The 112,044-nt window shown below is 40.0% G+C and overlaps 1 protein-coding gene across 1 annotated transcript; it reads left to right on the top strand.

Annotated features, from left to right (window-relative positions):
• The first annotated feature begins 13,100 nt into the window (after positions 1-13,100).
• Positions 13,101-86,252, top strand: ADAM7 (ADAM metallopeptidase domain 7). The gene is made up of 23 exons (XM_059695438.1): positions 13,101-13,118; positions 15,564-15,630; positions 18,811-18,914; positions 22,897-22,973; positions 24,155-24,233; positions 25,592-25,668; positions 28,465-28,657; positions 30,317-30,370; positions 33,329-33,400; positions 43,922-44,091; positions 47,650-47,734; positions 49,170-49,300; positions 51,149-51,323; positions 53,348-53,437; positions 54,453-54,648; positions 54,970-55,072; positions 56,018-56,204; positions 64,169-64,249; positions 65,471-65,549; positions 66,334-66,439; positions 66,803-66,902; positions 67,940-67,996; positions 85,995-86,252. The coding sequence occupies exons 1-23, from the start codon at positions 13,101-13,103 to the stop codon at positions 86,250-86,252; spliced, it is 2,559 nt and encodes an 852-aa protein (XP_059551421.1).
• Positions 86,253-112,044: the final 25,792 nt, after the last annotated feature.

Genomic DNA, 112,044 nt, shown 5'->3' with positions numbered 1-112,044 from the left:
GGGGTTGAATCATAGGTGAGCATTTATTCCAATATTGCCAGCAGTATGGCAGAGGAGCAGGTTAGCCACAAAAGTCTGCTCTCCATCCCTTCACTAGCCAGCTGCTTATCCTATATAATAAAAGCCTAATATGCTAAGTGTCCAGTCGTCCAGTCATCTATTCAACCAATCAAAGAGTAATATGTTAATGATATGCTAAGGCCATTCAACTGCTCACTATGACGTACACTGACAACCAGAGAGCAGACAGTGGACCGTTCAACCAGTCACTATGACATGCACTGACCACCAGAGGGCAGACGATCCAATTGGTAGGTTAGCTTGCTGAGCAAGACAGGCCAGACATGCCCAGGAGCCCTCCCGTAGTCCCTCCCCAGATGGCCAACCTCCTGTATCCCTCCCCAGCCCCAATCATGCACCATGGAATCCCTTGACCTGGCCTGCTCCCTCTCGCAATCCAGGACCCCTTGGAGAGCCAATTTTGGCCTAATCCCTCTTAACACAGGAGCTGCCCCCTGGTGGTCAGTGCGTTCCCACAGGGGGAATACTGCTCTGCCAGAAGCTGGGCTCATGACTGGCGAGCGCAGCGGCAGTGGTGGGAGCCTCTCCCTTCTCCCCAGCAGCACTAAGGATGTCCAACTGATGGCTTGGGCCTAAGCTGTCAGTCGGACATCCCCTGAGGGGTCCCGGACTACCAGAGGGACCCTCCTCCCCCTGCGAGTGCATGAATTTCATGCACCGGGCCTCTAGTATAGTAGAACTATTAAGGAAAAGTAGGCAAAAGGGCAGTTTTCAGATATGCAAAAGAACTAGGGGTCTTCAAAGGGCTTAGTGATATGCAAGGGCTGGGGTTACATGGGGAAATAGCCAAAGGGAGTGACAAATGGACAATTAACAGGTAAGCAAGCTGGAGGTTTGCAAAGCCCTGCAGGTATGCAAAAAGGGCTGGGGATCTGCAAAGGGCTGGCGATTCTGGTTTCTGCAACATAGTTGTTAATCTTTCCATGATAATAGGCAGCTCCAAATGGGGAGGAAGGGATGTATCTCCAGGTCAGCTCCAGCCAGGGTAGAATGTGACTTCTTTAATCAGAATAAAACAATTATGGTTAACAGGGCATGATTAATATTTCTTACAATACTAGCTCTTCCCCAACATTCTTTTTCTGCCCCTTACATGAAGACTACAAAGTCCCACAACCTGACATTTGCAAACGGGCGACCCAAAGGGCTGATGGTATAATTCAGTTCAAAGGCAGGAAACAAGATGAGATATCCTAGCTCAAGCAGGCAGGCAGGAAGAAAAAGGGTGACTTCCGCTCTCATCTGTCTTTTTTCTCCTTAGTCCTCAGCCTTCACCATGGCCTGGAGTGAGAGCGCCTTCAGGCAGAATGGGGTTATGTGAATGATGGGGGGTATTTAGGACCTATTAAATGAGGAAGGAGATTTAGGCTAATAGCTATTAGAAATTTGTTAACATAAAAACATTCAAACCTGTAAAGAATTTTTGTGAGTTTATATGAGCCAAACTGTCGACAATTTCCAGGAAGTAGAACCTCAACAGATTGAGATAGTGTTCCAGAGAATGGCGGATTACATCTATATTTATACCTTGCAATCAAAGGAAGGGACATAGATGGGTTACATGAGATCCATTGGTGATAGGGTAGAGAGGTGGGAGAAAGCAAAGAGGGGTGGGGGGGAGGGGAGGGCCCCTGGGATTGGATAAAATGTGAAATGATAGACACATACTTAGGTGGGTGCAGGAACAATTAACATGATAACAATGAAGGAATTTGTTGTATCTGTCCTGGTGCCCAGGCACATCAGGTTGTGCCCCAAGGGGTCCAGAAAAAGGGAAGTAAAATGTTACCCAGACATGTAAAGAGTATGTTACTACAGATGCAAAAAGACAGATAGGCTCAGTTAAGGTAAAGGTTGACCTTGTCAGTGAAGATACCAGCCTAGGATGTAACTACCCACCATAACTGCTTTTAGGTAAAATTTAACTTCAGACCATCCTTTGTGGTTACTTTAGGTCTCTGAGTTTGCAAGACTGCCATGCAGGTCTTCCCTGAGCTTGTCAGGTCAGCATGTGGCCTTTTTCATCCACACACTGTCCTTAGTTCTTGCCATATATCATCTTATTTAATTTTCATATACTCCCTTTAGTTTAGTGATGTTTCCATTTTGCAGATGATAACATTGACATTCAGAACGCGTTAACCAGTGTCACACAACAAGTAAATGGATGCTTGGAGTTTACCTCAGATATGACATTCTCTTTCCAGGACAGTACACCAAAGTCTTGGCACCTGAATTATTCACTGTATATTTTAGAAACTAATAAGAAAAACTAACAGCTAAAAATTATAATAAGAAAGTTGTCCACATATTTAAATAGTTATAGCACCAAATCATCTTTTCAGTGTTTTGTATAAATTAAAAAGAGATAAAGTAACAGCATGTAAAATATTTTGGTGCAGAGGATGGGGACTAATTATACTCTCTTCCTGAGAGTGCTGTTCCCCAACATTCTAACAAGAACATAGATAAGAAGCAAACAAGAACATAGATATGAAAAGGACCAGATAAGCCAAGCAGCTTGAAAGGCTTTAAAATGTTCTTTTGTTTTCTTTTTCTAGAAACCAGTTAAGAAAAGTAGGTTACAGTTAATGTTTCTTCCAACCATCTGATTCCCTGAAGTAGGAAAATGGAGAGAAGTGAGCAGAAGCCATGTGACTAAGCCAGACCCCACAATCTCCTCAGTGCTGAAAGGCATCCTGGTACTTGTTGTGGTTGCATATAGATTGATTCCTAGGATTCTCTGGAAACTTCATATCATAACAACTGACCAGGAGAAAATAGATCTGACCTGCTCTTAGTGTTGTATCATAATTTTTAAAAAGGTGGCAGCTTTCTTGGTCTAGAAAAAAACGGAAGAAAGAATCTATATGCTTAGTAACTAGAAGAAAAGGCTGACCTAGTCAAGCCATAGACAACACTGAAGTTAAGGGGCCTATCTTGTGAGGAGATGGTGCACGCATGTGCCTATACATTTCCTCAGAGAATTCCATTCAAACATGGATGCACCTACAAAAAAGAAAACTTGGGGAACAAGTTGTCCTAGAAGGTTGGAGTGAGCAAGGATGCTGAATATAATGGAAGCAGAGTCCAATCAGCCATGAGAAGAATGTAAGAGCCACATGGGGTCAGGGGAAGGGAGGTGGCATTATTGATTTTATGCATCAAAATAATTGTCTGTGGATGGTGGGGAATGAAGAGGCTCCAAAGTACAATGGAGGGAGAGCTGAAGAGAATGTGCTAATGCCAAGAGGCACTGTGTGGTCGAAGAGAACACAGCAACCAGAGAAGAGCCCACCAGGAGGGGAGTCATAGAGGATAGTTTTTGGAAAAGAAAATGAGGAACAGGATTGTGACCATTTTAAGGGAGAGACAAATATTTTGAATGAAAGGAGCCTATGTTTGGAAAGAAGAGTGTGTGTATGGAAAACGTGGTTTAGAAAATAATTTTCCAGGTTTAAGATTAAGGAAGTCGAAACCAAATGAGAAATACCTATGAATGTGCATGCTAGAGAGGACTTTACCAGCTGTTGAGACACCAGAATAAATCATGAGAAAGCCCCGACCAGGGTGGCTCAGTGGTTAAGCATTGACCTATAAACCAGGAGGTCAGGGGTTTGATTCCCGGTCAGGGTACATGCCTGTGTTGCAGGCTGGATCTCTCTGAAATCAATAAAAATATTTAATTTTTTTAATCATGAAAAGTATGAGGCAACGCCATGTTTTAAGGGAGGTGTTCTGAAGCAGGTATGGAATCTTATGCCATAAGGTACCCCTGAATATATTTTCTCCTGGGAGTTTTCTTTAGAATGACGGTTTGAGGAAAGAGTACAAGGGTGGCCACAGGTCCAACATCTTAACACCTAGTACATACCTTATCACCTAACACATAGCTTATACCTAACACATAGCTTGGCACTAACCAGGCGAAAAGGAGAAAGAAAGAGAGAAAGAAAGAAAGAAAGAAAGAGAGAAAGAAAGAAAGAAGAGAGAAGAAAGAAAGAAAGAAAGAAAGAAAGAAAGAAAGAAAGAAAGAAAGAAAGAAAGAAAGAAAGAAAGAAAGAAAGAAAGAAAGAAAGGAAGGAAGAAAGAAAGGGTAAGGAAGTACTTGGTTGCTCCTCTCCTTAGCACAGTTAACTAAAGTGCTTTTCCCCAAAACTAACTTTACTGGATACTTAATGATAGCAAGAGATAAACAGCAGTGTAAAACACAAACACAAACATAGTCATCGACTTAAAATGCAGCAAGCTGCTCTTTGCAAAAACTGCAGCCCAAAGGACTGGGGTATCTTTCTGTACCTTGCTGTTTCCTTGTTTTATTTCCCTTTTTTCCATAACTGTGCTCTTGTTCATTGTTGAATGACTTTACCCATATATCTTGGTTCTACTTTTGATTTGGGATTTAGAGTTTCTGTGGTTCATATCTGATGCCTTGCCCTTTCCTAACGCTGCTGTGTAACAACTCCTGTCACATGCCTTCCACCAGAACTAGGCATCGTGACCAGCACTCTCTCTTCCCCATTCTTTTCTTATTCATTTAAGAAAATATAAACCTGTCAGAGAAGGAGAGTCCCTCCTGAAGGAGTTTTCCACCTGAAAGGAATCTTTGAAAGAGGACTCAGGACAACCTCCTCTGGACCTGCCAATAACACACACACACACCACACACGCAACACACACACGCACATGCGCACACACACACACGCATGCACACCCTGTGATAGTTACTGACACTGTTTGCAGAGTCCACAGAGCTGTCACCTAAAGCCCGTGCAGGGAGCCGCTGGCCACAGGTTATTGTCCATGGACAGGCACACAAAAGGGAATGGCTGCATCCAGAGGAGATTCCGGTTTCTAGTCCAGGGATATGAAAATCAGGGGAAAGCCTGGGTTAGAAGAATCAGTGGCCTGGGTTGAAGGTTGCTGTGGGGGATCACTGGTTTCACAGTGGCGTATCGCAAGCCTCCAAACATCAAGGTCTCGTCCCCAGAATAGCAGGCCCAATAGGCATCCTAGCCCATTGAGCCAGAAGGAACCTGCTAGGCTTGGTCAGGTGGATGTCCCTTGTAATGGCTTTGAGGAAGTTTAGGGCCAAGGGTAACTACTGAACTCTGGGATGTATCCTCTATTCTGCCTCAGAATTAAAATTAGTCCAACCATGGCATCTCTTGTCCTAGAATTCATAAAACTTTTCCTTTTTCCTTCTTAAATTCTCCACTATCTCCTTTCTTTTTCCTTAACCTCAACCTCCAGTCACAAGAGTGGATTCTTCTTTTGTGTTTTTCTTAGTTAACCTTACCTGTGACTGGAGTCCTGCCTCACTTCTTAACTGTGGACCACAATTCTCTTGGATTATGACTATGTAGTTATTGTCATTTTTCAGTTCTAGTATCCTGGACACAGGTTCTTTGCCAGATACATGCACTACAAGTATTCCGATAAGTCTCATATACATACAGGTGACCCTTGAACATGAGGTTGGGGAGTAGGAGCACCAACCCCTGTGCTGGTGAAAATCAGTGTGTAACTTTGTCCACAGGAAATTGGTTTCAGGACACCTGCAGATACCAAAATTCATCGATGCTCAAGTTCCTTATATAAAACTAGAGTCCCAGTGCACAAATTCATATACAGGTGGAGTCCGGCCAGCCCACCCCGACGGGGGCCAATTGGGGACGGGGACAGCTGGGGGAAGGGGCCATTGGTGTTTGGCCTGCTGGCCCTGCCCTCGATGGGGCGCGGGGGGGGGGGGGCAATCAGGGGCAAGGCCAGCTGGCAGGGGTGGGATGGGGCCCATCAAGGGCGGAGCAGGTGTGGGAGATAGGCCGCAGGCGGTGGGGGGTACAATTGGGACCCTGATCAGGCCGGTTGGCCGCTGTAGTGCATATCATACCAACTGGTCGTTCCATCATTCCAGTTGCTTGGCTTTTATATATATAGATGATGTAATGCACATACTAGTAGTCAGTCTTCTGTATCCACAGACTCCCTCAGATTGAAAACATTGTACTGTTTTCCATACCTGGTTGTATAAATCTGTGAATGCAAAACCTGGGGATACAGAGAGCCAATTGTATATTTGTTGAAAAAACTTTGCATATAAGTAGACCCATGCATTTCAAACCTTTGTTGTTCAAGGGCCAACTGCACATAAAAGTATTTTCTCCTAGATTGCAATTTGCTTTTTCATTTTCTTCATGGATATTGCCTTTTTATGATGATTCACCATAAATTATACTTTATTAAAATTAAAAACTTCAAACTTTAACAAGGCAACATCCTTTTGCTCTGTGTGAACAAACCTCTGCTCCCCTTGGTTATGAAGATTTTCTCTTATGCTTTCTTTTAGAACTTTTGTTATTTTAGTTTTTTCATTTAGGTCTATGATGCACTTAAATAAAACAGGTCTTAGGTCAGGTCCAATGTTCACTTTAAATATATATATATCCAGCTGTTCTAGCACCATTTGTTGAGTTTCCTTGGTGCATTTACAAAAACAGAAAAAAATCAATAAGTATATATATATATGAGATAGGTAGCATCCTTTCACATTTAACATTTATGAACTAGGGATATTGCTTGTTGTATATATGGATACCACACACACACACACACACACACACACACACACTTAATGAGCTGATGTTCCCTTTTTTCTCTTCAATCACTTTACTAAATCAATGATGTATTTACCTGCATGTTACTTATCATTAGAAGAAATTTATTTATTGTTATGGCAATCCATGATACTAACTGAATAGATTTTAAAACCACATTTTAAGGTGATTAGTGCTTTCTCTTTTGCATTAAGAAAACTCAGTATGCTTCTCTTTTATGAGGCAATTGTGCCACCTGCTGTCAGAAATAAAGAACTGACTCTAGTCACTAGCAGGCCTTTCCTATGGGAAAAAAATATTGCTAGAACATGAAAACTTCTAGGACAGCGGTTCTCAACCTGTGGGTCGCGACCCCTTTGGGGGTCGAATGACCCTTTCAGAGGGGTCGCCTAAGACCATCGGAAAACACATATATAATTACATGTTGTTTTTGTGATTAATCACTATGTTTTAATTATGTTCAATTTGTAACAATGAAATTGGGGGTCACCACAACATTAGGAACTATATTAAAGGGTCGTGGCATTAGGAAGGTTGAGAACCACTGCTCTAGAGGATGGTGGTGTGGGGCTAATAATTCCAAGATTCTAATCATGGCTTGATCTTTCTGGTGACCGGCCTCCATACAGGAACTGTCCATAAGCTCACCAGAGTCACTTCATTAGAACAAAAGATGCCCCTAATGCTCTCATCTCTGAGGAATTACAAGGGTTTAGGGAGGCCTGTGTCAAGGATGGGGTCAAAGACCAACTATTAGAACAAGAAATTATCCTATCATTTAGGAAATTATAAGAGTTTTACAAGTTCTGTGCCAGGAATTGAGGGGAGAGGCTAATATATATGTCATACATATTATGTAAATTTTCTCTTTTAGACACACCAATTCATCTCAGATATCCATATGATTATATGATTAAAAAATAAGTCTAGCTGAAACCGGTTTGGCTCAGTGGATGGAGCATCAGCCTGCCGACTGAAGGGTCCCAGGTTCAATTCTGGTCAGGGGCATGTACCTGGGTTGCGGGCACATCCCCAGTGGGAGTTGCACAGGAGGCAGCTGATCGATGTTTCTCTCTCATCGATGTTTCTGGCTCTCTATCTCTCTCCCTTCCTCTCTGTAAAAAAAATCAATAAAATATATATTTTAAAAAATAAGTCTAATGCAATATTTCTGTGTTTAAAAACGTTGTGGCCATTGCCTTCAGAATAAATAATTACCTTTTTACTCTAGCAAATGGACCTGTATACCATCCATCTGGGATATAGTGGGTAGCTTCATCTCGCAGCACAGACCCACCCCCTAATCCTGTTTAACCTGTTCCACTGCTGAACACATCTCTGTTGAGCACCCAGTTCCAAAAATCTGCCAGAATTTGAGAGGTGACTGACTTCATCTACATTATTTTTCAACGATTTTATTTTAATTTATACAACACTCTACTGTAGAGTTCATACCTGTGGGCAAATCTCATCCTTCAATTAATATCTAAATATTGTATATATAAATTTGTCCTGGTTAAGTTAGTACAGTTGACCCTTGAGCAACATTGGTTGAAGTGTGTGGGTCCAATTACACGTGAATTTTTAAAATAAATATCTATACCATTTTGATCCATAGTTGGGAGCACGCAGAGGTGGAGGGCCAGTTGTATACATTGATATTTGCCATTTTATATAGGGGACTTGAGCATCCTCAATTTTTTGTGTCCCTGGTGGGGAGACTTGGAACCAAACTCCCTACAGATACCTAGGGGGGCCACTGATGTAGTTAAGTTTTGGAGGAGTCAAAAGTATAACTACTACATATTGTTAAAGATTAATAAGCAATTGCCTGATAGAGTGGCGTGCTCAGGGTGTACATTTTATTTCATCATTAGATAATAGGGCTAATTTCAAGCCTGATTTAAAATTGTGCATTCCGAGTTAAGGGATATCTGAGGGCCAACATAGCGTCCTTAACTTTGTCTTTGTGAAGAGACAGCCTTGCCGTGGGGATTTTCTGGCACAGGCTTGGGAGCCATGCCCAGCCTCTGCCCGTGATTAATGGAGTGCTGCTAGTACGGGCACACAGAGATCTAGCTGTGCCGGAAGGGATGACTATGGGAGAAAGCATTGGGCAAGCTATAGAGATGCTATCACATTCATTCCTAGTTTCAGAAAAAAAGGCACGATGGATGTCCAATCTATTAGAAATAATAATACAATCTTGGCTCCTAGTATTTGATGGTCTTGCCTAGCTCTTTGTCACAGGTGACTCTGGGGCCTTTGAGCAACCTTGTGTTAGATATACAAAGACCCAGAGAAGCTTGAATTTTCAGAAAGCGTAGAGTGGTAGAGGAACCTTTTGCAGTCACAATAAATGTATAATGTTTATCATCTATTCTGCAAATTGAGTGCAGCAATAAAGCTATAGTAAATAAATCTTCTGAATATACTATGTATTGAGTCCCAACAGTGTATAAGGCCTGGAGTTGTTAGACCCTGCAGGGAACACGTGAATGTTAGCCATGGACTCTGTCTTCAAAGGGCTTGCACATGGTTCAGAAGATAAGCTGAAAAGTTTGCTAATACTTCCTGGCACTGCAAGTGTTTGAGAGAAGTAACAGATGGAGGGCATGGGACTCATTTATATCACTTAACTGAGATCTAAACAAACTTACCAAACACCTTAGACTTCACTATATCTAGTCTACAAAAGCAAGCAGACAAAAGAGAGAAAACTTGCTCAAGATTTCTCACACACTAACATGTACGCTGTGGGGCAGAGGTAGGCAGAGGATTAGGAGTCAGGGGGAGGAAGGAACAGCTGTTCTATGGTGGGTAACAGAAATATCATGAAGAATGTGGCATGAGATGTGTGGGTTCAGGAAAGCTGGATAGGAGATGGCCCCTCACCTCAGAGAGTGACTTATTGTACTTGTCAAGTTGGAGGAGAGGGTGGCATGAAATGAAGAATATGATTAAACCATAAAAGACTGACTAGTATACGCTAAGTTCTGTTCAATCAACCCTGTAAAAGGTGTTTCAGCTGGACCTGGAGGAAGATGAAAGGCGAACCGGCTAAGTGGGAGAACTCACACAGAGTTCTGATAAAAGGAGCAAGGACACCAAGAACGGAACAGGCCAACCAGGCAAATGATCAGTTCCTGCTTTTTTGTGTTGCGAATCTTAAAATATTTTGCAAAAAGTGTCTGGATGTAAGTTATTTCTCCTTATACTTGGCTACCATGCGTCTAGGGCCGTGGCCGGCAAACTGCAGCTCACGAGCCACATGCGGCTCTTTGGCCCCTTGAGTGTGGCTCTCCCTAAGCCTTAGGAGTACCCTAATTAAGTTAATAACAATGTGCCTACTTATATAGTTTAAGTTTAAAAAATTTGGCTCTCAAAAGAAATTTCAATCGTTGTACTGTTGGTATTTGGCTCTGTTGACTAATGAGTTTGCCGACCACTGGTCTAGGGTATTCCCTTCAGAAAGACAGAAGGTGGAAGAGTCTCAGACATTCATTGATAATACTAGTTTCTTAAAAAACTATAATAATAAAAGGGTAATATGATAATTAGACCGGACGTCCTTCTGGACATCATTGCAGACATCCTTCCATTCGAAGCCAGAGCCAGAGGGAAGCAGGGGTCCTGGGTGCCTGTGGGCAGCTGGAGGGAAGCCAGCTCGGGTCCCAGGTGCCAGAGGGAATCCAGTGCCCCCAGTTGGAGGAAGAAAAACCTGCTCTTGCATGAATTTCATGCATCAGACCTCTAGTATATATATAAACTGTAAGGACAATATCCTTAAAAATGCTTAATTTCCATTAAAAGCATTTATCAAGAGTCTACTTTGTGGGAGGTGCCATTCTAGATATTGGGGACATAACACTGAACAATAGACAATATTATCTACATTGCATTCTGTGCAGGTAGAGAGATGAAAAACAAATCTACACTAATAAAAGAGAAAAATGGTAATTGGCGTACGACGCTACCCTTTTCATTGGATAATCAGGGCTATATGCAAATTAACTGCCAACTAAGATTGGCAGTTAACTGCCAACAAGATGGCGGTTAATTTGCATATGTAGGCACAATGCAGGGAGGCGAAAGGGAAAGCAGGAAGAAGCCCCCTGCCACTGACAGTGATCGGAAACCCAGGGGGGAACTAAGAGGTGGGGGGCAGGGCAAAGGGCTGCCTTTGCCTTGCCCCCCAGCCATGATCGGAGAATCAGGTGCCTTTTCCGCCCTGGCCAGTGATAGCAGGAAGTAGGGGTGGAGCCAGCGATGGGAGCTGGGCACGGTCGAAGCTGGCAGTCCCAGGAGCTAGGGGTCCCTTGCCTGGGCCTAAAGCGAAGCCCACGATCGCGGGGCCGCTGCAGCTGTGGATCCTGCTATCCAGGCCGGACACCTAGGCCAGAGGCATTAGGCCTGGGCAGGGGCAGAGCCTGCAACCGTGGGAAGCTGGGGGTCCCCTGCCCAGGCCTGACACCTCTGCCGGAGGCCTCAGGCCTGGTCAAGGGGCCGATCCGGTGATTGGTGATCGGAGGGTGATGAGGGTCAACTCCTCTGGCCAAGGCATCAGGCCTGGGTGGGGGGCTGGGGGTCCCCTGCCCAGGCCTGATGCCTGGGCCAGAGGCATCAGGCCTGGGTGGGGGGCGGAGCCGGGGATTGGGGGGATATGATGGTCCCCTTGCCCAGGCCTGAAGCCTGGGTCAGAGGCGTCAGGCTTGGGCGGGGGGTGGAGCAAGCGATCAGAGGGAGATGGGGGTCCCCTGCCCAGGCATGATTCCTGGGCCAGAGGCCTCAGGCCTGGGCGGGGGCCAGAGCCAGTGATCGGGGGGAGATGGGGGTCCCCTGTCCAAGCCTGACACCTCTGGCGGAGGCGTCAGGCCTGGGCAAGGGGCCGATCAGGCGATCGGAGGGTGATGGGGGTCTACGCCTCTGGCAGAGGCATCAGGCCTGGGCAAGGGGCAGAGCCAGCAATCAGAGGGGTCTGGGGGTCCCCTGCCCAGGCCTGGGCTGGGGGCAGAACCAGTGATGGGGGGAAATTAGGGTCCCCTGCCAGAGGCGTCAGGCCTGGGCAAGGGGCCGATCCTGCGATTGGAGGGTGATGGGGGTCAACGCCTGAGGGCTCCCAGTATGTGAGAGGGGGCAGACTGGGCTGAGCGACACTCCCCCCCCCCCCCCACACCCATTGCACAAATTTCGTGCACCGGGCCCCTAGTACATAAATAAACGTCTTCACTGACCAGCTGCTTAGTCTTCATTGGCCAAGTGGGAAAGGTGATAAGGAGAGCTTGGGTGTATTGCATGAAGGGATTTTCAGCTCACCTGGCATGACTCAGTGGTTGAGCGTCGACCTAGGAACCAGGAGGTCATGTTTCGATTCCCAGTCAGAGCACATGCCTGGGTTGCAGGCTAGATCCATAGTAGGGGGAATGTGGGAGGCAGCTGATCATTGAATCTCTCTGATCATTGATATTGCTATCTCTCTCTCAAATCAACAAAAACATATTTAAAATAAAATAAAGTGGAGTGTACAACATAGTAGATCTTATTGAAAAAATGATATTTGAGAAAAGAACTAAGAAAGGTGAGGCTGGAGACCTGACGTGGAAGACAGCATGTTGGCATGTTTCTTCTGGGAACAAGAAGGACAGAGTGGCTGAAGAAAGCTGAAGGGAAGAGGAGGGGATGAGTTGCAAGAGGCACAGGGTGCCAGATAGTGTGGAATCATTATGAGGAACTTAGCTTCCATTCAGTAAGATGGTAGCCATTGGAATATTTTAGAGAGGCATGACACAGCATTGCTTCTGTCTTAAAGGGATGGCTTGTTACTTTTGGAAAATAAACTATGAAGGAGAAGCAAAGTAGAGTAAAACCACTTATCAGAAAGTTGTCCTAATCCAGGTGAGACATGATTGAGGACTTTTGTCAGAGTGGAAGTGGTGGAGGAGATGAAAGGAGGTTAGATTCTGGGTCTATTCTGAAGGAAGCATCAACAATATTTCTTGACAGGTTGTGTGGGAGTGTGAGAGAAAGAGGGTACCAGGACCGGACCACCCCCTGATCTTTGCCTTGAGTAGCTATACTGATTGACAGCATTGTCATTTCCTGAGATGAGCAAGACATTTGGAGGAACAGTTTTAAGGATGAAGATCAGGAGTTTTGTTTTAGTATATTTTTAATTTGTGATACCCACCAGACATCAAAATGAAAATGCCAAATAGACAACTGAAGGGGGAAAAAAAATATTTCTGAAACCTATGAATTGGCAATCAACAGCATAACAGTCATTTTTGAATCATGTGATTTGGTAAGATCTCCAAGGGAATACATATAGACTGAAAAGAGAATAAGTTCAAAGAATGAGACCTGGGACCCTCTGCTGTTTACAGGCCTGTTATATGAGGAGACATGAGTGAAGAACTTCAAGTAAGAAGGAGCAGCTAATGAGGGAGAAACAGTAGGGCTGGAAGTCAAGTAAGAAACATGTATCCAAAAAGGCAGGGTCAAAACAAGTCAAGTATGGCAGAGAAATAAAATCAGGACTAAGAATTGACCATTGAATTAAAAATCTGGAGATGGTTGGTGACCTTGATGAGTAATTTCAGAAAAGAGGTGGGAGAAAAGAGATTGTCTCCTGTCCCTGACTGGAGTGGATTAACGAGAGAATGAAGTACTAGGGACAGTGACTATAGATAACTCTTTGAGAGGAGCTTGTTATAAAGGAACCACAGAAATACTGTGGTTGCTGAAAGGGCATGCAAGGTCAAGAGAGTTACTATAATTTGGTTAAAGATGAAGAAAATTACAGCTTGTTGAGGAGTGCAGAGAAGGGGTGACATAATTTTATGAGTAGAATTAAAAATACTATCACCTTGGCCCTACTTATCCAACAAGAGAAAATCTAATTATGTTGCATTTTATTTTATATTTTGACATCATTTGACTTTACGTCTATCTTGTTTAAACCATTTGACTTTATAAAATTTAGTGTATTTCATAAAGATCTTATGAAACAGTTAAATTGAAGGTGGAAAATAATGTCAATCATTCAACAAAATTTATATATATATACATATAATGAATTTTTCATTATCACACTTAACCTGCACAGGGATCCTATGTACAAAGAACTATTATTTCTTGTTTTCCATGATGAAATGAAAACTCTAGGAATATTAAGTAATTTGTTCACTGTCACTAGCTAAATCATAGGATTATCAGAATTAAGAGGCAAAATTTCTTTATACTCTATTTACTCTGGGTCTGCCATTACCCAGAAATAACTTTGTCCATTTGGTTGGCAGAGTGAATTGATCTTTTATGACACTTGTATTTATTGCATGACATTTACTGTGGTTAGAAATGAAAAGTATGATGGGGATAAAAGCTCCTAATCAATGGAAGGTCTTAGAAAAGGGGGAGAAATCAGTAAAAGCAAGGAAACATAGCATCCTGGTGTTAAAATAGTTTATTGATCCTTGAGGATCAAATAGTTTACAGTCCCAACTTATAATTAAGACTCGGAGACCCAGAAAATAAGTAATCTTCCAGAGGAGGCAGAATTAATCACAGGAGAACAGAGAGCTCCCGACTCTGAATTGAATGTTCTTTTCAATGCACTTACAGCACAATTCATGGGTTGAAATTGGCTTCAGCAAAGAGAATTACAAGTTCTCGTTGATTAATATGGCTTTGGAGTACTTTATAATGACATTTCTTTTAAAATCAGACAGAAAAATGCTAATTTTTTGTTTCTATGTGAAGCTTTTGCCATTACTATTATAGTTTGAAAAAATATTATTGTTCATCCTCTTTATGTGCTTGAATTTATCTGCCCTTTTCTTCATGTTTCTCTTTACAAAGGTGGTACAAGAATAAGCATTTTGGGTCTGCAGAGTGGGCTGCTTCTTATTTCTGATTTAGATAATCTCTGTCATCTGTCATCCTTTCTATGCTTTCACCACCGTTGTGGGGTTGCTTGCCAAGTTGCGCTAGACCAGTGGTTCTCAACCTTCCTAATGCCGCGACCCTTTAATACAGTTCCTCATGTCGTGGTGACCCCCAACCATAAAAATATTTTCGTTGCTACTTCATAAGTGTAATTTTGCTTCTGTTATGAATCGTAATGTAAATATCTGATATGCAGGATGTATTTTCATTGTTACAAATTGAACATAGTTAAAGCATAGTGATTAATCACAAAGACAATATGTAATTATATATGTGTTTTCCGATGGTCTTAGACGACCCCTGTGAAAGGGTCATTCAACCCCCAAAGGGGTCGCAACCCACAGGTTGAGAACCCCTGCGCTAGATGAAGAGAGGGAGCAGAACTGAGGGAAAAAAGGGAGAGGAGAGAGCTCAGGAGGGCAAGCCCTAGGGGTATCTGGATTGTGAGGTAGATCAAAAGGGGTCAGCAGGCAAGCTCTGCTGAGAGGCCTCCAAGAAAAACACCCCCGGTTGACTATTATGTAAAGAACTGATCCAGGTGGCAATAAGTAATGAATTTGAGAATCTACAACCTCAAACCCATCATGGAAACAAAGATGGGAGTAGATTAGCATCTTATGAGAGGTTGCTCATTGATTTGCAGCAGAGAGATAAGAAGGAAGCAAAACACCCCCGTACTCATGTAATCTTTAAGATCTGCGGTGATGAACACAAAATACAATATACTGCTGATGTGTTATAGAATTGTACACCTGAAACCTATATGATTTATTAACCAATGTCACTCAAATACATTCCAAAAAAAGTAAAATTTTAAATTTTTAAAAAGACCTGCTTTTGTCTGACATTTGGACTCACAGAGCCCCTTTGATATAGAAGTGTGTTTCAGGCTTCATTTTTGTTGTTTTGTTTTTTGTCTAGGAAGCTAAATATAATATTTCAAAGGAAATGGTTTGGTCAATAGTGCCAAATATTGCTGAGAGGGCAAGTAAGATGAGGAACCAAAATATCCATTGGAGGTAGCAATTGTGAATTCCTTGGAGATAGGCAGCTATATCGTTAGAATCATAAAGGCAAATGCCTGAGTTGAATGTGTTAGGATGAACTGTTGATAAGAAAATTACTAAAAATTATATAAACTCTGTGAGAAGTTTAGCTGAAAAGGGAATTAAAAAAAACATAATGGTAGGTGCTTGTAGAATATAGAATTGACGGTAGGATATTTTGAAAGGGGAAGACTTGAGTTTATTTAAGCTTATCAAAAGAAAGTTTTCAATTGTCATAGACTGGTTATGTTTTGGGGGACTACTATAGGGATAATCAATAATGTGAAACAGGGTTGGGGATAGAATCACACACACAGATAAAGGATGTATTGGCAAAGGGATATCTCTTCTAATATAATAAGAGAACACAGACATATAGGTAGGTTTGCACAGGTCCCTTACACATTTACCTATTTTTTTATATATATATATTTTATTGATTTTTTACAGAGAGGAAGGTAGAGGGATAGAGAGTTAGAAACATCAATGAGAGAGAAACATTGATCAGCTGCCCCCTGCGCATCTCCTACTGGGGATGTGCCTGCAACCCAGGTACATGCCCTTGACCAGAATCGAACCTGGGACCCTTCAGTCCGCAGGCCGACGCTCTATCCACTGAGCCAAACCGGTTTCGGCCACATTTACCTATTAATGTGTTCTTTTTTGCATTGATTTGAAGAAGTTCTATATTATAGGGACATTCACCCTCAACTTTTATTATATATTAGAGGCCTGGTGTTTGAAATTCACTCCCAGGTAGGGTCCCTAGGACTGGCCAGCAATCAGGGCCAATAGGGGCCTTCCAGCTGTCAGCTGGGGCCTTCCTTCATTTCACGCCGTCCCCTGGTGGTCAGCTCATGTCTTAGCAAGCAATCGAACTCCTGGTCTCCTGGTTGAACTCCCGAGGGGACATTTTGCATATTAGCCTTTTATATAGATAGATTGTGCATGCATTTATAGAGTTTTTGTTTGTCTTTTAATTTAAATTAATTCAAAATTTATAGCATAAATGAGTTTTCATACGTAAGTGTAGATGAAGGTGGTCAAAAGGTACAGTGATAAGTAAGTACTAGGAGGGTAAACTCCACTTACAGATAAGGATAGCATGGTGACTATAGTGAGCACTCCTCTGTAATATATAGGAAACTTGTTAAGAGAATAGATCCTAAGGGTTCTTAACACAAAAGTTTGTTGTTGTTTTTTATCTATATGAGATGATGGATGTTAACTAAACTTATTGTAGTAATCATTTCACAATATACGTAAGTTAAATCATTATGTTGTACATCCTAAACAGAGTTGTATATCAGTTACATCTCAATAAAAATGGAAGAAGAAAAAAGATAGTCCTGGCAAATGTATCTCAGTTGGGTGAGTGTTGTCCCATGCACCAAAAGGTTGCTGGTTCAACTCCCAGTCAGGACATATGCCCAAGCTGTGGGCTTGATCCCCAGTAAAGGGCATGCAGTAACAACCAACTGATATTTCTCTCTCTCCCTCTCTCCCTCTCTCTCTAAAAATCAATAAAAACATATTTTAAAAAATATATAAAGTTATTTTACTTTATTTCCCCCTGTTGCCCCCAAAGACTCCCTGGGTTCTTTTATCAGGGTGGAAGCAAAATAAAGATTACTAACTTGTGTTTCATACAGCATACTAAAGGCCATTATTTAGCTAGAAAGTTCCCAATATTTCTATCTATTTTGTTATACCAAATTTTCCTTTAAAGTTTCTGCATGTGGCATTTTGAATAGAAAGACCTGCTTTGACCAAAGTTTATATAACATTCTTCAATCATTTTTTTTCCTGAGGCATACATGATTTTTTTTTTTAATTTTTGGTACACTAGGAATCATTTACAGTGGGCGTGAAGTCGGGATCTCTGCCCAGCCCACCTGCACAACCAGCACAGTGGTGGCCTTTAATTAGTACATGCTGTCCACCCTCCAGGTTTTAGCCCCAAGCACCTTACAAATTGTGTAACGTGGGTCAAGGAACACTTCCTTGAACTGGATCAAAACTGTCTAACTACCTGTTAGACCCTTCATCCTTGCTGTGGGAGCAAGGACAAGGAACTGTGCACATTTTTTCTCAAGCACATGCATCCCTCTTCAACCAGAATCATTCAGAATGCTTTCCGGGAGTTTAATTTTCATGATTTTATTCACTTCTCAGTTTAAAGGTAGGTCTTAATCCTTTCATCAGGGTTTTCTTATTGTGCAATGAGGTGATCTCTTTTTAATCACAACATTTAAATGCAAGCGATAAAAACATTAATATCTTTTGATGATTTTGCTGGGAACACAGCATAGGATTTGGACTAGATTAGAGCTAATCTTGAGATTCTATAATTCTATGAAATGCCATGTTGCTCTTAAATACCCTGAGTTACAGGGGCAAGGAGGCAGGGGTGAACTGAATATTTGTAATGCGGCAGACACTGTGCTAGCCATGAGCCACTTTGTATATTAGCATGCTTAAATGTTTATATTATGATCTCCACTTGAAGATAAGGAAATCAGAGAGATTAGGTGTGCTGCTCATAAGCTGGTAAAACTTTGATTCAAATAAAAGAGCGGATTCCAACGCCCCATGCTCTTTCCTCCACATGGCTCTTTGGTGTGGCGACTACCAATGTGACAGGAAATGTGTAGATGTAGATTCTGTGTAACACCGATTGAAGAGTATCTACAATCCTTTAACCAGGGAGGCCTTCTATTTCGCTTCTTGAGTTAAGACTTCAAATGCAACTGTCCCTGGGAGATAGAAACAATGATTTGCATGGAAACAGTCCATTCTAGGGCAGGCTTTGACAGGTGGCAGAATCGAGAGACAGGCATGAGAAGAATAAGATGACAAAAGTGACAACGTAGAACAAGGCTAAAAGATAGAAGAAGCCGAAGCACCCTGATTTCTTTGCCTCCTTTCCAATTTTACTTACATTTTTCTACTTTGGAAACATCTGTCTCAATGTCCTTGTAAAGTAAGGGTGCTATTTTATAGTGATGTTGTACATGGCTGCTAATTGGGAGCAAGTGAACTCTGTGAGAGTAATTCTGTTATCCAATCACCATGGGTGCATGTTAATGCCACATGTATTTTCCCTTTATGCTTCCTTTTAGAAAAGGCAGTCCGTGGAGTAGAGGGTCAAGAACTGGTTTATCCTAAAAGGCTTCCTGTGATACAGAAGCGAGATGTTTGGCACACTCATGATTATGACCTACAGGTATAGATTTTAAAGTAATCCATAAAATGCATTGCTTTTACAGGCATGGGGAAAGTAACCTCTGTTTCCAATTAGAAGCAAACAAGAGAAGAGAGAAGTCTCAGCTCTTCTCAGGACTCCCAATCAGTTTATGGCCTGTGCCTGGGTGGGTGGGAAGTGGAGGATAAGAGGAAAGAGGCCCTTGACAGATTAGGAAGCAAGGAGTCAAGCTCAGATGTTAAGGGGTTCCATGAACATTTCTCAGTTTATGTGAGAAGCTCCACCACCTGCTTTTCAGACTGATGTAAGGCAACTCACTTGTTCTGGGCTGGCTCCCCGTGAACAGGGATCTGATATGCAGGCTTACTCGCCTGACAGGTTCGGCAGCAGAGATGGACAACTTTCACAGCATCAGAAAGGCCTACTTGGCCCATTGGGTAGAAGGGTGTTTATTCAGGTGTTAAAATTAAAAAGTTACAACTTTATTTTTTAAAGTAATAAACGTTGACTTATGTAGAAAATGTATAATACACATCATGGGCGCAAACTTTAAAATGAGGTTATTTTCAATCCCCACTATTGTAAAAGACATTCAGTATTGGCCCTTGGATTTTTATTCCCAGGCAACTGCATTTTGAGCCTTGAGTCTTTACTTTGGCCCACAGGGAAGGCTGTCACTGTGACCTTACACTTCCTGAGAGGGCAAACCTTTCGCAGGGCAGCGCCTTCTCTTCCCTCCGCCATTAGAAGAGCCAGCCCCCCAGGCTTCACTTATTAGGTCTCTCAGTCATAATGACGGCACACTGTAATGTTCCCGATGGCACTATTGAGGCCTCTGAAGTGATGGCTTGAGATGATGAAAAAGCAACTGTTTGTTGCCCTTTGAAAACAATGTCTACTCTAAACATTTTCTTCTGATAATCTCCTTACAAATAGATTTGTCTTGAACTCTAAGTCTTTTCTCACCTTCTCTTAACTGGTGGATTGTTGGCACCCAGCTAAGAGGGCAAAACCAGCTTTCTACCACCCATTGTGTAAAAGCCGGTGGGCTCTTCTGGCATCTATTAAGACTTAATCAATACTGACATTAAAAGTCCCACAATGAATATACAAGAGGCAGGAAATACACAAGATGAGTTTGGGGCACCTTGTACCAGGAAGTAAGGAAGTTCTCAAACAGACAACCTCTACCCACAATGAGGAGAGAAGTTAAAAGAACATAGGAGGCAACTGAAATCGCTCCCGATGGCCAAGGAAGAAACAATAAATTGAGCACAACAATAAATGACATAGTTTTGGACCTAACATAAAGGACATGTCTGTGACACCATATTGATATAAATAAGTGATTTAATAAGTCAATAAATGTGAGAATAGACATCCCCTACATAAAAATAAAAATACTGATGTAGATATTCCCCTCTCCAGGAGGTGGGGCATAACTCCTTACCCTTTAAGCCTGGGCTATGCCTAGTGGCTTCCTTTCAAAGAGTGGACTAGGGAAAATATCACTTTACAGGGAAGAAAGCAGCCAGGTGACCAGTGTTAACATCACCAGAGATGTCATGTTGATGGTATGTACTCTGGCTATGATGTGATGGAAATGGCACTTTGTTTTTCTCCCAAATCTCCATAAACCCAGTCTAAGCATTGAAAAAAACTCATAAAAACCTAAATTGAGAGGCAGCCTACAAAATACCTAACCAGTACTCTTCAAAACTGTCAAAGTCATCCAAAATAGAGAAAGTCTGAGAAACTGTTATTGTCTAGAGGAGCCTAAGGAGACATGACAATAAAATGTAATGTGGTGTCCTGGGTGAGATCTTATGGCCATAAGAGGACAGTAGACAAAAATGAAGGAAATCTGGCTAAGTGTAAATGTTAATTATAATATCAATTTTGATTCATCAGTAGTGACAAATACACCATAATAACATTAAGGAAAACGTGAGTTGTGGAGTTACATGAGAATTCTCTATATTGTCTATCCAACTTTTCTCTAAATCTAAAATAAAACTAAATTTAAAACTTAAATAAATAAAATTCTAAAATAAAAAATAAAGTTAAATATCCCATTCATTAAAACTATTAATGACAAGGTTTAAAGTAACTTTATCACATCTGACATGTAAAAATTGTTCCTCAATATTAGCTAATATAAAAATTTATATTCATTCACATTTCAAAAAGTCCTGATATACCATCCTGTTAAGCACACAGGCATAGACACACACCTACACATCTACACATAAAGGTCATCTTGTTGTAAAATGGGATTCAACTCTCATTTAATTGAGTATCTGTTTCTTGCCTGCCCACTACGAATACTGTGTCTTTATAATAAAATCCTAACTTTATGTTATCCTTGCACACCTCACCTTTAACAAACACAAAACTCCCCTCTCCCTCCCTCAAAGTTGCCTCTCTTCAGAAGACCCTCCTCTTAGTAGAGGCACAAACCAGAGACCGGAGGTAGTTCTTGACTCCTCTCTTCAGCCTCCCCCATGAAACAATCACCTAGCCTTGTAGATTCTATCATGTAAATATCTTTCAAAATTATTTCCTGTTCCTTATTCTTGCTGCCACTTCCCGGCCCAAACCACCAGTATTACAGCAACAGCCTTTACGTGTTTCTCCTGCCTACAGTCATGATTTCTGCTGACTCATTACCCTCAATAATTAAGACATCTAAAATATCACACCTACTGCATTATTCTGCCAAGTTATTTTGCTTCTCTTTGCTCTTACGGTAAAGTCTAAATTATTTTAAATGGCTTTCTAAGCTGTACATGATTTGACTCCTTCCTACTTTTCATCTCTGTTTCTACTCAACTTGACTTTCCAGCAACATTTAACTTCTCTTTGTTCCTCATATATGTCAAGCTCTTTCCTACCTCAGGACCTTTGCATGTGTTCTTCCTTGTCCCTGACTCCTCCTTTCAATACTCTCCCACACAGTCACTGTGTTTCTCCTCTTAAGATGCTTATAATCCTCAATTACATTTGCTTGATTTTCTTTTTTTGCCACACTATGGTTTTCATGAGAGCAGTGACCGCTAACGTGTGCATCATTGTATTTTCCATATGATCGCTGTGACTGAAATAACATCAATTGAATAAATTTATGAACAATAAATCGAAGAAATGTGTAAGATATATGTCCAATAACTGTGAATCCCTAAATTATAAAGAATTCTTACCATTCATAAATAAATAAGATGCCAGAAAAAAAAATGGTAAGAGGGCATAAATTAGAAATTCATATACAAATATACAAATAATTAAACAAAAGGAAATATCAATTCTAATTGTCATTAAAGACAACAATTTATGACAATAAGTTATTTCATTATTTGAACAATCTTATTGATTATAATATTTAAGGCAAGGAAACAAGAACCACTATAAATTTCTGGTGAAATTCTAAATTTGTACTTCCATTCCTCAGGTTTATCTGGAAGTATTTACCGAAAACTTTACACTTTTTCCATGTTGTTGACAGTGAAATTCTGTCTACCTATAGTGAATAGGCCAAATCAAATTTCTGATCTAAGTGTAAATTAAATAAGTTCACATTATGCTTTTCAGCAGTAAAATACATACTATAAAATAATACTTATTAGAATAGAAAAGTGGTCATGGCCATAACATAAGCTACAAGACAGTGTACACAAAACTGGTAAAAATACATAAGCAGAAGATTTATTGGAGAGTGACACTGCAAGGACATATAATAACATATATATCTGGATACAGGGGCAATATGAATTTTTTCATTTTACCTTCTTTTAAACAAGAAATAAGCATCAAACATTTATTTTAAAATAACTGGAAAGCAAAAGCCTGCATATATTAGCTTCCTTATAAATTCAGTTTTATCCATATTTACCATTTTTCCTGAAAGGAGAGCTCAACTCTGGGTAGACTACCCAGCCCATTGCCCACCCTCAGCCCACACTGAAGGAGCACATATCTAGTTCACATTATGGATATTGTTTTTCAGGAAACTTATGACAACGAATTGTTATATGAAATAAGTCTAAGTAAAAAAACCTTCATACTTCACCTCTTAAGATCAAGGTAAGTTCTATTATGATTTTAATAACATAGATTTATTGGTCTATAGTATTACCGTTTTTTGTAAAAACTTCCAGTGAAGTGAATTGAAGTCATTTTCATCTGTACATAAGCTGAATTCCTACCCTTCAAATGTAAGCCCACATCATTTCAACAGCCTAACAATTATAGACACTGTTCTCCAGTTTCTAATTTACTCCCTATAGGGGGTACTGGAGTGCTTTGAGCTCTACATACGCTAAGAATACTTCCACAAATACTTTGTGAACCAGTGGAACAAAGGAAATTTGAGAACCATGGTTCTTAAGGGAACTTTATTTAAAATAGATATCAAAGCAAGTTCTGTTTGCACATGGAGCAAAATTGAAAGAATTTTATAGTGAACATTTATATGCCCATTAATATATACAGATATCCATAATCCCATCAAGGTAGACATATACACAAATATTCATTAACATTTTATTATGCTTGTTCATATCATAATTCCTTTATATATTTACCCATCCATTCACCCATCATTGTTTTTATGCATTTTAAATTATATTGCATAAAAACGTCAATAAAATCCCTCTAAAAAACAAACATATCATTAGGGTTGGTCGGTTTTTCTTTTGATGTTAAAATTTTTTATAATGAAATGCACAAACCTGAGTATACATTCATTGAGTTTTGACAAATGCGCATAGCTGTGTTACCTAAACGCCTATAAAAGTAAACTAGAACGTTTTGTTTTTCCTGAAAAGGTCTTTATTTTCTCTTCATTCTAAAAGGTCATTTTTGTGGATATAAAATTATGTGTTGACAGAGTTTTAGCAAATATTGCTGACATAGTCTCCTCTCCTGTGACTTTATAGTCTCTAATGAGATTTTTTACATTAATTTTGACTCCTAAGGCAAGCGATTTTTACCAAGATAATATTTTCTTCACATTTTTCTCAAGGTGCCACTTTGCTACAGCTGCTAGAATATTTTTCTTTTTCTTTTAGAGTCTTTACCAACCCATGAAATCCAGGTAGAAAGTTGTTCCACGGGAGTGGGATTAGTTTTGCTTCTCACTTTTACTGTAAGAGGAGTTTCTGAGATTCGGAAGCAGTCTGGAGGCTTCTCACTCACATAATTGGTTTTATCTATTCACTGTCAAAACCAAGTAAACCTCAGCACTTCTCTGTCCTCTTTTCCAGGGAGTTCCTAGCCTCAAATTATAGTGAAACGTACTACTCCATAAACGGAGAGGAAATCACCAGCCATCCTCAGGTTAAGGTATTTTATCAAACCTTCCTATGTGTCTTCTCTGAGACTCTTATTTCCTCCTGTGATTTTGCAAATCAATCCTAGCTTTACAAGGAGCTTCAGAAAGTGTTACATCAAGAACGAATCCTGCATTGACTGTTGTCACTGAATGATCCTAGAGTGCAAAACCCTTTGAATTTTAAAAGACTAACAAGCAAATAAATGATTACTAATGTATTTTTCTTTACCAAACTGACTTCTATGAACCCAAAAATTCTGGAGGAAGGATGAAACCGGACACCAAAGGAGTATAGGGCAGCCTGATGAGTCTGTAATCAAGTTAAATAGATAAAACCTAAATAAATGAAATGATTTAAATCCCTCATCTAATTGACCCTTAAGTGAGTCACATCCCCTTTCCCCATCCTTCTTATGCACCCAACAGTGAGAATTCACCTTTACTTTCCGAATAAATCTTTGTGTATTTATCACTAGCATTTCAGTGGAAACAGTTTCTATTTTCATAACTTTATTCACCTTTCCAGAACATGCCCTCTGCAGACATTATTCTCTTACCAAAGATGTCCTTTTAAAACCGATTTTCTCTATTTATGGTAGCTGCCAACTAAGAAATCTAAGTCATTATGTAATCTATGTGAAATAGAACAGGAAGAAAACAGAGAACATTCTTTCATGCAGGGAGTGGTTGTTGGCCTGCAAGTGTCTGAGGTCCCTGGAGGAACATGGAAAGTGTCACATGTAGGTTGGGAGTCACACAGGTAGAAATGATGGAAGGTTATTACCTGTTGGACTCACCATGGGCAGAGCATTAAGTAGGGAGTGATAAAGATACCAACTTGTTTGAAGCAGAGAGATAGGAGAGGAAGGCATAGGGAACCTGATTGAAGAGTGAGACCTAATTTCAATGACCATAAAAACTTAGGCTTGATTTCATAGGCAACTCAACTGAGGAAAAATAATAGTAACACAGGAGGGATAGTTTGGTTAGAAATTTTAGGATGGCTTAAAGTAGCAATATTACAGAAAGTAATCATGCAATTAAAATAAAAAGATTCTAAAGTAGTTTCAAAATTTTCCAAGTGAAATAATGCATTAAATGAATGTATGAATGAATATAAATGTAATTTGTGAGGATGAAATACTGATATATTGTGAACGTATTATATGTAGCAATTTTATTTAGAAATATATATCAATACAGGGTGAGGCAAAAGTAGGCTTACAGTTGTTCTTATGGAAAATAATACAGTAATTAATGAATAGCAATATAAGAATAAACTCTATGTTTCTCATACTTTCAGCTATAAACCTACTTTTGCCCCACCCTCTATATGTACTTATAACAACAGCCTCTTCATCTATTTTAGGATCACTGTTTTTACCAAGGATCCATTATACATGAATATGATTCTGCTGCCAGTATCAGCACATGTAACGGTCTCAGGTAATGCACAGTATCTTTCTATTTTGTTTATGGCTTTTTCTATGGATTTTTAAAAAAATTGACTTCTCATGTTTCTTTTTAACAACACTGGTAAATAGAAAAAGCTACTGTATATTTTCAGCATGAGTATCCACTTCAGCCCATTGTTGACATTCATTTTTCTATTTAAAAAAATATGTCTAATGCCAGCCCTAAGCAAGACAAGTATTCTAGCATATAATCAAGAGACTCAGTGTTCAAATACTATTGGAAATTTCATGTTTTATATCAGGATACTGAAATCAGAGACTTGCTCCTGAACATTTTATTTGCCAGTGGCAGAATTAAGTCCAAACCAGGTCTTCTGACTTCTAGTCCTGTGAATTCCCCACACACATCAACACTTTACAGTGTTTTCAGTCCCTAGAAAGCAAAATGTCAGAAGCAAAGCCTAGAGAGGTTCTCTGTAGATCTTTAGCTCAAGTACAAAGGAGAAAGACGTGGAGAAGCAAAGGGTAGAAGAACAAGAAACTTCTGTCTCCCTTGGTGAGCCATTTACTTGAGTAATTCTCAGTATTTTCAAATATGAGAACCCCTTTAATAACAAAATCATCACATAATAGCATTTGTACTTTAATATATAATCTACAACTAATGCATGATGGACATAAAAATTCACAGCATTTTTGCAAGAAATCTGAGACTTACCAGGGATCTACAGCCCCCGGTGGGAATTGTTACTCGACCTAATACTTGAAACTAGAGATTGGACTGTCAAGCTTCTTAGAAATCCAGATGAGCTGACTCTTACAAAAGGTATTAATTCAATCAAAGAACACATATTATCTCATATTTTTATCACTCATAACACATGGCCGCAATCTCATGAGGTTTTGCCTTTATAGTTCCCCTTTCTTAAAAGGCAACCTCAGAAAAAATAGATAAATGGAACTACATCAAACTAAAAAGATGTTGCACAACAAAGGAAACCATCAACAAAATGAAAAAGGAACCCACTCCGTGGGAGGACCTACTCACTAGAACATCTGATAAGAAGCTAATATCCAAAATTTATATAAAAAAAGTGTAAACTAACACCAACAAAGCAATCCAACTACAAAATGGGCTAAGGATCTAAATAGACACTTCTCCAAAGAGGTTATACAGATGGCTAATCGACATATGAGAAATGCTCAACATCACTAATCATCAGAGAGATGCAAATTAAAGCCACAATGAGATATCACTTCACACCTGGCAGAATGGCTTTGATCAATAAATCAGCAAACAACCCATGTTGGCAAGGATGTGGAGAAAAGAGAATCCTTGTGCACTGTTGGGAATGCAGATTGGTGCAACCACTGTGAAAAGCAGTATAGAGCCCTGGCCAGTTTGGCTCAGTGGATAGAGCATCAGCCTGTGGACTGAAGGGTCCCAGGTTCGATTCCAGTCAAGGGCATGTACCTTGCTTGTGGGCACATCCCCAGTGGGGGGTGTGCAGGAGGCAGCTGATCAATGTTTCTCTCTCATCGATGTTTCTAACTCTCTATTCCTCTCTAAAAAAATCAATAAAATATATTTTTTAAAAAGCAGTATAGAGTAACTTCAAAAATTAAAAATTCAATTGAATTATGACCCAGCATTTCCACTTCTGGGAACACATCCAAAGAAACACAAAACACTTATTCAAAAGAATATATGCACCCCTATGTTCATTGCAGCATTATTTACTAGTGGTCCAGTGCATGGATTCATGCACATTGAAAGGAAATTAAATAGAAGAAATATTTTAATATCGCTGACAGATCAAAACACACGCTTGTGATTGGCACCAGCTAGAGCAGTGGTTCTCACCTTCCTAATGCTGTGACCCTTTAATACAGTTCCTCATGTTGTGGTGACCCCCAATTTCATTGTTGCAAATTGAACATAATTAAAGCATAGTGATTACTCACAAAAATAATATGTAATTATATATGTGTTTTCCAATGGTCTTAGGCAACCCCTGTGAAAGGGTCGTTCGACCCCCAAAGGGGTCACGACACACAGGTTGAGAACCGCTGAGCTAGAGCTTTATACATACGGCACACGGGCGAGTCAACGTTTGTTTTTAAATTGCCAGTGCATATCATATGTACCAGTTGGTTGGACGGTTGGATGGACGGACAGGCAGTCACTTAGCCTTTTATATAGAGAGATATAGAGATAGCCACGATCTGGAAGCAGTCCAAGTATCCATCAGTAGATGAGTGGGTAAAAGAGTTGTACATGTACACAATGGAAGACTACTTGGCCATAAAAAGGAAGAAAATTTTGCCCTTTGGCAACATAATGAATGGACCTAGAGAACATTATGCTAAGTAGCATAAGCCAGTCAGAGAAAGCCAAGTACCATATAATTTCCCTAATATGTAGAATTTAATAAACCAACTGAATTAACAAGCAACATAGAGACAGACTCATAGATAGAGAGCAGGCAGATGGATCTGGGGGTGCTGGGGCAAGTGGAGGGATTGAGAAAGAAAGAGAAAGAACTCATGGACATGGACAGCAGTGTGGTGACTGTCAGGGTGGTGGGTGGATTTAGAAGAGGGTATATGGGGGATAAATGGTGATATGAAAAGTAATAAAATAAATGGAAGCAGGGGAAAGTACATAAAAATTAAATTTGAAAATAAAACCAATTTAGGGAGGAATTATAAAATATATAATAAAAACTTTAAAAGGCAACATCAATAAAAATAGAATAGAGTAGTTTCATATGGTAATGTAATAATAAAAATTCTTACCTATACATTGTATTCTCAATTTCCACAGGGGATTCTTCAGGGTATATAACCAAAGGTACCTCATTGAACCAGTGAAATATTCAGATGAGGGAGAACATTTAGTATTCAACTATAACCCAAAAATGCAGTATGCTGCCAATTATTCTTGTACAGAGCTTAATTTTAAAAGGACAACTACTCCAAACAATAATTCTAAATCCATGGAAGGCTCCAACATGGAAGTGAGTGCTTTATTTTTAAGTTATATTTTTCTCGATTCCTTTATGATCTCAAGAGAGAAAATCTGAGCTCAATGAAGGAAGTATGCATACTATCTGAGTCTTTATTGTTTGAAATCTGAAATGTCAAACATTTGTATTTGTTATCTATATGGAAAGTGATTGTTCCATACAGTAAATCTCAGTTTGTCCTATTGGTTTCAAGGAAGGGGAATATCAGCAAGGTGTGTATAGGTTTTGAGCATTAGAGCTACAGGTGGCTGGAAAGAATGAAATTTACATTGTCTTGAAACCTATCCTAGATATTGACTGCCCTTGTGTTTGTTGACATTTTCGGGGAATTGATAAGCAAGATTCTCTCCCTTTAATTAGGTCAAACATTAACTGTTAAGGACAATTAAGAGTAATAATGAGTTCATTTTCTCTACAGCCAACTCATATCTCCTTAAATCCCCCTAGAGGTTAGTCTTTAAGCTCCAAGAATGTTCATCTTTTTCACATATTCATAGTCCAATTGAGTAAATCAATCAATAAAAGATTACTTAGTCCACATAAGAATGACTTAGTCAATCTTTGAACATGTCCCTGATTTATACTCACAGAATATGCATGAACCTCAATGTATGCCATCAAAAACTGAAAACATAGAATTTCTTAGTATTGGTATTTTATAGAAGATCTATAATTAGAAACTTTTATACATGTTCTCTTGGATTTAGACTACTGAAATACAGATGATTTGGAGAGAGGAGCAGGAGTAAATGAAAAATAATCAGTTCTATTAGCCTGACTGTAGGCTAATAATTAGCTCTATGTTAGTTCTGAGCTTTATATATGGATGCTTTTTTAAAAAAAGAGTTTTCTTTTTTTTATTGCTTAAAGTATTACAAAGGGTATTACATATGTGTCCTTCCCTCCCCATCCCCCCCGCCCTTGAAATCCCCTGGCCTCCCCTACCCCCCAGTGTCTTATGTCCATTGGTTATGCTTATATGCATGAATACAAGTCCTTCGGTTGATCTCTTACCCCCCTCCCTCCTGTCCCCCAACCCTCCCCGGCCTTCCCGCTGCAGTTTGACAATCTGTTTGAGGCAGCTCTGCCTCTGTATCTATTATTGTTCAAAAGTTTATAATGGTCTCTATTATCCATGAATGAGTGAGATCATGTGGTATTTTTCCTTCATTGACTGGCTTATTTCACTTAGCATAATGCTCTCCAGTTCCATCCATGCTGTTGCAAATGGTAAGAGTTCCTTCTTTTTTACAGCAGCATAGTATTCCATCATGTAGATGTACCACAGTAAAAAAGAGTTTTCTTAGTAAGCATTTACTTTGTAAATAAAACAAAACACCTAATGTAAAAGACTAGATATAATTTTTTTTTCATTTATAATACATTTTATATGAAAGACTTAACAAAGAAAGAAAAGATAATCAAGTATGGAATGCTATTTCAGGTTTATTACAATCTGTTATACAGGGCCACATGTTTTAATAATACAATGGATTTTATTTAGATAACTTTCTAGAATAATTAAATATACTTCTATAACACCTCTTGTATCAATAAAAATTAACATTTCTTACCTTACAAATGTTATCTTAAAATGTTAAAATAAGAAATATTAACTATACTTCATTCAATTTTTTTATAAACTTCCAGGTCACCCATATAGAAAACTATGTTGAACTGTTTGTTGTTGCTGACGGTAACGTGGTGAGTTTTCAGATGAACATTGTCTCTTCGTTCATCCTTATAAAACTAGATTTGTGATTCTAACAAAGAAAAAAGTTTTATTCGGGATTTCATCCTGGGCTCAATCTCTTTTTAGCTTCCCCAAACAGATGTATATGAGATGATTGTATCCTTTAGTAGTACAGCAGACTGCGCCAAAAAAGATCTGCCCTCCCCATTACAAACGTGAAAATGCTGAACAACATGTAAAAAATAAAACTATATCTAAACTCAACTAAAACCACACAAACAAAAATAACAGCAATAACCACAAAAACAAGGAATCGCCAAGTGCTAAAAATGAGGGAGAAAGCCTCCGAGTAGGAAATAAGACTCAAAGGCTTTGTGACCCACAGTCTGCAGACCAGCGCCTGGTGCCCAGAGCCAGAAAGAGCTGGCCCAGACGCGTAGAGGGAAAGAGAAAGGTTCTGCGCATTAAAAATGCAAAGAGAAAGAAAATGTTCTGTCTGCCTGTGGCAAAGGGCAGGGGAAATATAAGGCATGGGAAAAGCAAAGAAACAAATTTTTTTTAAATGAATTAGTAAGTTCTAAGCAAGGGATGGCAAACCTATGACACGCGAACTCATTTTTTTGGTTGATTTTTCTTTGTTAAATGGCATTTAAATATATAAAATAAATATCAAAAATATAAATCTTTCTTTTACTATGGTTGCAAATATCAAAAAATTTCTATATGTGACATGGCACCAGAGTTAAGTTAGGGTTTTTCAAAATGCTGACAAGCCGAGCTCAAAAGGTTCGCCATCACTGTTCTAGGCACTAATGGACAGATAGGCGTATTGGCATGTTGGTAAGAACAAGTTAACTAAATTTTTAAAAGAAAGTTAAGATAAGCTTTAATCTTAATAATAATGTATTAATAAAGACTAAGAGTTAGGGTATTTTGGTAAGATAGAAGAGGAAAAACAAAGGCAGCTTTGGAAAACATGTTGAGGGTTTGATACATCTTGAAAGCAATGTGATGAGTTTTAAGCAGCGAGGTAGAGTGAGGGTACAGATGTGTACACCCAGACTTAGCAAGTTGAAAGACAGAGCACAGCACAAATGTCTGATCCTAGGGAACACTAAACATTTAATAAAGGCTTGGAAATAAAAGTGCAAAGACCCCATGTCCATCCCTCTTTCTTACCCCATGGGTAGAAATCAATGATTGATAAGTACTCTATTCCTGTAGTTCCTAAGACAACCTCAAAATCTCTATTAACTATGTATACTAGGCCAGTCCTACCCATTCACCAATGGGAATTCTGGAGTGAAAACATTTGTTATTTAGAATTTAAGGGGATGGTTGAAAAGAAAAACCTCTGCACAGTAAAATCCTAGAAATGTGTAGCATAATGAAAACCAGGATGATAAGAAATGTCTTGAAAGAGAAAATAGTCAATATTAAATGTGAACAAGGTGACCAGGAAGATGAGAAAAAAGTGTTCAATGGGTTGATCATTGAGAGGACATTTATCAAGAATAGTTTCAATGAAATAGTGATAGTCAGCTAGTGAGTGGTGAGTTGAGGAGTAGGTGGTAGATAATAATTGAAGAGATTCTAATGTTATATCATTGAGATATGTAGATCTTTATGATAACAGGACAGCAATGAAATGGTAACTAGAGGATACTTTCAGGATTCAGAAAAGGATATTTATTTTTATTTTCATTAGGTAAGAAACTTTACCATTTGCATTTGTCCCCACAAGATACCTTATATTATTATCTATACTAATAAAAGGGTAATATGCTAATTAGACCAGGAGACCTTCCAGATGTCCTTCCAGACAAAGCCATGGTGGTGGGGCCGAGGCAGAGGCAGTTAGGGGAGAGCAGTTGGGGGTGATCAGGCTGGTGGGGGGGGCAGTTGGGGGCGATCAGGTCAGTGGGGGGGGCAGTTGATGGCAGTCAGGCAAGCAAGCAGAGTGGTTAGGGGTGATCAGGAAAGCAGGCTCATGAGTAGTTAGGAGCCAGTGGTCCCAGATTGAGAGAGGGATGTCCGACTGCCGGTTTAGGCCCGATCCCTGTTCAGGGACCCCCAAGGGGTCCCAGATTGGAGAGGGTGCAGGCTTGGCTGAGGGACACACCCCTGCCCTGCGCACAAATTTTGTGCAACAGGCCACTATTTAAATATATTTTGTCAGGTCTACATTGATAATACTGAGAACAAGGTCTTGATGGCACAAATAGAGAATCCATTTGAAAGAAGCGAACCGAAGTCAGAATAGGCGGTGATGGAAAGAGGCATAACTTGGGGTGGTGAACACACAATACAGTGTACAGATCATGTGGAATTGTCCACCTGAAACCTATATAATTTTGTTAACCAGTGTCACCCAAATGAACTTAATGAAAAGAAAATAATAATAAACTGCCTTAGGAGAAAAAACTAAAGAATAGGCCAGAGTAGGGAAGTTGGCATTTCCTTCCTAGTCTTTTCCTGGAGAGAAGGGCAAGCAACAGTTCTGTGCCCCTTTCCTCACATCTCTGGCTCCAGGGTGACCCTTGATTACATGTCCCTTAGTTTGTGGCCACCATGGACTCAGAAAGGCTGATAAAGTTGCTGTTTTCTTGCAATATAGTGGTTGCTGTGAAGCTTTAAAAGTTTTGTTTCATCAGCATGACAAATATGAAATCTAAAGAACACTTACTAGTTGATTTGATAAATCATGTAATGTAATATAATACAATGTGAAAGGGGACAAAGTTATAAAAACATGTAAAGTAATTGCTAAGTTGAAGCATGTCTTTTGAAAGTGCTGTAGCTGTGTCATATACAAAATATACTTTTGCTTAAGTTGCCAAGATTTTTAGCTGACTGGAAGGAATACAAATAATACGTTTTTCTTTGAAAGACCTGATAATGTGTGAAATATTTTATTGAATTTGTATTCAACTCCTATTATTAACAGATATTTATGCTTATATTTGCAGTATCGCAGGAATAATTATCCTCACAATAAACTGAGGAATCGAATTTGGGGAATGGTCAATTTTGTCAACATGGTAAGATTTTATAGTTTAAATCAAGCTAAAAATACAAATGGAAAGAAACTTTTAGGATAGATACTGCTGAATTTCTGTGGTGGTTCTGAGGCAGCCCAAAAGACAAAAATTCACCCAGTAGACTAATTAGCAAGAATTAATTAAATTCACAGCAACAAATGAACCAGAGGTCTGAGTTTTTTGCTTTCTAAGTAAATGGAATTTAATAAATAAACATTTAAATAAATTTCAAATATTGGTCACTAATCACAAAAATATTTAAGGTAATATACAAAGATTTTAATGCCCATCATTCATAAATCAAATCCACTATTGTAAATTACCGCTCCATGACCGTGCACAGCAAAAAAGTTTGCAAGCTGTAATTTATTTTCTATATTTTGACACAGAAATTAGGGAAAATATTTCAGCAAAATCTATAATTAACTATAACCTCTTTTACAAAACAATACTGTAAATTATACATAGTTTTCTTATTCTGGCTCCTTCTAAGTCACTGAGCTCCATTACTAGGATAAAGAAAGCCCAAAGGAAGATGCTATAATGAGTAGCCCCATCTAGGTCAGCGGTGATTCATTCACCAGTTCAAGGACATTTGATCAATTTGTAGTTTTTGCTATAATGAATAAGATTTCTTTCAACATTTGCATATAGATGTGTGTGCATACATAAATGTTTATTTTCTTTTTGTAAATGACTAAGAAATAAGAATGCTGGGTCAAACAATAAGTATATGTTCTTTAGCTGGTTCTCACAAATTTGATGTTTTAATTTCCATTCAATTCAAAATATTTCTAATATCCCTTATGATTTCCTCTTTGATTCAATGGTTTTATATCTGTGTCACTTAGTTTCCAAATACTTGGAAATTTTTTATACAACTTTATGTTAAAATTCTGCCTACCACATCCATACTTTCCACTAGAGCTATAACATATTAATAATTATTATTTTACAGTTCCTGTCAGATAACGTCAACATTTGGAATATCTCTGAATCTAGTTTTGTTGACTCATCTCTCAAACAGTGGGTTGTTTTTCCTTGCTTTTTTGTGTGTTCTTTAATATTTTATTGGATACTGGACATTATGTAGAGGATAGTAGGGACAGAGGAAATAATATTTATCCCTTCTTCTTTGACCAGGCCATTAACAAATGGGATTAAATCAATCTTGTCAGCAATTACACTGGTTTGGGGGTTGCGATTGCTATTGTTACTTACAGTGCACCAGGAGCTTCAGGTCTCTGTAGTGTTATCTTGTGCTTAGAGTGAGTCCTGGATTGTTCATTTCTGCTTCAATCTCAACTTCCACCTCAGGGCTTTGTCAAGGGCCAGTGCTCAAAGGAGGTTTTCTTTCACACAGATCTCTTCCTCTGTAGTAATCGGTTCTTGTGTTTTACTCAGTAATTGCTGGCCTGGTTATGGGACCAAAGTGTTTTCTGTTATCCTGATCGATCCTTGGTCTTAGGAAAGTCCTGCCCATGGCCATTGGCTACCTCGAAGTTCATGTCCTTCCTCCTTTGGTAGGAGCCCTTGAATGGTCTGGCCTCAGGATAGTTTCCTCCCTTTTCTCTAGGGGTGGATGTTATTCTTTTCCCTCCTTTCAGCCATAATAGGTCTTCCCTTCAGTTCTGAGGCTGTAAAAGAAAAAGGTCCCCGAAGTTCACACAGCAGCTTAAGGCTTTTGTTTCTCAGGAGAGGGGCTTGGTAGCTTTAAAATGTCCCCAAGGCAGCAGTGGCTCCCACCCTTCAGGCCTGTGCCACCCAGGGAGAATATCTCCAGCCTCCCACTCCGCCCTCCGCTGTGTGTCTCCCCAGAGTCTGTGCACGGGCATATTTCCTTGCGTCTGAGTCTCCCTGGGGGTCCTATACGCTCACTCTATCCCACACTTATCTTTTAGCAATTCCTTAAAAATATTTGGTGGATTCCCATCTCTCTGTTTGGCACAAAGCATCTCTCTTCTCTCTTTCTGCCACTGGGGGATGCTCTTGTACAATTTATTTTAGATTTCAGGCTGTTTTGCCTAGTTACTTCAGCTCTCATGGTTTCAATAAAAAATAAAATTTTGTAGATTCTTTTTTTCTGTTGGTCAAGATAGAAGCAGCATTCTTTACAACTATTTACATCTTAGGCAGAAGCAGAATTCCTTCTAAATTTAAATTTATGTCTATGGAGATTAAAAATTCTCCCTGTGACATTTTCTAAAATATAGGAGCAATGTAGAGTTGAATGTGTATATCTCATAGTCATTTCTGTTTTCTCTTATTTCTTTTATCTTGTAATTGTCTTTATCCTTACCCCATCTCCAAAGTAAACATAAATACAAAATTGTTGCACATTGCTGAACTTGTCATTAAATATTTTCAGTTTAGAATAGGAGGTCATACCACAAACAGTTTAAAGTAGCATGGTCTACAAGTCCTTGACCATTTCCATCATGTTACTCTTACTGGTCTTTTATGCCCCATATTGCCCATAGGGGAGGAGTCAGACAGTCTGAAGGAATTTACGGGAGCAATATCTGTTCTGGGCCAGATCTAGCTGTATCTAGCTAGAGAGTCTGGCAGTAGCCACCTCATTAAACACTCTGTCCTCAACCATAAAACATATCTTTATTTTATAGGATATTTTCTCACTAGAAGAGAACATATTTGAAGGATGGCAAATATTGTTTCCATTTTCACTTGCAACGAGTTTTATAAACCTAAAGCCCATCCGTGAATGAAGAGAATCCAAAGAACCCAGGTTTAAAAAAGTCTTGTTCTGTGGGACCTAACTCATAAGGTTTATTCCACAATAAAATCGGAACCAAAAGGAATGGGCATTACAATGGGGCCTTGACTTACGAGTTTAATTCGTTCCGTGATGGAGCTCGTAACTCAAATTACTCGTATGTCAAATCAATTTTCACCATTACAATGAATTGAATGCTAGGCTGATGTTGTGGCATTCACTGTGACGTTCGCTATGCCAACTAGCAGTGGGGTATCTGAAGCTGGCTCATAACCCGAATTTTAGCTCGCCACTCAAAGCAAAAAAATTGGCCGGGAGACCGCTCGTATCTTGAAAAACTCGTTAGTCAGGACACTCGTAAGTCAAGGCCCCACTGTACAGGCTGCAATACAGATTTGAAATGATGATTTAACTAAAGGTCTAACTTCTTGAAGTTGAAAAAAAACCTCATTCTCATGGTTATGAAACAAACTTGTTAGGTTATGCTGATACATGGAATTCAATATATTCATATTATTTAGGTTAAGAAAAGTGGAAAATTAAGATATGTTTTTTTATTATTATTATTGCTTAAAGTATTACAAAGGGTATTACATATGAGTCCTTTTTTATTTTCCCCACCCTTGACAATCCCCTGGCCTCCCCTACCCCGCAGTGTCTTATTGGGGGGGCAGGAGGGAGGGTGATAAGAGATCAACTGAAGGACTTGTATGTATGCATATAAGCATAACCAATGGACATAAGACATGGTTTTTATAGCAATGATGTATTCAACTTTTTTGTTTTTATTATTTTATCTTTTGATTTTATTTTTTCAGTTACCATTTATCCCCTCTAGGCCCTCTTCCACTTCCCCTCCCCCTCATGATACAATCATCACACTGTTGTCCATATCCTTGAATTCTTCCTTGTTTTTTTTTTTTCTTTTTTGCTCAATCCCTTCACGCCCCTGCAACAACCTGTCTCCCCTCCCCCGACCACCACCACTAGAGATGTCTGCTTGCTCTCTAACTCTGAATCTGTCTCTATTTTGCTTGGTAGTTCAATTTGTTCATTGAACTTCACATATTGTATAAACATTTTGAATAACCAATTACATTCTCTGTTCATATTATATGAGTAGGCTCTCCATTATTGTAAACTCAGTGTTCCTAATTTATCATTTATTCTTTCTTTCAAACCACCTAGTATGGAAAATAATTTTGATATAACATAGTTATTTGTCTCAAAATTCTCATAATACAGGGATTGGCCAACGTAGGTTTATAGTTGTAAGTATGTGAGTTTATTATTGTATTATTATTTATTAATTATTGTATTATTTTCCATACAAACAACTGTAGACCTACTTTTGCACATCTCTGTATTTGCTTAAACGCTTCTTTTGTCCTGGCATCAAATATTTATCAACTGGGAATTTACAAAAGCAGATGCGAATAGCGGCAAGAAGACTTATGGACTGCAACTGTTTCTTCCTGTTTTGAGCAATCCACAATAAGATTTCTTAGACAACAAAGTAGTTCAAAAAACCAAACATGGAGAACAAAGATAGCAGCTAACTATTGGTTTTTGAAAACCAATGTCAACTTTCTAATCTGCCACAGAGCTAACTCTGAAAGGAAATAAATGAATAAAGAACAATCATTCCATCATGTGCCTACTATCAGTGAATTCATATTTCAGGTCAATTGTAATCTCAGACTTTTGCTAAATTATTTAGTCTAAAACATTTTGAGCTCAAGGGTTATTAAGAAGTTTTTAATTTAGCTTCTTTGTTGGCCATGGCAGTTCACCCAGTATTCTGAGTGATTCACCCCACCTTAGGTTTCAATATAACTGTTTTGTTTGAGGCCTGTACTTTTTGCTTATGACCTCCTGCATTCAAATTACTTTTTTTATCTTGTTAATCCTTACCTGAGGATACTTTTTCCATTGATTTCTTTTAATAGAAAGAGTGGAGGGAAGAGAAAGAGAGAGAGAGAGAGAGAGAGAGAGAGAGAGAGAGAGAGAGAGAAGGAAACATCAATGTGAGAGAGACAGACACATTAATTAGTTGCCTTATGAATGCTCCACGACCAGGGCCAGAGATCACACCTGCAATCCAAGTACATGCCCTTGACAGTGTTTAGAACCCACCACCCTTTGGTTCACAGGCCAATAATCTAACCATTGAACACACTGGCCAGAGCAAAATTACTTTTTTAAAATTATTTATTGTTGAAAGTGTTACATATGTCCCCTTTACTCCCCATTGTCCCCTCCCAGCCTGCCCCCACAACCCCCCCTATATTATCTGTGCTCATTGGTTATGCTTACATGAATACAAGTTCTTTGGTTGACCTCTTCCCCCCACAACTGCACCCACCCCCACCACTCCCCTCCCCTGCCTTCCCACTGAGGTTTGACGATGCTTCTATATCTCTGGATCTATTTTTGTTCATCAGTTTATGTTGTTCATTATATTCCACAAATGATTGAATCATGTGATACTTATCCTACTCTGACTGGCTTATTTCACTTAGCATAATGGTCTTCAGGTCCACCATGCTATTGCAAATGGTAAGAGTTCTTTCTGTTTTACAGCAGCATAGTATTCCATTGTGTAGATGTACCACAGTTTTTAATCCACCCATCTGCTGATGGGCACTTAGGCTGTTTCCAAATCTTAGATATTGCAAATTGCACTGCTATAAACATAGGGATGCATATGTCCTTTCTGATTGGTGTTTCTGTTTTCTTGGAATATATTTCTAGAAGTGGGATTACTGGGTCAAATGGGAGTTCCATTTTTAATTTTTTGAAGGAACTCCATACTGTTTTCCACAGAGGCTGCACCAGTCTGCAATCCCACCAGCAGTGTACTAGAGTTCCCTTTTCTCCACATCATCTCCAGCACTTATCATTTGTTGATTTGTTGATGATAGCTATTCTGACTGGTGTGAGGTGGTACCTCATTGTTGTTTTGATTTGCATCTCTTGGGTGATTAGTTTCTTTGGGCATTTTTTCACATGTCTCTTGGCCTTCTGTAGTTCTGCTTTTGATAATTGTCTATTTAGGTCCTTTGCCCATTTTTTGATTGGACAGTTTATCTTTCTTTTGTTAAATTGTATGAGTTCCCTGTAAATTTTGGAGATTAAATTCGTATCAGATGTCACATTGGCAATTATGTTCTCCCATAAAGAAAGTGGGCTTTCTTGTTGTTTTGTTGAGGGTTTCTTTTGCTGTGCAGAAGCTTTTTATTTTAATGTAGTCCCATTTTTTATTTGCTCCTCAGTTCCCATTATCCTAGGAGATGTGTCGGTAAACATATTGCTACGAGCTATATCTGATATTTTGCTGCCTATGAATTCTTCTAAGATTTTTATGGTTTCCCATCTTATGTTTAAATCTTTTATACATTTTGAATTTTTTTTCATGTATGGTATAAGTTGGTGGTCAAGTTTCATTTTTTTACATATATCTGTCCAATTTTCCCAACACCATTTATTGTCTTGACTTTATTGTATCCTTTGCCTCCTTTGTCAAATATTATTTGAGCATAATGGCTTGGGTCAATTTCTAGGTTCTCTGTTCTGTTCCATAGGTCTATTTGTCTGTTCTTGCACCAGTACCAGGCTGTTTTGAGAACAGTAGCTTTGTAGTACAACTTGAAACCTGGTATTGTGATTCCTGAAACTTTGTTGTTCTTTCTCAGGATTGCTGCAGATATTCTGGGACATTTTTAATTGCATATAAATTTTTGGATAGTTTGTTCTAAGTCTGTGAAATATGCCATTAGTATTTTAATGGGGATTGCATTGAATCTATAGATTGCTTTCAGTAGCATGGACATTTTAATGATGTTGATTCTACCAATCTATGAACATGGTATATTCATCCATTTGTTTATATATTTCTCTATCTCTTTTTTCAATGACTTGTAGTTTTCCAAGTACAGGTCTTTTGCCTTTTTAGTTAAGTTTATTTCTAGGTATCTTAATTTTTTTTGCTGCAGTGGTAAATGCGATTGTTTTTTTAGTTTCTCTCTCTATGAGTTCTCATTATTGGTGTATAAAAAGGACAGATTTTTGTGTGTTAAAGTTGTATTGTTCTATGTTGCCAAATTTCTTTATTAAATCAAGTAGTTTTTTGATGGAGTCTTCAGGGTTTTCTACATACAATAGCATGTCATCCGCAAATAAGGACAGTTTTAATTCTTCTTTAATAATTTGGATGCCTTTTATTCCTTCTTCTTGTCTGATCGCTATGGCTAGCACTTCCAGTACTATGTTGAACAGGAGTGGTGAAAGTGGGCATCCCTGTCTTGTACCTATTCTTAGGAAATGGTTTTAGTTTTTGCCCATTGAGTATGATGTTGGCTGTAGGTTTGTCATATAGGGCTTTTATTATGTTGAGGTATGAGCCCTCTATTCCCACTTTGCTGAGAGTTTTTATAAAGAAAGGGTGTTGGATTTTGTCAAATGCTTTTTCTGCATCAATTGATATGATCATGTGGTTTTTGTCTTTCAATTTTTTTATGTGATGTATCACATTTATTTAATTACAGATACTGTACCAGCCTTGCATCCCCAGAATACTAGTAAATCCCACCTGGTCATGGTGTATGTTCTTTTGAATGTATTGTTGGATGCGATTTGCTAATATTTTGTTGAAGATTTTAGCATCTATGTTCATCAGGGGTATTGGCCTATAATTCTCTTTCTTTGCAGCATCTTTATCTTGTTTTGGGATTAGGGTGATGCTGGGTTCATAGAAAGAGCTTGGAAGTGTTCCTTCCTCTTGAATTTTTTGGAATAATCTAAAGAGGGTAGGTTTTAGTTCTTCTTTGAATGTTTGATAAAAATCTCCTGTGAATCTGTCCAGACCAGGCCTTTTGTTTTATGGGATTTTTTTGATTACTGCTTCAATTTCCTCAGTAGTTATTGACCTATTCAGATTTTCTGATTCTCATTGATTGAATTTTGGAAGATTGTATTTTTCTAGGAATGTGTCCATTTTGTCTAGGTTGTTCAGTTTGTTGGAATAGATCTGTCCATAGTTTTTGTTTGCTTGTTTGTTTGTTTGTTTGTTGTTTGTTTGTTTACAATCCTTTGTATTCCTGTGGGGTCAGATGTTACTTCACTTCTTTTATTTTTGATTTTGTTTATTTGAGTCCTCTTTCTTTGCATCTTGGTGAGCCTGGATAGAGGTTTATCAATATTATTTATCCTTTCAAAGATTCAGCTCTTGGTTCTATTGATTTTTTTTTGTCTCTATGTCGTTTATTTCCACTCTGATCTTTATTATTTCCTTTCCTCTACTTACTCTGGGCTTTTATTGTTGCTCTCTTTTTAATTCTTTAAGTTGTAGAGTTGATTATTTATTACCATTTTTTCTTGTTTTTTGAAGTGGGCCTGTAGTGCTATGAACTTCCCTTTAACAACTGTTTTCACTGTGTCCCATAAATTTTGGATTGTTGTGTTTTTTATTGTTATTTGATTCCAGGTTGTTTTTGATTTCTTATTTGATCTCTTTGGTAAACCAATTATTGTTTAATAGCATGGTATTTAGCTTCCAAGTGTTTGATTGTTTTTATTGTAGTTGATTTCTAATTTTATTCTATTGTGGTCTGAGAAGGTGCTTGGTATGATTTCAAACTTCTTAATTTTGAAGAGACTTTGCCTGTGTCCTAATATGTGGTCTATATTTGAAAATGTCCTGTGTGCACTTGAGAAGAATGTATATATTCTATAGTTTTGAGGTTAAATGTTCTGAAGATGTCAATTAATTCCATCTGCTGTTTTTTTTGTTGATTTTTTTTTCTAGAAGATTTATCCAGTGATGTCAATAGGGTATTAAAGCCCCTACAAAGATTGTGTTGTTCTCAACCTCTTCCTTGATATTTTCCAGAAGTATTTATTTATTTATTTATTTATTTATTTATTTATTTATTTAGTATTTGGGTGCTCCTGTATTGGGTGCATATATGTTTATCAGAGTTATATCTTCTTGTTGTATCAATCCATTTAGTATTATGAAAGTGGCCTCTTTTATCTCTTGTAATAGCCTTCACTTTGAGGTCTATTTTGTCATATGTAAGTATTGCTACCCAACCTTTTTTTTTTCATTTCTATTTGCCTGAAAAATTATTCTCCATCTCTTCACTTTCAGTCTGTGTGAGTTCCTTGTTCTGAGGTGGGTCTCTTATATATAGCATATATATAGGTCATGTTTTCTTTTCCATTCAACAATTCTATGTCCTTTGATTGGAGCATGTAATCCATTTCCATTTAAGGCTATTATTGATAATTGCTTGTTAGTTGTCATTTGTATTCTTTATGACTGTGTTTCTTCTTCCCTTTCTATTTCTTCTCTTACAACAATCTGTTTAGCATTTTTTGCATTGCTGGCTTGGTAGTGATAAACTTCCTTAAGCTTTTTTTGCCTGCAAAGCTTCTGATTTCACCATCAATTTTGAATGATAGCCTTGCTGGATAGAGTATTCTTGGATTCAGTCCCTTGCTTTGCATTACTTAGTATACTTCATTCCATTCCCTTTTACCTTGATGTATTTTTGTTGAAAAATCATTTGATAGTCTAATGGGAGATCCCTTGTAGGTAACTTTCTGTCCTCTCTTGCAACCCTTAAGGTTCTTTCTTTGTCATTAACATTTGCCATTGTAATTATGACATGTCTTGGTGTGGGTCTTTTTTGTTCATCTTGTTTGGGACTCTCTGTGCTTGTGTGACGTTTTCTTTCCCAAGTCAGGGAAGTTTTCTGTCATTATTTCTTCAAATAAGTTTTCTAATCCTTGCTCCTCTTCTTATCCTTCTGGCACCCCTATTATGCATATGTTTCTTCATTTTATGTTGTCCAAAAGCTCCCTTAAACTCTCCTTCTGCTTTTTAATTTTTTTTCCAATTGCTGTGTAGTTTGGGTGTTATTTTCTACCCTGTCTTCTAACTCACTGACTCAGTCCTCCACTTCTTCTAGTCTACCGTTAAAACCTTCCATTGTGTTTTTTATTGCCACTATATCATTCTTCATGTCCTCTTGATTTCACATATGTTGATGAATTTCTTATCCAGACAGTTGAGCATCTTTATAACAATTACTCTGAATTCTTTCTCTGTCATATTGCTTGCCTCCATTTTATTTAGTTCCTTTTCTGGTGATTTCTCCTTTTCTTTCCTTTGGGCATTGTTTCTTTATCTCCCCATTTTTGTTGTTTCTTCCTGGCCCTGGGCACCCTACCTGAGGTCTTGAGAGGTTGAAGCTCATAGTGGTTCAGTGGCCCAGGACTTTTTAGCTTGGAGGCTGGATCTGCCTTGAGTCTCGCACCTTTATTGCTATGAGTTGTAACCCCTTCTCCCATAGATCTTATCCTTCCTTTGTCTGCTTCAGTTATTCAGGGTCAGTGGGGTTGCGTGCACAGTTCCTCTAGTGTGCAACTCCCTATGAGGCCTGGTACTTGCAGTAGGGTGGTGTCCTAGGAACCTCTGGCTGGATACTTGCAGTGTGGTCCTGTGACCCTTGCCTGGGCTCACCAGGTTGGACTGGCAAAACAGTCTCTGGCCCCTGGGTTGGAGCAGTCACAGGGCAGGTCTGTGTTGCTATGGCAGCCCTGTCAGCATGGGATCCTGGGAGGCTGGTTCTGGGCACATGGATGAGAACTTCAAGGTGTAGGAGTTCTCTCTGGCATGCACTCACTGCAAATGTTTCTCTTTTTTAATGTAAAAGAATATGCTAATGGAAAGGATCTTTATGCAACTTGACTTCGTGAAAAATTCTTTTTATTTTAAACAGATTTATAAATCTTTTGACATTCATGTTACATTGGTTGGCTTTGAGATGTGGACAAGTGGAGATAAAATAAAAATCGATTCCAATATGGAAACAACTTTATCACGTTTTTCAGCTTGGCAACAAGCAGTGCTTAAAAAAAAGAAGAATTATGATCATGTTTTGTTACTCAGGTAAGTAAATGCTCTATTTCCTTGCATACATTAGGAGGTTTATAAAAAAAAAAAAGAAAACAAAACAAGGAAAAACAAAATATTTTTAAGGCAATTGACATTTTTGGATAGTACACAGGGACAAAATGTTATGTCTAGCTACATAGAAAATTTCCATATGAACTTTTTAAGAACTTCCTTCCTAATAGTGATGAACACTAGAAAGGAAAAATTTAATACATTCATATTCCTCGGCAGGGTTGAAAAATGTTGTTAGGTAAGTAAAGCAATTTCAGAATCCATGTACTTTACCTATCCGCTTTCAACTCTCATTCCTTCAGCCTTCCACACCATACTATTTTAACACTCCCCCAAAATCAACTTTTTCTGGGAAAACACCTTATTCTCTGAACATTTCCCCCTCATCAATGTGTGCTCATCCAGTGACTAGTGTTTTAAAAGCATCTTCTCTACTATTCAAAATGACAGAAAACTAATGTGATAAATTAAAACTGCCATAGGTCTAATATTCCTAAGGAAAAGTCTGAATTTATCTGGAATACTGAGGTCATTAATTCTTAAAAATGGGGCCATTTGAAAATCATTTCAGTTATTCAAAATACCTAAGCACACTACTCAGCCTGTAGAGAAATGGTAAATAATTGTGAAGCTGAACTGACTTCAACCTTGTGTTTCACATACCCTGTTATCGTAAAGAATGTTAATTTATGGAAGAACAAGTTTGGAGCATTGGAGTCTTTTATCATCTCTTCTGACTCCCTTAAAGCTGCTCTAAGATATGGGTACCCACTTTGCCTACTTCATCTACCTATAATAGCAGTGTTTCTCCTAAAGTCTGCAAACACAGCCTGCCAATGTGGCTTTGACCATTATCTACATGTTAACTTTCAGTCTGACCTCAGAACTGTGAAGCTTCCAAAGCCTTTAGTCAGAGGTCAGCTCCAGCCCTTTGTCAGAATAATGAGAGTGAGCCAGACCTCTAGTGCAATATCATTTCTGATTTCCATACTGGGATGGCCCATAGCACATATTTCCAGGGGAAATGTGTACCTGGCTTGGGCTTGCATATTCATGAACTAGTATAATTCAAAATTATGAGTAGTGAAGTAAAACATCATCACAACTTCTGTAGTGGCAAGATTAGCCCCTTTGCCCAATCCTTAGACATGTGTTAAAAAATAATTAATCAATTAATTTAAAAATATTTAAATGGGTATAAGTGGAAAATCGTTTACTTCCATTAGTGTCTCTGAGAGGTAACTTCTCTCCTAACAGTATGTCTACAAATAGAGAAATGATGTGATGGGGAGTGCTACTAAATGTCTAACTGGGCACCATGTTTGGGATTTCTCAGGTGTTCAGTTTCTTATATATCTTCCCTTCTCTATTCACATAGATCTAGAAGAGATGAGGCACAATATATGGCATTGTCATGGTGTGACTCTTGGTTTTAAGTGTTTATGAGCAAAATCAGAATCTGGATCCTGCTTTCTCAGGTGCTTCATCTCCACAGGTGGTGTTCTCCCAAGAAATTCAGAGTCTAGGGAGACCAGAATTCCATATTCCTCCAAGATGTATTGTCAATACTGAGACTTTAAAATGTAGGCATAGGGACATTTCAATCATAAAGAAAGAAATAGAGGACATCTATACACACACACACACACACACACACACACATATCCTATATAATAAAAGCCTAATATGCTAAGTGTCTGGTCGTCTGGTTGTCCGTTCAAGCAATCAAAGCATAATATGCTAATGATATGCCACTCACTATGATATGCACTGACCACCAGGGGGCAGGCAGTCTACTGTTCTACCAATCGCTATGACATGCACTGACCACGAGGGGGCAGATGCTTTGACTGGTAGGTTAGCTTGTTGGTGGGGTCCAGCTGATTGGGACTGAGAGAGATGAGCCAGACATGCCCTGGAGCCCTCCCACAATCCCTCCCTTGCTGGCCAACCTCCCACATCCCTCCCCAGCCCGGATCACGCACTGGTGGGGTCCCTCAGCCTGGCCTGACCCCTCTGGCAATCCGGGACCCGTCAGGGGATGTCAGAGAGCCAGTTTCAGCCCTATGGCAGAACGACCAGTTGCTATGATGCACACTGACCACCAGGGGGAAGATGCTCAATGAAGGGGCTGCCCCTGGTGGTCAGTGCACTCCCACAGAAGAAGCGCCGCTCAGCCAGAAGCCAGGTTCATGGCTGATGAGCGCAGCACTGGTGGCAGGAGCCTCTCTGGCCTGCATGGCAGCACTAAGGATGTCCGACTGACAGCCTTCAGTTGGACATCTCCTGAGGGCTCCTGGATAGCGAGAGGGCGCAGGCTGGGCTGAGGGACCCTCCCCACAGAGTGCTCAAATTTCGTGCACTGGGTCTCTCGTACATATATAAACACACACACACACACACATATTATACATACATATGTATATGTTATATATATATATTTTATTGATTTCAGCTAGGGGAAAGGAGGAGAGGGAGAGAGACATAGAAACATGAATGATGCAAGAAAATCATTGATTGGCTGCCTCCTGCACAACCTCTACTGGGGATTAAGCCTGCAACTCAAGCATGTGTTTGACTGGGAATCACACAGTGACCTCCTGGTTCAATCACTGAGCAATGCTGGCTGGGCAGAGTACATCTTCTTGGTTGAACACGTTAAAGATTAAAAGATGTCATCCAGCCTGACCACCTTTCTTGTGTTTAAATCCCTACTATACTCTAGGAGTGGCCTACCAGCCCATGATAGCTCTCTTTAGGTGTTCCAACTCTAAATGTTTTTCTTGAAAGCATACCAGATTTAGATTCCTTTGATATACACATCTACATCTGTCTTTTCAGTTAATCTATGGACAGTTCTGTTTTCACATGACAACTCTTCTAAATCTTTGATCATAGATATCAAATTCTCTATATTTTTTTTATGGCTGATTCGACATTTTTAAAATTTTTCAAATACAACCAATTAATCATGGTGTTGAGTCCATTCACTATGTTGCATTTTTACCTCTGAACCTTTTTTAAAATATAGATTTTTATTGATTTCAGGGAGGAAGAGAAAGATAGAAACATCAGTGATGAGAAAGAATCATTGATTGGTTGCCTCCTGCACACTCCACTGGGATTGAGCCTGCACCCTGGGCATATGTATGCCCTGACCAGGCATCAAACTGTGATGCTCAACCACTGAGCCACACTGGCCAGGCTCTAAACACTTTAATTTTTTTTAAAGTTATTTTATCCAGAGCTGGATGCAGGGTAAACTGAAGTCAAGTAAAATGGGGCTGTACTATTGTTATTTTTAAGAAAGTGCTTTCATATGATTTCAACTAAATATTGCATTGACTTTTCAATGCATCTAATATGCCACAGTTTTAAAATGAGCTTAATATCAACTGAAGTCATCCTTAACTCCAGGAAAAAGAAAAGACACTTTCATGTGCAAAGGCACTAGCATTGTGGGAGTTCACTGTGGTTCAATGCATGTATTAATTGAACTACTATCTCATATTGAAGAGTGTATTTTCATTTTGTTTATAGTGGGAAGTGGCTTTATAGCCATGCACAAGGAATTTCTTATCCAGGGGGTATGTGCCTGCCCTATTATTCCTGCAGTGTTGTCAAGGTGGGCTGTGTTTATTTATGTTATACTACTTAATAAAAGTTTGAATTAAACTTCTGTAGTATTCTGTGTCCTAGTGAAAGGGACCAGGTATGCATTCCTTCATATATCCCCACCAACATATGTCATGATCAAACTTCCATGTTGCTTTTATTAAATGAGAAAGGAAATGTTTTATAAAAAAACTATAGATGAATAATAAAGGTAAAGCAGTGTTCATAATTTAAGATAACATCATATACAAATTAATATGCAAAGATTTAAGAAGTTCTTTTGCATATTAAATAGAGTTGTGTACAGGACATGTAAAGTCCATTAAATTCGACTGATTTAGCAAATGAGAATAATTGTTCTTGTGCTGAAAAGAAATTGCATAGGTCATATAAAATATCACATCAAGGCAGACTTGCAATTTCTTTTCCAAAAGCATAAGACCTTCACACTGCTGACTCTGACCCTTGTTTATCTGATCCTTTCCCAAGTCACTGAGCTTCTAGTAAGTACTGTCCAAGTAACCATATTAAAGAAATATTTGAAAACATTAAGACTTGGATTACTTTTTTTAGTGCCTACCCAATGATTGAAATGCTCAGCCCAGGCTTGTTACGATGTTGAAATTAAAAGCTAGAACTTATTAAAATGAATTCATGAGCTATTTGTTGTATGATTCTTTGTATGATTATGTGTTTGCCCATGGAATCATCGAATTTCAATATCATAAATGTTGCATAAAGAGTCAACCTAATCATTAATATGCAGTCACTACTTAAATTATGATATTATAACCTAGAGCATATTTTAAACTTAAATGAGCAAGATGAAATTACCAAATTAGTGGTATTTTACTTTTACAGTAACCTGATATTCCATTCCCTTTGGAAATTCATATTTTTGAAAATAATATAAAGATTAAAATGTTAAATAGAACTACAAACAGGTAACAATCAACTTTGTGTTGGATTTTGCAGCACTGACCCTTCTGGTTTTCTTCAAGTAGAAACTCCATTCTCATGATTGCATAACAATTTTGTGCAATGTGAGACTGCACATTGAAAACATGAACCACACATATTTTTATTTTTACCCTTTGATTATCTGGTATATGGATGGTAGTAATGTTTATTTAATTGAGCATTAGTTAATAATTTTTAGCTATTTGTAAGAATGTGTCTGTATAACTCCAACAATGACCATTATTATACCACAAAAAAAGAATTTCAAAATGGTAGATTTAGAGCCACTCAAAACATCATTTGTCCAACCTCATTATAAAATTAAAGAAACTGAGGGGCAGAAGAGGGAGTAAATCCATGGCCTCTCAAATAAGTATCAGTTAACCAGAAGCTAGAAAACAGGTTTCAACCATTGGTTCAAAGCACTATTTCCTATAGTGTGCTGTCTTGTAGAAATGTCTAATGACATCTTCTTTTGGCATCAGGACCTTTTACCTGACCTTAATGTGATTGCAAGCCGAATGGCCCATCAGCTGGGGCATAACCTTGGGCTGCAGCATGACGATTACCCATGTACCTGCACTCTGGGAACATGTGTGATGGATAAAGGTGGAAGGTAAGGCTCAAATGATATAAAGAACACATTTAAATATTTTGAGAGTGACTTTTGATTCAAATTCCACATTGTAGGGGTATATTGTGATTATATAGAATTTTTCCTAAATATACTCCAGAAGGTCTATTACAAAAACAGTTACGGTAAGGTGCTTCCCTCAGGGAACTAAATCATATTCATTGGTAGTGTATCTCCTAGTGATATAAATAAGAGAAATTCTAAAACTCCATCTGAGCACATTGCAAAAATATATGACAATCAATTAGTCACTATACCCAGCTGCTCAGGAACGGGACACACCCACATGCCTTGGTTTATCATCATTCCTGAAACATCATTCTCAGCAAAGCCTTCGTAGCTACCTGATCCAGTTTTTCAATCCTGTCCCCTCACAGATATACTCTAACAGTGTGCACACCCTCACCCTTTGCTTTAATCCCCCCTTTAGTATTAACCACTATCTAATATAGTCTATGTTTTACATATTTAGTTATTTTCCTCCTCCATTAAAATACACATATCATGAGGTCAGGGGTTTTTTTTGTTTTGTTTTGTTTTGTTTTTCTTTGTTCATTGTTATAGAACCACTGTCTAGAAAAGTCCCAGACACATACAAGGCACTCCCTAGAGACAGAATGAGAGGATGTCCAGCTTGTTCCCAGCATTGAATTAGCTGCAGTCAGGCCCCAAGCCTTGCACATCTCTGAACTCTTTCACAGTAGGCGCACGTAGTGCATTGTATAAAGTAGAAAAAATATTACTTGATGGTAACCAGTACTTCTATATATTGATTAAATGGAGGAAAATAGCTAAAGGACCCAAGCATAGTGACTAGCATAGGGGAAGAATTAATTACTGATATCTAATTTTATATGGTTATCCACATAATTAGTCATTTATTTTCAGGGTCCCACCATCCTAATCTAATCATCTAATTTATTCAGGACTCTAAATGTCCATCTCTATTTGATCTATGTGTCAATAAGGATGGAAAGGAGTCAAAAGAAAAAGAAAATAGGAGGGAGATCAATTTCAGTTTTCTAAAACTATATCCCATTCCGAGGATGTGTTACATATTATTAAATGAATAGTTTGTTTCAACAAATATTTATAGACAACTATTCTGTTCTAGCCACTGTAGTAACTAGTGCCTTTCTTTTTCTATTTTTCATTTTTTTGTTAATCCTCACCTGAGGATATTTTTCCATTGATTTTTTAGAGAGAGTGGAAAGGAAGGGGAGAGACGGAAAGAAAGAAACATTGATATGAGAAAGACACACTGATTGGTTGCCTCCCCCATGTCCCCCGACCAGGGCCAGGGATCAAGCCTGCAACTGAGGTGTGTGCCCTAGACAGGAATCAAACCTGGGACCCTTCAGTCCAAGGGCCAACACTCTATCCACTGAGCCAAGCAGGCTAAGGCAACAGGTGCTTTTCTTTAAAAAAAACAAAAAATTGAACATGATTCAGTCTTTGCACTGAGAAGCCTGTGGTCTTACATGGATGATAACCAAGTATATCGATTAGTTCAAGAAAAAATAAAAAGTGATATGGGAGCAGCAAACAAGGACTATCAGCCTAAACCAAGGTTCATGAAGGATTTTCTGGTGCTATAAAGTCAACGCATTTTTACCATAACAGCATTTGTTGGCTGTGTTTCAATAAGACATTTTATATAATGAAGAGCTCAGTCACTCTGCTGTAACAGAAAGGCAAGAGTAAGAAAAATAAATAGACTTTTATAGTTTACTATTTATATTTTTCTTTCTAAATTATTTATAAAATTTTCACAGTTATTCTACCAGTATGCAATGATATGATTAATGTTTACTTTTAACTTATCTCTAGCATTCCTGCACTAAAATTCAGTAAATGCAACAGAATACAGTATGAGAAATTCCTGAATGATTATAATCCAGCATGCATGTTTAATGTTCCATTTACTGATAACTCAAATGATTCTCCATCTTGTGGAAACAAGAACTTGGATGAGGGAGAAGAATGTGATTGTGGCCCTGCTCAGGTATTTGCAAATGATGCTGTCTTTTTTCTTCTTTTTAATATATTCTTATTAATTTCAGAGAGGAAGGGAGAGGGAGAGAGAGATAGAAACACCAATGATGAGAGAGAATCATTGATCGGCTGCCTCCTGCATGCCCCCCATTGGGGATGGAGCCCACAACTTGGGCATGTGCCCTTGATTGGGATCAAACCCGGGACCCTTCAGTCCGCAGGCCAACTCTCTATCCACTGAGGCAAACTGGCCAGGGCACGTCTTTAAAGTACAAAGTTTGTGCTCAGCTAGAACCTAGGCAGGGATGTAGCCATTAATCAACCATGAAATTCCTCGTAAAAACTTTAAAGACCATGCTTCTTTTTTGTCATTTGGAAACAGGCTGTTGGTGCAGCCTTATCAAAGGCTTCCTACTGAGTAATAAATTGTGTATAATGATCTTGCTGGAGGTCCACTCCATCACAGTCACTGCTTTATATATTAACTAGAGGCCCAATGCACAAAATTCGTGCAAGAGTAGGCCTTCCTTCCCCTGGCTGCCGGCACCTGCTTCTCTCTGGCACCCGGGACCTGGGCTTCTCTTCAGCCCCAGCTTGGTCTGGAAGAATGTCCGGGATGACATCCAGAATGACGTCCAGTATAATTAGCATATTACCCTTTTATTATTATAGATTGGCTCTTCTTGTAAGTAGGGCTTGTTTGTGTCATTCTCTGGTCTCTCATGAACAGTAGGAATTCACTCTACAAAATCCTTCACAGTCAATCCTCTTTTACTCTGGAAATTATGAGGTTAGCTATAGCCTGGTGTGACAGCTCATGTTATTTAAAAAAACTGTCTTATAATTGATCAGGAAACTTCTAACCTTTCATATATATATTACAGTCTTAGTCCCTGAAACATTTAGAATAATCCTTTGAGGCAAATTTTAAAGTAACTCTTCATCAGCTTTTCTTCAACATCGAGTTATTTATTTCAAGAAATTGTATTAGACAATTTCTTCTCAAATTACCAAGTACAGATGCATCAGCTGTATATGTTGATAAAATGTGGTTTTTTTATTCAATTGGTCTGGAGTGGGCTGAGATATTTCATTCCTACCAACTTGAAAGATTATACTGATGCTGCAGGTCCAAAGACCTCATTCTGAGTATGTGCATTGGAGACGTGACACAACTCCAAAAAGTAAGAAACCCACACTTGAAACCTATATGATATGTCACCAATGTCACCCCAATAAATTTAATTTTTAAAAGAAGTCTAGTAGGATGGCAATTAAGGGACTCCACAATTAGAGTGGGAACAAAACATCAAGGTTACAAAACATCCATAGGTTACAAAACATCAAGTCTTCAAATCTCTTTCATGAAATGTACAGAGGCTTTAACTTTGAAATTGATGCCTTTGCCCATGAAGCTTCTTTGTAATGGTTCACAGTTTCGCCCTCACATATGAAGTAACTCACATGACCAGATGCAGACAGTTCTGTTTGCAGTTTAAATTATGAGCAGATAGAGCCTATGTGTCCAACTTGCTGTTATTATTTAATTATGCATTAAAAAGTAAATGTCAGCCTGAAATACCTGGATTCTTAAGGAAAATGTGAAATCAGATCTTCAGAAGTTGTGTTATCTCACATCAAACCTTTAGAATAGAGAAGCAGCGAGACCCTCCCAGAGAACGGTCATCAGGAGAATGGGAGGTCATGAACTTTGGGATACTGAGCAACCAGGTGGGAAGGAAACAAAGTAAAAGTCCCCAACACCAATGGCAAGCAGTAGTCTTTATAACGGCTTAGCAAAAGTAGGTTTACAGAGTTCATTATTGTATTCTTATTTATTATTGTATTATTTTCCATACGAATAACTGTAAACCTACTTCTGCCCCACCTTGTATAGCTGTCATAGCTAAGGACCATGCATTTGTATTTAACTCTGAAACACAAGTGATGCTAAATTTCTCAGAAGCACAGCTGATTAACTCTTCAGACAGGAGCCAAACTGCAATCCAATTTCTGATTTTTAATTTTTGCCAGGAGTGCACTAATCCTTGCTGTGATGCCAACAAGTGTCTGTTGAAGCCAGGATTTGCTTGTGCAGAAGGAGAATGCTGTGAATCTTGTCAAGTAAGATCCGTTGCTAGCTCCAGATTTCTCTGTCTGTAGTCGATTATGTGAACAAAGGACCAACGTGCTGTCTGACCACTAAATTCCTTTGCCACGAATCCCAGACTCGGGCTCGGCTTGCTTGTACACAACAGCAACTCTTCTGAGATGCTCTGACTTCTAAGTACTGGGCAGTGTTTTGGTCTGGGAAGTGGAGAAGTGGGTATGCATTGCTTGGTGTTTCAGAAATGGAGTTACATGGCTAACATTACTCTTGCTTCTTTTAAATCATTACCAAACTATTCAACCTCAGGTTGGGGTGGGGGTGTGGATTGGCACCCCAACAAGAGTGAACAAATAGGGGAAGGGTTATGCTGGAATTGGAGATATGTTTCTAGGCAAGATGACCAGAAATCCCAATGGCTCTGTGCAAGCATTTATTGACATTTCTTTTACCCCACTAGATTGTGAAATCACAAGGGAAAGGGAAGCATGTCTTACTCATCTTGAAATAGTTTCAGAACTCAGCACAATTCAATGCAGATTGAATGGCTGAATGAGGGAATACGTCCATGCAGTGCCCTCCAGTGAAGTCAGGGGGTGGTTCTACTTCATGGGAGAAATCTGATTCTTGGGAATGGAGATTCCTCCTGATAGGCAGGGGCTTCCACGTGTGTGTGTGTGTGTGTGTGTGTGGTAGTGGTGGTGATTGGGGAAGGGGAGAAGTGCTGGAGCAAGGATTGAAGAAGACAAGGTGAACAGAACATTTATTCATTTCTCAGTTTATGTCCATCCTAACCCTGCCCAATGCTGTCCTAATACCACATCTCAAAAACACCATCTTGGCATTGCTTAAATGAATAAAAGCCAAAGCATTCACAAATGATGATAATTCTCAGTGGAATGGAAAAGGAAGGTATGATTCAGTCCTAAAAACTTTTTGAGATAAATTAAATGGGTCAATCTTCCTCCTATTTATTGAACCTTACCTATATAGATTTGCCCAAGATTTAATCTGTCTGGTTTTCTTCAACAGATGAAAAAAGCAGGGTCCTTATGCAGACCAGCAAAAGATGAATGTGATTTTCCTGAAGCGTGTACGGGCCACTCCTCTGCGTGTCCACAGGACCAATTCCAAGCCAATGGAACTCCTTGCAAGAATGCAAAAGGCTACTGCTTCCTAGGGAGATGTCCCACCCGGGACGACCAGTGCTCCGAATTATTTGATCATGGTGAGAGACAGTTACTGTGGGTGACTGATAATGCTAATAGCCGTTATTTCTCTGTTATTGTTCAAAATAATGCCATGTGTGTAATTTTTTTAAAGATATTTCCTAGCACCTCTTCACATATTACCTTTAATATTAATTGACATTGCCTCTAATATTAATTGACTATCTCAGTATGTGGATTAAGGTATGTTTATTACTTTTATATACCCATACTACGTAATATTGAAATTTCAATTACATCAGAAAAAAATAAAGTATTTTATAATACATAATATTCATGCTTTCATTGTTTTACTTTTATTATATCATTTTGTATCCCAGAAGCAAAAGGAAGTCCTGATATCTGCTATATCATGAATAAAAAGGGAGATAAATTCGGATACTGCAAAAGCAAAAAAAGCAAATTAATTCCCTGTGAAGACAAGTAAGTGCCTTGTGAAGAAAAATTAGTGCCCTCCAAGAATGTTTTGCCAGATCAGAGCGGCTCTTGTTCTGTCAGCTGTTAACTTCTTTTTGCTGAGGTGACTGGGACAACGGAAGTGGAAAGGGAGAGAGCACGCATCCCTGTCAGTGTCAGCTGGCATTTATGTACTGTATTCATTTGCTGAAGGTCACAGACTATAAGGAGGAAAGATAGGAAAGATGTTACGTTCTTCAGAGGAAAAGGGAGGAATAAAAAAGAGAAAGGAGAAAATAGGAGGAAGAAGAAAATAAGTAGAAAAGGTTAAAAGAGGAAGAGAGGAGGAAAGAGTGAAGCCATATTAAGAAAGGTAGAAGTTGAAGTTGGAAGAGAAATGGAAGAATTGGAAGTTAGATCTGATTTTTAAAAGCATGAGCTGAGTCCGTGTTTGTTGCTGATACTTGGCAGGACTTTACATGCCATGAAACAGGATTTGGCCTGAAAACAACAGTAGGTGAAAATGGGCAGTCATTGAACTTTCCTTACTTCCAATTACTTCCTAATCCTCAAAACAGAGATTATAGTAATCACACCTCACTGGTTTATTATAGGAATCAACTAACGCGCTCATTGCAAGGGAGAATAAGAAAGAAATCTTAGCATCCTGATTCAAGTTACGCTAACTCAAATTACTAATAAAAATATTCTTCTGTAAGCTTAAGCTAATATAGATTTGTGAGAACCACAAAGATATCAGAGAGAAATATGAGCAATTTATAACTTTGCCTATTCATCTCAGTTCCCTGGGTCAGGACTGGACTGCACCACAGTCTACCCTGCTCCTGGCTCTTCTGCAGTTCGCTGGCAAGCCCGGGCCTAGAAAACAGTGGCCAGGCCACTTCAGGGCAAACCTAGTCTCTGAAGTTCTGTTCTGGTCCCAAGACTGAGAATGCTGTCCCTTTTCTCCAGAGACATCAAATGTGGAAAGATATACTGCACTGGAGGGCAGCACTCATCTTTCCTTGGAGAAGAAAAGATCTATCATATGAAGGTTCCAAAGAAGAATGTCACCACTGACTGCAAAACCTTTTATTTATACCACAATCCTAGAGACTTGGGCCTGGTTGCTCCTGGAACAAAATGCGGAGATGAAATGGTAAGATAAAAACTCTTTGTTTGATTAAACCTTCTTGGCTCAGCCACTGTAAAACATCTTTGGATCCTAGGATTGGGTCCAGAGGGCCTATATAAGAGAAAGCAGGTGAAAAAAATTGGTAATTTTTGTATTGAGCAGAGTAGCAATGACATTTTCACAAATATTCATTTTATTTCAGCTTTATGTAAATATTATAAATTTGCTTAATTAGTGTCTTAGAGAAGACATGGAATAAAATTGTAGACATAATTTTTAAGTTAATTTGGCTATGAAGCAGCCATACAGTTTTCATTTATTTTATTCATTGGGCCATATTTACTGGGCACATACTCTGGTACCAGTGACTGTGCTGGACACAGAGGATGCAAAGATGAGCATACTTGAGAATTTCATAGGTTAAATGAAATATATCATTACAACCCAACACAAGGGCTTTCAAAGTGGTGTGACCAATGTACATTTGAGTCCAGAGGACCCACTTTACTTATAGAACATGGAATGACATCTTACAATGAGTGACGTTTCAGCTTTGACTTGAACAACATTTTTCAACACACAGAAAATGAGCAAAGACTTTTTATGAATAGATACCTACATAATGTATACGGCATGTTAAGGTAACTGATAATTTCAGTGTGGCTGCAGCTTTAAAATAATAAAATTAAATTGAACAGGTAGAATGAGGCCAGATTAGAAAGGGCTTATTATTGCAAGATAAAACGTAAGAATGCATATTAACAACAACAGCCAACTCATCCAGGTTTATAAACACAAGCATATATGGAATGCATATAAAATTTATTTTTTTTTAAATCAGCTCTTTTGAAATTGAGTACTTTCTGTGGTATGGCTTCCCTTCTCTATGTGAAAATCCACAAACATTACAGTATCCTTCATGTAACGTAATAGAGAACTGAATTAGAAAACAAAAACTCAGAATATAAAAGAAGATTAGAGTTTAAAAAAACTTAATAGAGACCAATATTTCAAGCCCAAATATTGAACTATACAGTTTTCCATTAAAATGACTAAATAAATATCAAAATGATAAGGTATGTATATTTGTGAAAATTGAGTTGTGTGTACTAACCACAGCTAGAAAGTTCAGGGATTTCCAACAAGATAAAGTGTGAGGTGTCAGGTTGAAAAAATTAGCAATATTTTATTCACTTCAGGTCAGGAAAATCAGCCAGACGTACAAAGCAGAAGTATGACATCCCCTTCCTAGAATCCCATTAAGAGCGACAGGAATTGAACAGAGGGGTTGCTGGGGGACCCCCCAGTTGCTAAGGAACCCGTCTTGATCTCATAAGTACATTGTGATCGTGTCCTTATTCTTATAAGAGAAGCTTTAGTCCAGAATTCCCCCGTCACAACGGTGCCAGTTCTGGAACCAATTCCTAATGAGAGAATCCCTGCGTGGCAAATGCCAGTCTATGGAGGTATCACAAAGACACTAGGTACAGGATTTTTCATTTTATTTTTACAATAAGATGCTATTTTTAGACATATGGAATTTAAAATGCATAAAGAAATTCTAGTTTCTCTTAGTAGTTATTTTTTCTGGGTACGTTTCTTTTTACATTGTAACCATAACTAAAAAATATTTCCCTACCTTATTTTAAAATTTATCTTTATTGTTGAAAGTATTAGAGATGTCCCCTTTTTTTTCCATTGACCTCCTCCACCCCACACCCACCCCTTCCAGGCCTTTTAATTTGCTGTAGGACAAGAGAGCAAAAGTATTCCAAGGCACCTGGGCGCCCTTTTTCCTTAGTTATACTACAGAACTTAGGACACAGATAAAATAATAAAACCCTAATATGCAAATTGACCGAACAGAGGAATGATTGGTGGAACAACTGGTCACTGTGATGCACACTGACCACCAGGGGGCATACACTCAATGCAGGAGCGATCAAGGGGCAAGGCTGGCTGGCGAGTACCACCTCTGGTCACCTTCCACAAACCAGCAGTCGGACATCCCCCGAGGGCACAGGCCAGGCTGAGGGACGAATTTCCCCAGGGAAGAATTTCATGCACCAGGCCTGTAGTAGATAATAAAAAGGAAAGGAAAGGAAAGGAAAGGGAAGGGAAGGGAAGGGAAGGGAAGGGAAGGGAAGGGAAGGGAAGGGAAGGGAAGGGAAGGGAAGGGAAGGGAAGGGAAGGGAAGGGAAAAAGAAAGGGAGAGAAGGGGAGGGGAGGGGAGAGGAGAGGAAAGAAGAGGAGAGGAGAGGAGAGGAGAGGAGAGGAGAGGAGAGGAGAGGAGAGGAGAGGAGAGGAGAGAGAGAGAGAAGAGAAGAGAAGAGAAGAGAAGAGAAGAGAAGAGAAGAGAAGAGAAGAGAAGAGAAGAGAAGAGAAGAGAAGAGAAGAGAAGAACAGAGTGGAGAGGGAAGAAGAGAGGAGAGGGAAGAAAAGGGGATTAGTCTGTACTCTGACACAAAGGAATTGCTGTAAAACTCTCTGTAGTTCTTCCTTTATTAAACATACAAAAGTGGACAAATTAAAATAAGTATCTCACTATTTCTCTCTAGTTGAGACTTAACTCCATGGGTTGTAAGGCAATGTTCCCCAGTATTCAATCATGTATAGTCATGTATTGCGCAACAACGTTTTGGTCAACAATGGACTGTATATACAATGGTGGTCCCATGAGATTATAATGGAACTGAATTTTCTGTAAGCAATGAAAGGACAGATGTTCAGAAGATGTTTTTTCTCTGATGGAAGAAATATCTGCAGGTGTGGCAATAGATTGCCTCTCACTGACAGCACCTCAATTTTGAGGGCAGAGATCACATCCCAGCCTGTCACCACTGATTTCCTTTGGCACAGAGGAGCTTGTTCCCCCAGCACTGCACACTTAGAGGGTACTACAGCCCTCCAGGTAGCTTGATTGTTTTCAGAGCACACTGCTCTAAATTCTCTGTGGAGGACATAAGATCCTGTACAAGGACACAGGTCCACAGGCAGTAACTTATAGTAATAATTATTTTTTTCTTGAAATGTGATTTTTTCCCATTTTTAAATTTTTTATTTTATTTTCTATTAGTTTCAGGTGTACAGCATGGTAGTTAGATAATCATATATACTTTGCAAAGTGTGCCCCCGATATTGCCAGTACTCAACTGGCACTATACATAGTTATTACAATATTATTGCATACTAGAGGCCTGGTGCATGAATTCATGCACGGGTGGAGTCCCTAGACCTGGCCAGAAATCAGGGCTGATTGGGGCCATCTCGCCTTGTCTGGGTCTGGGGTGCAGGTGAACCAGACTCAGGGCTGTCAGGACCCCAGCAACAAGCTAACCAATGGCTGATTCTGCAAAGAATTGGGCTCCCTCTTTCCTCCTGTCTGGGTCCAGGGTGTGGGTGAACCAGATTCGGGGCTCTCAGGACCCCAGCAGCAAGGTCTGGGTCAGTACACATCTTAGCTACCAGCGGTCATTCAGTCGTTCCGGTCATTCCAGTTGTTTGGTCATAACGGTCGCTTAGGCTTTTATATATATAGATATTCCCTGTCCTGTACTTTACAGCCTCATGACAGAGTACTGTAACTGCCAATCGGCACTTCTCAATCCCTTCCCCTTTTAACAACTATTAAGTGCCATTGCCACTTTAGTAAAAACTTTCTGTGATAGCCTGTCCCTGTACTGTGGAAATATTTTCAGGTTGTAATGACGGAAAGTATAGATAAGTTTTACTGTATGCATTAATTTAATGACAAACAGAGACCTTTGTGACAGGTAGGGTCAATAGAACAACAACAAAATAATTTCCAAAGTCAAAATATTGGGTCCTCAGTTCTACACCCTATCTATGTTAAACACCCTCTTTTCTTACGAATATTACAAAGTTCAAAAATCTGACCACTGCTCCAACATCCAATAGACAAAACTGTATTGCCATGCCTATCCTTTATGTTCCTCTGTCTCTTCATCTCAGTTTCTTATTCCTACTTATCCATATCCTCAGATCACCTTTCACTCCCTCCTGCCAGTCACCATTATGGTGATCTATGCTTTTCCCAGTCAGTTTCCCCTCAGTCTTTCCCATCAATCCAGCCCACTTCCCTGTTCATGGAGCAGCACTGACCATTTCAATGTTCTCTTTCCAACACTGTTGGAAGGAAGCAGGAAGAATTGTGAGACTGTTTATAAGGTCTATAGTAGTGTACAGTAATGTCCTAGGCCTTCACCTTCACTCACCACTCACTTTCTGGCCAGAACACCTTCCAGTCCTGCAAGCTCCATTCATGGTAAGTGCCCTCTTCAGGTTTATCATATTTTATCTTTTATATAATACTTTTATACCTTTTCTGTGTTTAGATACACAAATAGTTAGCATTGTGTCATAATTGTCTACAGTATGCTGTACATACAGGCTTGTAGCCTAAGAGCAACAGGCTATATCATGCAGCCTAGCTGTATGGTAGGCTATACCATCTAGGTTTGTATAAATGCACTCTATGATATTTGTACAACGACACAATCACCTAATGACACATTTGTCAGTATATATCTCTATCATTAAGTGACATATGACTGTATATTAAAAATCTGTTCCATAAGAATAAGCAAAGAGGACAAACAACAACAGGCATAAAATAATTGAATAGTGGAGACCAGTCTGAAGAATCAGAGATTACAGTCCCCTAAGAAACATATATATACTAGAGGCCAGGTGCACAAAAATTTGTGCACTAGGGTGGGTCCCTCAGCCCGGCCTGTGCCCTCTTGCAGTCTGGGACCCCTTGGGGGATGTCCACCTGCTGGCTTAGGCCCGCTACCTGGGGGAATTGGACCTAAACTGGCAGTCAGACATCCCTCTGGCAGTCCAGGAGCCCTTGGGGGATGTCCACTTGCCAGCGGGGAGCAGGCCTAAGCTGCAGTCGGACATCCTTAGCACTGCTGAAGAGGCGGGAGAGGCTCCCACCATCATCGCTGTGCTGGCAGCCATCAGCCTGGCTTGTGGCTGAGCAGAGCTCCCCCTGTGGGAGTGCACTGACCACCAGGGGGCAGCTCCTGCATTGAGCATCTGCCCCCTGGTGGTCAGTGTGTGTCATAGTGACCAGTCATTCCCAGTAGTTCTTCTGTTAGGGTCAATTTGCATATTACCCTTTTATTATATAGGATAGAGGCCTGGTGCACGGGTGGGGGCCAGCTGGTTTGCCCTGAAGGGTGTCCCAGATCAGGGTGGGTATCCCGCTGGGGGTGCCTGGCCAGCCTGGGTGAGGGGCTGAGGGCCATTTTCAGGCTGGCCACACCCCCTTCAGGGTGGGGGTCCCCACTGAGGTGCATGGCCAGACTGGGTGAGGGGCTGATGGCTGTTTGTGGACTGTCCAAGCCCCACAGAGGGAATCCTCACCCATGGGGGTATGGCCAGCCTGGGTGAGAGGCTGAGGGCTGTTTTCAGGCTGGACACAGCCCCTTCAGGGTGGGGGGTCCCACTGGGGAGCCTGGCCAGCCTGGGTGAGGGTCTGAGGCCATTTTCAAGTGGGCCGCACCCCCTTCAGAGTGGGGGTCCTCACTGGGGTGCCTGACCAGCCTGAATGAGCGGCTGATGGCTATTTGCAGGCTTATCAAGACCCCCAGTGGGGACCCTTACCCCATTTGGGTTTGGCCAGCCTGGGTGAGGGGCTGAGGGCTGTTTTCAGGCTGGCCACAGCTGCAGGCTGGAAGCAGGTATCTGGGATTTATTTATCTTCTATAATTGAAACTTTGTAACCTTGAGCGGAGCTCAGAGCTAACAGGGCAGGCGGAAAGCTTGGCTTCCTCCATTGCTGGGGACAACCCAAGCATCCTGCTCGCTCCAGCTCCATGGACACTGTCATCTTAGTTGATTTAATTTGCATATTCACTCCTGATTGGCTTGTAGGCTTGGCTTGTGGGCGTGGCTTGTGGGTGTAGCAGAGGTATGGTCAATTTGTATGTTTCTCTTTTATTAGATTAGATTAAAAAAGAGAATAATCCTTTGAAAAAAGTTAAATTTATACTTAATACAATTTAAAAGAATATTAAGTCCTAAAATGTTATAATTTGCAATTAATAAGCACAGTCTTCAAAGTACAAAACAAATCATGGTCACTAGTTTATTTGTAATTTGAACAGCAAACCATCAAATATGTACTATGTAAAAATAGTAAATTAGAAGCTTAACTTCTTAACACAGAAAAGTTATATAAAGAAATTTTTAAAAATAGCTCTAGTTGGTTTGGTTCAGTGGTTAGAACATTGGCCCATGGACCAAAAGGTTGCAGGTTTGATTTCGGTCAAGGGCATGTACCTGGGTTGTAGGCTCAATTCCCGGCCCTAGCCCAGGCACATGTAAGAGGCAACCAATCGATGTGTCTCTCACATCCATGTTTCTCTCTCTCTCTGTCTCTCCCCCTCTCTTCCACTCTCTTTGATAAAAAGAAATCCTCCATTGAGGAGTAACAAAAAAATAAAAAATAAATGAAAACAAAAAATATAGTTCTAAGAAATATAATCCAGATCTAATAGAGATATCTAGAAATTCTTAGATAAATAAAACATAATAGAGGTAAAATATAATTAAAGAAATAATAACAATAATGTCCTTGAGCTGAGGAATGCATAAAATAAAAACTCAGTACCAGGAACAATTCATAGAAAGAGAGGACATTTATACTTACCTTCACACAATGAAGTCAACAAAAATTAAAATAAACTATCTGAAAAAGAAATTAAGAAAACTCTCCCACTTACAATATCATTAAAAACAATAAAATACTTTAAAATATTTTTAACCAAGGAGGTGAAGTCTATACACTGAAAAATGGGACTTTGATGAAAAAAATTGAAGTCACAAATAAATTGAAAGATATTCTGTGTCCATAAATTGGAAGAATTAATGCTGTTATAATAACATACTACCCAAAATGATCTGCAGGTTCCATGCAATTCCTACCAAAACCCCAATAGTATTCTCTACAGAAATAGGAAAAACAATTCTCAAATTTGTATGAACCACAAAGATTCCAAATAAGCAAAGCAATTTTGAGTAAAGAACAAAACTAGAAGCATGTTATTCCAAACTATGTAGTAATTTACACAACATGGTGGTGGCATAAAAATGGACATCTAGACCAATGGAACAGAATAGAGCTGAGAAACAAATCTATGCATATACAGCCAACTAACCTTTGACAAAGGCACCAAGTACATACAATGGGGAAAGTACAGTCTCTTTAATAAATGATGCCATGAATACCGGATATTCACATGCAAAAGGATGAAATTGGACACGTGTTAGAATATGAGCAAAGATTAACTCAAAATGAATTAAACACATAAATGTCAGGGATGAAACACCAAAACACCTAGAGGAAAACATAGAGGAAAGTTAACTGACATGGTCTTGGCGATGACTTTCTGGATATGACCCCAAAAACACATGCAGATTAATGTTTGAAGAATTAATGACACAGATATTTTAATAATTAAAAAGTTTGTGTACGACAATATTTGAATGCACAGTACATTATTTTCAAACTAGAGGCCCAGTACACGAAATTCATGCATGGGTATGGTCCCTAGGTCTGGCCATCGATCAGAGCTGATCAGATTCCCCACCTCCCCACCCCACCTCCCCGCCTCCTCCTTCCCTTGCTCCCTCAGTGACCTGCCACCACTCCTGGTCACCCGCCATATTCTGCGCCGCCCCCTGGTGGTAGTGCATATCATAGTGAGCAATCAAACTCTTGGTCTCCGGGTCTCCTGGTCGAACTCCCACAGGGACACTTTGCATATTAGCCTTTTATATATATATATATATATATATATATATATATATATATATATATATATATAGATGCCCATCAAATCTTCACAGAAAATTTCTTATTATACAGAATATTCTACCTGTGATTATTTATAATAGAAAAAAATATGTAAATTCTAAGAATAAGTAATTCCAATGTATCTTGGTTTTATTTCTAGGTGTGCATCAATGGTGAATGTGTGAATTTTGAGAAGTTCTACAATTCAACTAGTTGCTCCTTTCAGTGCAATGAAAATGCTGTAAGATTTGACTCCTTTTTAAAGTAATGTCTTACCAGACAGTTATTGACATAGGACTTATTCCTGGGCCTGTGTGTGTGTGTGAGTGTGTATACTCATGCACATGTTTGTATAGTGATTTTGAAATCAAGTGTACATTTGAGAACTGTTTTTCACATATAATAAATAAAATTGATCCAAAGAGCCAAACCAGATATTACATATACATATTGCCAATATTGCAAGTATATGTTTTATTATTAGACTGGTAATTTAGAAACCCAGTACTTAAGCACATAAAATGTCTTTGAGCTGAGGAATGCATAAAATGAAAACTCAGTACCAGGCAGAATTCATAGAAAGAGATGGACACTTAAAGTTTAATGTTGGATCCATCATAATATCACTTATATTTAAATTACATCATGCCAACATTTGCCTAAAGCTTTTGAAAAAAACAACAAATCATTATATATTTTTTTTACTCAATACTATTCAATAATAGCAGTGCCTAGCAGTCATGTTTGTGGGTAACATCTTTCCTAAGCCCAATTAATCAGTAACATTTATATAGAGAGTTGTATATATATCAGGTACTCTTTAAAGTTATATATATATATATATATATATATATATATATATATATATATATATATATATATATATATAATTTTAAAACTTCATAACCACTGAAAAGGTGAGTCCTATTCCTAAGCCCACTTTTACGAATGGAGGACAAGTTAAACTTGTTTTTTGTGAAAGGAAAAGTTGATATTTAAACACAGAAAGAGTGTATGTTCTTAACTATTGCACGATGAACTAAACATAGTTCCCTCACTTTTATCCCACATTACTATAACCTCGTTATTATTAAGCCTAGTTAGAGTCTGTTCCTTGGCTGTGATATATTCAACTTTAGCAAGGGCTGTTCCTTTAATACAATTGACGCCTTCTGGAAAGATAACTCAAGCCATCTTGTTAATCTGGTTTTAAGCTTTTGGAATCATTCTCTTGCTCAAACATCTTCTTCAAGGGTGGTTGATTCTTGTATTTTGTTTGCTTATTTATTTTAAAAATTGATTTTAGTATACGGTTTAATTAATCAATAAAAGTGTGTGTGTGTGTGTGTGTGTGTGTGTGTGTGTGTGTGTGATGTAGAACTAGCTAGCATCAAACTAAGTGAAGTGCAAAACACAGCTTATGCCAGTAATTTGATAAAATTATGATTGACTGTTCTTCCAGGTGGATGGCAGTGAGCTCCAGTGCCAATGTGAGGAAGAAGAGATAATTGTGGAATGGGAAGAATCCTTAAATGTTACCAGTGAGCATCCTAGAATATACTATCCTGCATATATCAAAAGCCTAGCCAGTGAAAAAGCTTTTTTCTTAATTTCTGAGTCTACTACATATATGTTGTGTTTCTGCATGTATTTGTATGGTCTTTTTTTCACATGTTTAAATACTCACATTTGAATTTACTCCCATTGCTTTTTAGAATTAATGTATCTTCTTCTAAATTTGCATTAGGTCTTCTAAGAGCCCATAACTCAAAAAGGCTTTTTCTATAATCTGTCAATAACTGAAAATCAAAACTTTTCTGCTGATTGTGGTTCCCTTAAACATAAGGAGTGTTCAATGCTAACATAGATGGTAATTTGTATAATATTATGGCCTTTTCCTTTAAAATTTAAAAATTGTGGGGAGGGAGAATCAAAGTATTTTAAGGAATAGAGAACTGGTTTGTAACAGCTCAGTTAAATGTTAATATTCTACTGTCCTAAAGTTTAAATCCGGGTTGAAGCTCATGATTGTTTGTTTATTGTTGTTTCTTTTTTAAAATTTCTTTATTGATTAAGGTATTACATATGTGTCCTTATCCCCCCATTACTCGCCAACCTCCCCCCCCACTCATGTCCCACCCCACTGTTGTCTGTGTCCATTGGTTAGGCTTATATGCATGCATATAAGTCCTTTGGTTGATCTCTCCCCCTTACCCCCACCCTCCCCTATCTTCCCTCTGAGGTTTGACGGTCTGATCGATGCTTCTCTGTCTTTGGATCTGTTTTTGTTCATCAGTTTATGTTGTTCATTATTTACCATTACAGATATTTCCATCCTGGTTGTAGTCCTTGTCCTGGGTATCATCGGTATTGGGGGAATCGCATTTTTAATTCGCTACCTAAACTGTATTAAATTGAAGCAAGTTCAGAGGTATGTCTGTCTTCCCTATGTGTTGAAGAAGACCATTACTGAGAATATATTGGCTTTGTGTCCATAGAGGGTACTTGATGGAGGCAAAATATAGCCTCTTATTAAAGACCAAGTAAGAGAAGCCGTATATCAACTTCTAATCCCAATGTTTATCCCAATAGTTCCCAAACTTGATGGCACATTGAAATTACAGGGTTGTTGTTTTGTTTTGTTTTTAATCCTAATTTTGATTTCTCCCTCTTATTTAATTGTTATAGGGTGTAAGCGGAGTATCCATCTTTTAAAAATCTCCTTCTTGGTTTAATATTAACCACTATCTTGTATCCCCTATCGTGTATCACTGTTCCACTTCCTTTTTCATAGCCCACCTCAAGACAGACTGGGAGTGGAGAATAAAGGATACTTCGGTGATGAGCTGCAAACCAGGGCTGAGCCAATCTTACCTGATATTCACCCCCTACACGTGAGAAAATTTCATTTGCAATAATTGATTAACTTAAAAAGTTAATTAATATGTGTTTGAAGTGGAAGTAGCCCTAAATCTAAATGAGGTAGAAGATGCAGAACAGTTTAACATAATTTCATACCACCAAGCCTTCAATCTACATATGGGGAGGGAGAGAATGGCAAGACCCAGTATTGACAAGAAACAATTTAGCCAAATTAGCACACTCATGCTTTAGAGAGTAAGTCAAAAAAAGAATATTCCAGGCTTTCTAAGATCACCCGAAATGTTGGTGTCTGTTTCTACCTCTATATCCTCAATATCCTCAAGGTCACAGAGCAGGATGCTTCTTACTGAGAATGAGGTGCTGAAGGCACCAAGACTCTCAATTGTATGTTTCTTGTAAATTAGCAATTATCATTATGTCATCTTTATTCCTAGCTAAAAGGATGTGATTAAGATAGTGTTCAGCCTGGCTGGTGTGGTGCAGTGGTTGAGCATCAACCCATGAACCATGAGGTCACAGTTCCATTCCCAGTCAGATTTCCAGCTAGTTCTCCAGGAGGGGGCATTCAGGTGGCAGATTATGGATGAATAATGTTTCTCTCTCTCCCTCTCCCTTTCTCTCTCTGAAACCAATAGAAAAACACACACACGAATAAAAAAAGATAGCTTTCTGTCTATACTTCCACAGAATCTGCCTATCACACAAGATGATCTAAGAAGATGCTGCACATAAAATCAGTACAGTCCTTTTCATAAGCTGGTTTTACTGGAATTTCAATAGATATACTTTTTGAATGAAAGATCTTGAGAAATATTTGGAATTCTCTTACCAAATATATTGTTGGAGAGATTCACAAGGTTTACAAGGAAAAATAGTTTCTTCACTTAACCAGAATCATCTTCCCCATCCTATCCCATAGGAATTTACAAACTATCTTAGATTTTTTATGAATCAGGAAGATGCCATCTGAGTGTGTCTGTGCACATGTGCATGTGTATCTATGTATGATATCTGATGCAGTTCCTGACACAACATTTATTTATTATAGAAACCTGCAAGTAGAGAGTTAAGAGGACTTGAAGATTCCAATCCACATGCCAAAATGGTAGGCTCCCAAGACAGATGGTACCTCCCCCTACCCCCCTGTTTACGTTTTTCAAAGGCTAGCATCCTTTGGTGTTCTTTACATACTCATTGACTGACTAGGAACATCCTCTGCTCCTACCAAAAGAATAGAAGAATAGGACGGTTGACATTGTTTCCTCTGATATGCTGACATTTCTAGGATAATCTAGCAGGGCATGCTTTCATTCAAGAGTTTCAGCCTGACCAAAAGAGCGAGCTATAATTCAAGTGTCAGAGTTTCAAAATGTAATGACAAAAACAAAACTTTCTCCTCAAACTTTTTCTTGGCCAGTGTATACAAACTTATGAGCTCTCACGAAGTATTTTAAAGGACATAACAGTACTGGCAATCACAGAAAAGATATCATTTCTAGTGGTAAAGGTTTGTTTTTGTTTGTTTGTTTGTTTGTTTTTTCATGATTGGTTTATCAAAGTTTTCACTTACAAAATCGATTACTGACTATATCTGAGGCAGAACTTCACTTTTGTGTATGTTAGAAAATTTACCTCTGTGTTAGAAAATTTACCAAAATTGTGGAGGGAGACAAAATTATCAAAGGGAGACAAAATTAAGACTATTTGGCAACATTTCAGAGTTTTTGTTTTCTTTCCTTCTTTCATCCGTTCATTGACTTTTGTTGAGTGTCTACAGCAGTGATGGCAAACCTATTGAGCTTGGCATGTCAGCATTTTGAAAAACCCTAACTTAACTCTGGTGCCGTGTCACATATAGAAATCTTTTGGTATTTGCAACCATAGTAAAACAAAGACTTATATTTTTGATATTTATTTTATATATTTAAATGCCATTTAACAAAGAAAAATCAACCAAAAAAATGAGTTTGCGTTTCACCTCTGACATGCGTGTCATAGGTTCTCCATCACTGGTCTACAGTGTACTGGTTTAATATGAAGCTACCCCCCACAAAGCATTCTTACAAGAAATCCTGCCCAATATACCTTTGTTGTTGGGATGGGAAAGAATGGATGTTTCTAATTGCCCTGCCTCTTCACAATGCCGAACCTATCTCATGCTGGAGTGTGAAGAGTGGCACTCCTAGTGCAAGCAAACTGGCTCCCTCTAATGAAAAACTAAATGGTTTTCTTTCTTTTGTGATAGGCTCATTCATTTTACAATAACTGCTTAATTAGCCCTGGCTAAGGAGAGCTGGGAAATGTCGATAAATGCAGTACAGCAATATCCAGAAAGATTATTGCAATTAGTAGATATGAATAAGTAACTGAAATAGTACATGCATATAGATTTTACCAAAACAACTTATTTTTAACCATATGTTTCTATTTAGAGCTTGAAATTGGATATCCAAAATGGCTGTGCAAGTCTAGGTTGAGGCTGCTGGACGCACGATCTTCACAACCTTCCCTCAATCTTCGCTACACAAATGTTGGTAGTTTTTCAAATGTTTTTGTCCAGACAGAAAACATTGAAGAGAAACAACTTCTTTCTGTAATATTTGCCTGTAGAATTCATAACCTGTAATGTAGACATATGCTACAAAACTTACTATAGTTTTTCAAATCCTCTTTAGCTTACTACCAATATAAACAGTCTCCTTGCTCTGGGATTTTCCTATAAAATGTTAGGATAGTTACTTTAAAAGGAATCAAAACCTTGAAGATAATAAATTACAACCCTGAGTCTAAGAAGCAAAAAACCAAACAAAAGTGTTTATATAAGGTTAGTTCCTTGGGAGTATGAAAGCACTTACCTTCATTTGAACATGACATGATTACCACTCATTGTGGGTTAAGTGAAATTCTCTCCCACAGAAAGCCAAGAAATTCAGTGCTAATTAAAAGGTAGATGGCCGTTTTACTCATTTCCTTTTAGTGAAGGAGACAGAACAGTCACCCTAATTGCAGAATAATTCCTAAAATTGTGTTGGCAGCACTGGAGGACTTGAAATGTTCCGGATTAATCCTAAATTCCTAGAATTTAATTTTTAAATTCTCAAATCTTTAGAATTCCTTAGAACCTAACAGAGAGTCAGAGGGTTACAAGAATTTCAGAAAATTTACTCCAGCAGAGAAGAAATGAGATTTCCATGAAGGGCTTGTGATATCCTTGTAATAGATGGATTTGATCATGTAGTGTGTGATTTCTGTGCTGTCTCCACTCCTCCCTGTCAGTTGAGTCCAGTGGGATTGTCCTGGGAATGATTTCAGCTATTTCTGATACCAGTGCTTCTCAGTGTGTTCTCTTGTGCTCTCTACTGTCTTTTCGTTAGCTATTAAGGCTGCATCCAGTTCTTTTTCATTCCTTAAAATAAAGTTTTCAGTGCTAACTGCAAATTTTATGATTCCATTAAATAAATGCTGCAAATCAAGGAAGAAGGCTGGTTGTGCTTGGTGAGATTTTGTTGCTATGCTGACTGGTTGATGAGAGAAAAGAGTGGAGATCAGACAGCAGTGACTCAGCACTTTATACCTAGGCAGTTGATTAAGGATTTGTTGTTCGAATTAAAACCATCCCTTTCAGAAAGAATATTGATAAATATGTACTTAAAGCAGAAGATGCTAATTTACATATTTATGTAAATTTATGAAAAAAGAGAAATTCCATATAAAATATAAAACTTCATATATGCTAGCAAACAATAATCCTCTGGTAACCAAAATGAAGGGACAGTCAGAGACTCATATTCACCTGAACAATACACGTGTTGCTGAGCAGTATACATTTTGGTGACATCTTATTCCCCCTGTAAAAGGATAGCCTTCTTGATTTGTTCTTGTTACCATTGCTCTTCCAGAGAACTTGTCATGGCCACCCACTTCCTCTGCCTTGGACTCTACATTTCCCTAACCATTTCCAGTGATTTTTTTCAAATTTCTTCTTTCCCTCCAATTATGAATGTGTCTGATGCTCCCCAAATCGTCCTGCCTCGTTGCTTCCTGCCTAATCACTCTAAACTTTTAGCCTGCTTCCTTCTCTTCAGATAACCCCAGGGCCTTCTGGTAGCTAAGAACCTTTCCGTTTTAGGTAGTGCTCCTCACGCTTGCCCATACTGTTTCCTATCCCTTACAGATGTTATCTGCACCCCTTTCAAATGTTGCCACTACCTGCTCTGTTTCATAGGGACCTTTTCCTTCTAATACTGTCTATAGCTTAGGAAGCACTTTCAACCTTCTCCCTACCAATGGTCCCCTTGGAGGCCCAGTTCTGTCCCTGGTTATGGGCCAGTTATGATTTCACAATCTTAATATTTCTGGCCCTTGCCACCTCCAGGGGTATGAATTCTTTCCCTTGAACCCACAATTGCTGACAGAACTCCTACTGTGAATGGACAGACCTGCCCAACCTGCAGTGTACGTACCTCTGTCTTCCACCTTAGACCCATGAACTTCTTGCTGCCCTGCCCCATGCACAGCTTGAGAACTCTTCCTGATGCTGGTTCTGCCTACACTAAGACTGAACCTCTGACAGCCCTGGATGCGGTGTCCTGGCGCCCCGGCTCTCCTCTGCAGCTGGGGCAAGTGCTCTCTGCCTGGGGCAGAGGCGATTTATCTGGAACCTAATGAAGCTTGAGCTTCAGGGCCCATTCACACACTGCCCCTTCCAGGACTTCTTATCTAGTTTTGTATTTACACATTGTAAGGACACTCAGTGAGCTGGATTTGGGTGAGGAGGAGGATCTCAAGTAATTATCAGCAAAAGTGCCTACAGGAAACAAAGTCTCAGCAACAGTGAGGAGTGGATTGGCTCAAAACAGAATGGGGGCAGGAGACCTGGGAAAAGCAGAATGGCAGGTTTGAGCAGCTACCTACACCCCCCTTGCTGATTGGAGAAAGACACTCCCCTAGCATCACAGAGAGTAAAATCACAGACAGGGGTGAAAGCTGAGTGAATTTTGACTGTGTTCCTCAACATACATGCAGATCAATGGCCAAGGGCAGAAGCTTTACCAGCTCGGGGAGTTTGAACAAAACCTTTGCTCTAATCACTGGCTACTGAGCCATGCAGATCCAGGACAACCGATAGAAAAACAGTATGAAATATAAAAATATGAATTAAAACCCTAGCAGAGACACCAGCTGTATGTTTCAGGGGGCAGAGGGTGGGCAAGGTTCTGCAGTGGAAGTTCAGGCAAGTCATTTAAAAGAACACTCAGAAGAAAAGGGACGATGTCTCCCTTATGCTCCTGGCCAATTCCTGTTTGACACTGCCTGATTCGATTTCATTTTTGCTCAAGTAAACTCTTAAAAATAAATAAATAAATACTCAGAAAAATAAATCACAACCTGTATTTATTACTACATATCATCTATATGCTATTGGGTCAAGGAGTAGCAAGTATATTTTTATGTCAGTTCTGCCAGGAATACAGTGATGGTGATCTAAAACAAAACCAGCATTTCCAATAAAGCATTGATTATTATCAAATATCAACAAGCTCCGCATAGCCACTTTGCCTTTATCTCGAAGCTACTGTCCTGATAGATGGTTGTGGAATTTTAGTGCATTGGTTGCACTAAAACTGGGTAGTGATATTCTAAAGAAAGGTAAGCATTCCCTTATTAGCATGCAAAGGTGTAGTAGGACTGTCTATAAGTGAAGTTCCTACAATGACCACTAGATGGCGGTCTAGTAAACTAAATCTGTGAGCTAGAAAATTCCATGATTTCATCCCTTCCTCAGGCAACCCTAGACCTTCAGAATCATGACTTTAAATAAACTTACTAAGGAATTTGCTAAACTCCTGTTTCTCGTTATTAAAAATGTAAGTCTGGGGGAATTTTGCTGCACACCACTTTCTTCTCCGCCAGGGTTGAGACTTGAAGTACACAAACAGGGACCATACTCCTTCCTACACAGAGGGGAGCGGGGCTGGCACCTGAAAGCTTTAAATGGAGATTTTAAACTGGAAATATAAATGCGACTCACTCGCGTTTTGAAGCCCAGTCTTCTTAAAGTTGATTTGCCTACAGCCCTAAAATGATCCCATCTTTTGAAAACTACTTTATGGGTGTCTAGTTTTGGGAGGTTTTTTTGAGTGTTTTTTATTATTATTATTTTATTTTATATTATCTGATTATCTACTTTTTTTGAAGACCAGGAAATGAACCACTGCTGCCATGGAAACCTGAAGGGCTCCCTCCTTCCCCAGGGACACATAAGGGATAGTAAATGCCAGGAAAAGCCACAGCCTGCTTGACTTATATGACTTTGTGGTGGACTGTTGATGACAGTTGATGTCTCCCTACTGATCATCAGGGAATGAGAAATATTGAATAGATTCCTGAGCTTATTGGAAGCTTCCTGATCACTTTCTAATGGAAGGTCAGGCTTTTAGGGGACTCAGGAGCCGTTGGGTTAGGTAGGGAAGTGACTGTCTTGTGGCCTGGACAGAATCCATTAACATCTTTCTCCAGGAAAAGCTGCAATCGTGAGCTATTTGTAATGGATATTGATTGCTCAGAAAAGAAGATACACATAACTTTAAACCTCAGGGGTCTCTAAGGATGAAAGACACAGAAGGGAGGGGGCCTTCAGGATCACAGGAGTGCTAGTTGGGAAGCAATCCTATCAGAGGTGACTTACAGAATCACAGATAACTGGATTTGAAAGTCAGTGCTTCTTGCTCAAGGATAAGGGTAATTTGCTGCCAGGAGAGCAAATACAACACTTATTGGGTACACACTATTTGTCAGGCACTATTCTAAGCACCGCACATGTATTATTTTATTTAGCTTAAAACAATTCTATGAAATTAACTGCTATTATTATCCTCATATTACACTGTGAGAAAAATCAAAGTCAAATAATTTGCCAAATGAGAGAACCAATTAAGTAGTATAGTCAAAATATATCCACCCAGGACGTCTAACTCCAAAGACTGTACTTTCAATGCCCACCATGCTGCTGGTGTAAATGTGATTTTGTTCAGGAAAAGGCACAGGCCTTCAGACGTCTGCAAGAGAAGTTAATGTATCTCACTCCCACCCTCATTTTTCATCCACCAAATTGCCCAGCCTTCTCAGCCACAGTAACAACGGTGCCCGGGTTTACACAGCCAGGAAAGGGAAGGAAAGCCAGGCAGCTGTCACCTCCAGGTTAGCCAGACCCTGTCTGAGCTGCTCCTGCTCATGTGGCCCTGTATTTGGAGATGCACCCGAGATTTTAACCATTTTACTGTTCTCCTGACCACTCTCTAGGGGGTGCTAGTGACCCTGGAATTTTTTGTGTGTGGGTTTTACAACTACTTCAGGTTCTGGAAATGCTTTCTCAACAGAACAGGGCTCTGCCTGAGCGATGTATTAGCTCAGTGTAGCGTGCCTGGGGAAGCTCTCTGCTCCTGCCTCCACCATCTGTGTGCAGAGAAGGAAAACCAACAGTATTATTGACGCTTGGCAGCAGACAGTGGGTGAGGAGATAGCAGGGGTCAAGAAAGGGGCAGAGCCTTGGATGAAACCTTCCTTGCTTTAATAAAATAAAGAATGCACCGGGTGAGTGGTCACTTTTAACACGTAGGAAAGAGAGAGGGTCTGCACTGCTCCTTCCTGACTCCCAGGCACCTGCTAGCCCTGTCCACCCTTCTCATGTGCTGCCCACTGCAAAGCTCTATGACAGGTATTTCACAGGCGAGGAAGCTAAGGATGAGAGGGCCCAGACATACAGCTGTAAAAAGCAACACAGAAATACGCGTATAGGCCTCAGACCAAAGCTACAATCTCAGTGTTACCCACTTCATTCCGGCTGGCCTAGCAGTCACCAATGGGACAGTGACATCACAGGTGACCTTTGAATGACCTTAGTTTATTCCTGGGAAAGGTGACTGATCTAGAAAGGGGCTTGCTGGCAGTGGGTGAGCCTATGTTTTTGTCATAAAGCTGTAGAGTATTAATTTTACTTCACATCGTCTCCAGGTTCTTCAAAGTAATGATTAAAAGGAAGAAAATGTTCAAAGGTCTATTGTCATTGCAACAGGAATCAAGTGAGCAATTGCTAGACATAAAAATATAAATTACTTTAAACAAGTCCTCCAGCATTTAAAATCATTCTCTTCCTACATTTAAACTATTCTGTTCTCTCCTATTACCAGCATCAGCCTCTTGATATAAAAGTTTATGTCAATGACCCAAAGGTGGTGACATGAAAAAAAACACACTAAAGCCTGACTCAGGGACATGCCTCTTCAGGTCCACCAGGGAAAGCAGCTGGAGATTAAGTTGATCTTTTCTGAAACGTGTTTAATGCTCTCTCTGAAGAAGGACATGGTTTAAAATAGCATTAGATACTGCAGTCTTTAGACGGGCTGAGGGAAGAAAGAAATAATCTAAGTAGCACATTGAGCAAATTTGATGCCTGAGTATTGAGACACTGCCCAGCAATTCAAAAGAAAAGTAAATCAATTCATTCCATCTCCTTAATGCTGTCTTGGTAGTTTGACAGGTTTCTATGCTGAAAATATCACCAGCTGGACACTGTGTCACTCAATATCCCAGCTTCAGAAGTGAATTATCAGGCACCAGCCCAATCGCATGCCATACTCCTCCCTGGGTTCACTGGCATCTTCAAGTGAGCGAGCACCAGACTCGGAAAAAAGGTGAAGTGACAGACCAGGTAGCACCATTTCTGGGATCACAGCACAGCCAGAGCCATCACCTTCTTCACTAGGACCTCCTCTCTCCAGGTGACGCTTCTAAAAGCAACAATCACCATCTGTCCTTTGAGACTTGCGATCAATCCCAAGGCACTGCTCTGAGACCTGCCAGCCACTCCCTCCCCTGGGGTTGGGGGCTCTGGGATCAAAAACGTTTTCCTGTTGAGCCAGCTTTTAATTTAAGCAGGAATTCAACTCTGCCGGTTACTGCTCTGTGACTTGGGGCAAGAGGTTCCCCTGCCAGGGCATTGGCTATCTTGAGTGAAGCGAACAGTTCCTAAGGGGAGAAGCCCCTATCCAGTGCCTCAGCAGTAACTGGGGGGTGTGGGAGGGGGAGAGAATGTAAACGGGAAGCACATCAGGCTGGAGGTGAGAATGGATTGCATATGAGACATTTTTAGCTGACTCCTGTAAATAAGTATAGTGAATTACTATGATTACAGGAGCAAATTGGGGAAACTATTGAGAAACATTTTCCTTAAAATGACTTTAAAATACCTTAAATGGAATAATTTACTCAACTATTGTGCTAGACACTGACTACCTATGGCAAGTCCTGAACAAGTAGTGCAGGGTAGAATACAAGATAGGCTCGTCAAATAGTGGTTTAGAGTTAAAAGAAATGTGTTTGCTTTTTTTAGGTAATGAAAATAAAGCCCAATGAAGTTGAGTAACTAGTGAACAGTAATAGATGTTGATAATTCTGGAAATAGGATCCAATTCCCCTTCAATTCAATCGATTAATGTATGAGAAATTATAAATTAGGCTTTTTAACTCCAAGAAAAAATGTAATGGAAGGAAATGCAATCACATATAGTATGCTGTTCAGATATGATGGAAATTTAAAGCATTGTGCTAGAACTGTTTTGGAAAGTTTAACACAACTGGTGAGGAAAAGGAGGTAAAGGAGTGATAAATCTTATATTTTTTGGTTGAAAGACAGTAGATAATTCCTAGGGGTGATAAATGTACAAATGGAAGTATAAGTAACTTACTTAGAAATATCGAGGTCGCTGGTAGTGGAAATAGCTCACAGTATTGAATATTTAGTGAATAATGAGTAGGACCAGGAATGAGAAAGATTGGGGCAGAGGCTCCTGTCTTTCATTATAAGTCAATATTATTTGATATTTTAAACTATATGTATTTTTATGAAATAAATATTTTTCAAGGGGGTAAGTCAGGTATCCAACATGATATCAGTAATCTAATTCAGAAAACAGATTTCAGGCTTATTTAAATGGGTGAGTAACTTAGACAATTTTGATGAAAATTTAATGCTTTTATTTTATGATTGAAATACCCAGAGAGGCAATTTCTTGACCTTCACTATTATTTTCCCCTATTATTTCAAATTGGTTTCCCCTACTGGAGAGTTAGGCAGAGCAGGCAGAGGTGAGTGTGTCCGGGGGTGGATTCAGCGAGCACCAACACTGTGCCATCATCATTCCTCCATGGTGCCAGGACAATGTAAAACTGAGAGACAAAATAGAAGCTGAACCAAAGGCTCATATGCAAAGTGGGCCCATAACACTGCAATAGAGGAAGCATCCAGAATAAACTGGAATGGGAGAGAGAGGCAATTTGAGGAGAATTGGCTGGAATAGGAGGTGGACTGGAATAGTTCCAGAGATGGGACCCGTGCCTGCCACTAGGCTTGTGTGAATTCTCCATACATGTCAGCATGTGAGAATCCTTGCATTAAAGAGGAAGGAGCAGGAAAGAACGTCAGACTGTCATACAAAGGGAGGACTCAAAAATTGAACAAATACACTTGCATGTACACTGATATACACACAAAGGATAAATTGCTCTCTTGTTTTGAATTTCCATGTATGATCTTTGTGAGCCACTCAAATAATGAAATAGAGGGAATGACGAGTCTGCAAGTGATCAGGACAAAAGCCTCCTTTGCTGCAATGCTGAAATGGCCTCACTGGCTGACAGCATCGCTAGACATCTGACTGATGACAAAATATCTGCATCTGCTTTTTGATAAGAAGTCTAGCACGGAGAGCTTGTTTCTTCTGGGTGATGGGTTTCCTTACCTCTTTGCTTTAAGGAGCACTGCCAATATAGGACAATTGTAATCAAGGGTTCAATAATAACATGAAGATATAAAGTGATTCACTATGCTGATTAGATGCAGTGATTAGAATACCTTGTATTACATTACAGTACTTAAAAGATGACAGTGCAATTTTTCTTTTTTCACAAGAATAATTTTTACTAGTGGATTCATAGGATATACACACAGAGGAGAAGTTGTCATGGTTTTTAGAAGAATAACTATGTCATGAGGAAAATTTAAAAATCCACTAAGCTAATGATGCTAATACTCGCATTCATGTGGTTGAAATCTTTCCCATTTTCACACCCCAATTTTTCAACTATGCATATGTTAAATCTATAATTTTCCCCTAGTTACTAGAGATGCAAAGACATTTCTTTGGGCGGTTGTATTTTGGTTTGCATTATCTACACCCCTTCTCTAGATCATTCAAAACTTTTAATAAAAGCAGGCTGCCTCTGCTGGGTTCTCTCCATGTGCCCTCAGACTCACTGTCCATCCTTTTCACCCTTTTTCTGCCTAAGAGTGACTGCAGCAAGGAAATTTTCTTTTTCTGGTTTCCTTCCGGGTTTGTCCAAAAGGAGAGAATAGGCAAGAATTAGAGAGAGACAAATGTGCAGCTGGCATTTTTATTTTCTGATCCTTCCAAATAGGGCTGGAAGTTGCTGTGACTTCTATACCAAAGTGCACCCTCTCCAGCAGCAATATCTCTCTCTTTCTCTCTCTCTCTCCCTCCTCCCCCTCCCACCACTCCCCCCCGTCTCTCTCTCCCCCACCCTTTCTCTTGTTCTCCCAGTAATGACTCCCTTCATTGGTGACTTTTGACTAGTGGATTCAGAGGATCCACTAGTGGTGCTAACTGCTATTGATAGTCTCAGGGTGTTTTACCATATTATAAATCTCCTGAAACCCTACCACAACTTTTTACAAAATAAATTCTCCTCCTGCTGCTCATTTCCTGAATACTCATTAATTATCCCCATTTGAGTGTGGCATTTACCTGGACCTTGATGGCTACAAAGTGAAAATTCTTCTTAGTTTTATGCAGAGGTAGCAGAAATATTCATCCCTTTCTCTCGTTTGGTGCCATATGCAATTACAATGGCCCTAAAGTAGATCAGCTTGTAGCTGATTAAGTTGCATCAAATCTCATGAAATTCAGTTACCTACAATCTTAGAAAATAGGCAAACAAATTTAAAGAATTAAGTCATTTCAAATCATTCTCTCCATCTTCTCATTATGCCTTGCTCCTATTCACAACACCTCTTCCAAGCATAAAATATGGATACAAAGAGACATGGTTGATGGGGGTCATAAGGAGAGAAAGCTTGGCTTATAGGACAATAACGTATCCAAGGAAAACATTCTCAATCCAATCATATAATTTTGGGGGAATAGTTGGGAGAGGTAAGAAACTCATAATCACACAGGTTGGACTAATCATAAAAGCCTTTATAGATGGGATGATTCCAACCTGACCTTGATAACAAGAAATGATTTGGTATTCATTAAGAGTTTAGAGAGCGTTTCAGGAAAAGGTTACATTTTGGTAACGACAAAGAGGTTCAGCAGTAACGGATTGTGTGCAGTAGGTGCTTGGGAGTAAGGGAAGATGAAGTAGATAAAGTTCCTTGATAGAAGAGCTTGAAAGTTAGGTAGAAATATTAAAATTAGATATATTCATCAACAGAAAAAACATTGAAGTTATATGCTAACCATGACCACCACTGGAAAGAATTCTGTTCTAGCAATTTAGTTAATTTAACAGGATTTTGGAGCTGTGATGGCACTATTCTCAGAAAGACCATGTTGGACTTTCAGGAAGATGTGGAAGCCAATAGAAGCCAAAGAAATCTATATATATAAAAGCCTAAGTGACCGGCCAACCAGCCAGTAGCTATGACACGCACTGACCACCATGGGGCAGATGCTCAGCTCAGGAGCTGCCAAGCTGTGGTGAATTGGCAGCTGTGGTTCTCAGGTGACACACACAGAACCAGAGAGGAGGAGCCTGATTCTGGGGTGCATCACCCAAGAACCGCCCCCTTGTAATCCAGGACATCTTGGGGGATGTTGGAGAGCCAGTTTTGGCCTGATCTCTGCAGGACAGGCTGAGAGACCCCACCGGTGCACGAATCCATGTACCAGACCTCTAGTTCTTCTATAATGGCCACGCCAAGACACATCATAATTAAAATGCCAAGAGCAAAAGACAAAGAGAGAATCTTAAAAGCAGCAAGAGAAAGAAACCCAGTTATCTACAAGGGAATACCCATACGACTGTCAGCTGATTTCTCAACAGAAACTTTGCAGGCCAGAAGGGAATGGCAAGAAATATTCAAAGTGATGAATACCAAGAACCTACAACCAAGATTACTTGAAATCTTTAGTTAAGAGAGTGCTACAGAGTTATAGTGCTTTGCTAAATCTCTGCACAATAATGGAGAGATGGCAGATAAATAGACTTTGGATTCAGTTCTGTATGTGGAGATTGAAAAGCTTTCAAAGTGTCTAGAAACTCGCCCAGAAGTGGATGCCCACAGGAAAGTTTCCCTAATTTCCATTTCTGGGAATATTAGTCAATAATAATTCTTTAGGCCCATCCTACATCTATTAGGACATATTGTTTGATTTGCAGTCTGAAAAAACCAATCATGCAGAAAAGGCCAAAGAGATTAAAATGATCAGAGTTGGATGCAAAGTCCCTTTGGCATGGAATCCAATAAGATTATAGGTCATGAAGTGACCTATGCTTTTTAATCACCTAAATGGTCTGCATATGACTTTTTCTTTTTATCTCATAGGGAAGGATAAGGAATACAAAATTAGTAGAGGGGAAATTAACATGTTTTTGAACATTTAATAAAGGCTAAAGCCTGTGCTATGTTCTTTGAATTTTCTCATTTAATAGCAGTATTATTAAGCCAGGGTGTTTAAATAGTTTGTTCAAGATAACATGGCAAAGGGCTTCTTTTTTTAATTTAAATTCTTTATTGTTTAAAGTATTACATAAGTCTCCTTTTCCCCCTCTTGACCTCTTCCCAGCCATTCCCACCCCCCAGCACATGCCTTTATCCCCCTGCTGTCTGTGTTCATGGGTTATGCTTATATGCACGCATACAAGTCCTTTGGTTGATCTTCCCCTCCCCACTTCCCCTTCCTTCCCTCTGAGGTTGGACGTCTGTTCATTGCTTTTATGTCTCTGGACCTATTTTTGTTCATCAGTTTACATTGTTTATTATATTCAGCAAAGGGTTTTAAATTAGGACAGTCCATTTTCAACAATCAATGCTTTTCATGTGCTACTCACCTGGTGTACCTGAGCAGAAGTAGTTTGTTTGAATATTATACATGCTCAACTCGGTAGATGTGTGTTTTCTTCCGAGAATTTCTCCCGAGGTGTGCTGGAGAGCTAAGCTTGCAGCCATACTTGTATTCCTGATCAACATCAAGCCTCTAGTTAAAGGAGACCCACTCTCTATCCCTACACTTTCACTGGGCTTTCTTTTTCTTTTCCTTTTTTTATTCCCTCATTGTGTTTGAAAGAAATTAAAATTTGATGTTATTTATTTACTTATATTTTCATATATTTTAGCATCCCCATATATAAAGTATTAATAAGAACTAAAAATAAAACTATAATTCCTTACTCAAAGAGTTGGATTTTTTTTTAAAGGTTAGGGATAAATAATTGTGACAAAAAATACTATTGATCCTCTGAAATTGTATATATATTAAGTATTGTATATTAAAAATAACCTTGGAAAATGTATCATGTTGAAGTGACTATTTGTATGCTATAAAAATTTTGAATACCAGCTTTAAGGAACTTGAAATTTAGGTAGGCACCGATTTTATATTTTTGAGAGGAAAAGTCATTCTAATATCCCTTACACCTGTGTAGTTTCCAAATACAACTTTGAGATTATCAATTGTTTCAGTATACATGTAGAATAAAAACATAGAATTTAGGACTGAGAGATACTTTTTAAATCACCTTGTTCTGGCTTCTCACTAGTTAAGGTAGATGTCTAAACTTAGGTGAAAATTCCTTAACAGGGTCTAATAGAATATGAATAGGACTTCCTTCTAAACTTAAATAGATTGTCATTGAACTGAATGTTCATTTATTTAGCTCACAAATAAGTATTTCTTATGGTCTTTGTGACCATTGACTCGTCATATTGATATAAACTGAATATCCATGCTGAGAATAAACTGAGTATCTATGCTATGTACTCTGGATATAATGAGAAAAAATAGCTTCAGTCCCTGCCCTAGAAGATATTCATTCACTTGGGGGAGGCTGAAATGACAACCAAGACCTTTATTAACACATTTGGATTCCCAGGGTGCTAGGCAAGAACAAAATGTATTGTGGCATCTTAATGCCCAATGAACTTATTAAAATGCATGAATATTATGTAAAAAATATTCCAAATGACTTTCCTGTAAAATCCTCAAGGTCTGGAATAGCTCTGTTAATGACACTGTTAGAAAAATATTGCTGCTTCTACGGCAACATTCCCACTTGGAATAAAGTCATTTTTGTTGTGGTCCTCAGTGATGGAAGCCACTGCGTTGCCAACAGCCCATGCTCCAGAGTCTGTTTAAGCTAAAATCCCATTCAGAAAACCATGGGATGGGTTTCTTCCCTGCTCTAAAAGCTTACAGCTCTTTTTTAGCAGCTGGCCTATTTGCTGAGCTGCAGAAAATCTCCTTCATGAAGAAATTTTATTTCAGATTCAGAGTGGTTCAAGGCTATGAAGGTCATTAAGCCGTTTTCCTCATTTTTCAGGTGAGGAAACTGACACCCACAGAGCCCAGGAGACTTGCAACTAGAGGGAACTAGATCGCTAAACACCTGTCACTTGCCCAGTATGGCTTCCACAACACCATGTTTCTTTGAGACCTTCGCCAATGCAATTTCTTCATTATTAGAGAACTTGCAGTCACCCATCATGAGGCTATTTCAAGAAGAGTTCCATGTACTCATTCAACACTGATCTGGGTCTTCAGGGATTTTATTCCAAGCAGAGTGGCTTGGATAAGAGGAATGACACCAACAGGGTGTCTTTCTTTCTTCGTGGCAACTTTCCTGAGATGTACCACTTGTTAGCCTATATCTTACATTGAACACTGCTCGCTCTGGTGATTTAGCGTTGAAAACTTTAGGAAAACTGTAAGATAAACATTCTGCTGGACACTTTGCCTATTTACCTCCTTTATCCCTGCGAATCTCTGAGGGGCAGGAGAGTGTTTGCAGTTAACATTATTATGTAGATTAGAAAACTGAGGCTCTGAGAGGCAACCTGTCCAGGTCACATACCTCATAAGTGACAAAGCTGAAATCAAGCTCTGGTCCCCCTAAACCCAAATCCATGCTCTTCACTCTGCACCAGTGTCCTCATCAAGTGCCTCTACTCTGCCCCAACTTAAGCAAAAGCAGTATTTGCTTTCATGCAAGGTAATCCTGTGTGCATAGTCTGGTTTTAGAATGAACAGTACCGTGCTTAAATGTATAGAGCATTTTGCATTTCCCAAATGTTTTGCATCCTTTTTTATTGCTTGCTCAATGAGAAAAATCTTCATAAGTGGTTTTTGCAAGTCATAGTCATATATTAAAAATAAAGCAAACAAAACAAAAAAAAAGCAAGGAGTAGGGGCCCTGAGCAGGGATGGCTCTGGCATTCTATAGCCTCAGAGGCAGAGGAAGATTACAACTTTTAAAGTTCCTTGGGTTTGGGGGACTGGGTAAAAAAGGTGAAGGGATTAAAGAAAAGTAAAATAAAATAAAAAATAAACACCTCATAGACGCAGACAGCAGCATGGCGATTACCAGGGGGAAAAGGGGGTTGAGGAAGGTGGAAGAGGGAAAAGTGGGGACACGTGATGATGGAAGGAGACTAGACTTGGGTGGTGAACATACAACACAATGCACAGGTGATTATTATAGAATTGCACACCTGAAGTCTATGTAATTTTATTAACCAATGTCACCCAATAAGTTCAATAATTATTAAAAAATTAAAGTTCCCTGGATTCTGTCAATGTCCTAGATTGCTAAGCCCATCACTATCAAGCCCAAACTTGGTATAGAATTGCCATTTACAGCTATTCTCTAAAATACCAAGTCACCCTGTTAAAAAGCAAAATGAAGAATATTATAAAAAGTTATACCTGGGAATCACAGAAACTCATGTTTGTGATCTGTGGAAATCTCATTAACACCACTGAAATGTCAACGACGCCATGTGACCTGGTGAGCCAGCAACCTTAGCCACCTAACATTACATAATGTAATAAAAACTCACTGGGTGGGGAGCAGGAGATGTGTCACCATGTTACAACATTTCTATACAGTGGCCAGTGCAGTGAATACTTCCATTTCCATTTCCTTTGGCTGCCTTAACTATTCTATGTAAATTTACATAAACACAGCATAGATGCCAGTCTAGTTTATACTGCAGTAACTCCAGTTAGCAACACCAATGCCCCAGAAACTCCAGCCTATAGTTCCCAGAACCAAAGACTCAAGAATGGGTTATATTTAAGTCAAATCAAGGTGCTGCAAGGTTGAAATAAAATGTTGGAATTAGTCTTCTCACCTACCGACAGCTACAGAAATAGATAGACTATGGAAGTCTATTTAGATCAAGAACAGAAAGATAAATAAGAAATGAAATAGTGATAAAGGATTTATCCAGCAGGCATGAATAAGCTGCAGGAATAAATTCTTCTGTAAAACATTGTGGCTAATCCTAACTGGTTTGCCTCAGTGGATAGAGCGTTGGCTTGCAGACTCAAGGGTCCCGGGTTTGATTCCGGTCAAGGACATGTACCTTGGTTGCAGGCACATCCCCATGTAGGGGGTGTGCAAGAGGCAGCTGATCAATGCTTCGCTCTCATCGATGTTTCTCTCTATCCCTCTCCCTTCCTCTCTGTAAAAAAAATCAATAAAATATATTAAAAAAAACAAAACAAAACAAAAAAACCATTGTGGCTAAAATCTACTGTCCATAGCTAAAGTCTAAATCAGGTGCTACAAAAGTCTGAACTTGCTCCGGGTTCAGCATTGCCCGTTTTTTAAAAAATAAGCTTAGACACAAAATCTGAACTTTGGTACCTTTTTCCTCATCTGTGGTTTGAGGCATATATCTCTGTACCCTACCAAAAATATGCCTTACTCATATTTGCTGCTCTGGAGCACAACAATATCTAATTTATAGATAATCCTAAAGTTGGGTTTATTGAATAAATTAGGATTTTGTCTTCTTATTGCCTAAGGTGCTCACACATCACTAAGAAGCAGCATTGTTTGATGGCTAAAAGTGTAAGTTGAGCTTAGAAAGCCAGTATTTGAATCTTAACTATATGACCCACACATGTAAACCTGGTCAAGTTCTATAAGCTCTCTGTGCCTCACTTTCCTCAAATGTAAAATATATAATAGTGTCCACCTCAGAAGGTTGTTACAATGACTAAATGAGTTAATATACATAAAGCCATTTGGACAGAACCTGCACATAAAAAAACATTAGTATGTGTCAGCAAATATTACCATGTTGAAAATAGCTTCATTAATTTTGTCAATGATATCCTATTAAAGTTATTTATGGATACTGAAATGCCAGTGAAGAGCAAGGGAAAGAGAAGGCAAGCGTGGATAACCAAAGAGCAAGAACAGGCATCTTGCACATCCCAGGTGCCCCAGGTTGCTTTCATGTCCTAAAGAATAAACAAATCAAAGCATTTTAACAATGCTCGTGCACAAAGCAATGCATTGCTCATTAGGTCAGGACTTTGAAAATGAAAGGCATCTCCTCACAGTTGCAAAAGAAAACTAGAGTGCAGGTTTGCTATGTAATCTCCTTGTTTGAATTCTTATTACAGTTTGCATTCTTTTTTATTAGAATACCCTGGGCATAAGATGTTTATTATACACTTTGTCTTTGAGGGCATTAATTTGCTAGCATTTCCTCCCCATGCATACTCATCGTGGTTAATTTGCTGGCACTTCCTCCTCATGTGTACTCATTACAGTCCCACTAGGGAAGCACTTCTGATTCTCTGTCTTACATTTAACTTAGAGGTTTACTTGTCTTAATTTCACATTCCACTGAGAAATAGAAGTAGTTTCCAAAGGGATAAGGCAACACAATTGCTAATTTTGCCTTTAAAATACATAGATAATCCACTTAGAATTAGACCCCCTTGAAAATATAGGGTTGAAAGACTTTATACTATCATGATATGAGCCTATTCATGGATTCCTTATAGCTCTTGGCCTATCATGTGAAAATTCAGCTTTGTGTCAATTTAGATGGCACCAAAGAAGTCCATGAGGAAACTGGCTGGCACCCTTACATAGAGTCAAGAATTGGCCCTACTTCACCAAGCTCAGAGTCTGTTCTATTTGTAGTTTTTCACATTCAGTTGTCAATTGAGCTGCAGTTTTGCACTAACATCAATCATCAGTTTCTAGACAACAGGCCTGGGCTTCTGTCTCTGGTTCCTGAAGGGCACCCCGGGTCCTAATGGCATTGGAAATTGGAGCTAAAGCACAGCTAACTATATAGGACTTAGGCCTCATTAGCATTTACTTTGGGGAATGAAAAAGTATGATTTGCTGATACATAGAATATTATAGAAGACTTTATAGGCACAATTTTGAATAAAAGAAAATAACACAAAAGAGTATATGCTAGATGATTTTGTTTCTACAAAGGGCGAAACCAAGCAAAACTAAGTGGGAATAGTGGTTACCTCTGGGGAGAAAAGAAAGAGACTAAGATAGGATATGAGGTTTTCTTTGGAAATGCACTTTCTGCCCTATTAAAATTGCTCTTGGAAAAGACATTTTCATGTTTAATATCTTCATTTTTCTGAAAGTATACTTGAAGCATAAAATATGGTCCCTGCTACTTTATTTGGTGAACACCAATTTATAGATAATAGATGATCATTTCTTTGCCCATTTATCTACCTTCAACTTAGTAATATTTTCCTGTGGGTAGATGATGCCAAAATCTATAGTTTTGGCCCTGACATCACTGCCATCCTGACACCAGACCTGAGGCAGTGTGGTCACTTAAGCACTTCCTCACCTAGTCCCACAATACCATTCTTGCTGCTTCTAAAATTATTCGACACCATTCTTTTCTCCCTACCTGATAATACTCATGCCTTCATGCCTTTTCCTGGACAATTGCAGCAGCCACCTAACTGATCTTTACAAAGGCATTTTATACCTATTATAAATATAACTTCATTAAGACAATAAATATGATGATGCCAATCTTTTGCTAAAAAAATATTGTTAATTTCTATCAATTTCCTACTGAATAAAATTTAGGCCTCTGGACCATATGGTCTTACTATCCATATTTGGTTTCTTTTGTTCATAATATTCCCTCTGGCAAGATTTCTTTCCTACCATCTTCAGAGACCTAAGTCAATGTGTCCTACAATATGTAATTCAAATGCCACCTCTTCCACGATTTTTTTCCTAATTCCTTCCTGATGTGACTTCTCCCTCCTTTCAAAGACCATCCTTTGTTGTCATACCTCTTGTGTATATCTATCAATTTCCACCTTATATTTTGCAGAGAAATACTAAATATATCATCAGAAAGCATGAGTTTGAATTGTCCCTTTGTCATTTACTAGCTGCGTGATCTAACATGAGCCTCAATTTCCTTTTTGTTAAGATATGGCAGATGCATAAGACTTTTCAGGACTCACCACAATATAACCTTGTCATAAACTAAAAGCTTTCCAGATCTCGAGGGGGGCTGATGAAAAGACTCTTTTCTAGGTGACCTTTAAGGCCACTCCAAGTTTCATGAACGTCTCTGGTTTTAAAGATATTTGTGTACATTTTCCTGACCTCTACAGGGCTAGGAGCTCCTGGAAGAAAGAATTTGTGATTTACTTATGTTTACTCCCTTAGCACAAGTACAGTGCCTTGCATACTATGCTTGCTCAAGAAATATTTGTTCTTAAGTAAATCAAGCAAAGGAACCGCATATTAACTCTTTATGGTACCTTACATAAACAGGTAAGATTTTTGATTTGGAAATGGCCAAAGTTACTATAATCAATTATAAATTCAGGATGTAAGCCCAAGTGCCATGCTTCAGAGGCTAAGGCTGTAATAACTTCATGGCTCATCCAATTTTTACCTAATAATAGACAAACATGTAAATTGACTGTCCCTCCGCTACACTCACCAGCCAATCAGGAGAGTATGCAAATTAACCCAACAAAGATGGCGGTTAATTTGCATACGTAGGCGCAAAGTGGTGGAGAGGAGACTGAAGGCTCTGGCCGGAGCCACAAAGACTGAATGCTCCGGCCAGAGCGAAGGTCTGGGTCCCAGGTGCCAGAGGAAAACCGGTGCCAGCAGCCAGGGGAAGGGAAGGCCTATTGCATGAATCTCTTCATGCAATGGGCCTCTAGTCTATATATATAAAAGCCTAAACAACCAGGCCTATCAGCTGATCAGCAGGTAGCTATGATGTGTAATGACCACCAGAGGGCAGATGCTCAATTCACAGACATGGAAACATGGAACAGACTGATGAATCTCAGAGGGAAGGGGGAGGCAAGAGGGTGAGAAGAGATTAACCAAAGATCTTATATACATACTACAGGTCTGGTGCACGGATTCATGCACTGGTGGTGTCCCTCTGCCTGGCTTGTGGGGATTGGGTTGAAACTGGCTCTCCAACATCCCCTGAGGGATCCTAGATTACAAGAGGGTGCAGGCCAGGCCGAGGGACCCCACCAGTGCACATATCCGTGCACCAGGTCTCTAGTCATAGATAAAATGGTGAAAGGAAGCCTAATGACCACCTAGTTCAAGGACATCGTTTTATCATTGAGTTCACCCCCTCCCCCCCCCCCAAATGCTTTCCCACCTAATACAGTGAGAAAGCTACAGCTAGAAGCAAGGTTTCCCCTCTTCTCTAGAGATCACTTCAGCATGTCACATTACTTATCTCTGGAAGCTCTGTTGCTAGGCAACAATGAGCTCTTCAACCACTTAAGTTTTAAGTGCATTTTATAAATTTCTCTGTTTGACATATTTGAATGATGGTGGCGTTTACTAGCAAGAAAGAACAAGCCTGGAAATTGCCAGTTTGTGGGCTTAGGGCAGTTAACCCAATGCTTCCCCAACTGGAAAATGGGACTGTCCCTCCTGATGGGAATAATGAGCAAGATAATGGCATTACAGCATCAAGCACTCAGAATCCACACATGCCTTGGGGATGCTGACTGAAACACACACCTCTCTTTCAATAGCAGTGAATATTAATCTCAGCATGCCCTTTTACAATACAGATTTTACACAAAATTACATTTTTTGATCGTCTGCTTTAACAGGATTTTTACTTGGGGACTTCTGCTTTTAACCTGATTTCTATAACAACTCACAGCAGTAGAGAGACCTTTCTCTCTCCCCTGACGCATCACTTTTCTCCAGAAAATTGCCCGGGGGATCCCTTCTGGCTTGCTGCTGAGCTCTGGTTCTCCTGGTTTCTATGGCTGCTTGACCAAGGGAGCAAGTGGGAGTTGAAGCTGACTTCTACACCTGGGTCGGCATTGCCACACAGATGTCTCTGCAATGCACCACATAGTCCCTTCCAAGCAGAGATACTCTAATCTGATTATGTTTTCATTCTGTATTTCTCGATGTATATTTCAGTTTGGGAACATGAACTACATACACAACAGGATGAAAATCTCCAAAGGCTTGGGTATGATGAGCAGCTTGTATCCAATTAGTCTCCTGATGACTCTTTGTTTCAGAAGCAAACTCTGAACACAATTTATTTCACCGAAAACTGTTCATTTTGGTTTTTATTTTAAATCTTAATCCAATCCCGCCAATTCACCCGTTAAGTTCAAGTATCTTTATATTTTAAAATATTTGAAAGTTACCAAGTGCCATATACATTTTATTAAAAGTAAATTTTTAAATAATTTGTAAAATATTGGAATTAAAATGCATAAGCATTTACTTTTAGGTAGCTCTCTTCAGAATAAAAAATACTTTATTCTGGTGTCCATAATGACCCTGAGAGGTGACCATCACTCTGTGAAGGTGTTAGCTTCAGTTTATACAGATAAGAAACAGACTCAGAGAGGGAATATGCTGAGGCCAAAAGCATCAACCCAATACTTATAACTCCAAATCCATTGCTCTACTAATAATGTGGGGTTTTTTTGTCAAGTGTCAGTGAATCATATATACTGAGCTATTTATCCCAGTCTCCGCTTGGCAGAAAGAAATGTGAATTCTAATTATCTAATACTAATACTAAAAGTATCTAATACTTTTGTAAGCAATGGCCTATCAGGCAGCCACTATAATGATCCCCTTTTTACTGATGAGAAAACTCAGTCCAAGACAAATTAAGTAACTTAAAAATGTCACACAGTTAGGCGAAGTGAAAACGCAAATGTAGGCCAGTCGATAACTTCTAAACACTCCTATGTTTGATGTAACAAGTCCAAGACAGCTAGCAGAAATAAGGTACAATGGTGACTATGAAAGCTTATAGGTTCATTTGGGGATCCACCACCTGCAACCCCAAGGTTATTAGCACTGTATTAACTCATTGGAAGCTTCAAACAAATAACTGCTGGGTTTATGAAGGAAGAAGCATTATACGCTATTGACACTACAGCTAAGGACTATTGAACGTTATTACTGAAGGTCCGAGAAACACAGCTGAAGAAGGTAGGAGAGCAGAGACCCATATGGCTCTTCCACCAAGTTCTTGGCATGGATACTTGCCTTCAATCCTGCTCTAAGTTACTCCTACGTCTTTCCTCCCCAGAGATATCCTATACTAATAAAAGAGAAAAATGGTAATTGGCGTACAACCGATACCTTTTTCATTGGCTAATCAGCGAGATATGCAAATTAACTGTCAGCCAAGATGGCGGCTGGCAGCCAGGCAGCTGAGAATAGGAGGCTGGGTTGCCCCAGCGATGGAGAAAGTCAAGGATCCCCGCAGCTGCGGGGCTCTGAGCTCCTGAAGCAACAACTCCAAAAGACACAATGTTTCAATTATAGAAGCTAAAAGATGGCGGTTAATTTGCATACTCAGGCTCCAAGCAGAGCGAAGCCAAACAGCCCTGAAGCAGCAGGGCAGAGAGGCCTCAGGGCCTGGGATCAGCGGAGCCAAGAGGCCTCCCGGCCCCAGTGATCAGCGGAGCCGAGAGGCCTCCCAGCCCCGGTGATCAGCGGAGTCGAGAGGCCTCCCGGCCCCAGTGATCAGCGGAGTCCAGAGGCCTCCCGGCCCCGGTGATCAGCGGAGCCGAGAGGCCTCCCGGCCCCGGTGATCAGCGGAGTCGGAGGCCCCGCGATCAGCAGAGCCGAGAGGCCTCCCGCCCTGGTGATCAGCGGAGCCGAGAGGCCTCCCGGCCCCGGTGATCAGCGGAGCCGAGAGGCTTCCCGGCCCCGGTGATCAGCGGAGCCGAGAGGCCTCCCGGCCCCGGTGATCAGCAGAGTCCAGAGGCCTCCCGGCCCGGTGATCAGCCGAGAGGCCTCCCAGCCCCGGTGATCAGCGGAGTCCATAGGCCTCCCGGCCTGGTGATCAGCCGAGAGGCCTCCCAGCCCCGGTGATCAGCGGAGTCCATAGGCCTCCCAGCCCCGGTGATCAGCAGAGTCCAGAGGCCTCCTGGCCCGGTGATCAGCTGAGAGGCCTCCCAGCCCCGGTGATCAGCGGAGTCCAGAGGCCTCCCAGTCCCGGTGATCAGCGGAGTCCAGAGGCCTCCCGGCCCGGTGATCAGCGGAGTCCATAGGCCTCCCAGCCCCGGTGATCAGCGGAGTGCAGAGGCCTCCTGGCCCGGTGATCAGCCGAGAGGCCTCCCAGCCCCGGTGATCAGCGGAGTCCAGAGGCCTCCTGGCCCGGTGATCAGCTGAGAGGCCTCCCAGCCCCGGTGATCAGCGGAGTCCAGAGGCCTCCCGGCCTGGTGATCAGCGGAGTCCATAGGCCTCCCAGCCCCGGTGATCAGCGGAGTCCAGAGGCCTCCCGGCCCTGCGATCAGCGGAGCAGAGAGGCCTCCCACTCCGCTGATCAGCGGAGCCGAGAGGCCTCCGGGCCAGGGATCAGGGGAGCCGAGAGGCGTCCTGGCCCTGGGATCAGCGGAGCAGCGAGGCTTCCCAGCACCGGGATCAGTGTGACAGGGTGGGGAGCCCCAACCCTCTGATCGGCCCTGCTCTGTGCATGACAGGAGTGGCGCTGCAACCTCCCTATGGACCCTGCCTTGAGTGTGACAGGGGGTGGTGCCCCAACCCCCCAATCGGCCCTACCCTGAGCATGACTGAGGGTGGCATGGCAACCTCCCAATCAGCCCTGCTCTGTGCATGACAGGAGGCGGGGCCCCAACTCCCCAATGGGCCCTGCTCTGAGCCCGACCAGGGGTTACACCTAGGATTAGGCCTGCCCTCTGCCACCCGGGAGCAGGCCTAAACCAGCAGGTCCTTATCTCCTGATGGGTCCCAGACTGTGAGAGGGCACAGGCCAGGCTGAGGGACCTCCTCTCCCAACCCCGAGTGCACAAATTTTTGTGCACCAGGCCTCTAGTCATTTAAATAAAACATAATAGGTCAGATGATCTTACATCCTAGTTTACCCAGGTCATTCTTGTTTTATATCTGTTGTTCCAGAGTAATTTGTAACAGTAACCCTTTTCCTTCTCCAAAGCTTTCTAATTTCAGTTGCAGGTTATGTGCTAAGGAACTTGAAATTTCAAAAATACCAAAGTCTTAGACCACTCGACCATCCTTACACGAAAATACCAAAGTCTTTAGTGGAAAAACCCATATACTTTTTTTTATAAAGCTGCTTTCTAGATACTAGTTATTTTAGCTTGATAAATTAAGGACCTTATTTCAGTTTCATAGCTTTCATTTGCAAAATAGGAATACCAATGTAAATCTTGCACAGTTATTATGAGAATTTAATTATGTAAAAGCGTTGGTTCTTAGTAGAAATTTGTTCCAATTCTTCACTCCTAGTGCAGTATCTTATTCTGATGCAACACTTAGCTGCATGCTGGCGGGTATACCTTCCCAAACATGCTGCTTGTTTTCCAAATCAGAGAATCCTTCTGTAGTCATGATTAGATGTGAAACCCTTGTATGTCCCTAGCACTCAGTACAATTTCTTGTACCAGCCTTTGAATAATAAGTGTTTGTGGATAGTGGATGTGTTTATAAATTGATCTTACTGAAATATTTAAGCATCAATAAGATACAATAGTATTATGGAATCAATATTAATGCTGGAAAGTCATCCAGCCCAAATCTTTGATGTAATAAAAGAAAACTGACACCCAAAGCAGAACAAATATTACTCTCTTGGGCAAGCTAGACTTGATGGCTTTAATGCTTCTTTCATCTTAGCAGGGCAGCCCTTATCAAGCAACCATACAAGTATTTTACATGGGTATGGTGCATTGCAGTTAAAAGTACTTTTCCATGCATCATCTCTTTTTGATCCTTAAATCACACTCATTATCTTTATTTTGCACATAAGAAAACAGTGCATACCTCATTAATGAAGTATCTAATAGAGCAATGGCCTTAAAATGAATCAGGCTTTCTGTTAGAGATAGAAAGTTCCTTAAAAAAAACACTGCATTGTATCTTAGGAAGGCGCTGACAAGCTTTAGCAATAGAGAAAGTCAGTGCCAAAGTCAAGGTCCGCATGAAGATACATTTGCAGAAATGTTTGCAGCCTAGTGGGCTGATATGCATAGAATCCAGGGAGATTTGCATAGGAAGCTAAGAGGGAGCCTGAGACAGAGTGGTAGCCTAGAGCAAAATGGCAGGCTTTGCTAGAAGGGACTGACTGCTGCAGAGGCCAGCTGAAGAGAGAACCATGCAGCTCTAGGACAGTGAAATAATGAAACAGACCTCAGTTGTGAGGTTTTAAGTGATCATTGTTGAGAAACAGGACCAGGTAGAGAGAACATAGTGTGGGGAATATGAAGGAGAAATGGGCAGGATTCTTGGCAATCAGATAAACTTGTCGTTACGATTCTAGGAAATTTCTTCATTGAGCAGAATTCAAGACTGAGCCCCTAGAGGAGATAGGTTTTATACTTACCCTGCTAACACTCACTACATTTTGTAGTAATGTCATGTGAAACATCTGTCACCTCAAAAGACTGTAAACTCCGTGAGGGTAAGGACTCTCACTGGTTCCTATTCTAATCCAGCACCTTTCTGGCACATTGTAACTGCTCAATAAGTATTCATTGTGAAAATAAATTCATTAACAAGCTACTTAGAACAACAGAATCTTAATCATGAAGGCTAGATAGAATATAAGAAAAAACAATTGGAAGGAAGGTAATGATTCATACAGAAGAACTCTAACATGGGAGTGAAATTGGGGTTCCATGGGTCAGGCTGAAATTCTGGCTTTGATGTGTGCTCCCCTCCACATAAAAGATCCAAGGTCAACCTGTGGGACCATTGGACTTCAGGCTGGAGGATATGACTTCATCCCGTCTAACCAGAGAGGAGCACCTGCCATCGACAGCCCCTATTCCTATCAGGGCTGGCTCAGAGCACACAAATCTGGCTGCCAGTGTGGGGAGCACTGGAGAATGACAAAAGCATTAGGGTATGTGTCCTTGTATTAGGTCATTTTAAATAGACATTCTGGCAGACTCCGCAGTCTACACACTGGCTTCATTCTTTACAATAATCTGATGGAAAGCTGGACATTGATTTTTAAAATAAAAACAAGAAATACTTGGAAAGATTGTGATCATTTCCATTAACTTATTAGGACTATAACAAATCAGCCATCTATTATGACTAGAGCATTTATTGAGAGAAGACAGAGTCCTACATTAAATTTGTTTTGTCAATGCTCTGTTTCTCTTTAGCCAAGTGCAGTACATTACTTAACTATACTTTTAAAGATTTTTTCCGTTTGTAACCTATTATTTTGTTTACCTGTTTATTTTAGTGTAAATAATTCTACTTAGGAAAAACCACTTGCTTATTTGTTTTCGGGTGAATTTAAAATTCCAGGACATATCCAAATTATTCAATTTGTATTTGGATCTGTTAACATTTTCTTCATTTCCTATTTGAATATCTTTGCGTATAAGAGATATAAGAGAGCATTTAAGGATAATTCTGGCTCAGCTATGAGTCATATTGGGATCAGTGCAGTACAATGTGAAGCTAAGACATGGTCAGGTCAAGACCAATGGAACTAACTCTCTAGGATATTCAACTCTGCATCCTAGGGCTTAGGCAAGGGTTTCAAGCAGAGTTACATGCTCAGAAAATGGATGGAAGAATGGATGAACAAAAAAAGAGTGACTGGATTAACTGATCTTGAAGGATGTGTGCGCTAACTGGGGGCTCAGCCATCCAAAGCAATTGCAGAAGCGATCAAGACAAGCAGGTCACCATGAGCAGTGATAACAGAGAATCCGGGGCAATCCTGTGGCTCATGATATGAGACTCCTTAGCCTGATAGCCAGCTCCTTCCTAAGGAATAGCAGGTACCAGCAACAAAGTCTAGGTCCTAGTAAAGGAAACTAGAGTTGAGGTGAAGATTCTCAGCTCATTATGGACCTGCGAAGTTGAGCAGGGAGATAATACCCAGCCATTTGGAACAAAGAGGTATGCTTCAGAGGTAAAGCTGGAGACTGTAGCCTGTGACATTCAGATGCTCAAGGTTCATCAGAGGTGAATATTAGTGACAACAAATTTAATTCAAGATCCAGTCATTGGGAAGTTGGATGCAGTCAAGGTTCTTCTTCCTGTTTGGATGGGGATTGGCTAGAGATTTAGGAGTAAGTTAATCCAGAAGTGCAGGGTTTTAGCACTCATTATTGAGCAGGAATGAGTAAAGTAGGAGGTGATACCAGAAAAGTCCTGCTAATTACAAAATCTACTTTCTAAACCTGAGGAAAGGGAAGATGGTAAAAAAAAAAAAAAAGAGGAGGAGGAGGAGGAGGAGGAGGAGGAGAAGGAGAAGAAAGAAGAACAAGAAGAAGAAGAAGAAAAAGAAGAAGAAGAAGAAGAAGGAGGAGGAGAAGGAGAAGGAGAAGAAAATGATAGTAAGGTGGGTGGATCTACATGCCTTCCTATAATCCCTACAACTATTTTGGGTACTAGGCTCCATTTATCTCAGTTTTACAGACAAGGAAACTGAAGCTCATGGAATTTAAACAGCTTATCCAGAATTACAACACAGAAAGTGATAGAGCTAGGTGTCAAATCTAAATCTTTCCCAAGGTCATTATACCTTCAGTAACTTTAAAACTCTGAGAAACTACATTTGTGAACTAAGAAAGAGACAAAGCAAACAAACAAACAAACAAACAAACAAAAACACCCAGGTCTTCTTTTCTGGAGTGGACTTTCCTCACCCCGTTAGCTATTAAGAAGTATGGTCATTGCCCTGGCCAGTGTGGATCAATTGGTTGGAGCATCGTTCCATGCACCAAAGGGCCGTGGGTTCACTTCCCTGTCAGGGCACATACTCAGGTTGCAGGTTTGATCTCTCCCCCTCCCCCAGTTGAGGCACATGAGGGAGATAACTGATGGATGCTTTTTTCACTCTACCCCTCTCCCTTCCTCTTTCTCTAAAATCAATTTTTAAAAGAAAAAAAAAGTATTCCTGAGTTCTGACTCACTCATCACCACACTAACCAGCCTTCAGATTTTTATTAAGCTGTGTTCTAAGATAGATGCAAAAATTGTAACTCCTAAATCTTAAACTCATAGAATTGACAACACAAGATAGAAATTGTTGGGTGGCAATATACTAGGTCACAATATTAGCACAGAGCTATCATGAAACAGGACAAACGGATCAAAATGTGAGGTAAGACTAGTTAAAATCATTGTATTTAACTTTTTTACTAATTTTTGTTGTTATTAATCCTCACTGGGGGATATTTTTTCCATTGCTTTTCAGTGAGAGAGTGGAAGGGTGGCAGAGAGGGGAGGGGGAAAGAGAGAGAGAGAAACATCAATGTGAGAGAGACACATCGATTGGTTGCCTCCTGCACCTGCCCCAATCAGAGGCAGGGAGCGAACCCACAACCAAGGTCCGGGTAAGTGCCCTTGACGAGAATCAAACCCATAACCCTTTGGTGCACACCAGCCATTGCTAAAATAGTTTTAAATAGAAGCTATGATATTTTACTTTTGCCTAAAAGATTAGTGGTATTAAGAAGATGGGGAGTAAATGTCTGCTCTTGATAAACTACTTGAGTCGTACATCTTTGGGTTCCTTTAAACATTCTCCTATACCTTAGCTGTATTTATCATTTTTTCCACATACACAGATTTCAACTCCCCTCTCCAGCACCTAAACCCCACACTACCTCCAACTTGCCCATTGGGTATTTCAGAAGCTACAGGGTATGGTACACATAGCAGACATCAGCTTATGATTCTGCACTTTCTTTTCAAGGACTAATTTTTCTAGCAAGCAAATAGAGATAGTATGATTCAGCAGAAAGAAAATTAAGTTTTTAAAAATCAAATTGACCATTGGTATTGCTTTATGTTTTGAATGAAAATAAGTGGCATTTGCTTCTTTAGTCTAACCATATGTGATATCACACAGAATGTCCTTAGTATCAAGAATTAGCTCTAATACTGCACTACGCAGGATTTATAAACACAAGGGTTAAAGTATTAGAAACTATCTTAAAGTTACTTGAAAAGTGAACAGCCAATCAAACACACTTTCAATGAGGTAATGCTATTCCCTTCAGCTTCATTGGTTGAGTCTAAAATTTCTGTTTCCAGGAGTTAGAGGACAAGTTTCTCTGCAACCAGAAAGAACTGGATGGTCTCCAACAGCTTATATAAGGTATTTTATGATCACTCAATACGAGCAATTCCCTTCGCAACCTGCCAATAGTCCCCTCTGAGTTACTTCCCAACAACACACATACATAAACTTCACTGCAGAGGTTTCTGCTGGTTCCAAACAAAAACCTATAAGAAATTTAAAGATGCAGTTAAATGCTCAGTGATTATATTTGTTTGCTATGGTGAAAAAATACTGCACTACCAGTTCAGGCTAGTTGTTCTTCATTCCAGCTCTGATCTAATAATCTTTGCAAATGTGATTTGCTACTTACTGCTTCTAGAATGTTTTTGTTTGCTTTGTAATACTCATCTGAGGACATATCTACTGATTTTAGAAGGGGAAAGGGAGAGAGAGAGAGAGAGAGAGAGAGAGAGAGAGAGAGAGAGAATCGATGTGAGAGAGGGACATCAATTGTTGCCTCCCAGAATGCACCCTGACCAGGGATTGAACCTACAAGCTAGGTATGTGCCCTAATTAGAGTAGGCCTTTCGAGCTTTCGGTGTATGGGACAATGCTCCAACCAACTGAGCCATACTGGCCAGTGCACTGCTTCTAGAATTTAGTTTCTCCTTTTTTTTCTCTTTTTTTGGATTTGGATTTCTTAGCTGACAATAATCATAATTGTGGTGGTCCAACCTACCTCAAAGAGTTTTTGCCTGCAACAGCATTTAATTAAATATTGTATGTTCAAGAGACCTGAAAGTTATACTTGTCAACCTCAACTTCCAGAGTAGCCTATCATTTTAAGAAAAGAAAACATTGATGACTTACTACTTTTGAGGCAAAATTAGCCCCTTTTATAAGCAAGCACAGAAAGCCTCTTGGCCAGAATTGGTACTTCCATATGTTGAAGAATTCCAGGAAATGAGAAAGAAGTCTGTGCATTAATGCAGGCTTTCTTTGGGGACAGTTCTATCCAAGCCAAACTGCCTTGAGGGTTAATTATCTACTAGAATATTGCCCTTATCTTTGTGAAGTGTAGACAAACTGTCTGTGACATTGGCAGACTTAACTTCCATCTTCAAACCCACTAGGCTTTGAGGCAAGTAGCCCTTTCACATTGCAAATCTAACTACCTGGGTGTGCAGTACACAGGGTAGGCACATCTGCAGCTTTAAGTCTCTTGCCATCTTGACAAGAAAAAAAGGCAACAAATTTCTTTTCAAGAGACAGTGCTAGTAGAGCCTTACTATATTTTAAGCAAAACTCTTTATACCCTTACTACCCAATCCCCACCTTCCAAAGTTATCACTTCTTGCATCTTAATAAATGGTAATCTCATTCTTTATGCATTCAGACAAAACACCTTAGATTTCCCTTTATTTCTTCTTTCTCTTTCCACCCAATAATGAAACTATCAATCCTGCAGAGCTATCTTTAAAATATGTCCACAATCCAAGCCTTTTCACAACCTCTTTTGCTACAACTCTACTTGAAATTGCTGCCATCTTCCCTTGGTTTATCATAAGAAACTCCTTACCACTCTCCCTGCTTATGCCCTTGCCCTCATACGGTCTACTGTTCACATAACAACCCGAGAGATTCTTTAAAAGAGTAAGTCAGCTCTGTCACTCATCTGCTCCAAACCCTCCAGTAGTCCCAACTCATTCAAAACAAACCCCAGAAGTTTTATGATGATCTGGCCTTACCTGTGTACCTCGTCTTCTACTACTGCCTCCTTTGGTTCCTTAAATACATCCAGCCTGTCCATGTTACCATTGCATTGGGTTTTCCTCAGTATATGATGACTTTCTTTCCTCTCTTATTACCTTTTAGAGGTCTTCTCAGATCATTCCATGTAAAACAACACTCTCTATATAAACCCTATGTTTTCTATATTCCTATATTTTTTCTCCACATTTATTATCACCATCTGGAAGACTTTATATTTTCTTATATATTGTCATTCTCTTACACTACAAAATAAACTCCATGAGGACAAGAACTTCATCTGGATTTTTCTCTTATATTCTCAGCATCTAGCAGTAGGTGTTGAAAAAATATTGAACAAAGTACGCCCGAAAGGTCCTATTTTAATATCTGATTTGAAGTAGGTATGAAATATTTTAATATTTAAAGAAAACCAAAGGGGAACTATGTAGTATTAAGATTGATACTAAAATTTTTGTAATTTGTATGTTCCCAGAAGAGACTTCTGGTATTCAATCAGTGTAAATATCATTGAAATAATTGTACAGCTGCTTATGGATCTCATCTTGATTGGGAAAATGAGAGAAAGTAGCAGACAATGGATGCTTTAATAAAGAGGTGAAGAAAGTGCTATGGAAACAGAGATGTAGAGAGGGAATTAATGCTAAGCAGGAGAGATAAGAGCAGGGATCAAGGAAGACTTCTCAGAGAAAGATTATTTTGGTTTGGGTCTTGAAGAAATGGTAGGCATTTGCCAGTTAGAAGAAAAAATATATTGGGGAAGGTCTTTCAAAGCAAAAGGAACAACAGTTACACAAGTATAGAGACATCAAACATCAAATGTGGCAGGTCACTGAGAAATGCAGACAGAGGCTAGACCCAGCATTGGGAGTCTAAAGGGAACGGAAGTAGATAAGGGTAGTCACCCGGGGCCAGATTGTGAAGGATATTGTACTTTAATATAGTAAATTGCCCTTCATCCACAGGAGATACCTTTCAAGACCCCAATTGGATGCCTGCAATTACAAATATCACTGAACCCTACCAGTATGAGCACTATATTTATTTCTATACATGCATACTCTGTCACTTAAAGGAAGCACTTTCTAGCTTCCCTTTGGCATATTCAAATTGCCAGCACCTCTTGTGCTTTGGGGCTGTTATTAAGTAAAATAAGAATTATTAAACACAATCACTTTGATACTGTGACAGGTGACCTGATAACCAAAATGCCTACTGAGTGACTAACAGGTGGGTAGTAGCAACTACCACGTGCACACAAAGAGACGATTCATGTTCCAGGTGGGACAAAGCAGGGCAACTCGACACTTCATCACATGCCTCAGAATGGTGCACGATTTAAAACTTATCAATTGTTTATTTTTATTTAATATTTTCAGACCACAGTTGATCCCAGGTAACTGAAATGGTGAGAAGCAAAACTGCCAATAAGGGAAACTACTGTACTCCATATACTTGAGCTTGACCTTTGAGGCAGGGGAGGAGAGTAAACATCAGATTTGTAGGTTAGGAAGATTTCTCTGGCACTTGGAAGAGGATAGATTGAAATAGGAAGAGATCAAGTGCAAGTCAACTAATTTGGTAGTTTCCATAGCCTAGGAAGAAGAAAATAATGAAGATGTCAAGGAGGGCTAATGAGCCTGGAAAGGAAACCATAGATTTTAGACAAGACAGATTTCCATTAGTAATCCAATGTTATTTGTAAGGAAGAGTAGAACTTAATGGCTCCCAGATTCCTAGATGGGTATTTGTGAAGATAATGGTGCTATTAACAAAATAAGGAGCACAAGAAGAAATAGGTTGTTTGTGGGCTATAGTGAGATTTGCTGGGCTATGTGGAATTTAAGGTGCTAGAGGGACTTCCAATCTATAGGTCCAGTATGCAGGTCTGTGTGTGGGTTTGCAGCACAGGAGGAGGTGGAAGTTGAGATGAATTTGCACATCACTGCAATAGAAATGGGAGTTTGAAACACTGGAAAAGGAAAGGTATATAGGAAGAGAACCACATGAGAAGGCGATCGAAAAGGAAACCCTGATGCACTAGTACTTTAAAATGAGCGTTCTATATCCAACAAAAACAAAACCACAACAAAAACTTGTTTTATGTTATCCCAACAGTTCTTTAAAAGGCTGTATTATGTTAGTGAGGAAAATATTGTTTGGATAACAGGTTTGGATAAGCAAATTTGGGATACGCAAATTTGCTGAGTAACTGCAAGTTAACAGAATAACTGAAGTTCTTTGAAGAAAAAATAGGGAAAAAGAGGACAACCAGGAAAGGCTAAATGCTGAGAGAGAGAGAGAGAGAGAGAGAGAGAGAGAGAGAGAGACCCTGGTAGGAACTTAAAAAATATATATCTAAAAGAAATTTGAAGTTCTATGTTCAGCTTAAAGTTCTTGTCCTCAAATGAAAACTTCAGCAAGTCCACAGGTCATTGATTTATTTATGTCTATGGATTCAATGGCATGGGCAGGGAGGGGAGAGTGGTGGGAGGTTCTCAAAAATCTATTAATTTCAACTTTTTCAATTAAATGACAATGTATAAGGTAGAGGAAGCCATGAGAATCCAGGCCACAGAAACTGACAAAATAAAAACCCAATTGTGTGGAGAGCTCCTTACTTCCCAGAGGATCAGGAAGTTTCTATTGATCTTTGTGCTACACAATGTAGATCAAGCATGTCAAACTCGCAACCCACAGGCCACATGCCTTGTTTATTTGGCCCGTGTTAGCCTTTGAGTTTGACATGCTTGGTGTAGATAGACATGAATGGTGTATATGAATAAAACATACATAATGGATTCAGCTAGCTAATTATGTGATTTTAAGTGAGTTGCCAATATTTAACCATGTATCAACTCATTTGTATATGTCCCTATTCATATATCAAATTAAATTCAAAATGATAACTTCATTGAGATACTTAGCATGTACAATCTTATTTATCTGTATATTTCCCACCCTTCTGTGTTCATTACCATGTATATATGCAAAATGTTACCTCATTGCACATCCCAAAATAATACAGGGATAGTATATGTAATATTTTTAAAGCTACATATCAATCTGTGATTTTAAAAAAATGAACATTTTAATTTTATGAGGATCTTGTAATTAGGCAAATCATGCAAAACAGACAAAAGAAACTTAACATTTCCATGATGCAAAAAGCCCATCAGAAGGGCTTTAATATAAAAGTCAAGACAGCAAAGCAAAGTCCTTCTTTGCATTCTGCAGGCAGCCCTATTAGTTTCAGAGAATGCCCTTATTCATGCTGCAGATACTGCAGAGATGTGGGTGCGGTTTCTAATACAGAAGCTGGCTGTCTATGAATATTCATAGGCACACTCTAGCTAAAACCCTCTAATGGTTTTCTCAGACAGTTAAAATAGCAACAGTAAGTTTCAAGATAATCAGATATAATTAGTTAAGAAAGGATGCTGAGTTGTTTGAAAAGCAAAGTGTACAGCACCCAACTCCAAAGCCTTCCTTACACTGGGCAAGTCTCCCCTGAGTCCTCCTCTTCATTTGGAGGCTGGAAGGATTAAAAGAGAAAATTCATGGAAGGTGATCAGAACCAGTCCCTCTCCCCGCACCCTGTAGTAAATACTCCAAAAAGAGGTTATTTTTGTTAATGTTTCTATTGAGTATGCACGATGTGGCTTTCTGTCAGGCCAAGTGTAGGGATCCATGGATTTAATAAGTATTTATATATGGCTAAGTGTAGGTACATAAGAAGGAAAATAGATGTGTGTCAAATTGCTTATGCTTCAGTAAGAAAATATATAATGATACAATGCAGCAGAGGCAGAAGAATGAATCCTGTCCAGTGGAGACGCCGGAGGTGACAAGGAAGTTGGGGAAGTGCATTCCAGGTAGAGGGCAGTGTCCGTCACAGTCTGTGCAAAAGCATGATTAGCATATTGAGCAAACAATAAAAATGTTAGGCAGTTAGATCTTAACAAAAGAGGAAGGAGACATCTGAGTAAACGATTAAGCCTGATTAAGTGGGATTAAGATTCAGCCTTCTAGTAACCCCGGGCAGTAACTGGCATCTCTCTGCCAAACGGACAAAAACATCCAAATGGGCTGGAAAGACAGCTTTTCGGTCCTCTGGTAAAAAATTTTGGCAACCACGAAGGGATCAGGAGGAGCCATGGCTTGTAGTAAAAAACCAGGACCTCACTCCCTTTGAGTTAGTGGGTCAGCTGTCTCCTATCTTTCTTTCTCCCAATCTGCCTTGGTCCCAGGTGTTTCAGCCATACTTAATGGTGGGCATGGGTTGTGCCTTTGAGAGTTATTAGGGCACCCGCCACCATGATAAAGAAGTCCCTCATGAGAGGATAATCTGGTAACCATATGGGCCAGAAGTGCTAGGCTACCTGCCAATCTCAAGCAAAAATCATCCACAAGGCACAGTACTTCAGGAAACACCTTCTCAAACCCCACAGCAGTTCCCTAATAGGATTAGTCGGAAACACCGGGATGCTCTAATCTTTCTCTAATAGCCTTTCATACTCCTTGCTGGCCTCTGATGTTGCTGTCTCTGGTTAATACTTTAATGCTCTTCTGCCCCTTATGTGGGGACTGAAATTCCTGATCTTTTCTGCAGACTCTCACGTACTCGCTGCCTTAAGCCCCATCTTCCTCCTGTGCTCTTCTCTCTCTTTTCCCACCTTCAGTTCTTCTCTCTTCCCCACCTCACTGATTTGGCTGCATGCCCTTTCTGGTGCTGGATCTAGACCTGTCCTTGGCTACTTCCCCCAAAACTCTCCCCCTCTGCTCCCTCCCCAGTACCATGGCTCCTGCCATCAAGACATTTCTCTTTATATCAATCTTCAGGGTGGTCTTTGCTCCTTCAGAACAGGGGCAGGGCATGGGCCTTGGGATGCCCTGGCTGGAAAGGGGCCATGCAACTTCCTAGGTTCTGGTTGTGCCATGGGGACCAGGGAACAACTGGGGATACTCATGTTTCCCTTAGCAGCCCAGTTACTTCCTCTTCTACAGGGAAGAAAATCTCTCTCCCCAAAGTTGGTGATTCTGGCCAGTCTTTACCTATTATGAGTTATCCTACAATAGAGAAACTGGGATCTTTGGAGACCGGGAGTCTTAAAGGCTCTCATTCCTGAGGTCTACACCCAGGAACTTACAGCGTTACTGGTGGATCCTTCATGTGGAGTTAAGGCCACCTGACTGAGCAAAGTAAACCCAACTAGCATTGCCTGATCACCACTGTGACTGTTGGTAAGGCTGCCCTCAAAAGATGGGGTAGCACTCCAAATCCAGACACTAACAATATTGTAGTCTTTGTGAAGGCCTTCACCACTGTCAAAGTGCCAGGGAAAATCTGGCATGTTTACAGGAACCGCATAATATTTTTCCTTCTAGAAGGCATAAAAAGAGCAGCTCAGGACATTTATAGGGCATGGGCCTTGGGATGCCAAGGCTGGCAAAGAGGTCACACACCCAATCCTAGGTTCTGGTCACATGATGGGACTAAGGAACAGCTGGAGATGACCATGTTTTCCTTTGCTGCCCAATTACTTCCTCTTTTACAGGGAAGGAAATCTCTTTCCCTGGAGACAATAGCCAATATCACCTGCACACTTGCTTTCACACTTGAAAATTCAGAACCAGAAACCGAGTACCAATATCCCCCACCTGCTTATCAACCCTTACATCCCTCAGTACCTGATGAATCTTCAGAACAGAAACTCCTCTACCCCCTACAGGTAGCAGGAGGGCCTCTGAGGATCATCCAAGTTCATGTGCCCTTCTCAATGTCAAGGCATGGCTTAGTAGAATCTCATTGGACCCTACGAAATTCACAGAGGAATTTCAAGCTTTAACCCAAATCTACTATTTAATCTGGAAAGACTTAACTGTCCTTCTTTCGCAATGCTGCCAACTGAGGAAAAGCTCCAAATTTGGGGAGCATCCCAGCAATATTCAAAGCTTTTACAAGCAGCCAGACAAAGAGAAACCCCATGACTGCAATCCCCACACTGATCCTAATTGGTTTTACCAACCAGGGCAAATCTGGCACATCTACAGGAACCACATCATATTTTGCCTCTAGAAGGCATAAAAAGAGCAGCTCAGGACACTTATAGGCATGGCAAGTTTCTGCAAAATCTGAATACCAGAATTTGGACTCATTACTAAACCCTTATATGAGTCCATAAAAGGCCCTGACACTGACCTGCATGAATGGACAGGCACACAACAGGCTTAGAGAAAATGTCAAGATTTACTCAAAATAGCCCCGGCACTTGGGACCCCAAATCTCAAGAAACCATTCTATATAATAAAAGGGTAATATGCAAATTGCCCCTAACAGTGGAATGACCGGGAACAATCAGTCGTTATGACATGCACTGACCATCAGGGGGCAGATGTTCAATGCAGGAGCTGCCCTCTGGTGGTCGGTGCGCTCCCATAGGGGGTAGCTCCTCTCAGCCACAAGCTGGGTGACTGCTGTAAGTGCAGTGGCAGTGGCAGGAGCCTCTCTTGCCTCCTCAGCAGCACTAAGGATGTCCAACTGATGGCTTAGGCCCATGGGGAGCAGGCCTAAGCCATCATTTGGACATCCCTTGAGGGCTCCTGGGCTGCTAGAGGGATGTCTGACTGCCAGCTTAGGCCCGATCCCCCAGGGAGCGGGCCTCAGCTAGCAGGTAGACATCCCCTGAAGGGTACCTGGCTGCAAAAGGGCACAGGCCTGGCTGAGGCACCCCCCGAGTGCATGAATTTTCATGCACCGGGCCTCTAGTTTACTTTATATGTGACTGAAAAGCAGAGTTCTCACCCAGAAACACACCAATGGCCTACTCTTTTCAACCAATTAGACTCAGTGACAGCAGGATGAGCAGGATGTGCAAGGGCCATTGCAACCTCACCACCCTTGGTAAAGGAGGCTGTAAAATTAAACCTGAGACAGCCACTAGAAGTCCTAACCCCAAACCAGGTTTAGAGGGTCTTGGAAATCAAGGGTCACCAATGCTTAATGAGGGGGTGGGTACCTCACTAGATACCAGGCCTTAATCTTAGACTCCCCTTTGGTGACTTTCAAGGTATGCCAAACTCTTAACCCAGTCACCCTTCTGCCTGTGAATGAAAGAATTTCACATTCCTGTAGAGAGGTAATATAACATGTTTATGTTTATTCCAGCAGAGCTGATCTAAAAGACCAGCCACTAGACAATCCAGATAAAATACAGTAAACTGGTGGCAGTAATTTTATAAAGGAAGGAGTTCAGAAAGCCAAATATGCAATAGCAGACCTCAATCAGGTCACTGACTCCAGGTATTGCCTTCTAACACCTTGGTTCAGAAGGCTGAGCTCATTGCCCTAACTACAGCCCTACAGTTAGGGAAGGGACCAAGAGTTAATATTTACACAGATTCTAAATATGCCTTCCTCATTTTACGTGCCCATGCAGCAATATAGAAAGAGTGGGGGCTCTTAACAGCAAAACGTCCCCTACCCAACATTATTAGAAAATTCTTGCTCTTCTACAAGTAGTACCAGGACCTGCAGAGGTAGCTGTAATTTACTTTAAAGGACAACAAAAGGGAGACACAGATATTATTAAAGGAAATAACCTAGTTGATACCATCACAGAAAAGAGCTGCCTTACAATTAGACCCACTATAGGCTAGCTTATTTCCATAGAAATCTATCTCCCCCAACAAAGGTCATAATACTCAAAAAAAGGAAAGTGACTGGGCTCAAGAATGAAGGTGTCAGCTAAATCCTGAGGGATAGTGAGAACTTAATCACTGATTACTTCTCCCTCAAACCTCTCAATGGAAAAATCATTAAGGGGCTTTATGATTCCTTGTATTTAGGCAGAGATGCAATGACATCACTAGTTGATAGACTCTTTATAGGACTTGAGCTCCTCCAAACTATCAAGGAAGTCACAAAGGCTTGCAATTTATACTATACTAATATCCTGGGAGGGGAAATAAGACCCCCTTCCCTCCTAATCCTTATCAAAAAATGGGGAACCTACCTAAGATAAGATTGGAAAATAGACTTTATTCAAATGCCTCTCTCTCTCTCTCTCTCTCTCTCTCTCTCTCTCTCTCACACACACACACACACACACACACACACACACACACATTTATTGACACCTTCACAGGTTGGGTAGAAGCATGCCCCACTTGAACAGAAAAATTCCTACTACAAGAAATCATTTCCCAATTTGGACTTCCTAAGTCCTTACAAAGCGATAATGGCCCATCCTTCCTCAACAAGTGTCCTCTGCTTTAGTTATACAATATCATCTCCACACTAGCTGGAGACCCCAATCCTCAGAAAGGTTGAAAGAGCCAATCAAACTCTCAAGAAAACTTCAGCCAAACTCTGTCAAGAGACATCAGAGACCTGGATAAGACCCTTACCTATAGCTCTTCTTAGACTAATAACAGCCCTGAAAATTAACCTTAATCTCAGTCGCTTTGAGATGTTATATGGAAGGCTCCTCTTAACCTTTGACTTCTTATTGGACACTGAGACTCATTAACTTGTTAAATACCTAATTAACTTAGGGCAAGTATAAAAGCCCTAACCTACTATGGCAACAGGATTCTGCTTATGCCCAACCAAAGCCCTGTCCCCACTCAAATCAGCCCAGGTGATATGGTCCTTCTCAAAACCTGGAAGGAAGGCTCTCCCACTGACCAATTACAACCTAAATGGGAAGGCCCTTATTAGGTCTTCCTAACACCACTACAGCCGTGGAACTCCAGGGACTCACTAGCTGGGTCCACCTGCCTAGAATTAAACCTTTTTCTTTTGAGTATTCCCAGGAGACTCCAGAATAGGAAGTCTACAGGCATGCCTATGACTGCCAACCCCTTGAAAACTTGAAGTTTTGTGTGTGTTTTTAAGAAGAGAAAGCTTGGAATCCACAACCAGTAAAATTAAGCCTCCCATCTAGAAGCTGTCATGTTGCAGATGACCTTACAACAGGATACCAATTTGTCCAGCAGCACCATCCTCTAGACACCACATATGCTGCTTCCCAAGGTCAGCAATAGACGAACCATGACTTTACAAAATCCCTATTTCCCACATAAAAGCTGAGATCCTTTCTTGGCTCCCTTCTTCCTTTGACAGAAAGCAAGAAACTCGGGGCCAGAAGGTAGGCATGACTACGTCCCTTAACAGCTGGAAGAAGCTACAGAAGATAAGACCTTTATCCATACAGTCTTGTAAGAATACAAGTGCCCAGAGTTCTTGAGGGGGGAATGTTAGATGAGGCAGTTAATTAGATGTTAATAAAAGAGGAGAAAGCAGATGGAACCAGATTAAGTGATTGAGCCTGATTAAGAAGGGGGAAAACCAACAACAACAACAAAAGCCTTCTAGTCACCCTGGGGAGTAACCAGCATCGTTCCACTAAATAGAAAAAAAATATCCAAGCGAGTGGGAATGAGAGTTTTTGGTCACCTCAGGGGATCTGTCCAACTAACATGGTGTGCAGAAAGAAGACAGCAGCAAGGGAATTCCTTCTACTAAGTGCGTGTGCAGTAGAAGCCAAATGACAAAGCAGAACTATGAGGAGTGGGCAGTACAAGGCAACGCATCAACCATAAAAAGGAGAGTGGCATTGGCCTGACAAAATTTGATAAAAAAAATGTTTAGATAAGAGGAGGGCACAAGCCCTAGAAATCCAGGGAAAAGATTGGATATGGGGAGGGCACAAACACAAGCTGGCATAAAGAAGAGGTTGGGTAGTTTGAAAGAAAGCCTGATCTCTTCCAAACCCAAGGAAATATATGGAAGCTGAGAAGGACCTCAGGGTAGCTGTTACCCTAGCCTGTCTGCTGTCTCCCTCCATAGAGTGTACTATTGCTTTCACTCTAAAAAATCTTTCTACTATCACCTAAAACTACTCCTAAGTGATTGTCCCTGAAATACTTTTCCCATGACACTGCTGAAGAACCTATTTCCTCCAGTAACAAAAGTTTCTAGTACCCAGAAATTAGGCTTGGGCAGAGATGAGGAGAGTCCAAGTGAGCATCCAGGTAGTAGAACTGAAGACCTGCCCCACAACCTCATCACCACTTGGTGTGTTGCTTTCTTAAAGACATTTGGAGTGTCTGTCTTGAACCTGCCTTCTCTCCTTAGACTAAGAAGTCTGTTCCTTCAGAAGCTAAAACAAATTTCCCTCACTGGCAGATGGCTGAGACTGCTGTAGTTAAGGCTGTCTGGCATGCCTGCATTTCCAATAAGATCCCCTGATTTATTTTCTCTGCAGTAATTAAACTTGCAGGAGTTTTTTCTGCAATGACTTAAAAATGCCAGTTGCTCTGGGCCTCACTGAAGATGTGTGTTGTTGTCATTGTCAGGTTCCTCAGGGACAATTTCAAATGTATCTCAACCCCTACTGTGGCCATTTTAAATTTTCACCTGTGAGCCCTAGGAAATGTGCCTTATGTCCAATACTGAGGTGCAGCTCACATTGGCACTAAAGACTGATAATGCTCTTATCTCTCCTCTCTTAGTATTCTGACAGAATAATGACTCTATCCTAGAGTATGCTTGTCAGTGTTCCCCTAGTAGTAACTAGGGAGTAAAACTCTTTCAAGCTATGGAGAAATAACTATTTTGGAATAATTTATGTAACTAAAAGGATGCAAATTATAGATTTCAAGCCAAAATAAATACATAAACTTTTTAAACACATGGAAAAATGAATGCAATGGATGTCAGAATTTCGCTTCAGAAATCCACAGACTTTTAAATGAAGCTTCTATTATCCTACCTCCAGTAACATGCTTTTATTTTCTCATGGAAGAATCTGCAGGCACATTTGCAGAAAAGACAAAGGAGGCCAAGGGAAAGACATGAGCAATAGAATCACTCTTTGCACAATGTTGCTGGAGCGAATCATTCTTCAGATAAAACTGAAAGAAGTTAGCCAGGTGTGATATTGTGATTTATAATAAGAAATATATATTTAGTATTCATCCCTACTCCTGGCATAGAGTTCCTAAAAACCTTGGAGTTTCCTGAAAGGAGAGCCATAAATGTGTCTTTTGTTATGTTAATAAGGCAACTGTTGGAAAACTCCAAAGGTCACTAACTGGTTGCCAGGGAAGCCAACCAAGTATTTAAAAGGTTGAAACTTTCAACCCCAGCCTTCTGATCTCTGGAGTGGGAACAGGGCCTGAATCAATCACCAATGGCCAATGATGGAATCGCTTGTAATGAAGCCTCCATAAAACCCAAAAGGCAAGGGTTCAGAGAGCTTCTGGGTTGGTGAAAACATCCAAGAACTAGGAAGATGATGTGCGCCAACTCCACAGAGAGAAGTTCCTATGCTAAGGATCCTCCCAGACCTTGCCACGTATATCTCTTCATCTGGCTATTGACTTTAATATCCTTTGTAATAAACCAGTAATCTAGTGAGTAAACTGATTTTATGAGTTCTGTGAGCCCTTCTTGCAAAATCATTTATTTCTAGTAGAAACAGGATTTGTCCATGGAGTCACAAGTAAAGCATTTGGGGGAAGAGGTGAGCAATAGGTGCAAGGCTTATTGGAGAGAAAACAAAGGACAGCCCCCAGGTGCCCGATGCCTCATCCATGACCAGGTGGCTTAGCTCCGTCTCCCGCAGAAAGAGTCCAGCCTCTGGCCCAAGACCCACACCAGCACCTGTCAGGCCCAAGAGAGCCAGGACCCAGAGATGAGACCTGCTCTGTGTCTCTTTCCCATCTGCATCTCCACCCACAAGGCTTGATGGCACCTGGGCCATGGCCAGCACTGCATGTGGGCCTGCACTTGGGTCTACACTGCTGCTGGGCCTGCACAGCTGCTATGGGGAGCATGCCAACAAATGAGCCCCAGGCCTTTATCAGGTTTGATTATATCTCCCTGGGTTTGGGAAGGGATAAGCTTTTTTCAAACTAACCAATCTTCTTCCAAATTTTTTATGGGCTTGTGCAGGGCCTGCCCCCTAACCAATCCCTTTCCTGGTCTTCCAGGGTCCATGCCCTTATCCTAGTTGATCCTTTCCCCAGATTTCCCAGGCTATAATCCTCCACTTTAGGCTTATCATTTTGGCTGCTACTGCACATGCCTTGAAGTTTTGCCCCAAGTAGTCTGTAGCCCAGTGATTGGGTTTACCTCTGGTCTCACACCTTTAATGTCTGCTCTTCCTTGCTCCGTGGAACTGAGCCCTATGGGGGTATCCAGGTACTTGTCAGGATGTTTTAAACTGATTTGTGTTTGGGGTGGTGCCCTGAGTTTGTAGGAGGGGGTGTGGGCATGTCCTCTCCTTTTAATACCTTAGCTCTGCTGGCAACCCTCTTCACCATCCCAAGCAGGAAGGGATAAAAGGGAAAAAAATGAGCCCCACGTGGCACTCCAATCTTTCAGCTGGGCGCGACCTCTGCAAAGGCTCCTACCAGGCCAAATTTCAGAGTCCGCAGCCCCACTAGACCAAGCTGCTGGGCACAGATTTCTAGCCCAGAGCCATTCACCCTTGCCTCAGGTCACAGCTGGGCGAGGCAGAACCAGCTATTCTGCAAGTGGGGGGAGGGGAGTCTCCTTGAGGTGTGTGGCGGGGAGTCCATCCTCTTTCCCAGGGCACACTGTCCAGCCCTGGTCCTGCTCTCCACAAAAAGTTCTTCCAGAGAATAAAGGGTCCCTTAGATTCACTGCTGGGTGTATGGGTCAGACCCCTCCTCTGGCCCTGACTTCCACCCCGGGGCCCCACCACAGATACAGATGGGGGCACACTTCCCAGGCTGGTGTAATA

The sequence above is a fragment of the Myotis daubentonii genome, chromosome 5, assembly GCF_963259705.1.
Source record: "Myotis daubentonii chromosome 5, mMyoDau2.1, whole genome shotgun sequence".
NCBI lineage: Eukaryota > Metazoa > Chordata > Mammalia > Chiroptera > Vespertilionidae > Myotis > Myotis daubentonii.
This window is presented reverse-complemented; position numbering and strand designations above follow the sequence as displayed.

Excerpts from the sequence above, each read along its gene's own strand:
- ADAM7 (XM_059695438.1), top strand. Across the intron at positions 15,631-18,810 it reads AAATATTGCTGAGAGGGCAA|AAAAGGCAGTCCGTGGAGTA; the intron begins GTAAGATGAGGA and ends GCTTCCTTTTAG. Across the intron at positions 25,669-28,464 it reads AGCACATGTAACGGTCTCAG|GGGATTCTTCAGGGTATATA; the intron begins GTAATGCACAGT and ends CAATTTCCACAG.